The sequence below is a fragment of the Pelobates fuscus genome, chromosome 7 (genome assembly GCF_036172605.1).
Source record: "Pelobates fuscus isolate aPelFus1 chromosome 7, aPelFus1.pri, whole genome shotgun sequence".
In the NCBI taxonomy this organism is placed as follows: Eukaryota; Metazoa; Chordata; class Amphibia; order Anura; family Pelobatidae; genus Pelobates; species Pelobates fuscus.
Genome location: NC_086323.1, coordinates 49,155,139 through 49,299,317, shown reverse-complemented (window position 1 = coordinate 49,299,317; position 144,179 = coordinate 49,155,139). Strand labels below are relative to the sequence as shown.

Sequence of the window (144,179 nt, the reverse complement as noted above, 5' to 3'; positions counted from 1 at the left end):
GTAGCCTTAGTCCAACAACTGCCGGAGGACTGCTGGCTGTTAACCTTGATATTGACTTTCCACCACAGTATCATGTTCAAAACTATTAATTTATATGCATTTATCTGACTTCTGTATTCATATTTTATTTTTGCTCTACTTCCAGCAGCTACTAATATTTCCTTCCATGTCAGTTCCTGAATTCTTGGCTTGTTTTAATTATCTAATGCTAGTCTTAACCCTCTGCACATGGACTTGGCACAGTGCACCTGTCGACTTCCTTTGTGTTCTGTGCGACCAGCAGTCTTTTTTTTCTCTCCTTTTACTACCCAAGAGAACTAATATTCTTACTACTCTGAAGAATAATGGTCTTGTTAACAAATGGTGTGCCAAAACTCTAGCCTTTTTCCTTGTGTAGCTCCAAATCCTTTTGATGAATGGAGATTTCTCTATATAGTTTCCTATCTATTGCAATGGGAGGGGGAGATATTGCTTTCATGAAGCCGAAGACAAAGCAGCCCAGGACGCACCCCTTCTCATTCCAACATCCTTGACGTCAGTCTAGATCCTTCCTGTGGGATCAAGCATTGCTCATAATTGGTCAAAAGGCACAGAGGTGCCTTATTGCCTTACAAACTAGGGGTTGAAATGGGATGGGCTCGATACTAATCATGTTTCTTACAAGTAACCAAATCTAGTGTTTTTTTATGTGTTTCTCTATTTTCATCATTATTATTTATGTTGCTCTGTTCTTCTAGTACAAAAATTCTTGTCCAACAGTATACGTACGCCGGGACTCATGTATATCAATAGCAAATCTGATTTTAAAATTCTAAACATGGAGCAATCCGCACAGAGATTCCATCGGTTTCCATGGTATTTGCTCCATTTGCAGAACCTCTGTGCCAGTTTTGCTCTTTATACATGGCTTCCCCTTGTTTCTTAAAGCTTGGCAGCATGGCACCAAATGAGGTGATCGCATTTAATCCCATTGCCGTGGTGACAGAATGCATTCAGAGCAAAAACAAAAAAAAAGAAGGTTCGGAATGCAGGTACTAACTGCCACAGTAAGGACTGCAGAGAGAGGTGCCTGTGAAAGGGTTAACTGCCTTCTTTTTATCTTGTATCTCTAGTCCTGGATGCTATTAGCCGATGTATAGACCCTTTTTTAATGCATTTTCTATACGTTATTAAAAGATTCCTATGGGATGATAGCTGTGTGTTTGACTTTCTTTCTTGCGAAGGCTATAGAGTGTCATCTAACTCTAGTGCAATCTTCCGAACATCATTTCACTAACAACTTTCCATTCAGAGAACCTTCTCCCTGGAGCTTTCATTGCGGCAACAACAGGAGAAGTAATACTCCACTGATTCATCCAGATCTATTCTGTCAACTCTTCCTTTTTCATAGCGGGCAATGCATTATTCTGGTTTGTCCCCATGGCCTTCAGTAAATGACTCCATTAAAGCTTCTCTGATTTAAAGATTTCTGGCACATTACTGCCATTTTAACCATTTCCGCATGTTTTCTCTAATGGCAAAAGATCACCCATCATTATAGTTTGAATTGAGCCATGGCACTCCAGATATTTCTAAACAACATTTTTATTTTTAAATATCCAGGATGCCAAGACTAGCCATTTAATCAATATGTCTTGCTTTGGTTTCTAACAACTAAAATATTTGGTTGTTCGAAACATTTCCCCCACTTATCTTACTTTATATCTTACCTTATAGTAAAGTACTTACTTTATAGTATGACTAGATAGATATTTGTCATAGGAAACGTTTATGCAAAATCACGGTACTGCCCCTGCCCTACATTATATTATCAAGAACTGTTCACTTGTGTCAAAATGACTGAAACCAGTTTTATGTGTTTTGACAGATCAACACACCAAGGATCTTTCTCACAATGTGTCGGGTATTTATCTAGTTGAATGGTCAAAACATACACTTGGAACAAAAAAAAAAAAAAAAAAGGCTTATAAATAGTAAGAACAAACATTAGCATTGTCAGTGTGTATAGTTTTATCTTGGAAACACATTCAACTTAGATAAATTGTTAGATAATAATAAAGATAAGTGAAATGTCAATTTGGCCAGCAGACCTTTGCAACTTTGTAAAATAATTATCTGGAGAAGAACGGCTTTTTAATTAAATATTGTTCGAGGAAAATGTACTTTAAAAGAAGTCTGAACTTGTCATTACATCACTGGTCCTTAATCCCTGGGTTGAGACAAAATATAGGGACCTTTGCTATTTCATTGGGTCACCAATGTTTGAAAGAGACTCATCATATTAATCAGTAAGGCACCTGTCCACAATAATTAGTTACTGTGGCCCCACTGCTTTCTTAAGTGCAACAAAGAATCATCTGACAGTGGAAAAAAAACAAATATTGGTGTTTCACGGAATGCATTTGTTGTACGTTACATAAAACTTATAGAATGGGTCATTGAGGAAATGTTATAACCGAAAGACTGGAAAGCCAGGATAATGGCATATATGTAACTTGGACTTATCTCAAAAAAGGTTGATAACCACTGGAATAACAAATGAGTAATGATGAATGTTCTGATGTCATTTAACTGTAAATATAATGTCCTGTATCAGTGATGACTACTTGACACCCCTGGTATATGCAAACTGAATTTTTATTATGCAGAGCCAGACCATATTATTGCCCTTCCCTGGCATTTCTTTGGGGTGGTAGGTTGGTAGGTGACATATTTTCATAAAAGTTCAACAAATATTGAAGAAGAGGGCATCTGGTGAAACATAAATGAGTTATCTTGGTTCAATGGTAAACTGAGTATCGCTACTGTCTAGATTGTGGAACAACTAATCCCTACTTCAATAGAAGTAAAAAAAAATGGCAATTGGAAGAAGATATCTGTTATCGGTGTATATAAATACACATATGCAAAAATGGTGGACATCTTTGTAAAATACAGTGATTCTCCATAAAGAATTATCTAAACAACCCCAAATGAAGTGGTGTAGACAAAACACAACGTAGTGATATACTTCACAATCTCCGCAAAAACAGACAACCTGGAATACATTAAATAAACATAAACAAGTATAGGTAGAAAAATGGGCAAAAGGACAATGAGCAGAGCTTTGGAAACTAATTTCATAGCTGGTTAAATGAGAAGAATACATGTTCTTCCCAACGACCACCGCAATCCAAACATCCAGATAAAACCATAATCAGGAAAATGATAAATCTTGAAACTAGTGTGTCTGGTGAAGAACACGATTATATTTGAGGGTTAGAAGGCTAAATGGTAACATGAAATCCTTCCACCATTACAGCTATATGAAATAACCACTGACAATGTGACTGAATGAACTGCTAACATAATACAGTAAGGGAAGAGCTCTGGGAATGTGAGCAATTCACAATCCAATTATGCAGGAGGAAAAGGTAAAACCTTTATATTTACAGAGTTCTTGTCAAACAAGAAATTGTAGGGAATTGGCCTGGGCATTCGAAAGATTTAGACTAACATAGATGAATTGGAAAACATCTCTAACTCAGCTCTTTTCCAGCTCGAGTATTTTAATGTAAATTGTGAAATTTCCAGGCCTGACAATTTCCAGTTTAGTAAGTAACTGTGATGGTGAGTTTATTTAGAAATAGTTTGGAGACGTATTAAAATGTTCTGTTCTGAAAAGTGGTGCAAAGGTTTAAATGGGAGGGGGGGATGTGGAATCACAAATGGAATGTGACTGCTGGTTCCAATGATTTCCATGATGATAGCATCAGCACAAGACTTTTAGTTTTGAAGTATCCCTAAACATCAATTTACATATCAAATGATCTGGAAAACACAAAAATGGGTAAGTGCTAAGTGCTAAACCAACTGACTAGATTTTGGCAGCAAACACTGGGTATAGGGAATACCCTCAAACCATAAAGATAGACAGCATAAAATACAAACAAACAGATTGCGCCAAAAGGTGTAAAATGATAGAATAATATAATAATATTATTTTTTTATTTTTTTTAAAGTCCAATATTGCAATCCCAGCTGTTTTTTTTTATTATTGGGGAATGTTGGTTCTTGGTTAAGGTGCTTGCAAATATATGTAGCAAGACACAAAGTGAGAAAATTTAGTGCAGACTGTTTTGGCAGAAAAATAGGACTCACAACAGTAGTATATGAGGTAGCACTCACATGTTATAGAACTTAAACTAGCTCTAAAAAGATTGCTTGCAGCAGTACAATCCCCACCGATGGATATAACTTTTGAGGTGAATATCTTTATGTGCAGGTAGGTATATGAAAGAAGAAGAAACTATCCAATAGTGCTCCCTGTAAACATAAATATGTGATGCAGTACAAAAATGTATTTTACTCACATTTGATAGAGCATTAAGTCGCTTAGATATCTACGCATGGGTGGCATAATCCCCACCAAGGATATTCTGGTAAATAGTTGTCCAGATCTGAAGTTACGTGTACCAGGAACAAATACAAATAAAAAATGCATACAAAGTGTGATAAATAGTCTATCACAACAAAGTCAATTAAAACCAAATATACTGTAATGCTTTAAAGAAATAAAACATAAATGTTACAATATTACACATTATTGTGTATGAGTTATTATTTTTTGATTACTTTTGAAAGAACTATTGATGCTACACCAATTAGTTACTTCTACATAATATATATCTATATATATATAAGTATATATAGATATAATTATATGAAATAAAGATTATTCTTTCTTTTTTTATCATTAATTTTGCTAATCGGTGTGCAGTTGGTGTTTGACTTGGGAAAGTGGTTATTCTAGCTTTTTGCTCCCTCTACATATATTTGCAGTCTGTACTGAGTTGCGTTCTCTTACTTATACTTCTTATATCTAAATTTGTGTCCTGCTATGCATCCTATGTTAAAATAAATGTTACTATCTAAGTTATCGAGTAATGTGTGAATTGTCAAAATTCAAAGTAGATTTAAAATTCTGAATTTGAGAAATTTTCTTATATAGCTGGTTAGGCCTAAAAAAAATATATATTTTTTTAATTCACCCTGTTTCACAACAATTCACAATTTTATTACATTTTACATATGCTTCTCCAGAAACCTTGCTAATGATAGGACAAAAATGTTCAAAAACATATTGCCTTGTCATCCATTTCAGAATGTAGTTTATCATCTCCTAGACATTTAAATGCCCATGGATACCTGCTTAATGACACTCTGAAAATAAAAATATATCATCTCTATTGCACAGAACAGTTGTGATATACAGTTCCCTGTATTCCTTTCCCCTTAACTGTAGTTAAGTAGTAGTCCTCCAGAATTCACTTTGATATTTCTACCATCTATATCCCTATATAATAAACGGGCAAACAGTGAGGTCATATAGACTTTGAAAATGCTTTATAGGCCGAAACGTTGGGTATTTGGTGTCTATTCTCCTGTAAACAGCTCTATAGAGGTAACACTATGTACAGACTGTTTGCATGGCTGTTTTTTTGTTTTCTTATTTTATTTATGGAGCTGCTAAATATTTTGCACAGATTTCATGTTATACCCAAAGTAGAATGTGACTATTAATTGAGATTTAAAATGTGAGACCGGGTTTAGCATTTAATGGAGAATAGCCCCAAGGGGGAGAGAATAATGACTAGCTGTACTTAGAGTTTTATTATAAGCACATGCAGTTAGGATGAATCCTTTAATGTCAAACATAAAGACTAGACTTGCATATTCATTTCGCGTCCAAACTGCAGTTCATCTGAATTTGAGGCAATCAGGTGATTGGACAAATTCCCAAACTCTGAGACTAAATGTGCCTGAATCCCAAGCCAAAATGATCACGCAATGCCCACGAATTTCCTTATCGGCTCATGCTTCTGAATTCCACCCGTGGCCCCAAAAAGATGATTGATGCCGAGCGGACAGTCATTAAATGATCAAGTGAGAAGTGACCAATAAAAAAAAAAAAGACCAGAAAAAAAAACTATATTTATTTGTTATACATTTAATAAATAAATCATATATAATTAGTATACTGATACCGTAACCCATGTGGAATGTAGTAAACATGAATCTATGCTAGCAGTAATGTGAGTGGTGCTCCGTACTAAAAGCTTAAAAGAAATACTGACTTCCTCAAGGCTAATTTTTCGTTACATGTTCCAAATTGCACCCAAACTGATAATCAGTTTATGCTTATAACTTATTCTAATCCCCTACTCTTTGTCTTGTCCGCTTTGCCATTCCTTGTGCTGTAAATATGTATATATGATGATTCCATTTTCACCCCATTTTCGTTCGTCTGTCTCATTTCCTGAATCAGTTTCTGGTACTAATAATTCTGCTGTACTGCACTGAAAAAAATGGTTTAGCTGAACCAAATTTTCTCACCAAGCAAGTCTAGTAAAAACTGGATTAACTGCACTTCTCAGTGTTTATCAATTAAAATGTTACCTGTTATATTTAATTTGCTACATATTATACATTAGTCTCTATGCATAAGAATTATTGGCAAATTAAAAAATCCTATAAAAATCTGATTAGAAAATCTCTTCATTTAGCATCATGTAAATGGTATTTGACATTGACGCATGAGGACAAAGCTACTGCAACATAGTATAGTGCAATGTATATTGCTTAAAGTCCATGACATCTTCACTGTTCAACCAACACATAATTTATTTAATACTGCAGCAAAAACATGATCGCTTATAGACTGTGGTTATTGAGCTCCTTTTACAACATTGTTGCTTTATACCGACCAATCACTACTCTCTAAAATCCTGGCGCAACTGGATTTAATACTTCTCATAGGAAACCAAAGGGTTGGTAGCTGGAAGTGATTGCCACACATGGACGTTTGTTCTCTATGGTTTTCAAGGAGAAACACCTGGTTGGACCAAAGACATCAGGACTGATAACTTCATGGTCGGCAGATCGGATATGTATATTTTTTTTATTTTCTTTAAATAGAATAATGATCTAGTAATCAGAGGACTATAACGGGTATGCAAATATTGGAAACTGCAAAGACACTGTTATTTGGGTACTTTCGTTTGTTTTACCAAAATGTATGTTTTTTTTGTGTTGGGAGATAATTGAGTTTAGTAAATTACTTGACTCAATTATCTCCCCAGTGCAGGGGGAAATGCTATTATGGTATGTAGGAGTGTCCTGGACCTGAGAGCCAATAGACTTACAGAATGTATTTTGTCACTGTCCCCTCTCAGGTCCAGTGGGGAATTCCCCTGGAATATGTCAACTGAAAGCATTGTTCAGTGCATAAAAGGGAGGCGGTTACCCTGAATAAAGCATTCCTGTTACACCGTTCATCTAGTTTCGACTGATGTTTGGGTACCTGTCTACTTGGCTGGGAGAATATACTTGGGGGCTGTAATTCGTCTGGAGAAGCGTTCGAACCAACATCCGAATTGCGAGCTATAATCACTGTGGCTCTAGCAGTTCGGGAGGAAATAGGCAAACGGGTACCTGTCATACCAGCGTTCGTTACAGAAACATTTATGTTTTTTTGCAAATATTGTGACTATTGTACTGGCCGAATCAAACTTCAATCCCTGCAACTAAGAATCTTAATTTCTACTCTGCTCTACCCACCCACCCGCACTCCTCCCGCCCACCCTCGTTTCTTCTAACTATATAGCATTGTTAAATTACAAACTAAAGTTTGATTCTCAGATGACTTTAGTCTTTTTCTGTCAATAATTAAATTATGGCTTTGTAAGTGTTTCTCTTTTTGCATTGTATTTCATTCATTTTCATCATCATTAATATGCACCAATTTTCAACAGTAATTAGGCTGGCTAAGAGCATCGTTATAGAACCCACACAGAAGGAGGAATATTGTCTTTATTTATTCATTGCATGTAACTTACTAGACATCAATGCTACCATTCTATGCCAGTTAATTCTGAAAAACATAAATGTCTTGAGACACATAAAATTGCTCCCATGTATTTTACTTTGAATGTAATTTGTTTAATACGGAGCACGATAAAACTGCTGTTGAACTATCATTTCCACCACTCCTGGTCAGTTTATTCACTAAGCATCAAGTTTTCATGAAGTAGACATCTGGGAGTAATCCTCTTTAGTATACACAATAATTAACAAAGGCCCATTTTAACTAAGGAACTAAGTTCACGGATGTTTAGTCAGCTGGGTTTTGGTTGTTACATAGTTTCTGATTCATAATGGGTAGGATATCTACAACCAACATAAACAAACCCCAATTCCAAGGTTAAACGGAGAACTGTGCTATGGATAGGAATCTGCTCCCATCCAAAACAGTCTCTACTAAACCAGAATACCTATATCCAGTTTCCTTGTTAAGTCTATATAGACCACAGACCACCCACGACTTTCAGCATAATTTAAGAATTATCAGGCCCCACAACATCAGAACAGGTGACGTCAATAGCTATACTGGACTCCTCAAAAGACAATATAAGATTCTTCAGACAATTGTCTTAAGTTAAAAATAGAGTGTGGTAGTTGAACTAACACACATCTACAAATAACAAGAACCAAAAGATTGTCAGCAAGTCCCTGGTGGAGGATAAAAATAAATAGATTCTCACCTCAATCGTCAAGGTGTTGGAGTAATGGTTAGCAACTATGTCTTTTGGTAGTGGTCTTCAAAGTATGGAAGAAAGGATTATACCCCCAAAAATTCATATAAATGCATATAACAGAAAACAATAGTGTTGTGTCCAAAGATCTCATAGTAATAAAAATAAATAGGACAAATGGCCACTCACATAAAAAACAGCTTCTTGAAAGCTCTAGTTGTGCAGTGTTGAGCAGTATAATTCAGTTCTGGGATATGTAAGCAGCAGATGTCTCCAAGATGGAAATTGGATATGAAATATAAAAGAAATAATACAGTGCTCTCTGTATATTTATGCATAAAAAACATTTCAGAAAATAATATACTTACAATTGTTAGAACAGCACCTGCTCAAATATTTTAGGCATAGGTGATATTATCCCCATCTAGGATATGTAAGCATTCCAGATATCCAAAGGAGTAGCCAGGAGACTTTAAAATCCAGGAATGTATTACCAATGAAAGCAAGGGGCTGGCTGCACTCACCTAAACATGCTTAAATGGGGTGCTGCTGGGGGCCAAGTAGTACCAATGAAAGCAAACACATCACAAAATTCAGCCACAACGTGTTTCGCCATCAAATCGGTTATTTCAAGTCACTTGTATAGCTTTACTTGCAAGCTTTTGTTCCCTGTTATTTGTAGATATTTTCTGGTGCAAGTACCACCCTTTTTTCATGACTTCTTCTATAACATATTTTTTTGATGGGGATATAGGGACCCTCATCCCCCTTGGTTGAATGCTGCCCATGTTATGACCCTTCCCCTTAGCCCTTCCATACACTTTTGTGTTTCAGTTGACTCATGTTGTTGAACAGTAGCTAATCTTCTGCAATTTCATCTTAAAGCCAATAAGAGTGTGACTAGTGGAACATGGAGATAGCCACAGCTTTCCAATTAATTTGAAAATACCAATTAGGCATGTGCATGGGGAAAATTTTCGGTTCGGTTCAGCATTCTGAAATTCGTGATTTCGCAATTCGGGACTTCGGCAATTCGGCACTTCAACACTTCGGAACTTCGGCACTTTGGGGGACTTTTTTTTTTTAACAGTGAGCAGCCATAGGCTGCTCACTGTTTAATAGACATACCCCTACGCGCGGTATAGTGAGTAGGGGCATAATTTACTAATACTAAGTAATCTTTAATCTACTTATTCATTCCTGTCATTACATTGACTGGCTAAGTAACTTACATTTTATATGAATGTATGTTACTTGATTGTTGTAAGTGTTGCAAATGCTTACAGCTGAATCCTGAATGTTTGTATACTTTTTATTTAATTTTTTATTTGTTATGTAACATTCTTCTTCTTTCACTGGGTAAGTATATTAGTACTTAGGCAATACTGTGCTTCGCAACTTCGGCACTTCGACACTTCAGCAGTTCGACACTTCGGAAATTCGGTAATTTCGGAGCTTCGGGACCTCGGCAATTCAGCACTTCGGCAATTCAGCCATTCGGAAGTACCCGAATGTCCAAATTGCCCAAAAATTCGTCCAAATTCATATTCGGACCGAAACGTATTGCACATGTCTAATACCAATAGAATATATACAAGTTGAATCAAATGCCCAGTTTTTTCTAGCAGTTTCAGAAGAACTGTTCACAACTCTACTATTGTCCGATGCATTTGCTTTGAAGTATTGTTCTAGTATTTTTCTTATGACTGCAGTGCCTCCATCGAATTTCACCAATGCACAAATTAATGCCTTTAATGTGTCACTAGCAATGTACTGTTGGATCTGTTTGTTGTGTTAATGGTTCTAGTTAACATAGTCCAATCTAGGCCATTGTTAATTATTCCATTACCCTTCCCTCTCTCCACCGATCATTTGTTTTTATCTTCAGCAGAAAGTTTTGCTCACTTCTTTCGCAATATTGCCCTCATCAGGTAATGGGTTTGACACCTTGTTTCCTACTTTGCTTTGCACCTCCTCTTCCCCACACTTTATCTCCACACTCTTTACCCACAACCTTTTTCTCTATTTTAATAAAACACTTGTTTCTCCCACCTCACCTTGTCAGTTACCTTCACCATCTCTCTTCCCTAAACAATTTGTTGCCCACGATCTTGCCAATTACCCTTCCTAATCCCACACCATTAAGGTCCGAAATGTTTTAATTTCCCAACCCATAAACCCTGTATCTCTATTACTTCAGTTTCTCTTCCCAGGCAATCTTTTCATTTATCTTCTCCATTTTTCACATTCTTTCTCCTTCCTGTCAGTGCTGTTAATTTTCTTTCTTTTGTCTGTCATTGCATTTTCTCCACCAAAATCTTCTTTTCACATTATCTTCTTTTGTTGGATATCGTCTGCCTATCATTTTTTTTTTTTTGCTTCAAATAACTTTTTACCTTCCCTTGACTCTCGTGTCTGTCTCTTTTACTGTTTCCCTTCTCAACATTATTTCCTGTCTCTGTTTATTTACTCTTTCCTGTCACTCTCTTCTTTAATCACACCTATTGATCTCTGTTTCTCTCCTCCGCCTGTCACCTTTGCTTTCTCTCCCAGTGTATAACTTTGTTTTGTCTTTCTATCTAACTCTTACCTGCTGTCTAGTGTGTTATTTTATTTCTATTTAACGTTTTCATTTCTCGTTTCTCACCTTTGTTTCCTCTGCCCTCTCTCTTTGTTCCCTCTCCTCTCCCCTACCCTTCTCTTCTTAAAAGGAAACCATAAATAATGTAAGATAGCAATGTTTTCGTTTCCCAATTTAAAAGACATTTAAATAAGAGTTTAATTGCTAGTTTACCTGCAATCTTTACTATCACTTTAACTCTGTTATGTTGAATTTACAGTTCCCCTTGCATCAGCTTATTTCCACAAAACTCTATTTAAACACACTTTACTGTAGCCATAAAGACCAACAAGGGAGGGTGCTGTATGGCTCTAATTAACTGATAGGGTTGAGAATGCTTCATTCAATTGATCTGATTGTCAGAAAATGATGCAGTGACAGAAATTAAGCAGGAATATCACAACAGGCAGACCTAAGCTGGATGCATTTTATAAGGAAATTGGCCATTAGATGAATGCCACCTACATGTTTAAAGTGAGTACTATCTGCCATAATTCAGGCCATTAAACTTTAAATTGAATTACCCTGGCATTTAAAATTGCTACAGTATCACGTAGCACATGGCGGTAACTGGTCTTTTAAAGGAACAACGTACAATATCTTTTTTTTTATTATTTTTATTTCAGGATATATTTTCTATTACAACATTTCCACTTGATTGGCAAGGGATTTGTACGCTAGCACAAAAAAAATATTGATACGGGAAAGGTGATATAGAATAAAGGATAAAGCAGGCATTGCTGCACATCACTTCGAGATAAAACCAGTAGACAGTTTGGTCATTCAGTCCAGTGAAGTGTGACAGCATCGTTCGGGCAAATCCACTTATGGGAATACGATTGGAAGTGGGAAATAAGATTGGAAGACACATAATCTCATTCCATCCGAACATTAGGAACATCTGTCTATAGACACGCGGTCTCACAGCTGTCAAAAACCAATGTGGCAGAAAAGAGCAAGATACCGAGTTTTGAAACAAATAGCAGCATTTTAATGGAATAAACTAGCAGAACAATCCATAACGATCCAAGTTATTAATTATATGAATGTGAGAGCCATGCCATAAATAGGATTCGCAAAATGAATGAGTCTTCACAACCCATAAAACGTATTGATTCCTTCTTGTTTTTCTCAAGCTTCCCACTTTATACAGAAAAAGACATCTGCGCCTAAGGGCGCTAAGAAGATTTAAAAGAAAGTCGATATTTCCTGAACCTGTTCGATCAGTCACTCTAGATTTTAACCTGTTTTCTGCCAGGAAGACCCTCATATGGGTAGTTGTGTGTGATAAGTGCTATTTATAATGATATCTTAATTGAAGTGTCACAGATATGCTCATTATCATAATTAGCGCGCAGGCTTCAGGCAGGAACCAAAGTGGAATGAATAGCGAGAATAATATTAGCTTGGGACACAGTCAGGCTGAGCTGCGTGCCAGCGGTAAATTGGGCAATTTGCATAACGAGCTGGCATTCTTGTTACAAGAACCAGAGAGCTGTGTGATATGACATCCTCTTCTGAGATCGGATCATACAAAGAAGTCTACTTTTTTATATAAAACTATTATTCACATTCAGGAGGATATCGTTTATTGTGAAGGAGCAGTTATATCCTGCTCACAATTAATAGCAAACTATAGCTATGGTACAATTTAAAATCTAAAAGGATTATGTAACAAATAAAACTGCTCTATCACTGAAAGACAGTTAGCATCAATCTTATTCTTGGTAAATCTCTTCTTAAAGATATTAGTCTTCTTATCATAATATCGTCTTAAAGGTATTTGTGTATGTGAGAGTGATTGACAGCTTCTGCACTTTATTGGGAAAGGTAATGACAGCTGTGTTAAGGCATAATATCACTCATTGGGCCTGATTTTTTGGAGAATTTATCAGTGATATTTTTTACTCGAAATGTTACAGAAAAACATTGGAAATATGAATCTAAATTGAAAGAGTTATGTAATTTTTGGAGATGAATCCAATGGAACCTACCAGGCTCGATTTGTCCAAATGCTTCTTTACATGCTAAAAATTTGGTAATATTATGTATTTCCTATATTTTACAAAATTGGGGCTCCGTGGAAATAGTCTCATCATATAACACACTGTGGTTATGTGTGAAAAATGTCATTATTAGGTGTAATAATGTTCCATAGAAGTTATTTGACTAATTTTATATTGAGTTTACAAGGAATGGATTTCACCGATTATTTTAATTACTGTTGAACTATGGTTCCGTGGAAGACATTACCACAGTGTGGTTCAGTAACTGCATAACTCTATTGCATTTGCAACTACTATCACTGCTTAGAAAGCACCAACAAATGTTGCATTGCTGTACAATAGGTGAACTAACAAACAGTTGCAACAAGACAAATTAGACATGCAGGAACAAAAGGTGCTCAGTGAGTACAGGGTAAGGGGAGTGGGGTATAATGACACAAGTAAGCATTAGGACTTTGACCCCCAGCCTATGAAGTGCCTTCACGAACATCGACAAAAAACTTTTAACAAAAAAGGTATATTTATATCATAGAGAGTCGACCATAGTGTTGACTATTACCTATCAAACTGGATTATCCTTGCTGGCTGTCAACACATATTGTTATCCATAAATGTATGTTCTGCCTCAGGGGGCCAATGTTTGACATTTAAGAGCTCTCTGCAATTTATAAGATTAGCTCGCTCCCTCCCCTCCTCATGCCCATCTGCTCACAATTAATGTCACATAACAACAAAAGGGACATTCTACATTGAAAAGGGCACATGTGACAAATAGTGCAGGTAAATATATGAAAAGCAACCCACTTGGTTTAATGCAGGTAAATTGCCAGGCTCCTGCCTTTAGGTCCACAAAATAAGTACTAAGGGCGCTCTTTCTTCTATGAGGGATATTTATTTAGAATAGGCCTGGATATGTTTTGACACAAATATTGCTCACATCACATCACACTAGAAACAGGGTCTGAAACCTCGACATGCGGCACTTGAATTGGAAAGAGTATAGTATGTAGGGGGTACAACCACTGGGCAGACATCTGAAACAATATTTTGGAGCAAATTTCCCCAGAATAATTGAACATAAAATTATGTTTAATTTTTTTTTAATAAACGTGGCTACTCAGCTCTTTGATTTAATACTTTCCCAGAACGTGGTTACATAGTTATGTCGTTATAAAGCAGAGAGAATGAGCTTGGCAAGAAATTGTGATGGAGCAGTTTAGGAATCTGCTCAAGGAGCTTACACTCTGGCACATACAGCGAGTTTATCCAAGGGTTTTAACTGAAATAAAAGGAATGTACGTGCTCTGCTTGTTAGTGAGAGATTCAAGGGTTATTGCTAAGCTCTGAGTAGGTGCTGCTGTTTCTCCCAGGTGAATGAAGTGTTGCAGCAGGAACATAAATCTTTTAGCTTTAGAGCTATTCCGTGGTGTCCTTAAAACATCCAAAGAATCTGTAAGCTGTGAAATCACACCATGTCAAGATGCCATTGAGGATGTATTCACTGGTATTGTTATAAGGGCAGGCAAGTTATGTAGCTGCTGCAAAGGTAAATCCAGTACATCCATTTATAAAGTTTTGAAACAATTATGGAATTGACCCGCAAGGCTGTTTCTTTTGCACACTCCAAAGTAATTGTTTTATATTAGGTGACCTTAACCTGAGAAACAGCTCCAGAATAAACCACAGTGATAACAAAAGGAAAAAAAAAAAAAACATTTGTATGTTGTTTTAGAATTTTTGGTTGATACATTTTAGACCTCTAGGTGGCGCTGAGGTTGCTCTACTACCTTATACTGCCCTTCCTTCCCTGAATTGATTAAACTTTTTTTCTTTTGGTTTTTTTTTTTCTGTACTTGCCTTACACTAGAAGTGTCATACTGCACCTCACCTCTTACTCTGTTGGGCTAATATTTCCATAATTCTATGCCAACCTAAGCCTAGCACAGACTTATGGGAGCTTTCTGAGTGGCAACGGTCTTACACTGTTCCGCATTGTACATTTTGTTGCACTTTGCAACATAGTATTTTTTTGTTGTTGTTGACGGATCCTTTTGAAAGATAACTCACTTACATGGCCACATCATAATCACGCAGAGACATCATAAATACACGATGCACAGCTGTAATGATCAACCATGCAGAAGGCAGACTTGATCCAGTACAGACCTGTACATTTTTGTATATCTCTTTGATTATTATTATGTCCAGATCACTCAGCCCAAGCCATATTAATTTTCACTATTTATGTGTGTATTTATCTACTGTACAGTGCTGAAGAGTGTAATGAGAAACATAACATCTATTGTGTGTTTCAGTGGATTGTACTGGCCAATCTGTGAACACGTGATCAATCTGGCAATCTGGGTTTGTCTGACACATGCCACTTGCATGCTCTCTGTGACTGCTTGCCCCACTTAGTGGTAGCCTGGCAGTACTTATTTGCCCTGTTTGCCTCTCCTAGTGACAGCCTGGCACACCTCTGTGCCCATCTGCTTCCCCTCTTTCACCTACTAGTCAATATGTGTTTTACTGGTCTACATATCACATAATATCCAGAAAGTCCATGACTGGCTGAAAACAATGGCAGATTTAAAAGTGCCAGATAAAGACTGTGAGAAAATACTAGAACAAACAAAAACATAATAGTTTGTTCTATAACTATTAAGAATTTTAAAGAAGAAAATGGAAAAAAAATAAACGCTATTCTGGTTAGCGGGGAAGTGAAAAAGTCCTAGTTATTGTAATATTTGCATGCATGTGAACCATTCTAGTTTCACTATTAAACAGGCAGCATGGGTGGGCTGGCGAAGGAGCAGAGAGGCATTTACCAGTGGTTGGACCAAATTAGAACATTTGGGTTACTGGTTATTTTTTCATCCTTTGCAGTTCTGTAAATAACAGGGATGAGGTACAACCAAAGGGATTGTGCACTAACAATGAAAGTTCAGAGCAATCTCACACATTTTTAAGTTATGAAAACTGCCTTATTAAAAAAGATAATTAAACATTACAGGTAGCTGGAAAGACAAAGGCTGAAGGACACTGGAATATTTTGTAAAAGATTATGTAGTGTGTCAGTAATCAGTAGAACAGGGGCACAGGGGCACAGTGCCAAGGATATCTTTATAAATGTCACCCTTTAGGGCTTATTCACCACACTGCCCTAGGGCTCTGTGTCTAGCTTTCTTGATTTCTGCCACCTCCCTTTTAAAGACAAATTGCGGACAAGTTCTCTATCAGTGAACCTATCAAACCATTTCTTTATGTACCATCTAGTTTTGCTCTTAAGGGTTGCCCTTACCTCCTAATACTCCTAGCACTTAGTGACCTTAGTTCACTCATGTCTCTAAAATATTTGAGGCATGTGGGTGGTGGAAGCTCTTTCACAATCGTTGTATACAAATTAAAAAAATAAACTAGTTAAAATAAATCGTTACATGCATTATACACTGATCAGCCACAGCATTAAAACCACCTGCCTGATATTGTGTAGGTCTTCTCGTTGCCAAAACTGCTTAAATGCATCAAGGCATGAACTCCATAAGACCTTTTTGAATGTGTCCCGTGGTTTCTGGCACCAAGACATTAGCAGCAGATCCTTTGAGGCCTGCAAGTTGCAACGTGGGGCATCCATGAATTAGATTTGTTGTTCCAGCACATCCCACAGATGCTACATCGGATTAAGATATGGGGAATGTGGAGGCCAAGATTCTTTGTCATGTTCCTCAAACCAATACTGAACATTTTGTGCAATGTGGCATAATCCTGCTAAAAGGGGCCACTACCATTAGGGAACACCATTACCTTGAAAAGTTTGCAACAATTTAGGTAGGTGGTATTTGTCAAAGTAGCATCCACATGGATGCCAGGACCCAAAATTTCCTAGCAGAACATTGCTCAGAGCATAACACTGCCTCAGCTGGCCTGTCTTCTTCCATCAGTGCATCCTGTTGCCACCTCTTCCCTAGGTAAATGACGCACTTGCACCCGGCCATCCACCTGTGATTCCTCAGACAAGGCAACCTTCTTCCACTGCCCCATGGTCCAGTTCTAGCTCTAGCCATCACTATCATGGGCAGACTGACTAGTCTGCGGCTATGCAAACTGGAATGCACTGTGTGGTCTGGCACCATCCTATCATGTGTCAGCAATACGTTTTTCAGCAATATGAGCCTTCGCTCCCACTGTGCATCAGTGAGTCTTGGGCGCCCATGACCTTGATGCTGTTTCACCAGTTGTCCTTGCTTGCACCACTTCTGGTAGGTACTAACCACTGCATACCAGTAGAACCCCACAAGACTTACCACATTGACGATCTCACCAATCTTCTTGCTTTCCCATTTTTCCTTCTTCCAACATATGAAATTCAAGAACTGACTGTCCACTTGCTGCCTAATATATCCCATCCCTTGACAGGTGCCATTGGAACAATATAATCAATCTTATTCACTTTACCTGTCAGCGATTTTAATGTTGTGGCTGATCAGTGTAGCCTGTGGCAGAATCATTTTATAATGCATACCTATGAGTGAATAACTATTTTCAGCATCTTCTGGCTTACACTCGTTCTACTGGGTGGCCATTTTTAGCCCTCTTTGGTATGAATTACCACTTATCTAGGTAGAAGCTAGGTGATCAAGAACTAGCAGATACCTGCCAACATTTCAAATGGACAAAGAGGGACACTTTAATATTAGGAGTGTTAGTGAGGGACTGGACAGGTGCGGGGCTGTTTTTTAAAAGGAAGAAAGGCAAAGTGGTCATGTTTCCTTGCGGTTAGGGCATTTTGAGAACCTTCACTCCAAGTTTATATTTATACTGCAGGGTATAGCTCAGGAGAGTAATTGGAAGCTCCCGCTCAGGTGCTCTCCATTGGCACCCGGCAGACCACAGGTAAAGAGTCAAACCATTTTGAAATGGTTTAACTACGTACAATGGGGAGCGCCTTGCACCATAACCACTAGAGTGATCCGTAACGGTTATGATCCTTGGAGCGTTCCTTGGAGTGTTCCTTTAGCAACAAACATTGCAAATGTGTTTCTTCTTTTTCAATGCTCTATTCCTGCACTCCCTGTTACACCATTATTAAATACAAATAAAACTTTATTGTAATGTCCATTTAAGTAGCACACTGTAGCCAGTTACTGCAACTGCAGCCCGCAACCAGTACAGCTAATGTCATTCTGCACAAACTCCAATCTTGGCACGGTTGGTAATGCAGACATTGTTTCTGAATATAAAGGTAATGCCAGTTAATGGTGGCATTAATCTGATTGCCTTACTTTTAATTTCTTTTCTTAAAATAAAAAGTTCTATTGCGGGATGTAAAAATGTTTCTTAATTATATACTTGATTTTAAAAGCATTATTGTTATATTGGGTAATAAAAATGAACCGCCATATGCTCGTTCTGCTTTTTTTTTTTTTTTTTTTAATGTCCTGAATATAAACTTGCTGCTTCTGTGTTACATAAAATGTATTGATTTGACTATTCCAAAATAAGAAAGATCATAATTTTTTTATAACGCTATTTTTTTATCCCAACATCCAATTTCTGGTTTTATTTTGCAGTTCTTTGTAGATATGCAAAGCAGACTGTTTAACCGGCTGCTATTGTGGTTTTCCTGGGGCCTTCTAAGTTTCTAAGAATGTTTAACCTCCCGTGGACTCAGAATAAGGCAAAAGTATTAAGATGGTCCGACCGCCATCCTGGTTCTTCATGTTTACATACTATATTTTACTACAGTGATTAACATTTTGTTTCTAATTTCAAAATTGAAATTTACTTTCTGAATTCTTACTTTAGTAAATAACCTTGACTTTGTTATGAAATGCTAAAACCCCCAGGTCTCCTTAAAGGGACACTCCAGGCACCCAGACCACTTCTGCTCATTGGAGTGGTCTGGGTGCCAACTCCCACTACCCTTAACCCTGCAACTGTAATTATTGCAGTTTTTCATAAACTGCAATAATTACATTGCAGGGTTAACTCCACCTCTAGTGGCTGTCTACTAGACAGCCACTAGAGGTCACTTCCTAGAGCGTCGCTGGACGTCCTCACGCTGTGTGAGGACACCCAGCGTCGCTCAAAACCCCATAGGAAAGCATTGAAATGATTTTTCAATGCTTTCCTATGGGGAGACGTAATGCGCATGCGCGGCATTTCCGCGCATGCTCATTAGGTCATCTCGGCCGGTGGGCGAGATCAGTCTCGCCCACCGGCCGACGCAATCACAAGGAGGAGCGTCGCGGAGGAGGAGACAGCGGCGAGGGACATCGCCGCTGCCTCAGGTAAGTCACTGAAGGGGTTTTCACCCCTTCAGTAACCGGGGATTGGTGGGTGGGAGGGAGAGGGACCCTTCAGTGCCAGAAAAATGGATCGTTTTTCTGGCACTGGAGTTTCCCTTTAACCATGAAGTAAGAGTTCCTAATGGCTGCAAACTTTAAAGGGACACTGGTTTTGGTAGTGGTTTTGGTGCAAAGAGTCTTCCCCATTTTGAGATATTACAATGTTTAAATTTGAACAAAGACTTGCCTCTGATGGCTCTGAAACTGACAGCTGTTACAGGCACTTCTTCCTTAAAGGACCACTATAGACACCCAGACCACTTCAGCTCAATGAAGTAGTCTGGGTGCCATGTCCCCCTAGTTTTAACCTTGCAACTGTAAACATAGCAGTTTCAGAGAAACTGCTATGTTTACATTGAGGATTAATCCAGCCTCTAGTGGCTGTCTCACTGACAGCCACTAGAGGCCGCTTCCGCAATCCTCAATGCACATTGAGGACAAGCTGGACATCCATAGGAAAGCATTGAGTAATGCTTTCCTATGGGTGGTTTGAATGAGCGCACGGCTCTTGCCACGCATGCGCATTCGGAGCTGACGATGGCAGGGGGAGGAGAGATCACCAGCGCCGAGGGAGAGTTTGATTTCCTGGCACTACAGTGCTCCTTTAATATTGTTTGATTTTACTCACAGAATGATGATGTTGAATGCACCTTATGCTTGTCCTAGAGAAGCATTGGATAGGTAGATTTTTAGCAATTCTGCACATGTGTTTCTTTAAGGCAGTGGTGCCCAAAAGGTAGATCCCCAGATGTTACATCATGCTTTGCGTGCCTTATCAATGCTTTTAGAATTTAAAAACTTGATGGAAGTTGTAGTTTTAAAGCATCCGGGGATCTACCTTTTGGACAACCCTACTCTAAGAGAAGAATCACATTGAGGAGCATCAAGCATCAAGAGAAGAAGTGTTTACAGGAAGTGTTTAGGAAGGCTGTGCAAGTCACATGCAGGGAGGTGTGACTAGGGTTCATAAACAAAGTGATTCAACTCCTAAATGGCAGATAATTGAGTAGGGACATGATCTATACACCAAAACTGCTTCATTAAGCTAAAGTTGTTTTGGTGACTATAGTGTCCTTTTAAATGTAAGACGAGAGTAGCGGAACTGAAAGCATAACTATGTGATCTTAAATTTTAAGTTCACTTTGAATAACCCTGATAATCTCTTTTTTTTTTTTTTGGAATCAAGCTTTTGGAGAAGAACTCTATCTGCCCAATTTATTGGCACTCATTCCATTGACTTCAGAAGAAGGAAATGCTATAGTGATTCTGCCTTGGATCAGTCCTGTGACTCTGTAACAAAGCACCTGATGTACTGACATCTAAGCTGTTTGAAAATTGTAAACCTGTCATCCGTCAATGTCTGACAAGGGACATGTCATGTTAGAAGCATATTATGATTGTCAATATGCCAGCAACTGCACGGTCAGAGCCATAAAATGAAGAGATGCAATTATATTTTAGAGGATCTTATTTCATTGTCGTGTGGACTGTGAGCGCACCTTCAATGGTCATCTTATACAATGTCAGGGGTATAAATGAAACAGCGCGGTGGCTAACATTTTCAACTTGTGCTTCAGGATTTGCAGACTGAAATAACAACCAGATGTCACCATCATTCCTATAGGCATGAGAATAAGTGATCTTTTTCCTTTCCCAAAGGTGCGGCATGCAACTTGCAGTGACAGAGTTTTGTAAATTATTTTGCATGTCTAAAAATGTTGTAAATTTAATTTTATGAGATTGGTTTTACAAAACATTTCTCAACTCATCAGATTGTTTTGAAGCATTAAAGACTAAGGCATCCCTCTAATGCAGCATTTCCCAACTGGTGTTCCGCAGAACCCTGGGGTTCCACGGAACACCAATTAGGGTTCTGTCAAATGTTTAAAAAATAAAATGGCTGCGGGCGGTGAGGGAGCAGTGAGCAGTGATCTCCCTGCTCAGCTCCCTTGCGTGCACAGCAGTGATGCTGGAGCCGGAATATGCCGTCACTCCGGCATCACTAAGAGGCACACGAGGGAGCTGAGCAGGGAGATCATTGCTCCCTCGCCGCCCGCACGCCAGCCGCTCAGCAGTCCCACTGGACCCCAGTGACTGCGCGTTCAGCACGCCAGCCGCTCAGTAGCCCCACTGGACCCCAGGTACTCCATGCCAGCAATCCTAAAGGTAGGGGGGCTGGGTGGAGTAAAATGTAGAAAAAATTTGTATGTGTCTGTTAGGGAGTTTGTGTGTCTGTCAAAGAGTATATGTGTGTCAGTGAGAGTGAATGTGTGCTTGTCAGTGAGTGTGTGAGAGTGTATGTGTTTGTCAGTGAGAATGTATCTGTTCTTGTCAGTGAGAGTGTATATGTGTTTTTGTGTGTGTAAAAGAGTATGTGTGTTTGTCAGTGAGAGTGTATGTGTGTCTGTCAAAGAGTATGTGTGTCTGAGTGTGTCAGTGTGTGTATCTGTGTGTCAAGGTTTGTGTATCTTAGTGTGTGCACAGATATACAAGCACAGATATACACACCTTGACACACACCGGCACATACAAAAAAAACGGAGCAATTTTTTTTTTTTTGGGGTGGGGGGGTGGGATGGGGGAGTGTTCCACGATGTTGATACACTATGTCAAGGATTCAGAACCCCTGCTCTAATGGAGCAAGGAAGGGAGCTCCACAGGAATAGTGCAGAATTTGAGAGCCACAGGTCAAATTGTGGGCAAATTATATATGCCTTGACGAGTTATCTTTCTAAGCTGAAAAATAGTTTGGCTTAACCAACTTTAGGGTTACTTAGTTCTACGACTTTCACATTTCACATTATTATACAGTCCTCTGCGTGACGACTGCTTGAACGAGTCAGGCAAAACTGCAATTTTGGAAAGCCGCGAAATGTATCTACTGCAGCTATGGCTGTAGCTAACTATTATGAGAGGTAGCAGTACTGCTGGTCACCTTTTGTAAAAGTTGTTAGTCTTGGAACCTTTGAAGAGAAAGGTGAATTTATAAATACATTTTCAGCCTTGTAGATACGTTTTTCCAGATGAATAATCCATCTTGCTCCTGCAGAGATGAGATGTGTGAAGGCAGTACAGTTACCCTAAAGGGCCAACTGATTCAAAGAAAGTGTAAGTGAGGTCACACAACACATGATATTATGACATTTATATGTTGTCCGGTGCACAAGGGAATATCAGCTGCAAGATAAATGTCTGTCTTCCAGAGTATTAATTGCGAGAGATGGATTTGAAGATTTTCAAAATTACAGACGTGCCAGGCATTTATATAATCAGGAGGAAAATCTTGAGATTTTTTTTTCTGATTACAATGTGTGTACCTTGTGTTGTTCAGATTGAGTTCTGTGAAGCATGGCAATAGATTTATTATTTGTCTTGTTTTCTTTTTTCATTGTGTATAGAAATATATGTTACAGATACACTCAAAATTATATATTTTAAAGAGGAAGATGTTTTAAAAATATATTTTTTTAAATGTTCCTTTTGTCTGTATCAGAAAACAGACAATAAAAATATTGGAATGGCCAGATAACATTTATGTAAAGTAATTGCTAAAAGTAAAATTTGTCATATTGGTGAAATACATTGAAAACTGTGATATCAGGACCCCTACATTATTATTATTATTATTACTATTATTACTGGAATTTATAGAGCACCAAATTATTCCTCAGTGCTTTTCCATATTATAAAGGTGGAAATTTTGCAATAAAGGAGACAATTACAAAATGTTATAGGAATAATCAATTAATAAGGACCCTGCTCAAACAAATTTAAAGTCAAGAGGAGATGGGGTATACAAACACAATAGGAAGGGCTTCAAGGGAGATTGTTTTTATTATTATTATTATGATTTATAAAGTGCCAAAAAGTTCTATGGCGCTGTACAATGGGTGGACTAACAGACACGTATTTGTAACCAGACAAGTTGGACACACAGGAAAAGAGGGATTGAGGGCCCTGCTCAATGAGCTTACATGCTAGAGGGAGTGGAGTATAGTGACACAAAAGATAGGAGTAGGGTAGAAAAGTAGGCTGCAACAAAAGGACAAGGTGGGGAACTATCAGAACTGGAAGATAAGAGTGGACTGTACCCTTTAAGACAGAGCAAGAGACATGTTTGTGAAATAGAAGTTACTCTTTGTGGGGCATAAGTATTTCTGAAGAGATGTATTATGAGAGACTTCTTAAATGATAGAAATATAGAATGAGACGGCAGATAAGAACCATTCGGCCCATCTAGTCTGCCCAATTTTCTAAATACTTTCATTAGTCCCTGGTCTTATCTTATAGTTAGGATTGCCTTATGCCTATCCCACGCATGCTTAAACTTCTTTACTGTGTTAACCTCTACCACTTCCGCTGGAAGGCTATTCCATGCATCCACTACGCTCTCTGTAAAGTAATACTTCCTGATATTATTTTTAAACCTTTGTCCCTCTAATTTAAGACTATGTCCTCTTGTTGTGGTAGTTTTTCTTCTTTTAAATATAGTGTCCTCCTTCACTGTGTTGATTCCCTTTATGTATTTAAATGTTTCTATCATATCCCCGCTGTCTCGTCTTTCCTCCAAGCTATACATGTTAAGTTCCTTTAACCTTTCCTGGTAAGTTTTATCCTGCAATCCATGAACCAGTTTAGTAGCCCTTCTCTGAACTCTCTCTAAGGTATCAATATCCTTCTGGAGATAGGGTCTCCAGTACTGTGTACAATACTCCAAGTGAGGTCTCACCAGTGTTCTGTACAATGGCATGAGCACTTCCCTCTTTCTACTGCTAATACCTCTCCCTGTACAACCAAGCATTCTGCGGGCATTTCCTGCTGCTCTGTCACATTACTCCTAAATCCCTTTCCTCAGATGTTGAGGTAAGTAGGGTATCAAATATTCTATACTCTGACCTTGGGTTTTTACATCCAAGATGCATTATCTTGCACTTATCCACATTTAATGTCAGTAGCCACAACCATTTTTCTAATTTACCTAAATCATTTGCCATTTGGCTTATCCCTCCTGGAACATCAACCCTGTTGCAAATGTTAGTATCAGCAAAAAGACATACCTTACCACCAAGACCTTCTGCAATATCACTAATAAAAATATTAAAGAGAATGGGTCCAAGTACAGATCCCTGAGATACCCCACTGGTAACTAGACCTTGCTTTGAATATACTCAGTTGACTACAACCCTCTGTTGCCTGTTATTCAGCCACTGCCTAACCCATTCAACACTACTGGAATCCAAGCTTAAAGCTTGCAGTTTATTGATAAGCCTTCTATGTGGAATATGAAAAGTGACTGAAATCTAGGTAAGTCATGTCTGCGTAGGGTTGAGAAATGCGTAGGGTTGGGTCACGGTAGGAGATTACATCTGTTGGACATGACATGCTCATATATCATTTCAAGTCTGTAAGTGTTAACTTATTTAAGCGCAAAAGATCAATGTCTAACAGTCTACACTTATTGTGTATTCTCATTCGTTCCTACATGCCCATTTTCATGTTGTGGACCCCATACTATCTTTAATCATTTGATACACCTTCAATGAATATACTTTTGTGAGTGCAACCCAGGGCCGGCGCTACCCTATAGGCAGACTAGGCGGTGGCCTAGGGCGCTGTGTGAGAGGGGGCGCCCGCAGGGGCTGTAATACTGTCTGAATCACCTGTCAGAATATGCTGGCCGTGCTCACTCACCGAGAACAAAGAGACCCCGCCTCCGCCTCTGATACAGCTGCCGGCGCCCTCCCCTCACTGCTTCAGCCCTCCTTGTATTTCAGGTTAAATGCTTTCAGCTGATAATAGGAGTTACAATTGTAACTCCACCTCTTCCCACCCACAAACACTTAACCCCGCCCATCCCACAATGAACTCCGCCTTTCCCCGCCCCAAACATTCTAACTCTGGGCCCAGTCTGCCTCTTCTCCCTCCTCCCAAGATCAGGAGGTTAGAAGAGGAGGGCAGTGTGCTGCTCCCCCTGTCCTGTGCCTGAGGAGAAACTGGAAGAATGACAACAGAGGAGGTACCACAGTGCCTGACTGGGCTGCTTCCAGTGCCCCCAGCCCCCATCTGGTATGTGTGTGTATGTAATAGGCAGTGTCTGTGTGTATTAGGCAGTGTCTCTGTGTGTGTATGTATCAGACTGTGTGTGTGTGTAATATGCTGTGTCTGTGTGTATTAGGCAGTGCATCTGTGTGTATTAAGCAGTGTGTGTGTATGTAATAGGCAGTGTCTGTGTTTGTATGTAATAGTGGTGTCTGTGTGTGTATATCCGGCAGTGCCTGTGTGTGTGTATGTATTAGGCAGTATCTGTGTGCATCAGGCAGTGTGTGTGTGTGTATTAAGCAGTGTATGTATGTAGTACATGTATGTAATCATATATTGCAATTATGCATGAAGCACGCAGTTTGTATCAGGGATGTGGAATTTATATTGCCCAACTTCTGGGACATGCAGTTCCAGGCGTCGGATAGAAAGATTATTTTCTTTTAGGGCTGAATCGGGGAAGCTGGTGCCAAGCAGAGAGTGTATCGCTGACAGGCATACTGGGATGCTGTAACTGGGCCTTGCTGCAGCTCACAGGGAGGTGTGAAGAGCGGCAGCATCCAACCGCTCCTCACAGTGGTTCCAAACCCATTCCACAAGTACCCCCTACCAGTCCAGGATTTAGGGATTACCCTGTTGTGTCTAATGTGTTTTTTTTTCTTTTTTCTAAAAACCACCTAAACACATCTGGGTAGTCCCTAAATCCTGGACTGTTAGGGGGTGGTTGGGAACCACTGCTCTAGATTCATGGCTGCCGAGACTCAATGTGACGCCATACCCGGCAGCCAACAAAGGGCAGAGTGAGCATGGGACACTTCTCCCTTTCTCAATGAGCTGAGCTAGAGCTCAATGTGAAACATAGGAAATCTGCGATTGAATGTGCATGCCCTAGAACAGAGGCTTCTCAATCAGAATCCTCTAATTGGACATATTTTCTTTTGGGGTACATCTACTAAATAGTTCAAGGAAATCTGTGGAATGTTTCCTTTTGGAGTTCAGTGCATAAACTTGTGACACGATGGAACGATCTTATGAGGAGGCGGCAAAATTGATCTTTGCCTAGGGCGGCAGAATTCCTTGCACCAGCCCTGGTGCAACCTTAAACATTAGTATATTGCTATATTTAAGATTAGGGGAGAGTCTGATGGGGGTAGGCAGGCTGTTCCAAAGGAACATGGTTTGCCGGCGAGAAGTTCTGAAGTGTGAGGTAGCAGTAAGGGTGTGAGCAGCGGGCAGGAGAAGATCACGGTAGAGCAGAGAGACCGAGAACGGGCTTAACTATGAATTAGTGAACAAATGTAAAAGGAGCTAACGTTGTTTAGAACATTATTGGTAAGGGTTAGTAATTTGAATGGACTCCTATAGGGTATAGGTAACCAATGTAAGGATTGATAGAGGGGCGAGGTGTGAGAGGACCGTCAGGGGGGGAAATCAGCCTAGTGGCAGCATTCATTGCATACTGTGGCTAGGCAGTACTGGGGAGACTAATTTGAAGTGAAATACAGTAATCAATGCAAGAAATTACTAGAGCATGAAAAAGTTTCTTAGCCTCATCTTGTACCATCAACTTGCAAGATGGGCAAAAGAGGAGGATCAGTACTATGGAAAGGAAAGAAGGGAAGTGATCTGTTGTAGAGAGATTGAGTTTCAGAAAGCAGGGCAGGGCCGGCGCGTCCTATAGGCCGATTAGGCGGCCGCTCAGGGCGCTTGTTGAATCAAGGGGGTCCTAAGGTGAAGCTCTAACACAGAGATACCCCTATCTAGGAAATTACTAGAGCAGGTATATAGACAGTAACCAGGTATAACGGGATTATTCATTTTTATTTTTATTTTCACTTGGTAGCACTAGGTTTTCTTATGCGTTATTAAGGTTATTTTACTTTTAAGTACAATCTTTGCCAGGCAGGGGGAGTTGTGGTCTTAGTAGGAATTAGTGGAGTCTTCTATGGTACTGAGGTACCATTAGGGTGATTTTTCCAAACCCCCAGAATATCCTATGTTCGCTTTGCCTTTGGTACTTATCGGTACCCCTATATTTTGGACCAACATCTTGGGGAAGACCTGTTTTGGGGAGGGGACCCAATTGGTTCTTTTAAAAGTTTAGGTGTGGGGGCGATATACAGTCGTATTGGTGATTAGTACCTCCTTATATACCGTGTCCGTGCCCATACCCCCCTCTTTTCCCCTTATACCTGGTGACTTCCTATATACCTACTCTAGTAATTTCCTAGATAGGGGTATCTCTGTGTTACTAGAGCTTCACCTTAGTACTCCCTTGATTCAATGGATTCCTCAATTTCTACTGTGTGTTAGGAATATAAACCTATATTCCAAACACTATAGTGTCTCTATCCCTACATAAATGTAAGCCCCCCTCTGCACTGATTGCCTCTATGTCGCTGATGGGGCAACACTGGTCCAATCCAATGTACAGGAGCATTGGGGACCTGATGCGCATCAGTGGCAAGCGTCATGCACTTCCAATGCTTCTTGTAGTTAAAAATGGCATTGTAGCGGAGGTGCCTCTAGTGGCTGTCAGGCTTGTTTAACCATTCAAGGTAAGAAAATGTTTTATGTTGTGGGGTTAAATACACAGGACCCCTTTGGAGCGAATGGGGCAACATAGAGGCACCTAGAACAGAGACTCCAATCAAGACAGGACAAGGGGAGGAAGTGTTATTAGAAAAGGAGACACTGAATGAACGTTGGGAGAGAGAGAAAAAGAACAGAGACAGACAGGACAGTGTCAAAGAGACCAATGGATTGAAGAGTTTGTAGAAGGAGTGTATGATCTACAGTGTCAAAGTCAACAGAGAGGTAAAAATAACTAGTATAGAGTAGTGGACTTTGGATTTAGCTGAGATTAGATCATTAGTTACTTTAATCAGAGGGGTCTCAGTACAGTGGAGGTGTGGATGCCAGATTAAAGAGGGTCAAGGAGAGAGTTTCAATTGAGAATGCGAGCCCGCTAGGTAAAGACAAGTCTTTCCAAAAGCTTTGAGAAAAATGGGACTAAAGGTATGGGACAATAGGTAGATGGGAAAGATGGGTCAAGAGATGGCTTTTTTTAGCACGATTGCAACAGTAGCATGTTTAAGGGGAGCAGGGACTATCCCAAAAGAAAGAGAGCAGTTGAAGATATGTATTAAGGCTGGCACAAGTCAAGGGTAGAGAGATCTATAAGGTGACATGGGATGGGATCAAGCAGACAAGTGGTGAGGTGAGAGGCAAGTTCCGGCGGGGGCCACAGCAGGGTGAAGAAAATAGTTGAAGGTGTCAAAGAGATGCCTGGGATTGTGGGAGTATGAACTAATGAAAGAGAAAAAGTATGATTATTTAGCAAGGGTGAGGGCTGCACTGTGTGCACGCAAGATACATTTATAATGGAGAAGGTCTAACAAGACTAGATACAAGACTACCTCCAGCAGTGTTTAGCTGAATGGTAGTGAGTTAACGTAGTGTGCTACAGTTCGAGCGTTCTTCTTGAGGTATATGTTTGGAGCATAGCTGCAGCATCCAGGGCAGAGATGAGGTTGAAGTTATATGAGGGGATAGCCAGAGAGTGACAGGAAAAGGTAGGGATGGATGAGACAGACATCAGCTGACAGTTGCTGGAAGTCATAAGAATTCAGCGTCCTCTTGAGTTGAGGAGGGAGAGGCTGAGAATGGGTAAGAATTCGGTGTGGCACAAATTATAAGAAGTGGTGATCTGAGAGAGGGAATGGAGAGTAACAGAGATTAGAGACTGTGCATGCATCTGAAAAAATAAGATCAAGGGTATTACCAACTACATGCGTGGGAAAATTAGTCCACTGGGATAGCTCAAGGAAGGAAGTAATTGTAAGACGTTTTGATGCTACTGAGGTCAAGGGTGGGTTAATTGGAATGTTGAAATCCCAGAGAATTAGAGAAGGAATATTATTTGAAAGGAAGCAGGGAAGACAGACAGCAAAATAGTCATGGAAAAGAAAAGGGGAACCATAGGGGCGATAGATAATGGCAATGTTTGCAGAGATGGGTATGAACAGGTGAGTTCAGTGAACATCAACAGAGGGGAAAGAGAGGGAAGGAGGGAAGAAGTTTGAAGGAGCAGTGGGATGAAAACAGAAACACTACACCACCACCCTTGCTGTCAGATTGTCTTGGGCTGTGAGTAAGATAAAGACCACCAAATGATAACAAGGCAGGGGTAGCAGTGTCAGAGGCAGAAAGTCATGTTTCAGTTAATGCTAGTAAGTTTATGGAATGTGAGATGAATAAGTCATGGACAGGAGTTAATTTAATGATGTTGTTCATAGAGCATCCATTTCAGAGGGCAGTGCAAAGGAAGAGTTAGAGGTAGAGTTGCATGATATGGGTATACGATTGGTGTAGTTTCTGATGGTAACATATGGTAGGTTGGCAGAGCTTGGAGCAGGTTTGGAGATTTATCACCAGCTGCCAGGAGCAGAAGGATAGAAAGGAGGAGAAGGTGGAAGTAAAATGTAAATGTTTGGGATGAGAGCTTGTATTTGGATGTTTTATAAGGAGTTGGTGGAGAAAATGATGCATATGTATGAGAAAAGTGCATTGGATGAAAAGAGAGGGGAGGGATGTAAAGTGGGGGCACTAAAGTGTGTATCAGTAGAAATAGATAAGCAGAAAGATAGAGAGATTTTAGCCATGAGAGGAGTGAGGGTAAGAGAAAAACAAAAGGGAGAACATTATAAGGGGAATAGGGAGTTTCTATAATAGCTAAAGGGAGAGATTAGATGGAATGTTGAAACCATAGGAGAGATTGGATTAAAGTGGATGATTAAAAGGCGTGCAGTATGGGATTTGAGCAGGTGAATAGAGGTTATTAGATATAAATGGTGGGTTTGCAAGAACCGGCAATTGGTGCTATCTATAAAAGTAGCTAATACCCTGGAGTGGGATGTCGGTAGGATGGGTGGGGATTGATCTTCCAGAAATGCCATCTCTACAGAAGGCTTTGGCTTCAAGACTAGCTTTGAGTCTTGAGTGCAAACGTATGAATGCTGTTTGGGTCACAGAATATAAGAGAGAGTCTGGGATTAGATAAAACAGCAATTATGGGTGGAGAGGCAAGTAGATTTAAAGGTGAGAAAAAGCAGTCAAGGAAAAAAAGCAGAGGAGGAAACAAGTGATTTCAAGATATGTAGGGCATGAGAGAGATCAGATAGATAAAAGTCATAAATAGTGAACATAAACGAACAAGACTATGGGTGCCATAACTTTAACACTAACAAAAATAAACAAATATTTAACATAGCAATTCTTGAGCAGGAAGATACAATAGTTTTCTAACGGTTAAACTATAGGGGAGAAAGGTAGGTAAGAATTCAATTGAAAAATTAAAAAAATGGGAGATGTAGTCCACAAACATCTTGAAAGCCAACCCCTGCTCTAGTCCATTTGGTATACAGAGATAGATAGTGTGCATAAATATCTGTCAGTCAAATGGTATGTCAGCTCTGTGCCCTTGTCAGCTGTGTACCCTCGTGCCCTAGTATACTGGTGGTGGAAGCCTACTCGACAGACGAGAGTAGTCCCACCATTAAAATACAGCCGCGGAGTGTGTGTTGTTTATTTTACAATTATGGACAATAATTTACAAATCCTTACAATGAATAATAGGTGTTGACTGTTCCCTTCAAAGAAGGATGTAATACAATAAAACCTGTGGAGGCTAAGCATATCGAAAGTATCCTTTTACATCTACAACATTCCAGATTAATAGTGATCTATAAAACAGAAAAATGGCTCCTGATTCGGGCTACCTTGTTTTGTGCCCCTAATAAAGCCTCCGCATTGAGGTGAACTCAGCTAGACATGATAAAGCGATATCTATAAATATACAAAATAATTCTCCTATCAAGTAATTTTTTAATATTTTATTTGTGGGGGAAAAAAACATGTTTACAAACTTTCCTATATACGTCTTGCAACAAAGAGGCAATAGTAAGATTCAGTGAGAGCAAAGGTCAGCTGGAGGCAGAATGAATATGGTTAGCGGACACACCATCGGTTCTAGCCTTAAATCAGTATAGTGTATTAAACAGGAAGGAAACAAGGCAGAGCAGGAACCGAATCTAATCAGAACATGTTCGTGGAGGCTGTGACCATTGTCCCCTCCAGCCATTTTTCTGTGATTTTTTAAGCTTGCATTGAGCGACCTGTGACTTTTTTTTTTTTTTTCAAACTGCAGTTTGTGTTCACTGTAAATCTCCGTAACTAATTCAGTACTGGACCACTCACAGGTAAATGGGTGTTGATAGGACAATAGTTAAAAACACAACAGCATAACTACTGTTAAAACCTGTGGTTTGGTTTTTGTAATTGGACTTGTTACTATGTTTGTGTCATATATTATGTAACTAAATATAAATAGTTTTCAATAAAAAAAAATGATATTACAAAAGAAAGTCCCCTATCAAGGCACGAACTGGGGAATCTACCATGATTAAAAATGATAACTACTAGATATATTTTTATTTATTTTATTATTTTTATTATTTCAGTTATTTATTTACATAGGAAGGTAGTAAGACATGTACATCCTTTCTCTCTTCTGTATTCTTCAACCAACAGATTGAGCAACAAAGAACTGGTGCTTTTTATTTTTTGGGGGGAAGGGGAGAGTTGAGGCCCGTGAGAATTCTGCTCCTAAAGGAACATGAGATGTGTATCTAACCTTGGAAGCAAAATAGTTTGTTTACAAACATAAAAACTGCAATCGATGTATGGAACAGAATCTTTGGAACTACATATATCAATACATATTGACATATTTATCGAATCGTTCATTAACGTGCCTGTTCAACTACTGCACTGGCTGCTCCAACTTAAATCTGCTGCAACACATGCGTTACGTGCACCTGTCTATAGAAATAGAATATACATTCATGCATATTGGCACCGTGTTCCGTCAGTGGAAGACAGAACAAAAATTGATGGTTTTGTATAGTGTTGGAGAAAGCGAAAGATTTCAGGTGATAAATGAGCCATAATAATGATTGCCATGTTGCTTACAAGTGTCAAGCAATCAGACAGACCATCTAGGCCGGCAATCTCGACTCTTATAGCTAAGGGGGAAGGGACAGTTTTAGAGAATAGCACAGCGACGATCAGGCCATGACAGTTAGACAGTGAAGTGAAGGATGCAGAATTAACTGCAGTGCATTGCTTGGCTAAACCTATGTAGGGCTGTTTGTTCTAACATAGCACAGAGGTGTATTTTGCCTAAGGCTCATATAAACATTACAGAATCACCTAGGTGATCTGCAATTGCTTAGTATGATTTATGGTTTTAGTCTGAAGAGGTTTAATTACAGAATGTGGAGTTTCAACCTTTAGAATACTGTGGGATGACTGAATAATAATTATGGAGTTTGAAAGCCTTTTAATGTTCAGCTGTAATAATATACAAAGGTCTTCCTTTGCAGTATTTTATTTTTATTTTTATTTTTCATACTGTAATAAGACATCTTTCTAATAACCAGATCATTAAAACAATTAGATTGTGAAGTATTGCATAGTCATATGGTAAGTTAGATAGATAGATTTATTATTATTATTATCTGCATTTATATAGCGCCAACATGTTCCAAAGCGCTAGATAGATAAATAGATAGATAGATCTACCCACAGTTTCTGTATCATTTTGTAATTGTCTCCTCTATTGTTAGATTTCCCCCTTTCATAATATTGTAAAGCTCTGCGGAATAAGTTGCCGCTATATAAATACCAATACTACTACTACTAATAATAATAATAGATAGATACTTGTAAGACACTTAATTATATTAAATGTATGTAATCACTCATTACAAATTGTTATCTTGTCATTATCTCATTATGAAATATCTATAATATTAGATTAATCCCGCATATAAAGGTGGCATACATGCCTTAGTGTGAGTTACACTCCCACTCTGCAGCTGGAATAGACAGTATGGCACAATTCTTTCCCCGCATTTTTTCTACACCATTTCAATGAAGTATAACTAATTTCAGGCATGTCGAAACGGCATAACTCTATGAGATTAGGGCCCCCCCTACACTTTATGTATAATAAAAACTAACAGAAAATCTTTGCCAGCACAATACAGAGGCTGCTATTTTCTTTATCTGTTTTTGCAATTTCCTGGGCTGATTCTAACGATTTGAACGCTCTTCATTGCTCATCTTGTGTAATCACATATTTTTACAAAGTTACTGGCTGAAGGAGCTGTGAATTAAAAAAAATAATAATTAGTATCACTATACTATAATTGCACTATACTAGTAGTCTCGTATATATATACATATATATATATTTTAATTTGCATAGCACTGTGTGTCCTTTAACTAATGTGTTCTTAAAAATCACACTTAAATGTGGTTTAGTTTACAGCGCTTACAGCTGCAGATGCCAACGTAACTAGGTCAACTGTACTTCCACTTCAGCTACTTAAACCTTAATTTTAAATACACTTTAGAGTCCTGTCAATTCTCCCGAAAGTGTCCATAATTACTTACTTTACTGTGGTGTTTACTAAATTTTAATTTATTATACCCCTCAATTTAGTAGAAAATAGTCTTACTCAAATAAGCGATAGGATTTCATCCGGAAACAAAATGCATGTTTGTGGTTCTATACAGGTTGAGCTGAGAATTCTGAAACATGATTTTTTGAAATGACTGTGCCCGTGGAGGGATTTTCCCAAAGTCCTAATTGAGATATGTAGAGAATAAACATTAAACTGTAAATTTGCGTGCACCCAGCACTGTATTTAGTGCAAGGCAAACAAGGCATTTGCCTGAAGTGCCCTAGCAAATACCTTGTTTGCCTTGACTTATGGGGTGCCCAAGAGTTGGCTGGCTGGCCACCCTTGTGCCCACCCCCCAGGTCACCCGGACAGTTTATTTTACATGTTGGTGGTGAGGGAGCGCTGATTTGAGCTGTTCCTTCTCAGCTCCCTCGCCGTGATGTCATTCCAGGCCCAGCATCACGAAGCGGTGCACGAAGGAGCTGAGCAGGAAGATCACAGCTCTCTCCTGCCTATTTTGCACACCCACTCTCCCCCCCTTGCCTGCCTGCCCTCCATGCTGCACGCCTGCCTGACCTCCATCCTGCACACCTGCCTGCCCAGCGGCCAGCCCAGCAGCCCCACTGGACCCCAGGTAAAAATCCACCCAGCTCTCCCAAAGGTAGCAAGGTTGTCCAAAAGCTGGACAATTGGGAGATCTGGCACTTAGGGGCAGTGGCCTGTGACTTGTTACCATTCATCTCCAGATTAAAATAGTGGGAGGTGCTTTGGGGTACAGCCAGGGCCGGATTTTCCTATAGGCTAACTAGGCTTCAGCCTAGGGCCTCAAGATCAAGAGGGGCCTACATTCAAATTGTTAGCAAAATTAAAATTACACTATTCTAAAAACAGTGAACACTAAAACACTGAACCGAAAATAAGGAGAAATTCTACGCATATGATATGACCAGTGGCATACTAAGAGGTGGTGGGGGGTGCAGTCCGCCCCGGGTGCCACTTACTAGGGGGGTGCCCGGGGCAGACTGCAATGCCCCTCCTGCCGTGATCGCCGAGACCGGCGGTCTGCAGATCCGCAATATGCAGAGCTGCAGACCATGGATCTCGCGTGCACTGCCCAATCAGAGCGTTGCTGCGGGTTACCATGGCAACGCTCTGATTGGGTCTCGCGAGATCCATGGTCTGCAGCTCTGCGGAGCTGCAGACCGGAAATGAGGGCCAACGGACCACCAGGGACCCCACCGGACCACCAGGCAGCCCCCACTGGACCACCAGGGATTTAAGGTAATTTTTTTAGTCACCCCCCCTGTCCTCATCACCCCCCTCCCTCTCACAATCACCCCTCCTCTCCTCATCACCCCCCTCCCTCTCACAATCACCCCCCCTCTCCTCATCACCCCCCTCCCTCTCACAATCACCCCCCTCCCTCTCACAATCACCCCCGCCCCTCTCCTCATCTCGACTTTTTTTTAAATTTATTATCCGTGCCACATTTTTTATAAAGGTTAGTACCAATCACAACATGTTTCATTTAACATATTGATATATATCACAGTAATTATGTATTTTATTGTCTCTCATGTAATTTACAAACTTAAAAATGGGAGGTGAAAGGGCCTCATAAGTGGAATAGCCTAGGGCCTCTTTTCATCTAAATCCGGCCCTGGGTACAGTACAGCAGGAGTGAGGCAACAAGCCAGCCTTTTCTAGTCCCGCACTGTGTACGTTTGTTCATAGGCTGGGGGCCCACAACCTCAGTTTTCTCCAGACCATCGACACAGAGATCTGTAAGTTTTGTGCACAAAAAAGGCATTTGTTTGTACATGCTCCCTCAGATCAATAGTTGTCAGCGCAGTCCTCCATGATAAGAGATTTGAAATTATCATACATAGAATGAAGAACTGAGAACCGAGAGTTGGAGCTACTTTACACTTTTTTATCTTAACTTTTTTCTTGTTTTTGTTTCCTTCTATTATGGTAATAGTAAGTGAATCCCAAGAGAGATGTTGTTTGCTGGAGTGAGAAGAAAGGCAGATGGGATTTTTGAACCATGAAATATATTAATAGAGTAATATGTTCTGTTAATATGAATTTAAATACATACATACTGTTCATATGAATTTACTTTGCTACATGTATACTGTTTCACAATAGAAAATAAATAATTATATACAGATGAGACTCGCTGGATTATTCACTAAAATGGGAATTGGGGTGAGTGGATGGGGAATTGCAAATTGAAAGTCAAAATAGCCAAGTTAGTTTGGCTATTTTGGCAAAATGTGCAAATCCATGCAAGTTCTCCACGGATCTTGAATTATTGTTAATTTTTTTTCTCCACGGATCTTGAATTATTGTTAATTTTTTTTCTCCACGGATCTTGAATTATTGTTAATTTTTTTTTTTTAATTTCTTACATACACAGAAAAAACAACATAAATTATAAACAATAATAAAACACAATAAAATGAAATTAAATAAAATAAAAATACATAAATAAAATAAATAAAATTTTGCTTTTCTTTGCTATTGCCTTAATTTAATTTATAAATCCTTTTATTCAACTTATACAAGTATGCAAAGTAAAAATAATTGACATTGACAATTAGTTCTTACTCACAAGCGGAATGCCCAGCATATTTGTAATGTTTTAACAGTTTTAAAAAATTTTTTACTTAAATCGTTCAGCTTTGCAGTCATACCCTATCAATTATTCATTAACAAGCAATAATGTGCACGTGTTAACCTCATATCTGTTTTAGGCTATTCCTCCTTTTGCTATAACCTCTATTTATACCTTACACCTATATGCTAACCAATCTTGCCATGCTTTTTCATGGCCACCTTCTCTTCCTTCTATTTTATTTACTATTCTCTCATATTGATACGTCTTGTCTACTCTTTCCTGCACTTCCAAGATATTTGGTGGGATTGTTTTTTTTTCCAATTTTGAGCAATGCTTATTTTTGCAGTGATTAATATATGAATAATAACTACATTATTATTTATTCGACTCCACTCTTGGTATATATGTAAAAGATAGAAATTTGGTATCACTGTATCCATTCAAATTTGAATTAATAATTTAATATCGTTCCAAAACACGGATCTTGAATTAGTGAATACGTCCTTCAGTGTTGTGCAATATAACACAAACAAAAATCTACATATCAGACTCACTACCTGTATTATTGAATATACACTCATCATCTTGCAGTGTATGTTAAAAAGGACACTCTACGCTCCATAATCGCTACAGCTCATTGTAGTGATTGTGGTGGTACATGTAATCCGAAGCTTTCTCAACCTATGATTCCTATCTAATATTGGACAAATTTCCACTTGATAATGCTGTATGTGTCATTTTCACCTTACCAGAGGGGCAGACTATGTGTTCTGTAAAACCAGATTTGCAACACACTTGCAGGGAGAAACTAGTTGCAACACATTGGCTAGAACAGTGACAATTTTTTCACATTACAGTGTATTTGGGAAGTAATGAGAAGGGCACAGTCAGGGCCGGTGCAAGGATTTTTGCCGCCCTAGGCAAAAACAATTTTTCCGCCCCCCCCCCCCCCATATGTCCTGCCCACCATGTGACATCACAATGCCCCGCCCATATGCTCTGCCATATGGGCCAACGCCAGTCTTCACAAAGTGTCTTTTATCTGAAAAGACAGTATGTTTACATTAAAAAGCCTACAGGCACAGGCTATAGACACCAGAACCACTACATTATGCTGTAGTGCTTCTGGTGACTATAGTATCCATTTAATGTGAGGTAAATTAGAGATTAGTGCCACTAATAATATATTGGATTGCCTACTTACCACCAGATGAGGACAAGAGGCTGATGATGGGCTCAGTCTGGCTCCACAGGTCTGGTGTAGAAGAGGCTCTCTGGAGACTGTTTTTAACAGTGCTCACAACAATTAACGAACAGGAAGCAGCTCCATTTTTTAGGGCCCCTTACACAGCTCAAGGTCGTGGCCCCCAGGGGGCATACGCCTACAATGCCCACCCATAAATCCACCTACATGGCCCATCCATGAGTTGGGGATTTGTTATGTGTGCAATTTGTGTAAGGGATGTAGTGTGTTTATATGGGATGTAGTGTGTGTTTGCGTGTAAGGAATGCATTGTATGTTTCTGTGTGTGTGTGTGTGTGTGTGTGTGTGTGTGTAAGGGGTGCAAGGTTTGTTTCTGTGTATGTAATTGAATTCAGTGTGTGTCTGTAAGGGGTGCATTAATTATGTAAGGGATGTATTGTGTGTGAGTAGGAATGCATTGTATGTTTCTGTGTGTGTGTGTCTCACTTAGTTCTCTCCCTTGGCCCCCTGTCCCTCTGCAGTCCCCCCTTGGTGGTCTTCTCACTCCCCTCTCCCCCCCTTAGTGGTCCTCCCTCTCCCAAACCCCTTAGTGGTCCTCCCTCTCTCAAACCCCTTAGTAGACCTTCCCCTACTCCCACCACCCCCTTAGTGGTAATCTCCCCCCCCCCCCCTTAGTGGTCCTTACCCTCCTTCCCTCTCCTTAGTAGTCCTCCCTCCTTACCCCCCTTTGGTGGTCCTTACCCCCCTTTGGTGGTCCTTCCCCCCCTTAGTGGTCCTCCCTCTCCCAAACACCTAGTGGACCTCCCCTCCTCCTCCTTTACCTTCCCACCCCTGTTCCCCCTGTGTTCCTTCACCCCCCTCCCCCAGTGGTCCTGACTCACCCCTCCCCTAGTGGTCCTTACCCTCCCCTCCCCTAGTGGTCCTTCCTCCCTCCTCCCCTCCCGTAGTAGTCCTTACCCTCCCTCCCCTCCCCTAGTGGTCCTTCCTCCCCCTCCTCTAGTGGTCCTTACTCTCCCCTCCCCTAGTGGTCCTTACCCCCCCCCCAGTAGTTCTTACCCCCTGGTCCTTACCCACCCCCAGGGGTCCTTATCCACCCCTCCCTCCCCTAGTGGTCCTTATCCCCCCCTCTCCCTCCCTCCCCTAGTGGTCCTTATCCTCCCTCCCCTCCGCTAGTGGTCCTTACCGCCCCCTCATGATCCTTACCCCCCCCCCCAGTGGTCCTTACCCACCCCAGTGGTCCTTATCCACCCCCTCCCTCCCCTAGTGGTCCTTATCCCCCCCTCTCCCTCCCTCCCCTAGTGGTCCTTATCCTCCCTCCCCTCCCCTAGTGGTCCTTAACCCCCTCATGATCCTTACCCCCCCAGTGGTCCTTACCCCCCCTGGTTCTTACCCACCCCAGTGGTCCTTATCCCCCCTCTCCCTCCCTCCCCTAGTGGTCCTTATCCTCCCTCCCCTCCCCTAGTGGTCCTTACCCCCCCTGGTCCTTACCCACCCCCAGTGGTCCTTATCCCCCCCTCTCCCTCCCTCCCCTAGTGGTCCTTATCCTCCCTCCCCTCCCCTAGTGGTCCTTTCCCCCCCTCATGGTCCTTACCCCCTGGTCCTTATCCCCCCTCTCCCTCCCTCCCCTAGTGGTCCTTATCCTCCCTCCCCTCCCCCAGTGGTCCTTACCCCCCCGGTCCTTACCCACCCCAGTGGTCCTTATCCCCCCTCTCCCCCCCTCCCCTAGTGGTCCTTATCCTCCCTCCCCTCCCCTAGTGGTCCTTACCCCCCCTGGTCCTTACCCACCCCCAGTGGTCCTTATCCCCCCCTCTCCCTCCCTCCCCTAGTGGTCCTTATTCTCCCTCCCCTCCCCTAGTGGTCCTTACCCCCCTGGTCCTTAGCCCCCCCCCTGGTCCTTACCCACCGCCAGTGGTCCTTACCTCCCTCCCCTCCCCTAGTGGTCCTTTCCCCCCCTCATGGTCCTTATCCAACCCCCCCTGGTCCTTACCCACCCCCAGTGGTCCGTATCCCCCCCCTCTCCCTCCCTCCCCTAGTGGTCCGTTATTTCCCCCCTCCCCTAGTGGTCCGTTATTTCCCCCCCCCTCCCCTAGTGGTCCGTTATTCCCCCCCCACCCCCCCTCCCATAGTGGTCCGTTATTCCCCCCCCCACCCCCCCTCCCATAGTGGTCCGTTATTCCCCCCACCCCCCCTCCCATAGTGGTCCGTTATTCCCCCCCACCCCCCCTACCATAGTGGTCCATTATACCCCCCCACCCCCTCCCATAGTGGTCCGTTATTCCCCCCCCCACCCCTCATCCCATAGTGGTCCGTTATTCCCCCCCACCCCCCTCCCATAGTGGTCCGTTATGTCCCCCCACGCCCCCTCCCATAGTGGTCTGTTATTCCCCCCCACACCCCCTCCCATGTAGCGTGGCCGGGCGGCGCGGAACCCGGGACAGGAACCTCTGTTTCCTGTACCCAGCCGCCGGCGGACTGACCGGCCACGCTACATGGAGAGACCGGCAGGAGGGAGCGCTCTGCGCTTCCCTCCTGCCGGTCACTGAAACCCGGCCGCCCTCCATGCAGCAGTGCTGCGCCGCCTGGGGCTTGTTAAAGCACTCAGGCGGCGCAGCATGAGGAGGCGCACCGGGGACAGGGATCCGGCGCCCCTGATAAGTTGCGCCCTAGGCGGCTGCCTAGGTCGCCTTACAGGTGGTGCCGGCCCTGGGCACAGTAGACCTTGGCCCTGTGCCCTTGCCCAAAAGCTTGCAGTTTGGCACTCCACTGATATTGTACTGGCTATTTTTTAGAGAATTAAAGAAATCTAAACACAAGAGAGGTGTAAAGAATGTAATCTTCAGGGAGTTTGAGAGATGAAATCTGTCATTTCGACTCATCTAAAAATTGCCTTAAAGTTATAGGCTGTGCTTGAAGGTCAGGAGAGTAATTTAAGAAAGTCATTGTAGTGTCTTCATAAAAATAATGTCCAGGGAGCAATAAATACTGTGTCGCATACACTATATTCAAAGGGCATTATGTTGCCTAATGTGCTAATCTTCCCTATGAATTTCTGTCACACAGGGTGCTAACCCATTCATCAAGTAGAGCCACTATTTCATATTTTTATTTTTTTATATAAAGTATAGAAATATAGTGCAGTGTTACATTAAAGGGGGGCAATCACTTCTCCAGGAATTACACCACTGAATAAAACTTAGAAAGACACCTATAGACTTAGAAAGACACCTATATCTTAGCAGTATCTTTTGTTTCCTGTGATAGTCCATTTTCTTTAATATGGTTTTAAAATGGTTAGCATGTGATGTCACAGTCCAGGCACAACCAGGACACAATGCAAATGAGAAGAACCATAAAAACATTGTTTCCTGATTCTTCTCATCCTCTAACTGGGGTCTTGATTTAATATTTTTGGATAGGCTTTTAACCTCCCTGGCGGTATGATTATGTCAGGAATTTTGTACCAAAAGCGGTACCATTTTTTTGCATGGAAATTTGGTGTTATGTATTGTAGGCCAGTAATTACTTTCTTAAACCTGACCAAAAGTACTCTCAGATGTGATAAAGTTTGAAACATAAAATCATGAATTATAATCTAATAAATAATATAATTTTATTCAATAATGTAATAAATAATGAAATTTGTCAAACAAAGAAAATTCAGTAAACATCCTGGGTGTGGTAAATTTTGAAACATGGGACTGCACATAGACCGACATTACAATCAGGGCAATGGAATCTGGTTTCCTTTCGGATTTTTTTTCCATTGCTATCTCGCTTTGAGCAGCAAACTACGCACATCCTTGTAGGTGCTGCCTTTTTTGCGGTTGGCGGGATGTAATCCATAAAGTGACGACCAGTCAGGCGTTCTGGGTTGACAACGTCAACAGCACGACGTCCAGATCTGTTCACGGCCACTGATGCCGTTTGGTAGTTCACAAAAATCTGCTCCGCCACCTTCCAGATAAAGTCAGAATGAACAAGAGGCTTGTCACTCTTTCCTCTGTGCAGTATATAGGCATTCCAGAGGCATTGTTCCAGTAGATACCTGAAGATTTTTTTTAAATATTTTTTTTGTTGTTTCCGCTTAGCCGGATAAAATGTCATCGCCTGATCAGCTCTATCGACTCCTCCCATGGTGTTGTTGTAGTCAATCACAAGTTGTGGCTTCATGACATCTTTCCCACCTCTTGTGTGGACCATGGCAGTGGAGGTGTTATGCACTGTACTCATTAGGCATACGTCTTTTTTGTCACGCCAACGCATTGCCATCATCTTTCCTTTCTGCCAGGCAACCATTTCTCCTGTTTTCAGTTTTTTCTTGGCAAACATAGATGGCAGGTCACGTCGGTTGGCCCTAACGGTTCCATATCCATCAGTCTTGTGTTTTATCAGAAACTCGTACAGCTCAGGCGATGTGTAAAAGTTGTCCATTGTCACACAATACCCCTGATTCAGCAATGGCTCAAGCAGTGTAAGGACTGATGACGTTGCCATCCCATAGCCGCTTTACCTGGGGTTGTATTGTGTTCCTTTACCGGTGTATATGACGGAATTCCATATATAGCCAGTGGCAGACTCGCAGAGCATATAGGATTTTATTCCAAACCGTGCTCTCTTGGATGCGATGTATTTAATCCAGCTGAGGCGTCCCTTGTAAGCCATCAGACTTTCATCAATGCTGATGTCTCTATCTGGCACATAGGCCTGCTGGAAATTTTTTAGGAACATTTGGTATACTTCCCAGATCTTCTTGAGTTTTGCCGCTGGATGTGTGGCTTCGTCAAATTCCTCGTTGTTGGTGAAGTGCAAATTCTTCATTATGAGGGAAAATCGGTACTCGGACATGATGGTGCCAAAAAATGGGGTTTCCCCACCACCCCCTGAAGAAGTATTAGCCCCAGAAACTTCCAGATGTCCTCTTTAGTCACCGGTTCCCATTTTCTGTTCCTGGAAAACTTGCTATGCAGAGTAGCTGATTGCTGCTCGTTGTAGCGATTTGTCTCCGTGACAATCTTTTCAATGACGTCATCTGTGAGAAATAATTTTAGGTATGCCAAAGGATCATTGTGCTCAACGTCTACCTTCATCCCAGGTGATCCAGTAAACGGAAATCTTGGCGGCGGTACCTCATCCATACCGCAATCAATAAGGCACCAAGTGCGCACATCACTGAGCTCGGGTGCAGAATCGTCGCTGTCGCCACTTCTCTGGTCAATGTCAGAGTCGGATGACGAATCTTGCCACGAATCGCTATCGCAGTCGCTCAATTCTGCGAGGGGCTCTGTGTCGCTGCCGCTGTCACTCATCTTATCCAAACCCGCTTTGGAGATGCTAAAGTGACGCTTTGATGCCATGGTAAAAAAATTATTTTATGGGCAGAAATTACAGCAAAAAGGGCAGGCAGGGCAGTGTAGGATTATCAAATTTCAAATCTGAGGTGATACTGTGTCAAATCTGAGGTGATACAATGTAATCTGACAGGATTTCACTGTATCACCTAACTTTATGTGTGTGTGCCACTTTTATGCTTGAAACATTTGAATTACCCGCCCAGTTCCGCCCCCATGAGCCTCTGCGGCTCACAGAGACGGAACCAGGAAGTCAGATGGAGGCATCCGCCGGGGCTCTCACCGGCAATCACAGCGCGGGGACATCGCTGGATCGCAAGGAGAAGGTAAGGAGACTCCGCTGCCAGCTCTGTTATCTACCCCGAGCGTGACTCGGGGTTACCGCTTCTGGCAGCGAAAATTAACCCCGAGTCACGCTCGGGAATACCGCTAGCCTGGTTAAAATCTTCTCTCACTTACCGTTATTGGTCGGGCGAGTTGCCCCTCCCACCACTCCCTCTTTTCACATCACCCTGTAAGGTGGGCCCTCTTGGTGTTATTAACTATGTTATTATTATAAGAATTATATGTTATCTAAACTATCACGGCACTATTGCCCTGACCACAAATAAATAAATATATATATATATATTTCCCAAGTAAGTGGATTTATGTCATAAGGGCAAGCATTATGCTGCTAGAGTAGGACCTCCCAAGAATGGGGTACATTGACGTTGTGGCAGGCTTATGCAATATATGATCATAAATGTAACTAAACCCCCATTATTTTTTTCCTAGGTGATGTGTTTTTAAATAAAACTATTACAATCTGTGAGATTTTAAATCATTGTTTAGTGAATAAGTGAGTGCGCTGGATTGTGTATTTTGTATGCTTGATAGATAGATAGATAGTATTTTATTTTTATATATTTTTTATATATGATCTACTTTTTTATATTTTAATATTTCTAAAACAATAATTTTAGAGACTTATCCAAAAATATTAAATTGAGAACAATGTTCAAGGGCAGAAAAGGACAACATTTATAATTAATATGGAAGCACCCAGTTACTGGATAGAAATATAGCAATGTGGATTTATCCGATTACATTTATTTTTTGGACCTCACAAACGCATATTTGCTAAATATACTTTGACGAAAAAAACGAATGTTAATAATTACGAGAAGTAACACTTGTCCTTTAAGCTTTCCTGCAGTTCACCATTGTGGATGGGCGTGCAATATTTGACAGTTACAGTTCCTCTTTTTTCAGCTCAGTAAAGACCAGTGAGGCATGTAGAAGTATGCAGAGGAAGCAAGTATAAAATAAACCAAATGAGAATAGAACACTGAGGGAAGATAAAACAAATGTGGCCTTTGCTTAATTTGTAATCAGGTCTCAAACAAACTTTAACTCATATGCCCCATTAAACATGGGATTCAGAAAGAGCAATGGTTCCACATTTGGATTAACACTTAGACTCATGGAAACCCCCAAAATATGCAAATAAGCCAACTCCAAGATGTAAGAAAACACTGGGACATATAAAAAAAATATAGTTAGGTCGTTTCAGAACAGTTTACATTTTATATATTTTATTTTTTTTTATATCTTTTTTTTCCATAACTTCCGGTGTAACCACGCACAGTATCAAGCCTTAAACAAGATATCTTGGGAATCTTTTTTTTTTTTTTTTCAATCCTTATTTCTAGTCTGATAAACGAAATACAATCAGGAAATAGAATTTTGAGTAACAACTTTAGTAGCAGGGGAATAGCAGATAAAGTAAAAAAAAATAATAATTAAAAGTAATAAATCCACGTAACCACTTAGGAGGCTGCCAAGTATGTCAGTATACAAAGAGTAGACAAAAAAATACAACATATAGCATGCAATCTCTAGGCTTTATTCTAGGCCTTTAAAGAAATAGAGGTCCAGGAGAGCGACATTGTGACAATACATGTGACTCTAGCATGTGAATGGCAACATGACATCCATGCATGGACAATCCATGCTAAGTCATCCTATTCCCAGTCAAGGAGTCAAAACTAACTCTAAGACACATGATATATAGTGATGGTTTTCCAAAGATAGTGTCTTGGAGAGGGCTGTTGACTCTGTGGTGGTTACACTGGTACAAAGGAGGGAATGGGATCACAGAGCTATTTAGTAAAGACTGCTCTATCTCAGGGGCCTGGTGGCAGCCCTGATTAGTTCGTCCAGCCAAACCTCAAGGACAGGAGTTCTGGTCACAACTCTGCAAGGTATAACCGGCAATAAATGTGCCCACCAGCATCCAAGATATATCAATTAAGCTCCGAATTCCACTTGAAATAACTATTATAACACCAAATCTGCAGAAATACAGAGTTGCTTTCAGGATTTGCATTCATCCGGCTTCTATTTTATATTTGTACTGAAAGGCAAGTTGGGAAAATACATTTTCTTTATTGAGTTCTTTCACCATAGACATGGCAGTGTGAACAGAAAGAGATAAACTTTTTAGAAATATTAAATGAACACTAAAGGGTCAGGAACACAAACTTGTATTCGTGGCCCTACAGTGTTAAACACACCATTTAGGTGGCTTGCCCCCCACTTTCCCCCCTTAAAAAGGTATACAACTTTATTTCCAGCGCCATGCGGCTTCAGCGGCGCTGGCCCTGCCCCCAATCTGCTTCCTTGCTGACATCATGAGAATTTATGATTTTTAGCCAAACCCATAGGGAAAGCATTGGATTGGCTTAAATCATCAAAGAGGCAGGACGGGGGCGGGGCCAAACATCAGCTTGGCGAATCAGCACCTCCTCATAAAGATGCATTGAATTAATGCATCTCTATGAGAAGTCAGTGCTTCCTGTGCAAAACTGCTCCAGGAAGCACCTTCAGTGGCCATCTGAGGAGTGGCCACTGGATGTGTCCCTAGGGGGGAATGTAAACAGTGTTTACGTGAAAATGCCTACAGGGAATGATTATACTCACCAGAAAACTACATTATGCTGTAGGTGTTCTGGTGACTACAGTGTCCCTTTAATGAACTTAACTGAAAAGTTGGAAGTTGAGTAACATTTGTAGCTAACCGCTTACATTGCTTGGTCTTAGATACAAAGTATCATTTTGGGGCAAATTTGCCAAAGTGAATAAATCAGAGGACCCACAACTTTTTACCTCCAATTGCTCCACTTTTGCCCTGAAAATATCTTCAGATATAGCATTCATTAAACCCTTCTTAATGTGTGTGAATAATGAACTACAAGGATGTGAGGCAGTATTGTTTAAATGTATTTATTTTAATGTTGCTCTTTGTGTATTATTTGCTTCTTAATGAAGGTTTATAGGAAGTGATTATCGGATCAGCCAACCAGTTGTTGAGGTTACATTGTGAACAGGCGACGGAAGGCAGGAAAACCTCAAGGGATATCAACTTTAGCATCAACTTTTCTGAATTATTGTTTTCTTACTTACCAAAGTTACTTCCCTCTGAAGCTTTGCATGCTTTCTGTTTATTCTGCTGTGATCGCTTTGCCATCTGGATTATAAAAACCTGGTGTCAGCTATTTCATTAAAACAGTGCATTTATAGCGTTTTTATGCATGTCTTTTTTATCTGACAATCATTTCATATATTATTTACATTTTGCTAGCCATACGGCTAGCAAATGTATAGCTTTGTAAATTAACATAAACTATACTGTGGCTACTGAACAAAATAGTTTTTTGCCTACCACATTTAAATTATTTGTTGAGCACAAACGCTAAAGGAAAAGTTGGTCAGCTGGGAATACTGGGGTACTCTGAATAATTTATTTTAGAAAAAAGCACTCCTCAACAGTCCTGTAGATCACCCACATATTTGTTGATTAGTAATCATGGGGTCACCTTTGCCACTATGGGTGACACAGATATTTCCTTTTATAAAATATTTGTTTATTCTCAGCAAAAAACAATAAAAAAAAATTGCTTCAATACTGATTCTTACCGTACCTTATTTGTTTGGGTTTATTTCAATGCTGTTGCTGATTTATGCTACGGCACTTAAAACGTCTCAGTTTATTGAGTGAAAGGATGGTTAAACTATTAAGGAAACTGTGAATTGTTACAAATATGAACTTCAAACAGGGTTGAACTGGGAACAAAATCAGCCTGGGCATTAAAAGGTACAAAGCACCTTTGGCCAAGGGAGAAGAGCATATCGTTTGTGTTCAGTGGGCTGAGTATACCCTCCAGTTGGTGAAGAACATATTTCTCCCTGGAGCTCTGGCATTACTGAAAGCGTTGGTGTAACAAAGCACTTAGTCTGCACCAGCCAAAGGTGCTGACCAAATGCTCCATATTCCACTGTTTGTGACATTTTGCTAATTAGTGAAAACACATCAGGAACTGTGCAATTAATTAACTAAAGACAGGTAGTGATTTTATTTGGTAGAAAAGACAAAGGGTGTCCGAGCCCTCAGGAACCTCAGGGTAAATTGCATGGTCCCTCCCACATGTATTATCTTTAGCCGCTCCCACAACCGCACCCTATATTACAACATATGTTCAAATCTAAACCTTAACATGATCTATATATCACACTTTGACATCTATGAATAAATTCAGAGCACAGGCATCACTACGGGTAAGCAAGGGAAGGGCAATTGCCCCCCTAGATTATTCCTTGCCACCAAGAACATGCTGGACACATTATATATTCCGTCACTCTGTTGGGCTCCAAGCAGGAGCAGCAATTACACGGCTGATCTCCCACCCGCCCGGCATCACGCTCCTAGATATCCCGCCACCCAAAGAGCAGGGCAGCGCAAGGGCGGGGCCAGGGCCGCCACCAGAAATTTTGGGGCCCCTAACTCAGCTCAGGGTCTGGGCCCCCTGGGGCCCGCCTCCAAATACCGCTCACTGGGTCCACACACAGACACAAACGCACACACTGATACATACTAACAGACACACATACTGAAACAGACATACACGCATACAGGCATACATACTGACACATACACACAGGCATACATAGTGACAGACAGACACACATACATACAGACACCGACATACATACATACACACACACACACACACACATTCATACATACAGACACTGACATCCATACACACATACATTCATAATGGCATACAGACATACAGACTGACATACATGCATATATACAGACATACTGACAGACATACATGCATACAGACATCCATACACACATACACACAGACCTACGTTCATAATAATATGCAGACATACATTCATACTGACATACATATATAATGACATACAGACATACATATACACATACATACATACAGACATACATGTATGCATACAGACCTACACAAACATACATAGACAGACATACATACGTAGACATGCATGCATGCAGTCAGACAGACATAGACATACACACAGACATGCATCCAGACATACATACAGACATACATACATACACACAGACATACGGACAGACATACATGCATGCAGACAGACAGACATACATACACAGACAGACATACATACACATACATGCATACAGACATGCAGACAGACATACATACACATACATTCAGACACACAGACATACACGCATACAGACAGACATAGACATACAGACAGACATGCATGCATCCAGACAGACATACATACATAGACATACAGACAGACAGACATACAGACACACAGACATGCATACAGACACACATACATGCATACAGACACAGACATGCATACAGACACACAGATAGACAGACAGACATACACATACATACATACATGCACACACACAGCTCATTTTCCAGCCACCCTCCTGTCTCTTACCTTTTCTTTGCAGGAGGGTGGCTGGGGATGATGGGAGTCGGCGCTGCTCCCTCTTCATTGCCGGGCTCTCCCTCTTTACGGCTGGGCGGGCGCGCTCCTCCCGCGCGGAGTGAGCTGGGAGGAAGTGAGCACTTCCTCCCAGCAGCACTTGCGGCTGCTTTTTTTTTTTTTTTTTTAAAGGGGCCCGGTCGCGCTATACAACGGCCATAGCGCTGACCGGGCCCCTGAAGGAGGGGGCTCATCGGGTGGCCCTAAGTGTGTGGGCCACCCGATGGGCCCCACATGTGGGGCCCGGGCCGCCGGGCCCATGACAACTGTTATGGTTGTCATGCCCTGATGGCGGCCCTGGGCGGGGCATCCATGTGCCACCTGCCCTCAACCTGGGTGGAAAACTACAAACCTCCTGAAACAGAGAGGCGGTACCACAGTAACTGAAATGTGCTGCTTTCAGTGCCCCAGCCCTCACCTGAGTATGTGAGGGACGAGGGAGGGCTGCCTGCTGTCTGTGTATGTATATGTTTAGCAGTGTGTATGTCTGTATATGGATTAAGCAGTATGTGTGTGTGTGTGAATTTGAGCATTTATTAGGCAGTGTCTATGTTCGTATATGTTAGTCAGTGTCTGTGTGTGTGTGTATGTATTGGGCAGTGTCTGTCTGTGTATGCGTATGTATTAGGCAGTGTCTGTGTGCATATGGCAGTTTATCTGTGTATATGTATTAGGCAATGACTGTGCATGTATGAATTAGGCAGTATCTGTGTATGTATTAGGCAGGGTCTGTATATGTATCATCCTTTAGGCTGTGTTTGTGTGCATATGGCAGTGTCTGTGTTTGTGTGTATTAGACCATGTGATGCGTGTATGTCCCTCTATATACAAGGTTTGTATCACCATGCACTCTACACCAGAGTCTATACAGGCTGCACAGTTGAAGGAAGTGGCAGGTTTTCATGGCCAAAAAAGTCCTACAGCATTGGAAACAGCTTCTACGGAAAAACATTGCCCTCACCTTGCCCCCGTCTAACTCACATTAATAACTGGGGTGGTATACACAGGTATCTGAAAAATTCTCAAAGACAGTACAAATAAGAAAGTCTGTGTTTAACATTTATTTTCAGCTGGACCTCCCTTCTCCAGCAACTACATCCAACATTACAGCACACGTCAACACTGTGATATGTCCAAATGTGGTGATATGTTGCCACATTTATTATAGAGAGTTCTTCTCTCAATGGCAGCATTAAATCTTTCTCTTGGAAGGCTTTGCTGTAATTTATGAGATACCTGTGGCTGAGAAGGATGCTTAATCCAAAAACCTGATCTTAATTTCAAATATGCAATAAAATATATGGAAAGGGCATTCACCTGTGCACAAGCATATATTAATTGGGTGTTGCTGGAATGACTGAAATGGTTTCTAAAGATCACCATAAATTATTAGACGGCTTTAAGATGCAAATTAATCTCTAGTGGATGGAACAGAATTGCCAGATAGTCTAAATTAATACCGATTTATCTCCAATGAAAGTAATTAAATTAAGTTAGGATTTGCCAAAACTAGGATGCTCTGACTAGCTGCAGGCTATGAGTGTTACAACCATAATATGTAACTAAATCTCCAATTTTCATCTCAGCTAGAAGATTTAACTGCTGTCTGCAATTCACACGGTCCATTTTTTGCGTACTAGACATTCATTTTTCATTTTAACCATGCAATTTAACACCCATGCCACCATAAAGTTTGGTTTTGGATATTTCTGCTGACATAAGTTATACCTAAATTTTGCTTGCTGGAAGCAAAATTAAAGAGAATGCAGTTGCAAAAAATAATCATAATTTTGTGAGCTCCTTAAAAAAAATCCTTGAAAATGCACTTCTTTAGTATAGCGTATCAATCAAACTTTCAAACAGCTTTCCCTCCCTGCACCCTGATTTCTCTTGTGCAACTATTATTAAAGAAACACTATAGGGTCAGGAACACAAACATGTATCCCTCAAAGGGACACTATAGTCACCTGAACAACTTTAGCTTAATGAAGCAGTTTTGGTGTATAGAACATGCCCCTGCAGCCTCGCTGCTCAATCCTCTGCCATTTAGGAGTTAAATCCCTTTGTTTATGAACCCTAGTCACACCTCCCTGCATGTGACTTGCACAGCCTTCCATAAACACTTCCTGTAAAGAGAGCCCTATTTAGGCTTTCTTTATTGCAAGTTCTGTTTAATTAAGATTTTCTTATCCCCTGCTAAAGGGAATCAACGCAGTAAAGGAGGAGACTATATTTAAAAGAAGAAAAACTACCACAACAAGAGGACATAGTCTTAAATTAGAGGGACAAAGGTTTAAAAATAATATCAGGAAGTATTACTTTACTGATAGGCTGGTGGATGCATGGAATAGCCTTCCAGCTGAAGTGGTAGAGGTTAACACAGTAAAGGAGTTTAAGCATGCGTGGGATAGGCATAAGGCTATACTAACTATAAGATAAGGCCAGGGACTAATGAAAGTATTTTGAAAATTGGGCAGACTAGATGGGCCGAATGGTTCTTATCTGCCGTCACATTCTATGTTTCTATGTTCTATGTTTCTATGTTAATAGTTTGCTAGACCCTGCAAGAGCCTCCTGTATGTGATTAAAGTTCAATTTAGAGATTGAGATACAATTATTTAAGGTAAATTACATCTGTTTGAAAGTGAAACCAGTTTTTTTTTTCATGCAGGCTCTGTCAATCATAGCCAGGGGAGGTGTGGCTAGGGCTGCATAAACAGAAACAAAGTGATTTAACTTCTAAATGACAGTGAATTGAGCAGTGAAATTGCAGGGGAATGATCTATATACTAAAACTGCTTTATTTAGTTAAAGTAATTTAGGTGACTATAGTGTTCCTTTAAAACCACAATCTGGGTGGCTTGCTTCTCCCCCTCCTTGGTGACATCATCAGAATTTAAGATTTTTAGCCAATCCAAAGCTTGCCCATGAGGAAAGTGTTGGATTGGCTGAAATCGGCAAGGAGACAGGATGGGGGTGGGACCAAACGCATTTTGGCCAATCAGCACCTCCACATAGAGATGAATTGAATCAATGCATTTCTGTGAGAAAAATTCAGTGTCTCCACGTTCTGCCAGTATGGCCCCAGGAAGCACCTCTAGTAGCTATCTGAGAAGTGGCCATAGGAGGTGTCCCTATGGGGCAATGTAAACACTGCCTTTTATCTGAAAAGGCAGTGTTTGCATTAAAAAGCCTACAGGGAATTATTATACTCACCAGAACAACTGCATTAAGCTGTAGTTGTTCTGGAGACTATAGTGTCCTTTTTAAAAAACAAAACAAAAAAAAACACTGAGCCCTCAGTGAATACTACTATAGCAACCCACTGTTCTACCTTACCCTTACCACTTGTGTCACTTTACCCCACTCCCTCTAGCACAGTGGTTCCCAACCCAGTCCTCAAGTACCCCCTACCAGTCCAGGATTTAGAGATTACCCAATGGAGTCTAAGGTGTTTTTAGAAAGAAAGAAAAAGAAAAACCACTTTAGACACAACAGGGTAATCCCTAAATCATGGACTGGTAGGGAGTACTTGAGGACTGGGTTGAGAACCCCTGTTCTAGCATGTAAGCTCATTGAGTAGGGCCCTTAACCCCTCTGTTCCTGTGCCTCCAACTCATCTGGTCACATATACTTGTTTGTTAATCCACAAATTGTACTGCATTGCAGAATTTGCTGGCACTTTATATATAATAATAATAATAATAATAATCATTAATCAAATATATCCAAATGAAAATATGTTAACCTTAATTTAACCCCTTCAATGTTACTTCCGTGAAATGTAAAGCACAGCTCTCAACTGCAAGAAAGCACATATAAATACATGGAAATGCACTAAAACATATTAAACTACCAAGCCGGGACTCACAATGGATCCTTGCAAATGACTAGAGGTTACCTGTTTTTTTTTAGCACCTTTTACTGGACCAAAATCACTAGTAACTAAGGGTCTACAGCAGGGGTTCTCAACCTTGTCTTCAAGGACCCCCTACCAGTCCAGGATTTGGGGATTACCTGGGTGTGTCTAAGGTGTTTAGAAAAAGAAAAAATAAACACCTTAGAGTCTAAGGTGTTTTTTCCCCCTTTTTCTAAACACCTTAGACACATCCAGGTAATCCCCAAATACTGGACTGGTAGGGGGTCCTTGAAGACAAGGTTGAGAACCCCTGGTCTACAGGGAATCCGATTTGCAGTCTTCAAGTTCCATGCTCTCTCCTGTTTTATGATGTGGGTGCTCTTGTGTTGCTTTAAAGTTTTATGCTATACATGAGGACATCCAGTGTCATCCGTTACCCGAGCGTAAATCAGCGGTGAGGGACATCTTAAAGGGCCTTAAAGGGACACTTTATATATTATAAACACTTCATCTCACTTCATCTCACTGAAATGGTTATAATGCCTGGAGTCCTCTGGCGCCATCACTCTATTCAGTGTGAATAACGTTTGAACAGTTAAAAACTGAACAAAGGTCTGTGGTGTCCAGTGTTAATGCTTCGGGCTGTAATCAGGGTTATCAGATTCATGTTTTCTGGGACACATATCGCATATACATATTTATGGGCAGCACATGAAAAAGGTTGCCCTGTAGTATGTAGAATGCATAAGAAGGTGTATTAGATGCAATAAGCCAATGAAGAATCCTGCAATTAAGCAATTAGGCAGTAGGCTATATTGCAGAATATGCATTATACACACTGCAGACCAACCTTTTTTTAATGTGTTTTCATTAATATGAGAAACTTATATTCCTATAAACATTGTGGATCTGGTCACCCTGGCTATAATACATTAAAGCTTTTATTTTAAATAATAGCAGAAGGTTTCAAAAGCTACGGCAATTTTAAGATTAATTATAATGTGATAGTCAACCATAGCCGTGCGCACAAGGTGCGCACCTGAATCCATGGGCCGGTGGGGAGATCAAATATATCCCTCACCAGCCCACTGGCCGGGAGGGAGGAAGGTGAGGACCCGGGGAGAGAGGACTCTTGCAAGCAGCTCTGCTGGGTTCCTCTCGCGAGGCGAGAATTCACTCACCACTGGACCACCAGGGATGGCAGCAGCACGATCCCCCCTATCTACAAAAGGTAAGAAGGGAGGGGGGCTATTAACTAAACGGTCCCCCAACCCCCACACAACACACACAAACAGCACCCACACACACACAGCACCCTTACACAGCACACACACTAACAGCACCCTCACACTAACAGCACCCTCACACATAAATCACCCTTACACACACAGCACCCTTACACATACACACTAACAGCACACACTAACAACACACACACACACACACACACACACAAACAGCACCCTTACACACGCAGCACCCTCACACACAGCACCCTTACACACACACACACACATGAACAGCACCCTCACACACACAGCCTTACACACACAGCACCCTTACACACACACCACTCTCACAAACACACACACACAGCACCCTCACACACAGCACCCTTACACATACACACACACACTAACAGCACCCTCACACACAGTGCCCTCACACACACACAGCACCCTTACACACACACAATAACAGCACCATCACACACACATAGCACCCTTACAAACACACACACCACCCTCACAAACACACACACCGCACCCTCCCACACACAGCGCCCTCACACACACACAGCACCCTCACACACACTGCCCACACACACAGCGCCCACACACACACACACAAACACACACACACACACACACATAGCAGTGTATGTGTATGTATATATATATATATATATATATATATATATATATATATATATATAGCGTGTGTGTTTGTGCTTTAGGGTGCACACCCTTATGCAATAGGCTGCGCACACCTATGTAGTCAACCCTCTTGCACACAAAAATTATGGGAATTTTTACACAATGTCATTGGAACAAATGCCGCACACAAAATAACCTCAACAGAGCCATGTCCCAGTGGTTATCTAAATAATATCCCAGTTTCAACAGGATTACAGGACTAGAAAAAAAACATAAACAAAGATGCGGAAGGAACCCATTTGTATGGGAAAGCATTTGAGGAAAACATATATATGTCAAATGAGGTTAATATTAGGAGATTAAGAGGCAGACAGGATATAAACATTATTAATTCAATACCACATATGTTGCGAGTTTCAGTGAAAGTCCTGTGTATCCAGTAAATGTATTCAGATTGTAGCAATGTGTGTGTGTCTGTGTGTGTATTTTATATCAGATTTAAAGGGACACAATCATTAATGTTCTGTTTAATTGTTATCATTTTGTTTAAACACGGATAGCAGTGAGTATTTCTTTAACCGTTTTAACTCAACTTGGATATTGAATCTAAGAGGAATTGTAGTATTATTTTTGTAGGTCTGTATCTCATTTGACCTGTTGAGAATGGCCATTTAAAATGTATCTGAATACACTTTGAAAAATTGAAATGTATCTATAGCTAGCAATGTCTCTGCTTCGAAGAAATGAGGAATATGATGACGCCATAGATGTCATATGCTCTTTGTAAAAAAAAACGCAAACGTAAAACCGTTAAATTATACAACGCAGCGTGTTGTAGCAGATGGAGAGCAGACATGGGTCACTAGATTTCTATGTACAAAAGTGGAAAAACATTTTAAAACACAAATAGAACACACAAAAGTAATGCTTGTGCTATTTAATTAGTCTGTTATAATACAGAATATTATTTATGTACAGTATTTCTATCACAATAATATGTTTTAAAACGATATGGCTCAATCACTAAAGAGGTCATTGTTGATCAGGGAATTTCTAATTTAGGACAACCTTTTAAAGGATGCTTATTTCAATGGGATAAAGATTGAGACATTTGCACTAGTTAACTCCATTTGAAAGTGGTGTTGCAAAATTTGCCTATGTTATTTGCCAAACATGGAATTGTAAAGACATTATCATGGAAATTGCAACTTAAAGACCTAAAGAGTCAGACTGGAAAAATAGCAGAGATGGATAATTTTACAATTTCTATTAGCTGTCAATTTACAGGGACACTGCAGGAAAAGTAACTTCTTCATCTCATTGAAGTGCTTATAGTGTCTGGAGCAGTAGTATACTTACTCATGAAGTGGGGTGGTCAGCTGTGGTGACAGGCAGCAGGAGGGGGGGGGGGTTCACAGAGCACCCCCTGTCACCAGAGCAGGCACTGACCTACCAACAGTGGTTGCCATGTGGCTAGTGCCTGCTCCACAGATTTAGACCTTGATGGCAGCAATCTGTGCTCTGAATGCACACAGCTTCCCCGCCACCCTCGCTCTCTCAAGAGGCAGGATGTACAGAGCTGCAAGGAGCTGTGCATCCAGTGCCCAGACTCATCCAAGGCAGTAAACCGCTGAGCACCAGGGATCTAAATAAAAATAAAATATGTGTGTGAGTATGTGTGTGTTGATGAATGTTGGTGTGTGTGTGTGTGTGTGTGTGTGTGTGTGTGTGTGTGTGTGTATGAATGTGAGGATGTTTCTGTATTTATGTTTGAGATTGAGTATATGAATGTGAGCATGTGTGTATGAAAGTTTGAGTTTGTGTATATGAATGTGATTGTGTGAGAATGTGTGTGCATATAAAGGTGAGTGTACATGTTTGTCATTTCCTTAAAATATTGCTTAAAATTCAAATATCCCCCCAAAAATGTGATTCAGCCTAAACACACTTTCTCCCGTACATATGTCTAGTGCCAACAGTGTTCCTTTAATAAGCCTGCTGATTTATTCATTTTTTTAATATAATTAACAAACTGTTATTCATAATTAGCAGTTTCCACTAATTTCCACATAGTTTACTGAAGAGTATGATGTGGAAATAAATTGGTTTGCTAATTCCCTACCCAACCTACCTTCATCCTTCCAATTTAATTCTTCCCATTAACGAAAAATAAAAAAAACATTTTATTTATAGTCTAAGTCTGACTAATTTCCATTATTAAGTGGAAGATGTGACACCATTCTCTGCTCATGATTACTTGTGATATTTGTGTGCTAAAATATTCAAGTCTGTGGAATTCGTGGTTTAACAAATAAGCCTCAGGATATTGTGCAAAACATTGCACTGGGTATGATAAACAACTCAGAATAGAATCCAGTAGCAGAGAATACCATTTATCTTTTACATCAGTTACGGACCAAATTATGACAACTTACACTTGAAACCTTCCTAAAAACAAAAAACAAAAAATTCACATCCTATTTTTCTTCTTGGACTTACCAATTCACTAACATGCATTGTCCAGGAAAATGCTAAACAAAAAGAGAGATTTCAAAGCTAGGAGCACAAAGACTGGAAATCATTGAATTTAGGAGTTTTATTAAAAAGAGATCTTCGTTATCTGATTTTCACAGACCTGTGTCTATACTCTTTATAGCCCCATGAAAAAACTGGTGAATTATCTTAAAAATAATATGATGTTTTCAATTAAAAAAAAAGATAGAAAAGTTGGGCTTTTTGGACAAAGTAGTTAGGAAAGCACTTAAACAGAGAATGAAAAGATATTAGATAATTGGCACAAAAAAAAACACAACGCTGCATGAATTTCATAATTGATGGAGAAAGTGGTATCAACTTGAACACATTTTAGTGTAATAGTTTTAGATGGATGAAGCCAAAAAACAAGGCCATTCCAAATAAACCCTCATTGCCACTAAAATTGAATATATGTAATAAATAGGTTTAGGCATTACACAAGTACCAAAAATGATGATTTTTCTAACATGGTTTTGTGTGTTGTTAATAAATGAGATTTTCTGTTTTGCTAGAAACTGGTTTGGTTGGCATTTTGGTTTTCTTCTATGCAGAAGCTGTCCATGAATCTTACGCAGAAGACACATACATACATGTGTTTTCTATCTAGCAGCGCAGTTATTCGTTAATGAGTTGATCGTAGTTTCTAAACTTATTTGATCAGAATGGTCTTCACTTTTATTTCAATTCAAATGAGTTGATCATTCCGTAGCTGTTTAGTATCCCCAATATCACATGGCAAAATATTGTAACACACATTGCTGTTTTTAGTATATTTTTAAATTCTTTCATTTAGTTGTGTTTTGTTTTTTTAAAAAAGACATCTGAATCCAGTAGAAATAATACTTAAACAATTAATTTGTAAGCAGAGAGCCACAATTTCAAAAGTTACAATTCAAAGTAATAAGCCCCTTAAATGTAAAGGAAAAAAAGAAAAATGAAAGCAATTGAGAGAAAAGAGGGTAATGGAGAAGGGAGAATGGAGAAGGGACAACAATTCCAGTGGAGTACACTGCGGCATGGGCAATATCGGAAGACGGGTGCCAAAAAGGAATGTAAATAGGCAGCAACGATACTCAGGGAGGCAGTGGCATTTATTTGATGCTCACTTGGCACTAAAGGACCTATTGTGTATCAATACATTTTCTCAGCACGATTACACTGCCACCACCAGCCAAATCACGTGGCAACAAGGCAGAATGGATCTACGGATTGTTATTCTGTATATTGTTCTATATGCCAAATCTTCCGCTTAAATTTGTTGCAACAGAAATAGAGATTCATCAAATGAGACAACAATTTTAATTCTTCAACAGAAATGTTTTGACAAGTAGATGTCCACTGTAGCCACTGTCTCCTGTTCTCAGCTGACAGTAGTGCGCACGGTGCGGTTTTCTACTGCTGTAGCTCATCTATGTCAAGATCTGATTAGGTTGGATAGAACCATTATATTGTTAATCCAGCCTCTAGTCACAGTGAGAAGACGCTGACATCCATAGGAAAGTATTAAGTAGTGCTTTCATATGGCAGTTTGAATGTGCATGCGCATTCGGTGCTGACACTGGCAGGAGGAGAAGAGGTCACCAGCGCCTAGGGAGCCCAGCGCTAGAGAAAGGTAAATGGCTGAGGGGGTTTCAACCCCTTCAGCCCAGCGGGAGGGGGGCCATGAGGGTTGGGGGGACATAAGGACTACAAAGTGCCAGGAAAACGAATTTGTTTTCCTGGTACTATAGTGATCTTTTAATGTTTAATATAGTAAGAAGGATACTATTGTCCAACATTTACTTCTTTAAGAAACTCTAACTTATGAGGATGAGACTTCAGAACTGTTTCGAAGGACATCATTGGGACTAGAAATTATAATTATTTGGTGATCTCTTCAAACTGGCTCCCCTTCGAGGGTTGTCCTGTCCAGAGGCCGATCCGGGTGCTTGTGGATATTTCATGTACTTTTCCAGCAAGTTAAAATATATGTTTCCTTTAAGGTGAATTGCGCCTCAGAATCTTCCTATAGAACCAAATTTTTCCAAAACACCAGGTGTTGCATCCTAATTTATCGGTTGGTATATATTAACATCACCCAGTTGGCATTACTTAACATAGTTAATTTTCACAATTCCACCACCCTTGTTGGCAGATTAGATACGGATGCAAGGATCTATAGCCAAGTTTTGAATGGCTTTTAATTCTCTTTTAAAATGTTACAGTGAGGATGGCATTAGTTACAAGAAGCCATATCAAAGCCTTTTTTAGGTTACTGGGGAAGTTTTGAAGAAATGTACTGTGGAGTCAATGGACTTCACTGTTTGAAGCCGTTATTATTTGGTGTACAATTATAGTCTTTGAAGAAGCCTAGAAAACAGAGTTGCAGTGGTAGATAGATGGAAAGGAAAACAGATTTTATGTCAAGTAGCAAAATAATAATAGGAAAAAATATGGTCAACTTAACTTGTGCATATACCTTCAATTTATTTGACTCAGTGTGCAAGCTGGTTACAAAGATGGAGTCCCTAGAGCGTTTCTGAATAAATCCTTAATATAGTCAAAATATGTATAAAATTATATGTGACTTGCATTTTCAAGAACCCCCACATCTTAGAGAAAGGAAGTAATCAGGAGGGAAAAAAATGAACTATTTGAAATAAGCTATGCACATTTTTTACTCAATTATCATAATTTAAATTCTAACTTTCAAATTTAAAATGCTTACTTATTAGAGCAAAAATATTTATTTATAGGCAGACACATACGTAGGTTGCGTAGGTAAGATTGGCAGACAAATGCATAGAAAAATATTTATATTAAATTAAACATATTTAAGCTTAATGTTGCTTAAAGCCTATGATGAAGTGCAAGTTTATGATTAAAAAAATCATCAGGTTTTCTCTTTTCTGAACCTGTATAGGTGCTGCATAATGTTTATAGAGTGTTTTTTTTTTTTTTCATTTTATCTTATTAAAGATTGTTCAAGGCATGCCTTCTTATATTTTGGTTCTTGTTTTGTGTTGGTAAGCTGACATCCGCACTTAAATATTCATAATAATTTTACATAGTGCCATATCAGCTCAAGTCTGAAGTAGAACACACATTTTAAAGCAGTTAATGCATGCTCAACACCTGTTTTATTTCCCTTTTTCACCAACTCTATTTCATAAGGGTGTCGTCCCGATATTGTTCTCTAGTGTCTTGTTGTACCCGGAATTGTACCCGGACACCACAGTGCTTGAGCCTCATTAGATGCCCTCATTAGTGCTGTGCGGTTAGCACTAGGGCCCTGCAGACAGAGCTTCAACAGACATCTGTAAATAGTTGTTTATGTTGGTGGACGGCCACGTTGCTGTCTTAAGCCTGGTAGGTTTGATGTCAGGCTGACACTCCCATTCGATGGACGGTAGACATGTGCAATTTGTTTCGGTCCGAATTTAAATTTTGACGAATTTCAGCAATTCAGACATTCGGATGCTTCTGAATGTCCTAAGTGCCGAACCGAATTGCCAAAGTGTCGAAGTCCCGAATTGCCGGAGTGCCAGATTTTGGAAGTGCCGAATCGAATTGCCGAAGTGATGAATTTCGGAAGTGCCGAAGTGCTTCGGATTTCTGAAAAGTAGCAAAACAGGAGAGGGAGGGAAAAATAAGGGAATGATGACAGGAATCTAACCCTATCCCTAATCCCTAACCTAACCCCTAATCCTAGTAGGGGTAGGGTTAAGGTTAGGGTTGGGGTTAGGTTAAGTGTAGGGGTAGGGTTATGGGTAGGGTTAGGTTTAGGGAATTGCTGAAGTCCCGAAATCCCGAATTGCCGAAGTGCCGAATTCACGAATTTCGGAAGTGCCGAACCGAACCAAACCAAATGTTTTGCCCATGCACTAATGGACGGCCTTCCATTATGAACATCACCAGTGATGCAAACTGCAGCATTGGTGAGGCCCCTCTCCCAAAGGCCTGCCCTCCCATCCCGAGTCCATACCTGCCAATGCAGGGAGGTATGCACCTGTACAGATACTTTGTATGCAGAATAAGAAAGGTGAAAGGTCATAGGACATCCAGTGTTAAGTAGGTCTGGTTTTGGTGTTGGGTGACCCTCCGTTCTTTAGTTTTAAACCAGGAGGTGAAAATGGCTAGTCAAAATTAGACAACATATCAATAAAGTCCTTCACATCATATCTACTATTATAAGTTTTAGTGGTTATGTTGCACATATTTTTACCGTGTGTCATGTCTCTGGATGTTAAATCCATTCTTGCTGTTACTTCACACATAACAATAATAATAACAATAATTATTATTTTTGAGAGGGAAGTATATTTATATAAAATAATACATTAAAGCACCAACTAGAAGGGATGTTTGTCTGGATCTCGTTATAACAAACAATGTTGATCTTTTGACCAACATTCAAGTAGGGGAGCATTTGGGAAATAGTGATCACAATATGGTAATTTTTGTAATAAACTCAAAAAAGCAAAAGCACATGGGGTATACTAAAACTTATAATTTTTAATAAGATTAGGGCAGCTCTACAACATATTGACTGGCATAAACTCCTTAGTAAAAAAAAAAACACTGAGGATAAATGGAAACTCTTCAAACAAATATTGGAAAGGTGCATTTCTCAGTATGTACCATTGGGTAATGAATATATAAGAAACAAATTGAAACCAATGTGGCATAGTAGAGAAGTAAAACAAGAGATTAAAAATAAGAAAAGGGCATTTTAAGCATTTCAATCAGACAAATCAGAGGCATCCTATAAAAGATATAAGGAAGCCAATAATGCTTGCAAAAATGCAATTAATGTGTCTGAATGTGTCACTCTATGTGTCTGCGTAATGGCATGTGTATCTGTATGTGTGTTAGTTTATTAGTTTGTGTGTCTGTGTATTTGCATATGTGTCAGTGTGTGTGTCTGTATGTATATTAGTGTGTGTCTGTGTATCAGTATGAGTGTCTGTGCATGTATCTGTATGTGTTATATTATGTGTATGTATGTCAGTGTGCGTTTGTCTGTTTATCTGTATGTGTGTGTCTCTGTATCTGCATGTTTTTCAGCGAGTGTATCTGTGAGTCTGAGCATATGTGTCAGTGTATGCACCTGTGTGTCAGTGTATCTTTCCCCCCACACACACACTGTCACCCCCTTCACCTTGCCACACTCACATTAAGTCCCCCAATTCTGTCGAACTCACCCAATGCCATACTCACCTTCCATCAATCTGCCACACTCACCCTATAACATTAACCTTCCCTAATCCTGTCATACTTACCTTCTCCTGCACTGTCACACTCATCCCCAATCCTGTCACACTCATCCTCCATCACACTCACCCTATCACATTAACGCCTCCAATTCAGTCATGATCAACCCTCAACCATGCCTTACTCACCCTGTCACATAAACCTCCCCTAATCTTGTAACGCTCACTTACCCTTGCCCTGTCACTCTCCCTCCTCCAACCATTCCACATTCACCCCCCAATCATGCCACACACCCCTGTCACATTAAGCCCCTAAACCTGTCACACTTATCTCGCCTCGCCCTGTCACACTCCCTCCTCCAGCTATGCCACACTCACCCACCAACCCTGTCATACTCACCACTCAACCCTTTCTCAATTAACCCTCTGGCCCTGTTGCACTCACCTTTTCACAGTTACCCATTTATCCACTCCGTCACAGTACCCCCTGAAAATCATCATCATACACACATTCATAAACATAGCTTCACCATAAACACAATGCTCAAATACTACAGGCAGCCCCCCATACACACAATACCCTGCAAGCAATTACCCCACACACATATGGCCCCAGACACAAACATACACATAGTAACAGAGACGTACATTCAAACACATGGATACTCATTCAGACACACTCTCAGGCACAGACATACTCATAATTACAAACAGCCCAATACACATTGTAACTGCATGAGTGTATTTGTCAATGTGTATCAGTTTGATATTTATTAATGGGCAAACTGACTGTAATATTTATTATTGAGTACATTGACTGTGGTATTTATTAATGGGCAAATTTACTGTGATATTTCTTACTTGGCAAACTTACTGTGGTATTTATTAATTGGAAAACTTGCTTTGATATTTATTTATGTACACACTGACCGTGGTGTTTTTTATTTGGCACCTGACTTGGCGAATGCTTAATGGGCAAACTGACTGTGGAATATTTTTAATCTGAAAACAGACTATGGCATGTTCTGTGGGGCAAAGTGACACTGTCAACAGGCACGTTTTGTGTGTTGTTAAATTGTCACTTGTCAGGATACTAGTTGATCCAGCAAGCAGAATTGTATCACACCTAGGACTAAAGGTAACGTCTTACCGGGCCTTAGAATGGCCGGACTTAACATACCAGAGAATAGTCAGGATACTTGCCGAGGTCAGGGACACAGAAAGAGACACAATAATGAGGGAAAGCCGAAAGTCAAGGATACCAGAATACAGGGAAGTCAAAACGAAGCCAAAGTCAAAAACCAGAAATAAACGCTCAGGAACACACTCTCGGATAACCTACTAAGGGAAACCATGACAGGGCACTGAGGAAAAGGAAAAAGGAGTTTAAATAAGACTCCTTCAGATCCGATTGGCCGTACTGGCCTTTGACCCCAGAACGCACTCGTCCTTTGCGTGACGTCACACGCACGTTGACGTCGTCAATACCATGGGTGGACATGGGATTACAAATTTGAATGGATCCGCAGTGGCCGGCGTCCTTCAACATGCCGCAGGAGTCAGATACAGTACAGTACAGGGCTGCTAAATGGCACCATCGGCAGACATTTGTCATCACAGCCGCCACAAGGTGAGGATGAACATGTGACACCACTGTACCAAGTGCTGTGGAGCAATGTGGAAATTGACATGAGTTAATATGACACATGTAACTGCTGTGTGGGCAGCATGGCATTGTGGCAAGTACTGTGAGGGCAGTGTCACACTGTGGAAAGAGCTTTGGGGGCCGTGGGATTCTTTTGCAAGTGCTGTGGGGGCAGTGTGACCTTTTTGGCAAGTGTGCTGGTGCATGGTGATCTTGTGGCCATATATTTTGGCTTGTCGTGTGCCGCAGAATTCTGGTGAGAGCTTTTGTTTGCCTTTGGTTAGAAAAGGTTGAGAAGTACTTATAAATCTACCATCTCTAAGTGTGCTTGTATTTTTGTAGGTTTTTGTTGGGTGTTTTCGTCTGGAGGGCGTGATTGCAGTCTATAGAGTCGAAGTCGGAGGGTGGGGTCCAGGGGGTCAATGCAAATACTTACCCTGGGTCCAATCCATATTAAAGATGTCCCTGGGCACAATGCTTCTTGTTTTTTACAATTTGAGCTGCTTAGATTTATTAATGTAGAGTTGGCCAAATGGTAGATGCCCAGAAATTGTAAGACTGCAACTTCCATGATGCTTTGTAATTCTGAAGGCTTGGAAAGCATTATGGAACTTGTAGTCCTACAATATTTAGTGATCTATCATTTGCCCGTTTGTTTTAAGGAGCCATTTTGCAAACAAAGTTTGCTTTGCAATAAACTAATTTAAGTTGTAAGTGTGCCAGTGGTGTATGGAAGCATAACATTTGGAATCATTTTTACTTTTTTAGTATGTGTATGTCATTTTGGTAGTAAATGCATTCATCATCTTAATTTAATACACAGCTTTCACTAGTAATTCCGAGGGAGTTTAAACAAATCAATAACATGTCAGTGCTAGTCAATTTGAATATATTAAGTTAGAGATAAAATATTTCTTCTAAAATAACCTGCGTCATCACGTAGCTTTGGAAACATTTGAGTTAATAAGACTCAGGTTTGATGTCTATTTCTCTGAAGTGCTGGCGTTCATAAAATGTATATGCCAGCATTTTTTTAGAGGGCAGTTCTTTAAACAAAGCGAAAATACTCTGGCACCAACGTCCATAAACTAATATAAACCCTCAAACTACTGAGTACATTTTACTAAAAAAAAAATATTAATGAAAATTTTAAAATCAAATCAGTCGGTCCAAATTTCCTGTGAAATTATGCTAACAAAATGCAGAAAAACTGAACAAAACCTTGAATGACATTTGGGTCATCAGAATCAGTTTATTTTATTCAGAGAAACTGATTGTGATGAAGTAAAATCTCTATTGAACAAGTCTAGTATTTATGCTTTTCAAATAGGTCTGCTAAGAAAACTATAATTGCAAGGCAACTATATGTGGAACCATTACAATGATGCCGGCTTCTGGTAACCTTTTACGCCCAATGCAAAAACATTGTATCACTAATAGCACTGGCCTCCCCATTTCATATAATCTATACCAGCTAACAGTTCGCCCTGTATATTTGTCCTCTATGCCCAATGACCCATCTGTGATACTCAATGGCAAGGAGAGTTCAAAAAAAGAAAATCATTTTAAAGGATCCCAGTCATCGCTGTTTTAACAAATACTCTTTTGAGCATAAAGAGCACGATATTCTGTCTATGCATTGTGGTAGCAGTTTTGTTAGCAAATGTATTGCTTGGCAGAAAAACTTATTTAACACAGGTTTATCTTCCACTCTTGAGTCAAACCTTCTGCATAGACTTTATGCTGACAATTTTACTGATGAGGGAGAAAGGCCACGTTTGGTCCTTTTGTGCTCTTAACACTTAGCAAGCACAGCGCATGCACTATGGTCACTCCCTAGGTAATACTGGAATGTCAGACGAAGACATGCAGGCATATTATGCCAGCATGTTGGCATCATGGGGGAGGAAGTATCCCCAATCAGGGCAAATCAAAGAGGCCAGCAGGTGGTGCACGGACAGAATGGAGGCGGGTGTTACACGAGGAGTTACACCCACGAAACTCAGAATATGGTGGTTCTGGAACAGAGGTAAGGTGAGCATATCTCAATATTTTACATGTAATACATTGTGTATCTTTTTTATATATAGTGTATTAAATGTATTTGGGGCCATAGTTAAAATGTACATGACAGGTTCACTTTAAGCATAACAGTGCATCATGGAAGGGACAAGTCCTACAGCAGCTGTAGATCCAAACTTTGGTTGCCCCAATTATTTTCTGTTTTTGTCTTTTTCAAAGGATAATACAAAAGTTGCATTTTTTGGTACGTATTTTCCAGTTTGCTATTGTGTGTAGGAGTAGAACGGCTACACCTGCATTGTTATCTTTAGTTTTTCTTTATCATTATCATGTTCTGTTTTTCTTTTGCAACACATTTTTGTAGTGTTACATCATTTATGTAAGATAAGATTGATACAACATGAAAATCATTAAAAAAGAAACTTAAGGGGGATTTTTTTTTGTTAGCATGCTCAGTTTCTCGCTATTTTTTACATCCTTTATAAAAGGAAACATTACCAAAGTTGTGATAATTCTGTCAGGAAATCATTAACAGGTTCTGCAACCTAGTCTTGCACCTACAATTGCATCAAAGTAATGGGCAATAGCTTTAATTTAGTAGGAAATTCTAGTAGTTAATTGTGAAAATGTTATAATTGTTATAATTCCTCCTTGAGCAGTGTTGTAATATTGCAATTGTTTAAATTTTTTCACGAGATACACATTATAAATGTCAATTGTGCTTTGACTATTAGAATGCAAATTAAATGTGCATTTTACTCTGAGAGCGAAAAATGTTGTTCCAAAAAACAAAATAATGAATGTTTCATTTTGATAGTTATTCAAAAGTGTAACCTCCTTAAATGTATTCACCTGCAATAAGCATTTTCTGCTGCCTGTTCAGATTAGCTGCCAAATTAACTTCAACAAATTAGGCCATTCTGTGTCTTTTAAATGTGAGATAAAAAAAAAAAAAGGCAACTTTAATGTGAATATTGTTCTTGGAGTGGTTCTGGATACCTTTCATTGCATCTGTCTTCAAACATTATTAATAGTGGATGACTACCAGTTGCAAATGCAGGGGTAGCACCAGGACAAATGTTCCCCTGTCCCAGAGAAGCTAGGAGTATTTGTCTTGCGGGCATAATTATTAGGCAACTTCCTTTCCTTTGGCAAAATGGGTCAAAAGAAGGACTTGACAGGCTCAGAAAAGTCAAAAATAGTGAGATATCTTGCAGAGGGATGCAGCACTCTTAAAATTGCAAAGCTTCTGAAGCGTGATCATCGAACATCAAGCGTTTCATTCAAAATAGCCAACAGGATCGCAAGAAGCGTGTGGAAAAACCAAGGCGCAAAATAACTGCCCATGAACTGAGAAAAGTCAAGCGTGCAGCTGCCAAGATGCCACTTGCCACCAGTTTGGCCATATTTCAGAGCTGCAACATCACAAGGTGTGCAATACTCAGAGACATGGCCAAGGTAAGAAAGGCTGAAAGACGACCACCACTGAACAAGACACACAAGCTGAAACGTCAAGACTGGGCCAAGAAATATCTCAAGACTGATTTTTCTAAGGTTTTATGGACTGATGAAATGAGAGTGAGTCTTGATGGGCCAGATGGATGGGCCCGTGGCTGGATTATTAAAGGGCAGAGAGCTCCAGTCCGACTCAGACGCCAGCAAGGTGGAGGTGGAGTACTGGTTTGGGCTGGTATCATCAAAGATGAGCTTGCGGGGCCTTTTCGGGTTGAGGATGGAGTCAAGCTCAACTCCCAGTCCTACTGCCAGTTTCTGGAAGACACCTTCTTCAAGCAGTGGTACAGGAAGAAGTCTGCATCCTTCAAGAAAAACATGATTTTCATGCAGATCAATGCTCCGTCACACGCGTCCAAGTACTCCACAGCGTGGCTGGCAAGAAAGGGTATAAAAGAAGAAAATCTAATGACATGGCCTCCTTGTTCACCTGATCTGAACCTCATTGAGAACCTGTGGTCCATCATCAAATGTGAGATTTACAAGGAGGGAAAACAGTACACCTCTCTGAACAGTGTCTGGGAGGCTGTGGTTGCTGCTGCACGCAATGTTGATGGTGAACAGATCAAAACACTGACAGAATCCATGGATGGCAGGCTTTTGAGTGTCCTTGCAAAGAAAGGTGGCTATATTGGTCACTGATTTGTTTTTGTTATGTTTTTGAATGTCAGAAATGTATATTTGTGAATGTTGAGATGTTATATTGGTTTCACTGGTAAAAATAAATAATTGAAATGGGTATATATTTGTTTTTTGTTAAGTTGCCTAATAATTATGCACAGTAATAGTCACCTGCACACACAGATATCCCCCTAAAATAGCTATAACTAAAAACAAACTAAAAACTACTTCCAAAAATATTCAGCTTTGATATTAATGAGTTTTTTGGGTTCATTGAGAACATGGTTGTTGTTCAATAATAAAATTAATCCTCAAAAATACAACTTGCCTAATAATTGTAGATTATGCTAGCTTTAGTGTACCTATAATCTTAATTTTATTAATGACAGGAGGCGAGTATTTGCTTAAGTCTCTCTTTACTAGAACTCCACAGCAGCACAGAAAAACAACCAATCAGAAAAAAGTTAGGTACTATAAAACTCCCCTCCCCATGCATCATTTCCTCTTTCAAGCTGCGACAAAACAGAATAAAAGGCAGAGAACATCATGGGGAAGAAACGAAGTCCTAGATACGATGAATATAACGATGTCCACCATCCAAGTGCAACCGTCAAACTAGATAGTGTAGATGGACTGTAAACTGAAACGAGATAAAAAACAGAATCGAACAGGTTGATTATCCAATGAAATGTACTCTGAATAAACATGTAGGTACCCAATGTAGCAACCAAATTAACCTAATATGTAAATATCCCAACCCTATAATGGAAAAAAACAGACATAAGGAACAAGCGACAGGTAGCAGAGACAACAAACAGAGTTGCATACGTACCTGATAATCTAAACTATAACATAAAACAAGGGAGGGACAAGAATGGGTGGGAAATACTCGCCTCCTGTCATTAATAAAATTAAGATTATAGGTACACTAAAGCTAGCATAATCTACAATTTTATAACATGACAGGAGGCTTCGTATTTGCTGTTTGAAAGCTCAGTTCACCAATCCAACGCTGTTTGTGTCGCTGGTAATTATTCCAGGAAATATCAGAGTAATTCTAATTGGACATTCCAAATACGATAAATGACAGCCGACGGGTCAAAGGAGATGCCAACCGACGAAGTATCTCAAATACGGAAAAAGGCACCCACCGCCGGTAAATCCATTGCACCTGGTGTAGCAACCTGTTTCCTAGAAGTCGGTCCATGAGCTGGCAAGCTGACCTATTAGCCACATTCCTGTAGTTGTATAGCTTCAAAATCCGAACTAGGACTTAGGGTCGCGAGAAGAAAACTGACACCAAGTCTCAACTCATGATCCGTAAGGCGGCTCCTCCGATCGTGCCAGGGCCATTCGGTGATGCGGCCTTGCAGGGAGATCTCCAATCCCAAGGAATGCACCGAAGACCACCACCAAAATCGCAATGGAAACCGAGGAGGATCTTCGTACCTTCCTGTCCTACCCGGTGGGATGTCTCATCCGAGCATAAATTCATAACGCACACAATGAGAGTGTGTCCAAACCAGCCGTATACTAAGTGATTCCAATAGTCCAAACGGACTGTGTAAAACCTCGGACGCCGTAGAGAAAGGGCTCCAAAAGACGTCCATTCAGGGTTCCGAACTGAACTTGAGTGGAGGAACGGAGGTCGACCATTCTGGGAATAGGGAATCCCAGAAATCTTCAAAGGAATGGGAAGAGCAAACAGGAACGCAGATTTCCATCCAGAAATGCCCTCGTCCAAGAGTGAAAGATGTCTGTGTAGAAGTCTGGGTATACCAGGTACCACCATAAGGTCCCGTAGGTCTCCTCGACGATAGTTGAAAAGTAGGGTAGCGTGAATCCAACAGAATGGCTCCCGTGAGGAATAACTAGAGTATAGATGGAGGGTCCTCCATCTCCGAACCCTGATCACCAGGTATGCGTTTCGAGGAGACGGGGCAGTCCTGCCATCTTATCCCAAGATCTGATGACCGGGGAGGTCAAGACAAACCGGGTTTCCCGGTCTTACCATGTGAACCATATGTACGGTTTGTACCTTCAGAGCGGGTAATAGGCCCTCCTTAATCGTGTTACCCGAGCAAGGCAGAGCCCGTTTGCTCCATGTAGGTCCCCGTATCTCCCGCCACCTAAAAATGGGAGAAAACTGTCTGAGCAGTTGTTACAATGGTCTGGATATCCAAAAACAGAAAGCAATCCTCTGCTTTCTATGGTGCCGAATATACCCAAACCTGCACTCACATAATACCTGAGTTCCATCCGATAGCCGAACCATCTCCAGGAATGTGTATAGATAAGTGGGGGTCACCCCTCGTTATCTCTGTGAGAATATCCCTCCGTTGCAGGAGATAGACTAGAGGAATCCAGTCTAAATATGGATATCTTGCATGACCAGGCAGTCCTCTATATCGGAATCAGTAGCACGGACGTCAGATCCACTTGAATGCAGGAGGGACGCCCCTCCATGTAGTCATCGATGTCTAGCACAGGTACAAGCCTGTGTGATGAACAAATGGATGGCACCGTAGGGCGTCGAGTGTATGAGAGAGCCGCGCTCTCTACTAATGTGGTCAACTAATGTGCTAACGTCCGGCTGATAGTCTGAGCGGGCCGTACCCGTAAATAACCAAACAGTAGAGTCTGCATCCGTGACCGTTCCTCTCTATGAGAATGTTTCCTCCAAACATGACCCCCGTATCCAGCTCAGTCTCTGGCCGAGGTCGAGGGAGAGGTGCGTCCTCAAAGAACAACTCAGTGTCCGGTTCCGTATCTGAGAGGGGTTCGCTCTCTGCTCCAGAAGATAAAATGTCCTCGGATCGAAGTGATGGAGGGCCGCACCCTCCTGTGATCCAAGCTAGAGTCCCTAGAGACTCAGGGTGACCAACTATAGGGTACACCAAATACGAATATCAGCATTAGGCTGAGGGTAATCCACGGGAAAAACGATGGAAAAACTATCAACTGACCGTCCGGATCCCGTGCGCGCGCGCGGGTTCCAGGCGGACCGTTGGTAGTCTGAGGAAAGCAGGAGACGTTCTCCGCAATCCACGAGCACCCGGGAGGTCGGAGGAGGTCAAGTCAGGCCTCTCGACGACCCGAGCGAAAGGAAAAGGAAGCCACGAAAAACGAAAAAGACAACAATAACGTAGATATGAGTAAAAAACGCAAATTCTATCTCAGCTAGAAGGCAAATAGCAGGCCGGAAGGCAAGACAAGTAAGCCCCACTGCACAGGGCCAGGAGCTAACCTTACGGAGGAATAACTACCGATAGCTATATGGATACCGGGAGGCAGATACGGAGTAGTTGATAAAGACAAGGAAAAACCGCGTTCTCCTGTAGGTGACTGAGCACCGGTCCTTGCCTGTGCAAAGTTCTCCTTGGAGATGTGCCCTCGCTGGACTGGCGCAAACCACGGATGTGTGTCCGGGGTCTTCGTAATAAAACTTGCCCTTCAGGTCTGAGGTTTAGGGCCTTCACCCTACCTACCTTATCCAGATGGCCATATATTGGTGTCCTCTTGGATAGTATGGCAATGGTGCTTGTCCGGACACCTGCCTATTTCCGTGTCACTGGTGGGCACTGGCTTCTCCTCAGTGATATTCCCCCAGGCCCGCGGCCAAAAGGGGGTTCGGCACCAATAGAGCGGGCCCAGCAGGCCAAACTAATGGACGCAGGATAGTTGGGCAAGCAAATAGGCACCGACATAGTAGGCCATACAAATAGGCACCGACCTAGGAGGCCAATAAATGGGGCACAGACCTAGCAGGCCGTTCTTATGGGCACAGACGTAGCAGGCCATTCTTATGGGCACAGCAGGCCATTCTTATGGGCACAGACATAGCAGGCCAATCTTATGGGCACAGACATAGCAGGCCAATCTTATGGGCACAGACATAGCAGGCCAATCTTATGGGCACAGACATAGCAGGCCAATCTTATGGGCACAGACATAGCAGGCCAATCTTATGGGCACAGATATAGCAGGCCAATCTTATGGGCACAGACATAGCAGGCCAATCTTATGGGCACAGACATAGCAGGCCAATCTTATGGGCACAGACATCGCAGGCCGTTCTTATGGGCACAGACATAGCAGGCCAATCCTGGGTTGTATATTATATCATATGATTATGTGTTATTTATATAGCGCCATCCAATTCCGCGGCGCTTTACCATGAGCCTTGCATGAGTAATGGGGACCTCTAAGCTGGGGTAGAGTTCCCCAAAAAATTGCAGACCTTCAGAGCACTCTGACATAGGCCCCCAGACATCAACCCATTTAGACAGCGTAGTGCCGTGTGAATAACTTGAACCGGGCCGGGCAGTCCCTAAATGCCCAGTCGGCAAATAGCGGTATCCCAGCTGCATTGGGTATAAGCGGAAGTCGTGTGAGTGATTACCAAGTCCATGAAAGTAAGATGCATTGAGCGATACGCTCCTTACTGTGAAGCGGAATGCACCTGCTCACACAGATCTGTTGATGTTTCATCATTAATATAGATACCATCCTCATCTCTAAAGATATATAAAGTAGCAGTGCAGACTGGTCTTCCCAAGCCAGTGTGAGCCAGATCCAGGTCTGGTAACCTTATATCTATGCCATGGACGGTGAATTCGTACCAGAAAAATCTCCTCTGAGACCCCATGGCTGGACCCGAAAATTATACTATGAAGCACATGAATCCTAGATCCTAATACCTGTAACTCGCAGGAAACCGTGACAGACACTGTCAGCAAACAACCCACAGTATCCTGAGATATAGACAGTCAGCCAACGTACACTCTCGGCAAACTGCGACGTACACTCTCCAGTGACGCACACTCTCAGAAAACAGTGACGCACACTCTCAGTAAACAGTGACGTACACTCTCAGTAAACAGTGACGTACACTCTCCGCAGACGGAGACATACACTCTCAGCAGACGGAGACATACACTCTCAGCAGACGGAGACATACACTCTCAGCAGACAGTGACATACACTCTCAGCAGACAGTGACATACACTGATAGAAAAAAAAGTGACCTACACTGACAGAAAAAAGTGACATACACCGACAGTAAACAGTGGCATACACTGACAGTAAACAGTGAAATACACACAGAAAACAGTGACATATACTGACAGAAAACAGTGACATACACTGACAGAAAAACAGTGACATACACACACACAGTAAAACACCTAGCAATAAAATAAACAACTGTCATAGAACACATAAGCCTCATATGCAAAGAAAGGTGATATAAAAAACCATAAGGCTCACAGCCAGATATACACTGTATGTAAAATATAGTCATGTGTAGAAAAACAGGTAGACCTGCTGAGATCCGCCGGGGGATCCCAGCAGGGTAGCAAAACGCCAAGCTCCGACCGTGGAGGGAGGAGGGGCCGCGAGCAGGCGCCCCTTCTCTAGCCGGTCGGATCCACGTGGCTGAGAGGAACCCGGCCGCGGCAAGGCGGCCACGTGTGTGAGCGGACCGGTCGCGGGGTACTCGCGTCTGACCGCGAGAAAAACCCCGGGCGCCGGCTGGCTCACACCAGAGTTCAGGGAGTCAGAGGAGGCAGCCAAGCGGCTAGTCTCCTGACATCCCGAGCGGAGCGCCCGCAGCCCCAGAAGGGGGGGGGGAAACTAATAAAATGGCGCCAGGGAGAGGGTGGAGGGAGGGGGAAAGTAAACCGCAGGGGGACCCCCCCAAAAAAACACCACATCTCCGGGAAAAGACACAGGGGGAATGAGTAGGAAATGGGGGAAGACCTGAAGCAAAATCAGTAAATAAAACAACGAAAATACTATGAATAATCTGCAAAGAAAACATAAAAAAGGATAAAGGCTATAACAAAAAACATAGCAAAAAATATATACAAGCAATAAATAATAAATAAAATATGATATCAATATAATAAAAATGACAAAATACAAAAACACATAAGATAGATATAATGATAACCTAAAGAAAGCATAATAAGACCCAAAGCCACCCACTATAAGCAGGAGGCAGAGGTACTCTGACCTGTACTGATGCGGAGCAGCAAAGAAAGAGGAAATGATGCATGGGGAGGGGAGTTTTATAGTACCTAACTTTTTTCTGATTGGTTGTTTTTCTGTGCTGCTGTGGAGTTCTAGTAAAGAGAGACTTAAGCAAATACGAAGCCTCCTGTCATGTTATAAAATTCTGCACTCCCTGTAGTTATTACTACAGAGCCCCTCGGACACTTATGCTGTTCATAGTGAAAGGTACTGAAATACTCACTGACTAGAGTGTGCAGAGGGATCCTCATTGTAAAGTAGCTATTAGTTAATAAAGAGGTATTTGCGCCCCAGTTATGGCTGTTTAAGAGGTTATTTACTAGATCAGTATAATAAGTAGATATGTACTGACAAGTAGTCCAAAGAAAACCTCAATAGCAAGAGTCCAACTAATCCCATCCAGCCCCAGTGCTGGCTACACTGACTGACCAAAATAGGACTAATGTATGCTCACAATAACTCACACAATCCTGAACTCACCCAATTGGGGGGCGTGAATAAGGCACATGAAGGGGCTGTAAATGAACGAGGCCCTATGGTTTCTAGTTACGCCTTTTAGAATCTGCAGTCTCTCCCCCCAGTGCCTCTCGGGATCTCACCCTGGTGTCTACACTGGGAAATGGAAAGAACACTGTTATTGTAAATCTTTATGGAATTGGGTAGCTGCAAACAGAAGCAGCTTTTCTAGATATGCATCCCTGGATAGTTATAGGTAGGGTTTCCAAATCCACCATGTTTTCAGGGACACATATCACGTATACATATTGATGAGCAACACATGAATAGGGTTCCCCTCTAGTATATAGAATCCAGAAGAAGGTTTATAAGATTAAATAATTAGGCTTTTGATTTTAATTTAGGATTTTGAAAAATCTTGCAGAATAGGTACATGGTAGTTATGCCTGTTTGTATGTAATTGTAGATGATCGGTGGGGTGGCAGTATCACCCATTACTTTCCTAAAGTGCTTTCACAATTACAATTGCATAATATACACAAAGAGTTATACAAACATATATACATGTCTTACCTGTCTGCCTGTCAACATCCATGTTCTTTGACTTTATAGATATAATATAAATATGGTGTTATGAAGTCACATTTGGCAAACAGAGTGTTAATAATAATGTTTTCTGTTATTTTGAACCATGCACTTATATGATTAGGAATAAATCTGGAGCAATTAGCAGAGATATAATATTGGCTTCCCTGGATATTGTTCCGCATTTATCACTTTATCCAACAAAATTAGTGTTCCACACAAGCTATTTCGGCCCTATTGAGAAACATAGAAACATAGAATGTGACGGCAGATAAGAACCATTCAGCCCATCTAGTCTGCCCAATTTTCTAAATACCTTCATTAGTGCCTGGCATTATCTTATAGATAGGATAGCTTTATGCTTATGCATACTTAAACTCCTTCACGGTGTTAAACTCTACCACACCAGCAGGAAAGCTATTCCATGCATCCACTACCCTCTCCGTAAAGTAATACTTCCTGAAATTCCTGATTTTAGACTGTGTCTCCTGCCTCCAGCCCTACAGAGCTCTTTTGTATTCAATACTAAACCAACCTTGCACTCTTATTCTGCTCATCAAAATCCTAAAATAAGCTCTACCGAACCCCCTCCACACCTCACTAAACTAGTATTATTTTACAATATTGCTATACTCAGCTCTCCGTCTCACAGCTGTGTCGGTGAATCCTTGTTCGGCCCTGCAGAACATATTTTGATTCATTTCCCTTCTCTCTCCCTCATCCACTTACGTTTGTATCCTTTAAAAGAAAGAAGCAGGGCAGGTTCTATTTTTAGGTTACGCTAGATTCTCTGGCTCCCAGAAGTGGGGAATGTGAAAAGCAGTCAGAACGAGACAGACTTTCCATGAGTCAGCCAAGTCTTTGTGGCCAGCTCCTGCAGCTGTGCAATCACAGCCCGCAGCTGGAGAAACATAGGGGGCTGTGTGTCTCGGCCATGCAGTGGCCAAAATGCAGCTCATTCTGGCCCATTTTATCCATTCATGGGGAACCTATAGCACATTCAGCAGAGCGTAGAAAGCAGAGAATTTATTTTTGAACACTGCCAGCTATGTACTCAGAACATTCGGATTAAGGATATTATATGACGCATAATTACAATATTACATCATGCGGAAAAGTAAATATGGTAAACCGCAAATATATCATTTAATAGCCATCAATGTCTTGAAAATGTGACCGAGAATCGACACATGAAAATGATTAATGTAATAAATTAGTCTAATTTTTTTAAGTCCTGCAGGGTTATTCACTATAGTGTGAATTTTCAGGAATTCAAAGTGAATTTATAGGCACAAAACAAAGCATAGCTTATTCTCAGGGTTTTTCCAGTTTGGTTATTTTTGCTTAAATTGGAAATTCACTTGAATTCTAGTTCTCCCTTTAGTAGATAATGCAGCTAAAACAAGCAAAAAAAATCCTAAGAAAGTCTTCATTAACTAGTAGATCATCTATGGATATTTATTAATACAAGGCTCAACAAATCCCAGACGCCAGGTCTCCATGGCAACTATGAATTTTGTTCTTGTGCCTGAGTACTTGTCAGCCCGATCCCTCCGAGGCTTGCAGCTGGCTGAAGAAAAGTTTAGGCAGGCATGCGGCTGGCTGAGGGAAAATGGAGGTGGAATCAATGCATCTCTAAGGGGAACGTTCAGCACCTCCATGCACAGTGTGGAGACGCTGAATGTAGGTGCTGCACACTGTGCAGCACTCAGATAGGAAGCACTTTAGTGGCTGTCTGAGTGACTGCTACTAGAGGTGTTACTAGGCAGCAATGTAAACACTGCATTTTCTCTGAAAAGGCTTTGTTTACATTGAAAAGCCTGCACCGACAGGATATAGACAGCAGAACTACTATATCAAGCTGTAGTGGTTCTGATGACTACAGTGACCCTTTAAGAATGATATTGTTGTCATTGGAAAAAAAAAAGCTATGCTAGTTTAAAAGAAATGCTGGCTCCTAACTTTTTAAACTGGCTCCTAGGTTCAAAGCAGATTTGTCAATATTAATAGACTATATGTAAAAAAGGAACAGCAGATATAAAGTAATTAGTAATTTTGCCCCATCTCCAGTTTGCAGATGAAAGAGATAAATAAATAGTTCTGATAAACAAAATAAGTTTAAAATGTGTTCTTGTTTTCTAAATATTTATATATATATTTTTACACAGAATAGCAGTTAAGAGGGGTTTTATTCACTAAAACAATAAAGTGTAGGTTTAAATTTAAAAAAAAAAATATTTAGGCAAATTGAGCCAAGTTGTGGCTAGCTGAATTGTAGATTTATTTCAAAATCAGGCTTAAAGGAACACTGTATTCCTGACCCTTTTGTTAGAACCACCATTTTGGTGCCTTATCCCCTCCTTAGTCCCATAAGAAAGGGTTAAAATATACCTTATTTTGGCCCTGTCCTCAATCCACCTCTTTGGCTGACATCATCAGAACTCCCATAGGAAAAGCATTAGATTGGCTGAGATCTTTAAGCAGGCGGAATGGGGGTGGGACCAAACGCTGGCCTGGCAAATCAGCATCTCATCATAAAGTGTTACAAGTGCTGCACAGTGTGTAACACTGCCCCAGGAAGCAACTCCGGCGGTCATCTGAGGACTAGCCACTGGAGGTGTCCCAAGGCTTTAATGTAAACACTGCCTTTTCTTTGAAAATACAGTGTTTGCATGAAAATCCTCCTGACTATACTCCCCAGAACAAATGCATTAAGCTGTAGTTGTTCTGGTGACTATAGTGTCCCTTTAATTTTGCAATATAGTTTTCTATTGATGGCAATTTGTGTTTAGTGTGTTTTCAGAAAATTAATCCTCACCCACTTTAAAGGGACACTATAGCCACCAAAACAACTTTAGTTTAATGAAGCAGTTATGGTGTAACTCTGCCATTTAGGAATTATAGCACTGTGTTTATACAGCCTTAAGCGCACCTCCCTGCATCTGACTTACACATCCTTCCTAAACACTACCTGTAAGGAAAGATCTAATGTTCAAACTTACTTTATTGCACTGTCTGTTTAATTTTGAATTTCTTATCTCCTGTTCTGCTAATAGTCTTATAGATCTTGCAGAAGTCTCCTGTGTGTAATTAAAAGTTCAATTTACAGAACAGCAGCCTGTATCAGTCACAGCCAGAGGAGGTGTGACTAGGGATATACAGGTGATACTCGAAAAATTAGAATATCATGCAAAAGTTCATTTATTTCAGTAATGCTACGTAAAAGGGGAAACTAATATATGAGGTAGACGCATTACATGCAAAGCAAGATAGTTCAAGCTGTGATTTGTCATAAGTGCAATGATTATGGCTTACAGTTTATGAAAACCCCAAATCCACAATCTCAGTAAATTAGATTATTGTGAAAAGGTGCAATATTCTAGGCTCACAGTGTCCCACTCTAATCAGCTAAATAAGCCATAACACCTGCAAAGGGTTTCTGAGCCTTCAAATGGTCTCTTAGTCTGGTTCACAATCATAGGGAAGACTGTTGACCTGACAGCTGTGCAGAAAACCATAATTGACACCCTCCATAAGAAGTGAAAGCCTCAAAAGGTAATTGCGAAGGAAGTTGGATGTTCCCAAAGTGCTGTATCAAAGCACATTAATAGAAAATGATGTGGAAGGAAAAAATGTGGAAGAAAAAGGTGCACAAGCAGCAGGGATGACCGCAGCCTGGAGAAGATTGTCAGGAAAAGGCCATTCAAATGTGTTGCTGACCTTCACAAGGAGTGGGCTGAGGCTGGAGTCAGTGCATCAAGAGCCACCACACACAGACGGATCCTGGACATGGGCTTCAGATGTCGTATTCCTCTTGTCAAGCCGCTCCTGAACAACAAACAACGTCAGAAGCGTTTTAACTGGGCTAAAGAAAAACAGACCTGGTCTGTTGCTCAGTGGTCCAAAGTCCTCTTTTCTGATGAGAGCAACTTTTGCATCTCATTTGGAAACCAAGGACCCAGAGTCTGGAGGATGAATAGAGGGGCACACACTGCAAGATGCTTGAAGTCTAGTGTGAAGTTTCCACAGTCTGTGTTGATTTTGGGGAGCCATGTCATCTGCTGGTGTTGGTCTACCAGGAGATTTTGGAGCACTTCATGCTTCCTTCCGCAGACGAGCTTTATGGGGACGCTGACTTCATTTTCCAACAGGACTTGGCACCTGCCCACACTGCCAAAAGCAGCAAAGCCTGGTTCAATGACTGGGATTACTGTGTTTGATTGGCCAGCAAACTCACCTGACCTGAACCCCATAGAAGATCTATGGGGCATTGCCAAGATAAATATGAGACATGAGACCGAACAATGCAGAAGAGCTGAAGGATCCTGGTCTTCCATAACACCTCAGCAGTGCCACAGGCTGATAGCTTCCATGCCATGCCGCAGGGAATTAAGCAAATAGACTGCAGGGACATGATATATACACAGAAACTGCTTCATTAAGTTGTTTGGATGCCCTTTAAGCCCTGAACTAATGGAAAAGACTGTTTCCATGGTGTCTGGAGTCCACATACAACAACCCAACTCATTATGTCAGTCTTGCTTTCCTCATGGGCACATTAATGATACAGTTATTTTCCTTCCAGTGAACCTAGTTCACATACATCTAGTCTAATTTTTATTTTACAATTATAGACTCAGGAGATAGCTCAGAGCAGCTACATTTTAGAGAAGAGTCTATGGGGGAGATTAATCATGGTAGAACACTTTTCAGCATTTGCCACTCAGAATACCACGTATTTTACCATGATTAATCTCCATTAGTTGTCATTGCATTAGTTGCACATTATTTATAATTTAGTCTGAAAGTAACACTTGTTTTTGCCTTAAAATTACTGGTTATTCACCTTAAAAGAAAGTATTATGTTTACTGAAGCCATTCGGCATTTACATCTCTAATTAGGCGATTTAGGCGGCCGCCTAAGGCCTCGCTCTGTCTGGGGCCTTGCGGCCTCCTACATCGCCTTAGGGCAGACTGAACTTTCGGGTTCTTGTTCTATGACTGAGGACCTGACACAGGAGGGGGCCTGGCGGCTTGCCCATTATGCCGCTGGGTGCGAGGCCCCTCTGCTCGGTCTCGCCTATGGGAGAGCCGCCGGGTTCAGAGCTGCACACTGAAGTGTCTCATGGGTTACTACGGCAATGCTCTGACTGGAGATCACGGGACATTTAACATGTGGTAAAGAACCAGCCCACTGACCACCAAGGACAGAGGGAGCCCACTGGACCGCTAGGGACACAGGAAACCCACCAGACCACCAGGGACACAGGAAGCCAGGGAATTGTCTAACAAAAAAAGGTACATTTTAACCCCCTCTCACAATAATGTGACCCCCTCACTCTGTCAACGCCCTCTTACTTTGTCACTCTCACTCTGTCATCCCTCTTCTCACTATCACTCCCTCTCACAGTATGTCCCCCCTTTCACTCTGTCACTCCCCCTCACTGTCACCCTCCCTCTCATACTCTGTCACCTCCCCTCTCACTCTGTCACCCCCCCTCTCACTCTGTAACCCCCCTCACACTTTGTCACCCTTTTTCATTATGTCAGCCTCCTAACACTCTGTCACCACCCTCTCCCCCCTCCCCTCCTCCCCCCCCCCCGGTTACTCTGTCAATCTCCTTACACTAATGTAACCCCACCTTCACTCTGTCACCCCCCTGTCCCACTCTGTCACCCCTCTCAATCTGTCTCCCCCCACTGTCACCCCACTCTCACACTATGTCACCCTTTCTCAATATGTCAGCCTCCTCACACTCTGTCACCCCTCTCTCACACTCTGTCACCCCCCCCCCCCCACTGTCACCCCACTGTCACACTATGTCACCCTTTCTCAATATGTCAGCCTTCTCACACTCTGTCACTCCCCCCCACACTATGTCACCCCTTCTTATTATGTCAGCCCCCTCTCACTCTGTCACCCCCTCTCACACTATGACACCCCCCTCACACTCTGTCATCCCCCCTCACTGTCACCCCTTCTCACATTATATCACCCCCTCTCACACTATGTCACCCTCTTTCTCTGTCACCCTCCCTCTCACACTATGTCATCCCCTTTCACTCTGTCACCCCCTCACTATTACCCCCCCACTTTCACCCTCCTCTCACACTATGTCACCCCCCTCACTCTGTCACCTACCTCTCACACTAATGTCACTCCCCTCTCACACTAATGTCACTCCTCTCATACTATGTCACCCCCTTCTCACACTCACTCCTCTACTACTATGTCACCCTCCCTCTCACACTATGTCACCTATTCTCTCACACTGTCACACACCCTCTCACACTGTCACCAACCCTCTCACACACTGTCACCAACTCTCAAACACTGTCACCCTCTCCCATACTACACATGTACACATTGTCACCCAGCTCCACACTCTGGCACCCCCGTCTGTAACACTGTCACCTTTCTCCGCACACACTGGCACCACTCTCCGCACACACTGGCACCCCCTTCCATACACTCTGGCACCCCCCTCCATACACATTTACACGTTGTCACTCTCATCCCCAGCTCTGTCACCCCCCTAACCCTTCCACACTCACCCTGTCACATTAGCACCTCTAAACCTGTCATAGTCCCCCAATCCTAACACACTCAACCTGTCACAATAATGTCTCTAATCCTGTCACATTTACCCTCTTAAAGCTGCACTGTCATGGCCAAATCCCATTTTTTTTAACCCCCCTCCCGACTCCACTTCATCTAACTGACCCCCTTGTCACTCCCAAATGCCCCTAAGCACCCCATATTACCTATTTTTAATCTTTAGTTTCTGCCCCGATCTATATTCAGGGCGCCGCCATCTTTGTGTGGGTATAGGAAGTCCCTGTGGGACACGTCATCTTTCCACACTAGCCTGTGAGATTCCCGCACATGCCCAGTAAAACACTTGGACATGCGAACGGGAATTTCTTCTATTCATTCATTCGTCAGAAAGATGAATGAATGAATGGATATTTCAGACGAACAAACAAACACTGAGTATCAGTGTTCGTTTGTTCGTTCAGTTTATTACAAGGAGGAAGCTACTGGCGCGCAGCTCCCTCCTTGTAAGATGTAAAGATAGAGGCGGCAGGGAGCAGTGCTCCCCACCACTTCCTAAACCCCCCATGTTTTCCCTCACTCTATGGGGGGTCAATATGACCCCCATAATAGAATAAGGGAGATTAAAATCTCCCGAATGCCCCTACTCACTATACTGCGAGTAGGGGCATGTCTAAAAAAAAAGCCTGTGGCTGCTCACTGTTTAAAAAACAACCCTGCGTGGCTTGTGGTGGCCCTAAATAACAAAAAAAAACTACTATCTGGCCCCCACCCCCTAAATAAGATTGTGGGGGAGGCCTACTGTCCTCCCCCCTGGCCCCCACCCCTGATCGGCGGGTGGGGGCCCTAAATAAGAATGTGGGGGGGACCTACTGTATTTTCATTTAGGTCCCCCAGGGGTGGGGACCAGGGGGGAAGGACAGTAGGTCCCCCCCACATTCTTATTTAGGGCCCCCACCCGCCGCTTAGGGGTGGGGGCCAGGGGGGAGGAGAGTAGGTCCTCCCCTTTATTGTTATTTAGGGTCCCAACCCGCCGTTCAGGGGTGGGGGCCGGGGGGGAGGACAGTAGGTCCCCCCAGTATCTTTATGGCCCCCACCCACCGCTCAGGGGTGGGGGCTGGGGGGGGAGGACAGTAGGTCCCCCCCTCATTATCTTTATGGCCCCCGCCCACTGCTCAGGGGTGGGGGCCAGGGGGAGGACAGTAGGTCCCCCCATTGTGATTTATGGCCCCCACCCACTGCTCAGGGGTTGGGGCCGGGGGGGAGGACAGTAGGTTCCCCCATTGTGATTTATGGCCCCCACCACAGAGGGATGGGGGCCAGGGGGGAGGACAGTAGGTCCCCCTCTCATTATCTTTAGGGCCCGACCCATCGCCCAGGGGGAGGACAGTAGGTCCCCCCCTCATTGTTATGTAGGGCCCCCACCCACCGCGCAGGGGTGGGGGCCAGGGGGGAGGATAATAATAGGTCGATCGTATAAAATTAAAGATCACCTCACATGCCATTCGAAGGGAATTATTTACGTCCTAAAATGCCCATGCAATCTCCTGTATATAGGAAGAACCATACGGCCCCTAAATGTACGGATTGCAGAACATGTCCGCAATATCAAAAAAGGTCTAGACACGCATTCTGTCTCTCAACATTTTAAAACTCGACATAACCAGGACCCTATAGGACTACTCTTTTGTGCAATAAAATTAGTTAAAAAGGATTGGAGGGGAGGCAACTATATTAACAAACTGGGGAAAGAAGAGATGAGATTTATTTTTAACTTTAATACCCTCATACCCAACGGCCTCAATGCAGATTTTGAAATATGTCATTTTTTATAACATCTTTTACCCTATATTCTGCTAGCACTAGCACTAGTTGGATATATTGGGACGTTCTGCAACCTACATTTTAACTATTAATTTTTATAAATGCTAGAGATATGTTTATGCCTATATGCATCGTTAAAAAATTTTAAATTGTGCCTCAAATTCCGTTTAAAAATCATTTACTCTCATTTATGTTTTTATTACAAGTTTCCTACCACATTATTTATTTTTATGTATGTATCTTTAAATGCTGCATTTTTTTTTTCTTTTGAATGTTTTACTCATGAAAGATGACACTTGCTGATCATCTTTCCAATAGGTCTACTATTTTCCCTATTGCCACATATTTCCATTACTGACTTTATTCATGTACTTCTAGTCACTTAGATGCTTCATTTATGAAGATCGCTAACCCTTCTTTTTCTCCTTTATGCATTTTACTAAGTGGATATTTAATTGGATATCCCCCATGTTCATTGGACTTTACAAAAGAACAATAAAGTTGTTGATGATTTGGAACGCATATGCGTTCCAACAACAGGACCGCGGACCGGAAGTGCGTCATGAACATGCGACCGGAAATGGAGATACCGGCGCGAACCCGGAAACAAGCACCCTCTGAAGTGGGTATATAAACAAAGCATCTGAAGGACACTCTTAGCAACTGAGGAAGCCCAGGACTTGGGCGAAACGCGTTTTGCAAGTAATCCTTTTTATCCCACAGTGGACTCATTTACTTTAGTACGATTTTAGTGGATTTTATCAAGTTTGTTGTTTTGATTTTATTTTACTGTGCTGTATATCCACTTTTAACTTTATCAATAAAAGGACTTAGTCCCCAATTCTATATTGGTGTGGACATTCCTTTTTGAGAGCTACAGAACATCACCTGCACTTTGGAAGGGAGTGGGATCCCTTCTAACTATCCCACAGGCGTCTGGACTGAGCCATTTCCAATTGGCTCCCTCCTTGTGAGTACTGAGTTATACATTGTATGTTGAAGTATTATTACACAGTACAATATTGCACTAGGTGCTTGTACACTTTTATCTCCACAGTTACTTCATCTACCCCAATACCATCATATTTAACCCTGAACCGAATCATTCCACCCACTGTATGTGTATGGCCCCCCCTTATTTTACTTTAGGGCCCCCACCCGCCGTTAAGGTGTGGGGGCCGTGGGGGGGCAATAATTTTTTGTTCTTTGATTTTTTACAGTGAGCAGCCACTGGCTGCTCACTGTTTACTAGACATGCCCCTAATCACGATATAGCGAGTAGGGGCAGAATTTACTAATACTAAGTAATAAACATTAGATCACTCTTTACAGGAAGTATTTAGGAAGGCTGTGCAAGTCACATGCAGGGAGGTGTAACTAGGCCTATATAAAAAAAGTGATTTAACTCCTAATTGTCAGAGAATCGAGCAGTGAAACTGCAGGAGCATGATCTATACACCAAAACTTCTTAATTAAGCTAAAGTTGTTTTGGTGACTATAGTGTCCCTTTAACCAACCCTGTTACTCTTATAAGTGATTCTAACATTTGAACTCAGTTTATATGTCAGTGTTTTGAATGAGGTATGATTAATGGGGAACTGTCAGTTCCACAGAAATAACAGTTCCTAGTTAATTTATGTAAAAAAAAATTCACCCTAGTGAACACTACTTCAACTTTTACTGGGGTTAATAATACAGGAAATTTAAATTTTTAAAATGCTTTACTGCACTACATCCATATTGCCAAGATTTCATAGCCCCGTGATGCTTCAGGTGTGGCTATTCAGGCAACGAACAGGGAAATGCTGTATAAATGCATGCGCATTCTGCATTTCATGTGTATGCATGTATGTAAATTTAAATAAAAGAAACTATAAAGAATTGCAAAAAATAAAAATAAAAATCTTAGCCCAACCAATAGTAACTTTGACTTAGTGATTAGATTGCGCTAAAGCTGAAGAAGGGGCAGTTCTTCAAGCATCAATGGCGGGATATGCTACCTTGTTTCTGTTGCTTCCCTAATGCCAGTTATGACTAATTGTGGCACTCCATACACATTTCTCTTATAGATTTGCTGAGCTTCATGAGAATTGTAGTTCAAAAAGATCTGCAGTGGCAAGGTGAATGCACCTGCCCTAACATGCATTCACACACAGTTATATTATAGATACATATGAACATTCTATAATAACCACCTACCTTGAAGACATTTGCTCACCATAATTGCAATTTTTAAAGAAACACTTCATTTATTGATAATAATGGCAAGTTATTTGTTTCACTGCTTCCTTCAACAATAAAGGGTTAACTAACACCTAATCCAGCAGCGAGTGGGACTCATTGGAGTATCTCCATTCTACTTCTGGGATCTCATCAATACTAATCCAATGCAGGGCCGGCGCCACCTGTAAGGCGACCTAGGCACTGCTGTGTGGCGGCCGGGTTTGAGTGACCGGCAGGAGGGAAGCGCAGAGTGCGCCCTCCTGCCGGTCACTTTATGTAGCGTGGCCGGGTGGCGCGGAATGTGGGACAGGAACTTCTGTTTCCTGTACCCGGGCCGCCGGCGTAATGACAGGAAGTGAGCACCGCCGGCGGCCGGGTACAGGAAACAGAAGTTCCTGTCCCGCGTTCCGCGCCGCCCCGGCCACGCTACATAGGCAGGAAGGAAGAGGAGGGTAAGGACCATTAGGGGAGGTGGGAGGGGGGGGGGGGGTAAGGACCATTAGGGTGGGGGGAGGGGGGAAGCAAGGACCATTAGGGGAGGGGGGAGCAAGGACCATTAGGGGAGGGAGGGGGGAGCAAGGACGGGGAGGGGGGGACTAAGGACCATTAGGGGAGGAAGGGAGCAACGACCATTAGGGGAGGGGGGAACTGAGAACCATTATGGAAGGGGGGGAGCAAGGACCATTAGGGGAGGGGAGGGAAGGGGGGGGACTGAGGACCATTAGGGGAGGGGAGGGAAGGGCGTGGACTGAGGACCATTAGGGGAGGGGGGGAGCAAGGACCATTAGGGGAGGGGGGAGCAAGGACCATTAGGGGAGGGAGGGGGGAGCAAGGACGGGGAGGGGAGGGGGGACTAAGGACCATTAGGGGAGGAAGGGAGCAAGGACCATTAAGGGAGGGGGGGACTGAGGACCATTAAGGGAGGGGGGGGAGCAAGGACCATTAGGGGAGGGGAGGGAAGGGGGGACTGAGGACCATTAGGGGAGGGGAGGGGAGGGGGGGACTGAGGGCCATTAGGGGAGGGGGGGAGCAAGGACCATTAGGGGAGGGTGGACTGAGGACCATTAGGGGAGGGGAAGCAAGTACCATTAGGGGAGGGGGACTGAGGACCATTAGGGGAGGGGAGGGGGAGCAAGGACCATTAGGGGAGTGGGGGGACTGAGGACCATTAGGGGAGTGGGGGGACTGAGGACCATTAGGGGAGGGGGGAGTAAGGACCATTAGGGGAGGGGGGGAGCAAGGACCATTAGGGGAGGGGAGGGGGGACTAAGGACCATTAGGGAAGGGGGGAGCAAGGACCATTAGGGGAGGGGAGGGGGGACTAAGGACCATTCAGGGAGGGGGGGGACTAAGGACCATTAGGGGAGGGGGACTAAGGACCATTAGGGGAGGGGGGACTAAGGACCATTAGGGGAGGGGGGACTAAGGACCATTAGGGGAGGGGCAGAGCAAGGACCATAAGGGGAGAGGGGGAGCAAGGACCATTAGGGGAGGGGGGGGAGCAAGGACCATTAGGGGAGGGGAGGGGGGAGAAAGGACCATGAGGGGAGGAGTGGAGTAAGGACCATTAAGGGAGGGGGGGAGTAAGGACCATTAGGGGAGGGGAGGGAAGGGGGGACTGAGGACCATTAGGGGAGGGGAGGGGAGGGGGGGACTGAGGGCCATTAGGGGAGGGGGGGGAGCAAGGACCATTAGGGGAGGGGAGGGAAGGGGGGACTGAGGACCATTAGGGGAGGGGAGGGGAGGGGGGGACTGAGGGCCATTAGGGGAGGGGGGAGCAAGGACCATTAGGGGAGGGTGGACTGAGGACCATTAGGGGAGGGGAAGCAAGTACCATTAGGGGAGGGGGACTGAGGACCATTAGGGGAGGGGAGGGGGAGCAAGGACCATTAGGGGAGTGGGGGGACTGAGGACCATTAGGGGAGTGGGGGGACTGAGGACCATTAGGGGAGGGGGGAGTAAGGACCATTAGGGGAGGGGGGGAGCAAGGACCATTAGGGGAGGGGAGGGGGGACTAAGGACCATTAGGGAAGGGGGGAGCAAGGACCATTAGGGGAGGGGAGGGGGGACTAAGGACCATTCAGGGAGGGGGGGGACTAAGGACCATTAGGGGAGGGGGGACTAAGGACCATTAGGGGAGGGGGGACTAAGGACCATTAGGGGAGGGGGGACTAAGGACCATTAGGGGAGGGGCGGAGCAAGGACCATAAGGGGAGAGGGGGAGCAAGGACCATTAGGGGAGGGGGGGGAGCAAGGACCATTAGGGGAGGGGAGGGGGGAGAAAGGACCATGAGGGGAGGAGTGGAGTAAGGACCATTAAGGGAGGGGGGGAGTAAGGACCATTAGGGGAGGGGAGTAAGGACCATTAGGGGAGGGGAATAAGGACCACTAGGGCAGGGGGGGTAAGGACCACTAGGGGAGGCTGGGAGTAAGGACCACTGGGGGGGGGGAGTAAGAACCACTAGGGAAGGGGGGTAAGGACCACTAGGGGAAGGGGGGTAAGGACCACTAGGGGAGGGGGGGGGAGTAAGGACCACTAAGGGGTTTGGGAGAGGGAGGACCACTAAGGGGAGGGATGGAGGACCACTAAGGGGGAGATGGGGGAGTGAGAAGACCACCAAGGGGGGACTGCAGAGGGACAGGGGGCCAAGGGAGAACACGGAGGGACAGGAGGGAAGGGGAAATCAATAATTGACAGGAGGGGAGAGCACTATGAAAATGTTTTAAAAAAATAAAGAGCTGCTCCCCTCCCAGTCCCTATCCTACCCCTCAAACCCTCTATTTTACACTACACACACACACACAGAAACATACAATGCATTCCTACTCACACACAGACACGCCCAAAACACACAATGCATCCCTTACATTCACATTCACACAAACACTTATTCTCTTACACACAGAAACAAAATGCATCTCTTACACAATCAATGCACCCCTTACAGACACACACTGCATTCAATTACATACACAGAAACACACATTGCACCCCTTACACACAAACTCACACACAGAAACATACAATGTATTCCTTACACGCAAACACACACTGCATCCCCCACACAAATTGGTATCCCTATACACTACATTCTATAAGAACACACACACATTGCATCCTCTACAATAACACATAAAACAAACATACACTCCACTTCCTGTGAGAGAACTCATGGGTGGGCCATGTAGGTATTTATGGGTGGGCATTGTAGGCATACTCACGGTCAAGCCCTGGGGGCCCAGACCTTGAGCTGTGTAAGGGGCCCTAAAAAATGGAGCTGCTTCCTGTTCGTTAATTGTTGTGAGCACTGTTAAAAACAGTCTCCAGAGAGCCTCTTCTACATCAGACCTGTGCAGCCAGACTGAGCCCATCATCAGCCTCTTGTCCTCATCTGGTGGTAAGTAGGCAATCCAATATATTATTAGTGGCACTAATCTCACATTAAATGGATACTATAGTCACCAGAAGCACTACAGCCAGCATAATGTAGTAGTTCTGGTGTCTATAGCCTGTGCCTGTAGGCTTTTTAATGTAAACACACTGTCTTTTCAGATAAAAGACACTTTGTGAAGACTGGCGTTGGCCCATATGGCAGAGCATATGGGCGGGGCATTGTGATGTCACAGGGTGGGCAGGACATATGGGGGGGCGGCAATTTTTTTTTTGCCTAGGGCGGCAAAAATCCTTGCACCGGCCCTGATCCAATGCAATCCCTCTCACATAGACCACTGCGAGGCAGGGCACATGCATGGTAATCACTGTGCTGCACTGACAATGCTACTGATAAAGAAGCATTGAGTCTAATGATTCTCTGGGATGAGCCTTGCCTTCATTTTGGTATTGTGGTACAAAGCAGTAAGGAAGAATACCATACCAACTGTCTGATTGACAGCCAAGAAGGTGCAACTTAGGCACTTCATACAAGTGCTGATTTATCTTGAAAGTAAGAAATAGGGAACACTCTGTTCACTCCGTTAAGAATATTTCATATTCTTGCAAGCTGAAGTGATTTATGGGTTCGGAGAGTTCCTTTAAGCCAGTGTCACAATTTCTTAGTGACCCAACACTCGGAGTGTAAACAATAGAAGACGCATATACTGGTCTTTAGAGTGGCTGGGCTTTACGTTTGTTGAATAGAGAATGGTCAGGAACAATAGCTGAGTCAGGGAAACCAGAAATCAGGACAGCGAGGAACAATAGCCGAGTCAGGGAAACCAGAAATCAGGACAGCGAGGTCCAATAGCCGAGTCAGGGAAACCAGAAATCAGGACAACGAGGAACAATAGCCGAGTCAGGGAAACCAGAAATCAGGACAGCGAGGAGCAATAGCCGAGTCAGGGAAACCAGAAATCAGGACAGCGAGGTACAATAGCCGAGTCAGGGAAACCAGAAATCAGGACAGCGAGGTCCAATAGCCGAGTCAGGGAAACCAGAAATCAGGACAGCGAGGAACAATAGCCGAGTCAGGAAAACCAGAAATCAGGACAGCGAGGAACAATAGCCGAGTCAGGGAAACCAGAAATTAGGACAGCGAGGAACAATAGCCGAGTCAGGGAAACCAGAAATCAGGACAGCGAGGAACAATAGCCGAGTCAGGGAAACCAGAAATCAGGACAGCGAGGTCCAATAGCCGAGTCAGGGAAACCAGAAATCAGGACAGCGAGGTCCAATAGCCGAGTCATGGAAACCAGAAAACAGGACAGCAAGGTACAACAGCCGAGTCAGGAAAACCAGAAATCAGGACAGCGAGGTCCAATAGCCGAGTCAAGGAAACCAGAAATCAGGACAGCGAGGTCCAATAGCCGAGTCATGGAAACCAGAAAACAGGACAGCGAGGTACAACAGCCGAGTCAGGAAAACCAGAAATCAGGACAGCGAGGTACAATAGCCGAGTCAGGGAAACCAGAAATCAGGACAGCGAGGTCCAATAGCCGAGTCATGGAAACCAGAAAACAGGACAGCGAGGTACAACAGCCGAGTCAGGAAACTAGAAATCAGGACAGGGAGGTGCAACAGCCAAGTCAGAGAAACCAGAAATCAGGACAGTGAGGTCCAATAGCTGAGTCAGGAAACTAAAAATCAGGATAGGGAGGTGTAATAGCCGAGTCAGAGAAACCAGATATCAGGACAGTGAGGAACAATAGCCAAGTCAGAGAAACCAAAATGAAGAATAGCATCATGGTTGTGTGATAATCCAACACGCAGTATGTAAACCCACAGAAAACCCAAGCACGTATTACCAAACCCTAGAATAGTCGGGTTTAATGTAGGTAGAAAAGAGTGCTTATGGAACAGCCATGTCAGGATACCATAAAGGAGAAAGTCAAGATACAAGCCGAGTCAGGGAACCAGAGAACAGAGAAGTCTAAAGCCAAGCCTAGTTAATAAAATCAAAAGGAGAACCAAATAGCACTAAGGGTAGCACAAGGAACCACAATAGGGCAAGGAACAAAGCAAAAGGTGCCCCTTTTATGAGGGAGCATCTTTTGCTTTAAGACTACGCCCCAAAACGTTCTGGGCCGGTATTGATGACGTGGGGCCGTGTCATTGACGTCATGATGTTGGTATGTATGTGCTGCATCATCACAAGGAGGCGTAATTCCAGTGTCCAGCGTGGGACATGCCGAACACTCTGTGAGAGGAGCCGGGCTCAGATCCTGCACCACATGGGCGCGATGGAGAAAGGTAAGTGATCGTGACAAATAGTCAGAATAGCTGTCATCAAAATATCGGAAAATACACAAAAAATACAAGCACTATTTGGGAACAACAGGGCAATGATCTATGCTCTATGGAGCCTTTTTATAGTCTGTTCCTTTAACCATAAAAGCACCGTCCAAAACATTTGAATCGTTTTGAGGAGATGAGAGGGACTGTGGGAGGGTCCCTCTCCACCTGATGGACCTCTCCAGGCTGTGTTACTGCCTGGGCAACAAAAGTTAACATGACAGCCAGCAGCTAGGCTCTGATGTTCTCAGTATAGAACATCACAACATTTTTGGATGTAAAGGGTTAAGGTAGCCACAGTTGCTGCGCATGCTAGATCGGTTTCAAAATGCACCATTTAGACACATAGTTCAATCAATCAGGTCTTTTTTCCCCATTACCACTGGAGAACAGCCAGAGGCTTGTTTAACAGCCCTGCATTGCTCTGTAAGCTATTTATAGCAAGAGTTTGTTTGTTTAATGTTTTAAAGATTAGGTGTTGTTGAATTTCTGCTTGTTGAAGCTAAGTTATGACAGGCCTTACTATAAGTACTTGGAGTGCTTGCGACCATCTCTTTTCTAACTGAGAAAACATACAAAGAGACAAATGATTTACTTCCAAAACATGTAGTATGTTCATGTAAAACATTGCTAATTCATGTTATTTCTCCCTGTCACAAGATAAGTGGTATTAGATGTAACGAGTTCCTCTCAACATGATAGATTTGGATACTTAATGTAACTTGAGTTTCTGAGACTTCCTTTCGCAATCAGAGTTTTTTACTGTTGGTTTTAATGCTCTGTGTTTTCTGTCCTGCTACATTTTGCTTCTTTGTAACAGTGAATGAATATTTCAACAACTTACATAAATCTACAAAGCCCCGGAGTTGTCGGACAGAAGGTTTTTCTCCAAGCCTGCGCACAATTAGTTAAATCAAGGAAACTATTTGTTAAATCATTCTATAATCTAGTGAATCATTCCCTTGTTCTAGGTAAAGAGTGTGTACAATTTAATGGAAAAACTATATTGTGGGAACAATCTACTAAAGTGTGTGCACAATATACTTATATTGTGGGGAAAATGTGTTGAATAAAATCACAAAAAACTGCTTTGTTATGTTACCCCAGTCTCATCAGTTACTTTAGTTATGACTGGCCAGTAAAACTTACAGAAAACATGGGAATAAGTCACCAGTCTGGTATAGATAAAATCCATAAATAGGATGAAAAATAATTAACATATATACATTTAAATATGTATTTACCTGATATTTTTTTTTTCTGTGTGTGTGTGTGTCCAGATGACTGATACAATGAATGTAAGTGGTTGAACAGATGTGACAGATGACTGTCACAAAGCAAGCTTTATATTTAATTCAGCAGCAATAATATTGCTTCACATATTTCCTACTTCACCCAAATCTTTTTAGTAGGGATGTGCATGGGCAAAAAAATTGGTTCGGTTCGGCACTTCCGAAATTCGGGCCTTAGGCAATTCGGGATTTCAGCACTTCAGTTCGGTTCTGTACTTCTGAAATTCGGGATTTCGGCACTTTGGATCGGTTCGGCACTTCCGAAATTCGGGACTTTGGCAATTCGCCAATTTGGCACTTTGGGTTAGGGTTAGATTCCTGTCATCATTCCCTTAATTTTCCCTCCCTCTCCTGTTTTGCCACTTTTTACAGCACTTCGGCAATTCAGGTTCAGTTCGGCACTTCGGAAATTCGGCACTTCGGCTATTCGGCATTTTGGCTATTCGGCACTTCGGCGGTTCGGCACTTTGGAAATTCAGCATTCGGACATGCAGAAGTAAATTCGGACCGAAACATATTGCACATGTGTACTTTTTAGCCTATTGTACTGTTACAAACTCAGCCTTTAGTAAATTATAGTAAATTATCTGCACATGGGTCTCAATTTTCCAGATAGTTTTACCATTATCAGCAAACTGACCTCTAACATATCATCAGTGTGAATTACATGGTGCCTACTAGAAGCTTTCATTGGTTGACATACAGGCATAACTCACCACTTGCATGTTTTTTCCACCATAACACATTGAGAAAACATGGCCTAAGTGGTAATATACAATTACAACCAATGAATGAATTTTACAGAGGTAAATCAGATGCCTATCCAGGTAAGGACATTATTGAATGGTTCATATTGCTTCCTTCACCTCTTTGGAAATGGGGTAGAACATAATACAATGATGAGAGCTACAGTATTATCAAACCCACGGATGGACCAAGAGATATCATTGCTGAGCAAGCTCTACACTTACCTTTTCTACTGTTTTCCTTTAATATTTTCTGAGCGAATATTCTAACACCAACTAGTCATTTGTAATTGACATTAACCATTCTCTGCTTTTCTATGGGGCTTTTAGGCTTTATAGAAAGGTGATTTAAAGCTGGCAAATGCTGCTAAAGTACAAACGCTGGTAAACAGGAAACAGTGTAATAGCGGTTGCGTCAAAACATTTTCTGCATACAGAGACATACATACATATACACATATTCTGTATACAGAGACATACATACATATATACATATTTTGAATTTTGTATATGTGGGCTGCTCTGTGAGCCTCTTTGCTTTTCACCAGTGCTAAGTGATTCGCTTATTTAATTTATTTGAAAATTAACTTGGAAAGGATTCAATTTCCCCGCACTTTCTACATTTCCTTAAAGCAGAGAGAATAAAATGATTTCAGACACTGGTAGAATCCTTCAAACTAATTGACAGTAAGTGTGTCCAATTAGAGGAATATACTATAATCCTTCTCTTTTGAGGAAATAGTGTATATTTGTACTGAGATGGTGATGTATGGCTGATTGTTCTGTTTCAATTTGGTTCCAATCTGACTATACAGCCTCTTAAATATTCTTTGAACTTTATTGTTAATGTTTATGTGCTTTACTTGTGTTTGGTTGTTTGTTTAATGTGTGCGCTCTATTTTATTCTTGTAAATCATTCAAAACAGGAGACGAGGAGTGAATTTGTATTCCTAAAACATCGCAATCACATTGAAGATTTGGCTTCACTTGTGCCATGGTACGAAGGCTACAGCATGTTTTAATTAACAGGCAATTTCACTGGATTCTTAGAAAAGAATAGCACAAGAAATGGATTGAATAAACACGCCTTTAGAACTGTTTTATTTTTAGATTCTCGCCTTTTATAGTTCCCCCCGTCTTTTATTACACCCTCTTCTCTCTGGCAGATCCATTATAAATGGCTCTTATATATTAAAATAATGACCCTCTTCTTCTTGTGTTACAGTTTCTTCTTGGTATGAAGACAATTGGTATCCTTCTACTCCAGTATAAGAAAGTCTAAAGCCATGCTTTGCATCTCACAAATGTCTACTTACTGGACAAAGTTTAGATATCCAACTACAAATCCCATGATGCTCTGCCAGCCTTAAGTCTGGGGATTTTTTTTGGTCACAACTGAATTAGAGTATTGGCTTAGACAAAAAAAGTTGCAAGCTGTCTGGGAGAGACAAGAGGGTTAGACAATGTCCGGCACTCCAGATGCTGCGGACTACATCTCCTATAATTCTCTTAGAGCCATAAAGGTGGCAAAGCATCAGGGGAGATGTAGTCCACAACATCTGGAGTGCCAAAGGTTGCCTACCTTTTCTCTAGAGGAATGAAGATATTAATTGTCTAAAGTTTTAGACTGACTAGAGTCTTCGGAGCAGAAACTAATCGAAGGGCAAGCTAACTGAACATGTGACCATTGCCAGCATACTCTTAATTCCAGTTTTGGATTAATCACATATGACTTTCCCTAAGGAAAATGGATAATACAGACATGGAACCATTTCCCACTGTGCCTAGAAGGGTACCAGCTTCACCTCTAGCACTATAAAGGTCTAAACTTTCACCAGAACAAATATCTAACCTTTCACCTAGGGTTTCTATGTCTCTCAAGTAGAGGGGATGAGTCTTCTAGTTTGGTTCTGGACTTCTTTCGTAGGTGGAATAAGATGTGCTGTGTTGGGCTGTTTTACAGTCACTTTGTAATGCCAAAGTACTGGAGAATTGTCCGTATTGGGAAAAGTGGGTGTGCAGAAACACAGGTAGTGGAGATCCCACTATATGTCAATATTTAGTGTTTACTTTTAATAAACATTAAAAAATTAATTCTGGTACAGTGTCTTTCAGCCCTTAATTTTTAATTTCTTCATCATGGCACACCCCATCATGATGCTGTGGACAAGCACCCCATTTACATAGTTTATTAAAATATTTATTTTTCATGTCCTTATGGGTGAAATGTTTAGCAGTGGTTAGGTGTTTTTAACCAGTGTTAAAGTCTCTTTGTGGGTTCTATTGTACACCAAAACTCTCAGTATTTTCAGTCACCCGTTGTTCAATAATTTTTCTGCCTATCAGTAGAATTAAAAGGCCATTCCAGAGACCCCTAAACCACTACAGCTTGCTTACGTGCTTTAAGTGTGAATATATTGTCCTCTTCATTTTACAGATAATGCAGATTTCAATCAATGCCCTGGCATTCAATCAGACAATCAGTTTTGTTGTTTCCTGGTTTGGTTAGCTCAGTGGAGCTAAACTTAGGAGGCAGCAAATGCACAGAGCACCTGACTTGCAAATACTTCTCATTGAGCTGCATTGGGAAGTCTGTGATTGGACAGCCACAGAAAGTCTGGGGTTTAAAGAGGAGGGCTAGCAAAGGCAGCAAACAAGAGAACTGCAGCATCTGCACGCAGTTTTTAGATATACCCCCCAATGAAAAATACATAATTAAGTGCATGTATGGTTACACTGGGGCTATATGTACTAAATGTTGATTGTTTGTTTATTTATGTTTTTTGGCAGTTACGTGTCCATGAAAATTTTCCCTCAGGTGGAAAAGGCCTAATTTGACATAATTATCTTGAGTACCTTGCTAATGCAGACCTTGAAGAAGGCACCCAGGTGTAAAAGCATGATCATTAAATATTTGCTTCAACACTGATTTTGTGTCTGGAGTTGAGGTTAGAAATGTTAAATCCATATAACACACAAAGCTAGCCACCATTTGATTAACCAAATCCAACATTGTGTTTTCAGCAGAATTGCAGGTATTATAATCAAGGACTGAAGATAACGATATGTAAATCAGCTCTTGTAGAACATTTCACTTTACCCTTCCTTCAACTTTGACCACAGGACATTTAAATGTGTTTTCGATAACAATGGGTGTCTGAAATGTGTCAATTTAAACCTAAAACAAAGCTTTGAAAGCACAATATCTATTGTTCTACAGATCCTAATTTGTTGACCAATATAATCAACACAACAAAGGAACAACTGAGGTTTTTATACTATTATATAAATTGTGTTTACTTCTAAACATAGACACGCACATTGTAGTATAAGATGCTGTAACTCAAAACTAACGTATTCTATGGTTTTGCAAGGGAAGTCGACATTGGGCTGACATTACAATTTATATCTTTTATTTAGTCCTTAGTCCTTCATCAATCTTTATATAACTTTTTTTTTTTTTTTTTTTACTTTTCTCAAAAGTAACAGTAGCCTGTTGCATAGTTCTAGTTAACAAAGAGTGTCAGTATATTCTGTCCTGGGGGTTCTCAACCCGGCTCACAATGTTAACCAATGGCCAATTTTTCTCAGAATCCCTATTGGAATAGGAAACACCTCAAAATTGTTGGTGTGCTTTAATGCTTGGTTTGGTAACCAGTATTCTATTGCTATCTAACTGCCCAAAATGATCCCAACACCATCACAAACGCAGAGCAGCTGCAGCGTCACAGGTTGGTCAGGGCTGCGCGTTAAAATGAATCAAGTATGGCAGTGCCCAATGTGGCGTTTTGACTGGTTAGTCAAGGGAAGACTCATTACAGTGAGCGTTAAACCCTGCAACAAAACTACAAACTGAGGGGGCGGAGCCTGACTCTCACAGAGAACGGACGCACATGTGGAGGGCTCCCGAGTCCAAGGCCTAGATTCGGGGTTCATTGCCCGACCGCCCGACCACAGGGACTGCTGCACACGAGACTCGGAACGAGGAGACTGCATGGCACACGGGGACACCCGTTAATGGGCTCTCCGGGGGAAAGCGGACCTAAGCGAGGCTGGCGGCCTGTGCGGGCGGGAGCCGAGGAGAGACGGCCGCTCTCCCGGTTCTCTGGCAGACAAGGGGGCACTCACGAACCACCTCTCCCCCCCCCCTTTGGACCGGGGGGGATATCCCGGTCCCGGGGGACAACCTGCGAGCCCTGCAACACCTCCACAACATGCGGGAAAAGAAATCAAGATGGCGACCGCACCAGGCTCTACAGCACGAGGTCGGTCGTTGCCGCAACCGGCCTCAGCAGGCCCTAAAACCCGTACACCAGACGCCCTGGGAATCGTTTCCGACACCCTTTGGGCCCAACAACTCAACTGGGCAGAGCAAACAGTGGAGCCAGGCAAGGCACACCGAGCGGGCAGAGGGAAACGGCCTGAGAGACCCCCCAGGGGCCAACAATCATGCCGCACTAACCTGCCAACACCACAGAGGCGAAAGCTGCACTGGCGGCAGAGATAACAAGCCGAGGATCGGCGTTCTACCCACCGCTACCACGAGACTCCGAACCTCAACGTTCCGCCACCAGCCCCAAACCACAAGGAAAAGCCCACGAGACCTCCTCAAGCCGCGAAACCACAGCATACTTACTATAACAGGACAGTGTGCCCAGTGGACTGTCAGCGGTACCAGCGGTCGAAACGACGGACCTATAAACTAACACGTTCCAGCAAGTATTTTCTTAACAGTGTCTTTAACCCGGTCCCCTGACACTTGCTTTTTCAGACCAGACCTAGCAGTATAGTCTTAAACTAGAGTGTTTAATGTGTAAACTGTCTGTCTAATGTTTCTGCCTAGCATCTGACACAGCATATTAACCTACTACGTAGAATCTAAAGCGATGTTTTTATATGTTTTCAAACTTTCTAGGCAATGTATATCAATACCGTTCATATCCTTAACTTAAAAAAAAAATTGTGTGCAAGATCTTATGTTTACCCCTGCTTAAACTGTGCCTAACATGCTAGAGGACTGCCTTTGGGGTACCTCCTAAGCAACTGTTGTAACTATGCGCACTTCAAAAATAAAGAATTAAAAAAAAAAAAAAAAAAAAAAAATACAAACTGAGTTCCTATTTGTGTTGTCGAAATAAATGTCTGTTTATAGTTTACAGTACTTGTAAAGACAATTACACATTTCCTGTAAACTTTGCAAGAATGAGAACTGTATTAATTACATAATATTTGGGCAGTAATCGCTCATCATTTCACAGACAATAAATAATGTTTACTTTAGCATAAATATTCATATTAACATATTTAGTTACTAACAGCACTAGAGGCCATTAACCCAGAGAACACGTACACCCCATTCATATCACAGCTGGACAGTAGCTAAAGCACGTTTTGTCCCAGAGAATCAACTCAATCTGTGTCCTTAGTTTAATAAAACAAGTACTGTTGGATTATAAAGTATTTAACCCCTTCATTGCACACAATGTGCCAGGGCCAACGTGATATCAAAAGATTTTCCTAAACTATTACCTTGTTTCTGAAGGGGTTAATCCAAGATATATTTGCAATCATAAGCATTTATTTTGTAGTATAAATCACGGTTATTGTTGTCTTTAAATCACCCCACACAGAGATCACTAGGCCTGCGAAAACTCTCTGTAATTCGAATTCTTTAGACATTGTAAAAATGTCACGTTTTCGCACTGCTTTTAAATTACATAGTTACATAGCTGAAAAGAAACTTGCGTCCATCAAGTTCAGCCTTCCTCACATTTGTTTTTTGCTGTTGATCCAAAAGAAGGCAAAAAAAAACCCAGTTTGAAGCACTTCCAATTTTGCAACAAGCTAGGAAAAAAGTTTTTCTTGACCCCAGAATGGCAGTCAGATTTATCCTTGGATCAAGCAGTTATTACCCTACATTGAAAGATTATATCCTTGAATATTCTGTTTTTGCAAGTATGCATCTAGTAGCTTTTTGAACATCTGTATGGACTCTGATAAATTAGTACATATATCTATGAATATATGTTTTAAAAGGGCAATGAGGTCTTTAGCTGATTTTTATAATTCCAGCATTCTTAACTGCGTTTGGAAATGTAAGAGTTAATTAATCTTTACAAAAAAAACTCGAGGGACAGCACTAATTTAATGTAAGAATCAGTACAGCACTAACGTAGTTGTGGATACATTGAAAACTTTCTAGTTACTAAGTCCATGAGAAAATAGCACAGATGGGACACAAACAGCATCTGCGCTCATGTTTTTATTGAATTCTACGTGAAATAGATACCAGTGTCATTCAGAAAAGTGTCTAAAATCACACAGTTAAACTGTAGGTATAAAAGGTTACAATGTGTAAATAAAAAAGGTACACTTATGATCTTTTTGTTACTGTTTATCCAGCATATTATTATTTTCTATAACTGCCACATTTTGTTACAATGCACATTATCCCTTTAGAGTGGACATACCTAAGCTGTCTTGAATAGAATTTTATAAAAGTGCTTTGAATATCAAATCTGCTTTTCTTAACCTTTTTTTTTTTTCAACATGGCCCCAATATCTACATGGCATTAAATTGAAGACTTTTCAGCTGTAAAATTAGCTCAGTGACAAATCCAATACATTTGATGTAATACATAAGGAAATAGAATCTGGCTATTACCTTTATCAGACTCATTCCAATGTCCAGGTCTACTAAAGTTAAACATTTATTGGGGGCAGTTTAGCTGGGCATGTTTTAGGTGGGTGCTGAATGGGTGCCATGCACCCCAAAATGCCATTAAGATGAGGGTAGACGACTAATTAAAGACACATTTAGTGTCTGTGTGAGTGTATATTTGTATGATTATTTGCATGTGTGTGTGTGTATATTTGTATGTGTCTGTAACTGTGTGTATGTATATCTATCTTTGAGGAGGAATGTATTTTTGCCCCTCCAAATATTAATTTCTACAATCGTCACTGGGCATCATAAATATTTGAGCCTAATTGGGACTAACTGATATAACATGGTGCCCGGTTCTGGACCACAATTATTCGAGGAATAAGAATCCCTGTGTTGGATTCAAAAACACACATAGACAGGGCTTTCTCTACCAATATGTCTAATTAAATATCCCCTGGTCTGTAATGCAACCTGTAACTATAAAGTAGTTTTCTAAAAACTGTTAAATAAATAAATAACTACAGATAATATATGCAGATAAGAGAAAATATGATCAAATGAACTATGGGTAATGTTGCAAATACTGGATATCCCCTTATTCACTAACAGATTTATTCACTATAGTCTGGATTGTAATTCAGCCAGATCATACTCTGCCAGATGGCTGAAAATCAAACCGAATGCTGCAAATCCGTACCCAGAATTAAAAAATAAATCCCAGGGTAGGTAGGGATTTTTTTTTATTATAGGGTGGCTAGGAAATTGGGGAACCCTAGCCACTCGGGAGGACATGAGGAGGACATACAACTATTTGCAGGCTGGCCAATGGCATGTCCACCACCAGTATTGTATAACTAATTGAGGTCCCCACCCGCTGTTCATCATGTGGGGGACATTAGGTCCTCCTGACTAATTATTATTAGGACCCATACCAACCACCAATGGAAGGGGGCCAGGGGAGGACATTAGGTTCCCTAAGTCAGCTACACTTCCAGTTTGGCTACTTTGACGTTAAGTTTGAAATTCACCCACTTTAACTAATAACCCTGTATATGAAGATTTGTAAAGATTTTAAAATTTATATATAAAAAAAAAAAGTGTAAAATGTCCGCCAAAAATAATCAACCTGGTAAAATAGCGGGGATAATACATTTTTCCAATTAAGATATTTTGGCCTAAAATTCCCAATTGCCACTATAGTGCATACAGCGCTGTATCGTTCTACAAGTGCTATGCTGGTGTGTGCCTGGAGACATTAATAAATGCATTCCGTGTGCTTTTACAGTCATTCAGGCATTGTACATTCAGCACGGTTACATCAGTCTAAGTGCTGGCTGCCAGCCTTCCTCAGAAATGTAATGGCATGAACAAGCATGAGGAAAATGCTAGACAAAGAACAGAGAGGAGCTACAGAGAGCTGTGTGACTCAGAGAAAATCTTCAGGTACCAGTGTGCAAGGGGAGGGGAGCCGGGGAGGAAATGTTCTTGGGCAGAAGAGGGAGGGGGAGAGAACAGGCCTATGAGAAATCTGACAGTCGCAAAGAAAAACAACTTCTTACAATTTCCTTGACGTATCTAAGGTTGAAACTACTGGGCAAAGAAAAGTTAACTTCACAGAACCTGCACTGCATGGCTCTCACCTCCACAACTAAGGTAAGACTCTACCTTATCTACCTATTCTCTATGGCAACTGGACAGTCAGCTGATAACTGGATGGGATCAGAACACTACCTTTTCCAAAACTCCTCTCTAGGAGTGGGAAAAAAACTTTTTTTTTTTTTAAAGCAAAACACTTGTCAGGTTCATTAGTGCTATTGGACTAGTACAGCTCACTTTTAGAATGGGATTTACTAAGCAATGGAATGTTGGAGAGTTAGAATTCTATGTATGTAATAGTGTGGATACATCTTTAAACATGTGGCTACACACAATGACAGAATTATTATTGCCATTTATATAGAGCCAACTTAGCGCTTTTTAATTTAAAAAAAAAATGGAATTTAACAGTAAATGAGACAAACTATTACAAATGTTAACAGGAACAAGAGGTTAATGAGGACCATGCTCAAACAAGCTTACAATCTCAGGAGGTGTGGGTAACTGCTCCTATCACATATGTTATCAGCTGCTTAGAAAACTTCAATGTAGCTTTTATTGTAAGAAACTTGGGAGTTGTAAATAAAGAGCCTTTCAGTTGCAAACACTATAGAAAGCAGTGGCGTGTTTCAGCTGACTGCTTCGTTTTGATCACTTATCTCTCTATACAGTAAATAACCACCTTAACCCCTTAAGGACCAAACTTCTGGAATAAAAGGGAATCATGACGTGTCAGACATGTCATGTGTCCTTAAGGGGTTAAAGCTATAGTAAAGTAAGACAGCCCAGTCATGTGTTTTAGTGCATTTAATAATTTGCAAGCCACGGAGTTAGGGAGCTAGGGTGTAAAATGGGGCATGTCAGGTTAGGATTGGAGGTAGTCCCAGGTTAATGGCAGTAGGGATGGGTAGAGGGTCAAAATTGTCAGGTTAGGATTATGGGTAGCGCAGGGTCAGGGCTAGAGTTTGCCTTACGTTGACTAGCGCACATGGTAACCAGGAGGGAGGTTAAATAGAAATAGTTTACTTTAACATCTTACAATTTCACTTTATAATATAGGTGGATTCCACAAGTCTCTGTGGCAATTAATCTGAATTTAGCAGTTTGACAAGGAATTATTTCCATCATTTCTTGTGACATGTGACCTGTTCTGCTGAGAATCTGAAATACGATAGAGTTACCTGGACTAATGTTTGTACAGATAACATCATGGTGAAAATTACAACGTTAAAAGGCATTCTAAATGAAGTTGCAAACTAACATTACTAGTTTAAGATTACACAATGTATATACTATCACTTTCACATTCTCTAAAACATACACTAAAACATAATTCTTTCATTTGTTTTTATTTATTGCACCACACCCAAAGTACAAAGTACAGTCATATGAAAACATTTCACAAAACTTGAAAAAAATATTTACATTTTTTTTTTTTACATTTATTTATTTAGTTTAGAATGCCAAAGAGTACAATAAGCAGGAACAAATCATAGCTTGGGAGGACTGGTTGGACATTAATGATGGGTGATGGCGTGGAATTTTTTAAAAGTATTAGGCGGTCAACAGGGTGTGGTCAGATGTAAAAGCACTCTGTTTAGGGGCAGGTTTACATGGTTGATTGTCTTTGACAACAAAAAATATTTGTTTTTCTAATTGTGGAGAATGAGCATGTTTAACGAGGGCTGGGATGGTAGCCAGCTAAAGGTGTGTCTACTGTCATAGTAAGTGTGCTAAGTGTAATATTGTATGGTCTCTAAACAGAGCATCAAATATTATTGGCCATCCATGGGCCCTAGGCTGTTAGTAAGGGTTATTCTGCTATTAAGTTTTTCCCATGTAAAGTAGGTAATGAATTATCCTATGTAGAAATACCTTTACAGAAGGTATGTTGACTTCCTCTTTGGAGCAATACCAAGACAGACTGCTGTACACTGTATGTGTATACATTTCAGCGGCTTTCACAGTTGGTTCCCCATTAACACGGCAACCACCAAGTCAGGGCAACTGTCCAACTCCAGGATCCTTCTCAGTCAAAAAAGATCATATGCCGAAAGTGTCTGATCTGCCTTCCTGAAATGACAAGTCAGGTTCGTTACATCCTCTGGCACAGAGAAGTGATGTGCTGGGAAAGTGGTTTTTATTGGGTTTTGGTACCCATATGATTTGCAAAAAAACTTTTTTTTTTTTTCGCAGTTTTTGGATGTCATGGAAGACTAAGGCAACTGGGCCAGACCCAAAAAAATTCACAATTTTTGCAAAGATTAATATCTTTACAGCAAAAACTCAACCTGTCACTGAAGTTTTGTGTATTTCCAGGATTTTTGTAAATTATCAAGAAGTTTGAGTTTAAATGCATTGGTAAGGTTAGAGTTATGGGATATAGTCAGTGTGATAGCGATGTTCAGGTGTTTTCTGCTGTCTGAAGTTGAATGAGTAAGAAGGCAATCTAGCAGATTTTCTGCGATTGAGACGTTTAATGCCACAAACTTTGTTAACTCTATAGCAACTTAGTTGTCTTGCTAAATCCGCCAATAAATAAAAGTCGTAATAATATACAACATCAAAAACAGGTGAGTGAAACATGGTGGACTGTACTTGATGGACCTGAGTCTTTTTTCTGCCTGTGTTACTTTGTAACTTTATAATATTTGGAGACATTCACAGATTGTATATAGTATATATATATTTTAAATATAAAAGTATGTATATATATTAATTATTGTATCTATCTTTCTATCTATATATCTAACTCTCTCTCTCTCTATCTCTATATCTATTTATCTATCTATCTATCTATCTATATATATATATATATATATCTCTTACACAATATTATATATATATATATAAAATATTGATGTCTATATGCAAACGTCTGTATGCAACTAGCCAAAAACGTATCTTGTCGTCCACATTTGTCCTGCGGGCTACCAGCAGGAAACTTTATTCCATTACAGGACAAAGATCTTTTTGCATGGTAGTACAGACATGGTATATACTTGTGAATGAAAGCATTCACAAAAGAAACCACTGCCCTTGGCATTCATGTGTGTGTTCCCCTCTCTATATAGTATAATCTGTACATCCTGTACATTCTTTCATATACAGTGGGTGCATATTTGAAGGAATAACAGGCGTCTTCTTTCATTCACAATTTACTTTCTTGTTTTTCCTTCTTGCTAAGCACAGACATTGAGCACACTAAGTTTATTCTCCCCAGGGCTTATTCACAGTCCTGTGATAACAATTTAGAGGAAAAAAGGAGTTACGCCCCCAATCATTAACGCTGAAATTTCCATTGGTCTTTCCCCAAATATGGGCAATCTGAATGTATTCCCAAAATAAAACTGATTGTTTCTTTTTTGGAACAAGAATGACTGTATCGAAATGTGTGGCTGTCTGCAAGGATTGTAGTTTGCGGGAGGGTATAAATGTTCGAAGAGCTGTAAAAAAAGTTAGAAATAAAAATTAGGTGCACGAAATATAATAAATTATTTTACAATCCTACTGTAGAAATAATATCATGTGTCCTGTGCAAAGGTTATACGTATAGATATAAGAATAAGTGAAATATATGAGAAAATTCAAAAAAATTGCAAAAAGAAAATATATGTAAATAAATTTTTTTATGGCATTCTGGTTTCTCTTTCCAAAGAACTTTTTTTATTTGGTTGCATTTCTGCACCTGGGGAGATGTAGGTAATAATCGAAGGTTGCTGTAATAGATGTGCAAATTGGGTGAGGGGGGCGTCATAACACTGTCACCGTCTGGGGACTTTGCAGAATTTGCCCAATGGGCAGGGGTGCGGAGAAAGGTGAGTTTCACTTACCTGAAACCAGAGTGCAATAAGAATGTGTATTTACATATATTTTATTTATTTTTTGCAATGTTTTAGAAATCTCTTCTGCTACTGACACTTCAGCACCAGGAGCCAACATCGCTGCACATACGTAAGGCATTGAAGTCTATGGATGATCCAGCTAAGCTGCTGGACTCTCCAAAGATAAAGCCAATTCCCTGCAGTCAGCACTGGTGACAACTGGTGGGGGGGGGACACTTCTAGACAGCGGTAGCTCCACCCAGTGTTATATGTATGCTGCTGTGCTTACACCCTTTTTTATGATGTGGCACGTCAGAGAGGTTGTAAACACTAGAATCCAAGGTACTCTCACGTTTTGGGGGTGTGGTTACACCCAGAGGCGTAACTAGAAACCACGGGGCCCCGGTGCGAAAATTGCCCAGCTCCCCATATGTCTACCCCCCCGCCAGTCCCCCATACGTCTATCCTCCCTCTCCATACGTGGCCCCCACATACATGCAGACACACACAAGACACACACACATATACAGAGACACACACACACATACAGAGACACACATACATATAAATACACAGACAGATACACACACATACATACAGACACAAATACAGACACAAATACAGACACACACACATACAGACACACAGACATACATACATACATACACACATAAATCCATACAGACACAAACATACAAACACACACATACATACACACAGTGGTGTATCCTGGTTTTGTGCTGCCCTAGGCAGGACAAAACTCACGTGCCCCCCGCACAACCCCCACCAAACCTCCCCCCCTGCCCCGCCTTCTAAATACACACACATACATTCACTGACAGGTACGCATACACTAGCTAACATAAACACACACTCGCTAACAGGCACACACACACACTAACAGACACACACACACTAACAGACAAACACACTCACACTCACTAACAGACACACACTCACTCACTAACAGACACACACACACTAACAGACAAACACACACTAACAGACACACACACACTCACTAACAGACACACACAGACACACTCACACACACTAACAGGCATACACACTCACACTCACTAACAGGCAAACACACTCACTCACTAACACAGACACACACAGTCACTCACACACACACACTCACTAACAGACAAACACACACTCACTAACAGACACACACACTAACAGACACACACACTCACATTAACACACTCACTTTTTTTTTTTTATTTAAACCCCCCCTCCCTGCGGTCTAGTGGGGCTTCTGGGCTGCAGGGCGGGTGGGCAGGCGGGCGGCGCTGGCGAGAGAGCTGGCGCGGCTCGCGAGGGAGCTGAGCAGAGCGCTCTGGGGAAAGTGCTCCCTCGCCAGTGCCGTCCGACCGACATCCTGGCTTGTCAGTTAGCTGCAAGGCTAACAAGACATTTGTCCTGGTCATTTGGAGGCGGCTTTTCTTGCTGCCCCCTGGAAAATGCCGCCCAAGGCAAATGCCTTGTAAAACGTCCCTGCATACACACACAGACAGACACAAACAAATAAATACAAACACACACGCAGATAGACATACACACACATACAGACAGACACACATACATATACACACATACATACAGACACACATACAGAGAGACATTCATACAGACACACACACATACATACAAACAAACACACACTTGTACAAAATATTTTAGTCATCCTCCTGTTATCTACCTTTTAGATGCAGGAGGGTGTCTTCCCTGGTGTCCAGTGGTGGCTCAGCCTGATGGTAGTCAGAGTTCCCACTCTGACTCCCTCCTCTCCTTCCTCCCGCGTGGCTCATGGTGGTTGCTGAGAGGAAGTGACCGGGGTTGTCACTTCCTCCCAGCCTCTGACCTCATCAAAAGGGGTCCGACCGCGCTGCTAAAGCGCCACAGCACTGACTGGGCCCCCTGGAAATCTATAGCCATCAGGTGGCTCTAACAGCATGGGCCACTGATGGGCCCCTTAACGTGTGACCCCGGAGATTATACCGCACTGCTCAGTTGGGCCCCCTGGAGTGACGGGCACGGTTGCAGCTGCGACCCCTGTGACTGCAGTAGTAACGCCACTGGTTACACCAAACAAGCCCCCAAACATATAAATGCTCATGCAGTCCAATGCACAGTGCCCTGTTGTGGTTCCTAGTGTCCCTATAGAGCGTTACTTTGTCTTATTATTATTTGTTTGGTATTGACCCAGCTATTCTGTTTCTTTGCTTTGGCTTTCGTTCCTGTGATATTCTGGGTTCCTTTGACCTTGGCTTGTTCTGACGTTCCTATTTTCCTTTTGTATTCCTATTTAGTCCAGCCACTGGTATAGCTTTTTTTTTTATCTGTCTCTGTTGTTGTGGTGGATTTACATACAGAGTGTTGGCTATATCATTACACTGGGTAGCAACAGCTCACCCAATAGCATGGGATTTTATTCCACACAATTGTGTTAATGTGAAAACCAAATTTACTAAATTTAAAGTAAACCTTACCTGTTTTTTTTTTTGTTTTATGGTTTGATTAGCATCAATTGGGTCACTGTAGTTTGTCATCACAAAATAAGGTGCTTAAAGGGACACTCCAGGCACCCAGACCACTTCTGCCCATTGGAGTGGTCTGGGTGCCAACTCCCACTACCCTTGACCCTGCAAGTGTTGTCCTTGCACTGGAGTGTCCCTTTAAGTGTCTAATTCGTGTTATATGCCATCTCTTTTGTAGTCTGGTGCATGCGGAATACAGAACTCTGTTCTAAAAGTAGTTTTAAAGACTGTCTAATGAAAAAAGCGAAATTCTCATCATGATCATGTGGAGGTCTAAATGTTTCATTTTATTTGAAAAAGAGACATTAGTATCTATCACAATACATCATGTAAATGTTTTTATGCTTTTTGCAACTTTTCTACATCTCTCTAGGGTCCGGCTGTCACTGAGAGTACGAGTGTGTCATAGATGTCTTCATAAAAAAGAATTTATAATAAATGTTCCACTGCAGTGATGCTGATTTGACTTGCACATGCAGTGTCCGTCTTTTGGGAGGCCATTCTCTCTCTGGGGGGTCTAGTCACTATAAGAGCATCTCTGCTTGTCAATAATCTAGTAACAATGCTGGTTTTCATGTTAACTGCTTCGTTGCTGAATTGGTGTTTTCACAAATCACTATAACTCACCATTACCTCCCAATTAGGCTTGTGCATTTTCTCCTGATGTGAATTGCTGTGAAAGTTGCCCCAAAGTTGCAATAAGACCATTAAATAATTAATGATGCATAATTACAGGTGCATCTAATTTTATTTTCTCAGTTGTAATGTTTTTCCTAAAAACAAAAAAAGGTGCAGAAAGTAAAAAAAAAAAAAAAAAAACACAGAACAGTCAGGTCTCAGTGGAACATGTATTAGAGCCTAAAAATAACTGGAGTGATGTGGATGATGAATCTAATAGTTTGCATAATCCACATTTTTATATATATAAAATCCTGTATGGGCCTAGACTATATCATGGAGATTTCCCATCTGCCCCATTATGTTTGTTTATCCTGTTCTACATTTAATGCTGTGGTTTTCAACACAGTCCTTTAGGAGCGATAAGGTTCAAGGTTTAGGGATTACCCAATTGTATTCATACTGAAATAGCCATAAATCCTGGATCCTTGAGAGGGCCTGAGGGATTCATTGGTAAACCATTTGCTTAATGAAATGGCTGTATGATTAAAATATTCTAGCAGAACAAATAGCTTTCCTTTGTGTTTAGTGTGTACAGTGTGTGCTTGAAGAAGAGTTACGAGAGCAGAAAATGCTTATGGGAAAGGAATGCAGCCATAAGCCGGACACAGACAAAGCATATTGAACTAGGAAGATCACTATTTATAGGGTGAGGTAAAGGCAAAAAATGCCTACAAAATTCAAAATATAAACAAAGAAAAAATTAGACCTGTGCTGCAGATACTCCACACTGAAGCCCCAAACAGGGACATATTAGCCACGAGGCAAACAAGGCATTTGCCTCGGGCGGCATTTTCCAGGGGGCGGCAAAAAAAGCCACCCCAAATGCCCAGGACAAATGTCTTGTTAGCCTTGCGGCTAACTGACAAGCCAGGTGGGGGGGCGGGCGGGCGGCGCTGGCGAGGGAGCACTTTCCCCTGAGCTATCTGCTCAGCTCCCTTGTGCGCCACAGAGTGATGCCGGCGCGCGAGGGAGCTGAGCAGAGCGTTTAGGGGAAAGTGCTCCCTCGCCAGCGCCGCCCGCCAGCGCCACCCAGCAGCCCCACTATACCCCAGGGAGAGGTGTTAAATAAAAAAATTAAAAAGTGAGTGTGTTAATGTGAGTGAGTGTGTGTGTCTGTTAGTGTGTGTTTGTGTGTGTCTGTTAGTGTGTGTGTGTCTGTTAGTGTGTGTGTGTCTGTTAGTGAGTGTGTGTCTGTGTGTGTGCGTGTCTGTGTGTGTGTGTGTGTGTCTGTTAGTGTGTGTGTTTGTCTGTAGTGTGTGTGTGTGTCTGTTAGTGTGTGTGTGTCTGTTAGTGTGTGTGTCTGTTAGTGTGTGTGTGGGTGTGTCTGTTAGTGTGTGTGTTTGTGTCAGACCTTCCGGCATCCGTACTCCGGGGACTTCCGGGTAGACGGAGCGCGGCCACTCCCCCTCCTCTGACGCGGTTACTCCCAGGATACAAAGGGAGACCGCGGCAACACCTCAGTGCTGGATCAATTTGAAAGCCTCCCGCGAAAACTTCAAACTAAGTGTATCTGTGTTTACCTCTACTGTGTATCGGACCCGGACTGTTATCGTTTACCTGCCTTCTCCTCTCCTCGACCACGGACTTGCCTTTGGATACTCTTTTGTCTGCAGCAACCTTAATCCTCTCTGAGAAACATCTCTCAGCAAACCGGATTACCACCCCTACAAAGCTAAGTAAAACTCTTCTGCCTAAACAGGAGTATTAATATCCTGCATCTCTGCTTAACTTCTTTTGCTTCAACCTAACTAATTGTTCTGCTGCCATTTAACAATTCTACATTGGAGTCTCATCTCTGTTCAGACTAATAATTGCCTCAACCTAATCTTCTCTGCAAATCCTGATGCTGCTTAATTTTCTGACAAGGAATTAAAGAGACAGCTCAACCTGAATTTTACTTTATTTCAATTATAACAATTTAATAAACAAAATCAGTTATCTACAGTTGTGATCCATATTGTCAATAAGTGACCATTACAGATTGATCCAGCCTTCTTAATGGATCCAGTAGATCTCACTTCTGAAATCACAAGATTGAACCAAAGAGTGGATACGCTTACTCAAGGCATGCAAGACCTACAGGTCACCAATGAACGAATCCTTACTTATGTAAGGGACTTACAAACACACACTCCTCATACCGTTACACACTCGGCTAGTGATCCTGCTGTTTCCAACCCCGAAAAGTTTTCTGGAGACAGGTCCCAATACCGGGAATTTATCAATTCTTGCAAATTGTTGATTGCCTTGAAACCTAGATCTTATCCCACCGAAAGATCTAAGGTTTGTTCTGTTATTTCATTTTTAAGAGGCGAACCCATGGCCTGGGCTCATTCCTTCCTGGAGAATGATGACCCCATATTGGATTCCCTGGATGAATTCTTCGAAGCCATGTCTCTCCTTTACGAGGACCCTAATAAACAAGCAACTGCAGACTTAACCATTAGAACACTGCAGCAAAGAAACAGGCCTGTCGAAGATTACATTGCTGAATTCAAACGATGGGCACCAGAAACTCAGTGGAATGACATAACTCTACGTAACCAGTTCCGTATTGGGTTATCTGAAGCTGTCAAGGATGAGCTCTCCAGGACAGAACTACCTACTACACTGAATACTCTTATCCAATTGTCAATCAGCATTGACAGACGACTCAGGGAAAGAAAAACTGAGAAGTCACTCACTAGCTCCCTATGGAAAAAACCCTTCACTTCTTCACGAGCACCAGAGAAACCTGTAACTCCCACAGAACCTATGGAAATAGGGGTTTTGAGAAGTCCTCTTACTCCAGAAGAGAGAACCAGAAGAAGACAAATGAACCTCTGCATGTACTGTGCTTCACAAGAACATGTGGTCTCAGAATGTCCTCTATTGAAACGTCCTAGAGGCGGTAAGCATGGTTCTACTACAAATGTAATGAGTGTACTTCCTCCTAAAACTACCTCTCATCTCTCCGCTGTTTCTCTCATATTACAGTGGGACAAAGAAAGGATTACCACTGATGCCATTATCGATTCCGGTGCTAATGGGGTTTTCCTGGACTCATCCTTCGTTACAAAAAATAAAATTCCTTGTGTTCAAAAACGTAATTCCGTCTCTGTCAGAGTTATTGATGGCTCCTTAATATCCTCTGGGCCCATTCGTTCTGAAACTATCCCTTTAAGAACTACTACCAATCATATCCATTCTGAATTTCTTGTTTGTGATGTTATAAATTCTCCTCTTTATCCAATTATATTAGGACTCGACTGGTTGCGGACTCATAACCCATATATCACATGGGCTCCTTTCTCTCTCACCTTTAACTCTGCATATTGTAAGGGAACATGTCTACAACACATCCCCATTCTACAAGTTACTGAAGAAACCCCCATACCTTCCATCTATTCTGAGTTCGCCGATGTATTCAGTAAAAAGGAAGCGGAGACACTTCCTCCTCATCGACCTTATGATTGTCCGATTGACCTTGTTCCTGGTGCTCCTATCCCTTTTGGACACATTTACCCTCTCTCTGAATCAGAGTTAAAAACCCTCAAAGAATACCTGGATGAGAACCTCCGTAAAGGGTTCATTAGACCTTCCTGTTCACCAGCCGCTTCCAGCATGTTTTTCGTAAGGAACAAGGATCAGACTATACGCCCAATCATCGACTACAGGTCATTAAATAAAATAACTATCAAGAATCGTTACCCTCTTCCCCTGATCAATGAGTTGATCGAAAGATTAAGAACAGCTACCATCTACACTAAACTTGACCTTCGTGGGGCATATAACCTTGTTAGAATCAAGGCCAATGATGAATGGAAAACGGCGTTCAGGACCCGATATGGCCTGTACGAATATCTTGTCATGCCCTTCGGGCTCTGTAACGCCCCTGCAACATTTCAGCATTTCATAAACGATATCTTCAGAGATCTCCTAGATGTTTGTGTCATCATCTACTTAGATGATATTCTCATCTACTCCAACAACCTTGAGGAACACAGAAAACATGTGAGATGGGTATTATCCAGATTAAGAACACACAAATTATATGCAAAACCAGAAAAATGTATTTTTGAAGTCAATGAAATCACTTTTTTGGGATACGTTATCTCCCCTCATTCCATAAGTATGGATACCTCAAAAATAGATTGTATTGTCAATTGGTCTACTCCTGCTAATATTAAGGACTTACAACGTTTTTTGGGATTTGCCAACTTCTACAGGAAGTTCATTAAAAATTACTCCAATGTAGCTCATCCTCTTAACCTGCTCAACAGCAGTAAACGTTCCTTTGCTTGGAACGAAGAGGCTCAAGCAGCCTTTGATGAATTAAAACGGAGATTTACAAGTGCTCCCATTCTCCAACTCCCTAATCCTGATTTTCTCTACGTCATGGAAACAGATGCTTCTGACGCCGCTATCGGGGCTGTCCTTTCTCAGCAACGATCCCCTCAAGATCCTCTCCATCCAGTGGCTTTTTTCTCACGATCTATGTCTCCTGCTGAACGAAATTATCCTATAGGAGAAAAAGAATTGTTAAGTATTAAAGCAGCATTCGAAAACTGGCGACACATACTTGAAGACTCACGCACTCCTGTGATTGTTTACACTGACCACAGGAACCTTGAATATCTTCATTCGAACAAAACTCTCTCTGCCAGACAAGTAAGATGGAATCTTTTCTTTGCCCGATTCAATTTTCAAATTATTTACAGACCTGGATCCAGAAACAAAAAGGCAGATGCTCTGTCCAGAATTCAACAAGATCTTCCTGTGACTGGAACTCCCCCACCTAAAATCATAGGTATCATTTCGTCATTAATAGATGATATTAAACATCTTAAAGAAGAAGATCTTGAGCTTCCCAAACAAAAGAAACTATCAAAAAAGGACGGTCTCTACTACTTCAAAAACAGGTTATACATTCCTCCCTTGTTTAGGAATAAAATTCTCACCTTAATACATGATTCCCCTCTGGCTGGTCATCCTGGTACAAGGAAAACACTGGAGCTGTCTAAAAGATATTACTGGTGGCCTCGCCAGGACAGAACCATAGAATCTTATGTCAAAACCTGTCCAACCTGTCTGAGATCAAAATCTGACCATCATCCACCATTCGGTCAACTATTGAGCCTACCGATCCCAGAAAGACCTTGGCAGTCCATTTCAATGGATTTCTTGGTGGAACTCCCTCCTTCGCAACATCATAACACCATTCTAGTAGTGGTAGACCGTTTCACCAAAATGTCTCATTTTATTCCTTTAAGGAAATTACCCTCTTCATCGGAGCTTGCAAAAATATTCATCGACAACATAGTGAAACTCCATGGACTTCCTGAGGAAATCATTTCAGACAGGGGAACACAGTTCACCTCCAAGTTCTGGAATGAGATGTGTTCCTCTCTCAGTATTCAACGTAAATTGTCTTCAGCCTATCATCCCCAAACCAACGGACAAACAGAGAGAGTTAACCAGTGTGTTGAACAATACTTGAGGTGTTATTGCTCTCACTTACAAGATGATTGGATCACATGGTTACCAATGGCAGAATTCTCATATAACAACTCTGTACACGCTAGCAGTAAAATGACTCCATTCTTTTCAAATTACGGATTCCATCCCTCTTCGATTCCTGATCAGGGACTCCCTTCTTCTAATCCATACGTCTCCAACCACAACGCTTTCATGTCTGCCCTCTTCCTCAAGTTGCGTGCTAACCTCAAAAATGCATCCTCTGCTCAAAAAAAGTTTTTCGATACTGGCAGACGACCTTCCCCTGCTTACAACGTTGGTGATCTCGTATGGCTCTCTTCAAAGAACATTGTCACAAACCGTCCCTCAAAGAAACTGAGTTCTCTCTTCCTTGGCCCTTTTCGTATATTGTCTCTTATCAACGAAAACGTGGTCAGATTGAAACTTCCACCTACCATGAAACTTCATCCTGTCTTCCATGTGTCTCTGCTTAAACCACACCGCTCCGACCCTTTTCTAAGGGATGCTCTTACCACTCCTGATCCCCTTCTGGTACAAGGTGAGGAAGAATACGAGGTCCAGAGGATCCTGGATTCGCGAATCCATCGTGGTTCCTTACAGTATCTTATCCGGTGGAAAGGCTACGGAGTTGACGAGGATTCCTGGGTGTCGTCCTCCGCGGTGCATGCTCGTCGACTCATCAACGCGTTCCATGCTCGCTACCCTTCCAGACCTCGTTGACAGCATCCGGTGGCTGCTTCTTATGGGGGGGGTTCTGTCAGACCTTCCGGCATCCGTACTCCGGGGACTTCCGGGTAGACGGAGCGCGGCCACTCCCCCTCCTCTGACGCGGTTACTCCCAGGATACAAAGGGAGACCGCGGCAACACCTCAGTGCTGGATCAATTTGAAAGCCTCCCGCGAAAACTTCAAACTAAGTGTATCTGTGTTTACCTCTACTGTGTATCGGACCCGGACTGTTATCGTTTACCTGCCTTCTCCTCTCCTCGACCACGGACTTGCCTTTGGATACTCTTTTGTCTGCAGCAACCTTAATCCTCTCTGAGAAACATCTCTCAGCAAACCGGATTACCACCCCTACAAAGCTAAGTAAAACTCTTCTGCCTAAACAGGAGTATTAATATCCTGCATCTCTGCTTAACTTCTTTTGCTTCAACCTAACTAATTGTTCTGCTGCCATTTAACAATTCTACATTGGAGTCTCATCTCTGTTCAGACTAATAATTGCCTCAACCTAATCTTCTCTGCAAATCCTGATGCTGCTTAATTTTCTGACAAGGAATTAAAGAGACAGCTCAACCTGAATTTTACTTTATTTCAATTATAACAATTTAATAAACAAAATCAGTTATCTACAGTTGTGATCCATATTGTCAATAAGTGACCATTACAGTTTGTCTGTTAGTGTGTGTTTGTCTGTTAGTGTGTGTTTGTCTGTTAGTGTGTGTGTGTGTGTGTTAGTGAGTGAGTGAGTGAGTGTGTGTCTGTTAGTGTGAGTGTGTGTGTCAGTGTCTGTATGTTAGTGAGTGTGTATGTCTGTTAGCTAGTGTATGCCTATCTGTCAGTGAATGTGTGTGTATGTATTTAGAAGGCGTGGCGGGGGGGGGGGCGGTGGGGTGGCGGGGGTGCCTGAGTTTTGTACTGCCTAGGGCAGCACAAAACCAGGATACACCACTGGTCCAAACAGTGTATATACAGCCAAACAACAAAGATGAGTCCTGCGCATCCAGTATAGGTGTGCACACCCAGGTGCTACCACAATTTATTTGAGGACAAAGTTAAAGCAGCAAACATTTTGAGCAGCAGCCCTTTCTCAATGCTAGCATTAGCATTGAGAAAGGGCTGCTGCTCGAAACGTTTGCTGCTTTAACTTTGTCCTCAAATAAATTGTGGTAGCACCTGGTTGTGCACACCTATACTGGATGCGCAGGACTCGTGTTTGTTTTTTGGTTGAACTAGGAAGACATGCTGGTGTCATATACATATGTGTAATAATCGCTTTACCAGTCCAGTGGCACACTCACTGATACTGACAGCAGTACAGTTGTCAGCACAGGAGGACTGAGGGAGGGGGCAGAGCTAACTACCATGCTTCCTCGCGGTTCCCACAATTCCCAGCACAGCCACATCATAGAGTAGTGATCAGACACAGGGGGAGGGGGGACAAAGAGACAGAGGGATAATAAAGAGACACAGTGGAAAGGGGGACAAAGAGACAGAGTTAATAGAGAGACACAGGGGAAGGGGGACAAAGAGACAGAGTGGTACTAGAGAGACACAGGGGGAAGGGGGACAAAGAGACAGAGGGGTAAGAGAGAGAGACAGGGGGAGGTGGAGAAATAGACAGAAGGGGGAGATAGGGACACAGGGGGAGGGGGTAGACAAAGACAGAAGGGAGGGGAGAAAGAGACAAAGGGGGGAAGAGAGAGGCAGAGGGTGGAGAGAGTGACAGAGGGAAAGGGGGAGAAAGAGACAGAGAGGGAAGAGAGAGACACGGGGAAAAGAGGGGGATAAAGAGATAGAGGAGGAGAGAGACAGAGGGAGGAGAGGAGGAGAGAGACAGAGGGAGGAGAGGAGGAGAGAGACAGAGGGAGGAGAGGAGGAGAGAGACAGAGGGAGGAGAGGAGGAGAGAGACAGAGGGAGGAGAGGAGGAGAGAGACAGAGGGAGGAGAGGGGGAGAGAGACACAGGGAGTAGAGGGGGGAGGGAGACACAGGGAGGAGAGGGATAGGAGAGACACAGGGTGGAGAGGGGAGAAAGACACACATAAGGTTTGTTGGGGGACAAAGATACATACAGAAGGGAAGGGAAACAAAGTGACGCACAAGGTTTGTGGGGGTCAAAGCTGGACTGGGGGAAAATAGACACAGAGTGGCTGGGAGAAGAGAAAGAGGCACACAGAGAGTTTGGAGTTATTAAGAGACACACAGAAGGGATTTGGAAGGGGAGACAGAGACAAAGGGTCTGGGGCTAAGACATACACAAAAGGGGCTGGGGGAAAGAGACATATGGAGGCTGGAGATGGGCAAAAAGAGACACTCAGGGGCTGGGATGAAGTGAAAGATATACAAAGGGAGCTAAAAGAGAAATACAGGGGTGGCTATAAGAGACAAAAGGGAGAAAATTGGAGACAAGATACACTAAGCAAGGTAAAAAAAATTCAAAATAGGGAATAAGAAACACAAAAAAAGGCAAGAAATTCATAAGGGAGTTAAAAGAAACACGAGAAGATGCATTTTTTTTTGTGTGTGTGTTTGAGGGGGATGCTTTTTCGCCTGTGTCTCTTGCTCTCCCTGTAACTCAGTTCTTCAGCATGGAAGTTTATGCCAAAAAGCTAATTGACAGGTGAGAGAAAGACCCTCTTATTAAATAGATGTTCCTTCCATTATATGCATTTTGCTAGCAATCCTGATAACAGAATGTACAGATAGACGTAATTGATGTGATCCTGATAGTAATACACACACACACACATATATATATACATGTACAATTAAATATAAGCAAGTAGTAATATAGAAATAAACAATGATATATAATACAGGGAGAGAACAATACAAAAATAATAGGTATATATATATATATATATATATATATATATATATAATGAGCAGTCCAAAAAGAGTCCAGTAAAACCTTGGGATGAGAGAACAATCACAGTTCTATGTGAGGTAGACGACTATGGAGTAGTGGGTTCAAGCCTACCCCCAGACACGCTAACCCGGCTGGAGAACCTTACTGCACCCAAAGCAGCTCATCACTGGAATCCGGCAAGGAGCACCCTGTTTGTCCTGCGAAGGGCAACCTTGGACTCTTACGTAGCTGTTACCACCTGAAGTGGAACGCCCATAGGGCACTGTTTTAACTGTTTCCTAGTTCAATAGCCTATGTTATTATACTTTTTGTTCACCGTATGTTATTACACCAAAGACCTACCTGACCATGTTGGCTCAGGCCCTCCTAGTAGACCAGGAGCATGACCGTTCGCCTTAACTACCACTCTAATCCCCCACCTTCCTCTGGCCCACATAGTTCCCATTATTGCCGCTACCTATCGGCAAGACTAAGTCTAACATTACCGGCCTATATTTAACTTGCCCTGTATGTAACTTACCCGCCACGACAATAACCTGCATACTACCCACCAAGGTTTGGGGTCCCTTCAAGGAGGGTATAGACCTGCACGCACAGGACACAGGGGCCACCCCCCAGGCACACTAATGACACAACGACAGATATTATTTTATTTCCTTTTCATTTAACTTATTTTATCACGCTACTTTCTGTCTCACAGTTGCTCCAATGATACATGACGCACCAATAGCATATCCACTACTTCAGCTATGTGTCTCCACGCTGTATACCACAATAAAAGCTGAAAGCCCAGACTGACCTAGGACAGCACAAATTGCTGACACTACAGCGCAATACTCTACAGCGCAAATTCTAAGCTTTTCCTAAAACAAAATATTGTGCGGTTATCTCAAAACCATAATATTGTTCTACCATGTTGACTATCCAATGCTTGCACATGCTGTCGTGGCTGAGCAAGCTTACTTGTTACACTATGCACAAAGAAAAATAAAGAATTATAAAGTAATGGACTTTGTTGAGCCAAACTTGGTTGAGCCAATTGGAAAATATATCAAGAGACTCTGCTAGCATTCATCTTGCTAACTTGCCATCAAGAGACAGTTGTCATCACACTTTTACTTCTCATTTTTTAAATGAGAAGCCCCCTTAAAAGCAATAAGAACTCACCTTATTCCCAGGGCCACGCAAATCTGCCGGCGCTGGCGCCGCACCCTTGGAGACATCATCAGAATTGCAGATTTTTAGCCAATCCAATGCTTTCCCATGGGGAAAGCATTGGATTGGCTAAAATCGGCAAGGGGGTGGGGCCAAATGCCATTTTGGCCAATCAGCACCTCCTCATAGAGATGCATTAAATCAATGCATCTCTATGAGGAAAATTCAGCGTCCGCATGCAGAGCGTGGAGACCCTAAACGGCAGTGCTGCCTACTGTGCAGCACTGAGCCAGGAAGCACCTCCAGTGACCATCTGAGTAGTGGCCACTTGGAGGTGTCCCTAAGGGCAATGTAAACACTGCCTTTTCTCTGAAAAGGCAATGTTTGCATTAAAATGCTTAAAGGCACTGATTATACTCACCAGAACAACTACATTAAGCTATAGTTGTTCTGGTGACTATAGTGTCCCTTTAATGAAATGTTATGATATTTTTTAAATGATGTATGCTTTTTTATTATTTGTTTGTTTGTTTGTTTGTTTGTTTTGGAGAACATTTCACTTTTTTATCTGGCTGAACAGAACATTATTTGCTGAGGCCCAGAGTTAATTGTATCATTACATCTTAACCATCAGCATAATTATAAAAATAAAGGAGCTGAGTTAAGTTGCGTTATAGGTCATCATAAGTTTATACGTTTTTTTCGCATCTGTTTGGAAGTGTGAAACTAGATGAGATTAAATGTATAAATAGGAAACTGAAAACAAGAGTTTCAGCATACACACCCAGATGGTATCACAAAAATGTGTCATTACATGTTTCTGCATATTGTAAGAAACGTGGCCAGTGACACTGGGGTGTTTGCACTAAACCAGGGGTAGGCAAACTTCGACACTCTAGATGTTGTGGACTACATCTCCCCTGATGCTTTGCCAGCATTGTGCTTGCCAGAGCATTATGGGAGACGTAGTCCACACATTTGGAGTGTTGAAGGTTCCCTACTCCTGCAATAAGCAGTGAGTGCTAGTGACTGGAGAACTGGCTTCCACTAGTAAAAGAGTTGGTGAAAAATATCCCGTTAATCCATATTGGATATACGAATTCTACTATTTTAGCCTTCATATTGCAAGGCAGTTTCATGTGAACAAAGCTAAAGGTCTAGTGAATAGGCTCTTTTAAATTCCCAGTTTTATAGAATAGAGCATTCACAGCAATTTTCACTTTATTTGTGCTTATACACTAACTGGTAAAGTGCCGCAGATTACGGACAACTTGCAAAATCAACACCAAAACAATCAGAAAATCAGTTTGCATCTCAGCAAAGTCTGCGATTTTTTGGTTTAAATGTTACAGGACGGTTGTCAAATAAGAGCACCATTTAGTCCCCACGTGGCCACAATGCAGATGCTAAAGCCCAACTCCCATAATTCACTGGTGTGCCTTAACAATCACTGGAAAACCATCTTAGAAGTTAGCAATTTATCAACAGTTAGATGGCCACAGCCTGTCCATATCTAATTGTAGACTTATAACATTTATATATTTTTTTCCAAGTTCTTTATTTAGAATTTTCAGTTTTGTTTATAGTAGTAATCAACATAAAATAGAAAGCTAATACAACGAAGTAAACAGGTAATAATATGGGGTGAATATATTTTCTTGGTACAGTCGCACGTGACTAGTGCATGGAACATACAACAGACGAGAAAAAGGGTTTATAGCCATTTGTGCAGTTCAAGAAACAATAATCCCCAGTCAGTGAGTTTGCAGTTAGACTAACAGCCAAGGCTCATTTTCAGTTGTAGGGCCGGCCCGTGACCATGGCTGAAGTACAGTAAAAAGGCACCAGTTGACAAAAGTTGTATCACTGATGGAGATATGGGTATCTAATTTATAGTTTTATTAATCGCTTATTAAAATTTGTCACTTTCAGATTTTTATTCGTAAAGTGAAGACAGCAGTCTGCAATCTTTATTTTCTAAAGCATGGGATATTATGTTGTTTTATGAATATCCAGGTAGTCACCCAACCTATTTTAATGGATAAACCCCATAGTGATACATCATTTAACTGCTAAATGAATATCCAGAACCCCAGTCTGGCTGTGCTGTGCAAGCTGCCTTACAAAGACATTGCTTTGCTAATAATAAACAACCTGCATTAACAATGTATCCCCTTGTATGAACCCACACACAGAGCTGCCAATGTACCTTAATTGTGCCCTGCAGGATAAATTATTATAGTGTAAATTCTCCCACACACTGCTCTGAAACTCTCACCTGCAATGTAACTCAGCTGCTATTCCTGCATAGACATGTGAATATTACTAATCATCAGTCCTGCTGTAAATCACTGCATTGCTATAAGAACAGGAGAGAAGTCTAACCTTTACCAAGGAACAGGCTGAACTATGAGGAATGTAGTATAACAGCTGGAGGGCCAAGGTTGGACAGCCCTTGTACAGATCAACACAGGTGCGCAGGTCAGTCACTGCACATCACCCCTAACACCTCTATGAACCAGCGTATGCAGTTATATACTGTATTCAATATTCTGCGGTTTAGTTTAATATTCAATCTCCATATATTTCTAATTGTCATGATAATTCAGTATTTAGTATTCCACTCACAAAGTGAATAATGTATACACCAGCGAGGCCCACTATCACAGCTTGTGTATTTTGTACACATATTTGTCATTGATCTGCCCTTTCCAGCAGGACAGCTTTCTATTCATAAAAATGTGGGCAGTGTCTAATTTAGATCTCATGCGCCCCTGGGAAACAAAATATCTCCTTTTCTCTTCAGACTTGCTGCTCTCCTTATAAAACTAAACCAGTGTATGCATGAAAACACATTGGCCTCCATACACTAAACAGCAAATCGTTGTGCACTGAAAATCGAACAGCAAATTGAGTTGGAGGTTTTTGTAAATTACCACGTTCTGCATACATTTTCCAATTTGGTTGCAACTAGCTAAATTTTTTAGAGAATACACCCTTTGTTTAGTGCTCATGGTCCGATCCTGTGTTGGTCAAACATTTTGATTGTTTTGGAGGTTTTTTTTCTTTTTTTATCCACCTCACAGTTTCCCTGTACTTCCAAGGGTACTTTGCAGGGAATTCACCGTCCGCAGAGTCTCTAACAGAATTCCGTACATGGTGTACCTAGTGCAGAGTTGGTCTTTATAAATGAAAATATCATGCATCGTCATTGGAGACAAGAAGTGCGCGTGGTCCTTCTAGCTATTACCAATGTGGTATGGTGTGTCAATCATGTCGTCTGATCCCTTGCGTTAGCATAAGGTTGTCCTGCATGTCAGTATTGGAGACCATGCCATCCCATACGGCAGAATCAGAATTCACAACACCAGTTACTGAGATTAAGATAGCAGTGACAAGAAGTTAGTAACTTGCTTCCAGTCTTAATTTTTGCGTAAAATTTCAATTTATTTTTAGTCATAGTTTTTTTTACTAAAGAGTCATTTGAGTTTTAGTTGTATGTTAGTCGTCTGAATTGTTTTAGTTTTAGTCTGCTTTTAGTCAACTAAATATCCAGTATAGAGATGTCCTGAACGGTTCGCTGGCGAATAGTTCCTGGCGCACATAGCTTGTTCGCGTTCGCCACGGATGGCGAACATATGCGATGTTCGGTTCGCCCCCTATTCGTCTTCATTGAGTAAACTTTGACCCTGTACCTCACAGTCAGCAGACACATTCCAGCCAATCAGCAGCAGACCCTCCCTCCCAGACCCTCCAACCTCCTGGACAGCATCCATTTTAGATTTATTCGGAAGCTGCATTCTTTTTTTTATGTGTTATATTTGAGCATGCTAGGCTGAACGTGCGTATATCATGGCTAGTTGCACTGAGGGTATGAGTATATAGCAGTACATTGTTGTGAAAGATGGCTGTCATGTTTAGGGTGTAGCTTGCACGTTATCAACTGTGTATTTATATCAGCAGCTTCACCACTAGTTATAAATCAAGTGTGAGTCGCCCCATGAGATGAGACTAGTGAATAACATAATACATGAACGGTTTAGGTAAAGGCATGTAAGGAACTACGACAATAAACTCTTTAGAAGGTGAAATAATGACATGTTTAAACGCTTGCTACTTTACGATTAGTTAATGTGCAGAGAGCAGTTCATGTGATCAAAGGCATGGTGTGGAGGATCGGCTATAGTGGGACATGCTTGGCAGGCTGCTGTTTACTGCTTGTGCTCATCCGATTCCTTCTGTGCGCCAGGTGCAGACCCTGGGAGTCCCTGATACCTGGAACAACAAAGGCAAGTCTCTGGCTGAGTGCCGGGTTCGCGGCTTGAGGTGGTGGAAGCTTGTTTTGTTGGGTGGTTGGATCTGTCCCGGTGGTGCTTCACGTCCGGTGCGGGATTGTGGTGGCTTAAGGTGGAGGCGAGTGCTTGACGTGGGGCAGGCTCTGCATTTCTGTTTGTGCCTCCGGTCCCGTCTTCGACGCCTTTTGCGTTGGTGGATTTTAATGGGGACTGCTTCGCTTAGCTGTGGTGGAGCTTGTTGGGGCTGTGGTGGAGCTTGTTGGGGCTTCCTGCTTGTTATTTGCTTCTAAAATTGATTAAAGAGGCTTTCCAGCTTAGACTCAATATCCTGCCATGCTTTGCTGGTACCAGGAGGACACGCGGCTGCCGCCATATTGGGAGAGTCGCAGATGAGTATGTCAGCCTGGGCGCCTGTGCTCTGTGCGTCCATTAGCTCCAGACAGCCTCTCAGGGGTGGACCGGGATAACCCCCACTGGTCCGAGGGGGGGTAACGGAGCTCCTGCCGGGAAGTAGCTGCTCCTGGGCATCCCAGGATCGGGAGATCGGCCACCTCTCCCGTCCGGTGAGCACCAGGCCACACTTGCCACGCGGAGGTAAGTAAGACTCTGTCGAGTTGCTGACCGCTATTAAGCATGTCGGGTCGGTCAGGTAGGAGCAACATTGCTGGGTCATCCCCCTCTGGGGTGAAATTAGCTTGTTGATAGCTGCTTAAAGTGAGATATTGAGGGAGCTCACACGAAGTACGTCTTTCCCCCGGAAGCTGCATTCTTAGTGAGAGGAGGGACAGTGTAGCTGCTGCTGATTTAATAGGGAAATCGATAGCTAGGCTAGTGTATTCAGTGTCCACTACAGTCCTGAAGGACTCATCTGATCTCTGCTGTAAGGACAGCACCCCAAAAAGCCCTTTTTAGGGCTAGAACATCAGTCTGCTTTTTTGAAAAAAAACTTTTTTGACTGTAATATAATAGCAGTCAGTTTCCTTCACACGTGTGCGTTTCAGGGCCTGCCAGGGCACAGTGTCACACCAGTGCAACTCATATCTGGTGTAACCGTAGTGTACATTTAAAAAAACGCCTACAGCGTCTACTCTGCCAACTTCTGCCAGTGCACAGTGCCACTCATATCTGTTGTCACAGTAGCTTGCATGCATAGTACTACTAATCGAAAAAAAAATGACAGGCAGAGGCAGGCCACCCCGCAGGGGCCGCCGTGGTCATGGTGCTGTGATTCCCTTTGGCCCTAGAATAATGCCCAGTGTTCAGAGGCCACGTACCCTGAACTCGAAAAGTTCTGAGGACATAGTTGACTGGCTAACACAGGACACCCAATCTTCTACAGCTTCTGCTCGGAACCTTGACGCACCATCCTCCTCCAGCTTAGCTTCGGGCACCTCTCAAGTTACCACTCGCCCGCCTGCCGCCACCACCAACACTAGCACCACAGCAGCTTCACTTGATCTGTCAGAGGAGTTATTTACACATCAGTTGGAAGAAATGAGTGATGCGCAACCATTATTGCCAGAGGATGTAGATAACAGGGATATGTCTCAGTCAGGCAGCATTACACACATGGACGTACGGTGTGATGATGATGATGTTGTCATCAGTGAGGACAAGGAATGGGACATGGCTAGCTTGGTATCCAACCTTGTGCAAATGGGGAGTTTGCGGTTGTGCAAATGGACTGTTTGCGGTTGTTTGCGGTGCGTTAAACGGGGAGTTTGGTCTGTCACTGTAAAGCGGGCGTAACCCTTACACTACCTGATTGATACAACATCATACCTGATGTTTTAAAGCACGTTATTCCAAACAATTTAGGAATGTTAGGTAATTTATGCCCTTTATGGATTAAAACCAGACTCTGCATCAACTATGTCATTTTCCATGGGAGTTTTGCCATGGATCCCCCTCCGGCATGCCACAGTCCAGGTGTTAGTCCCCTTGAAACAACTTTTCCATCACTATTGTGGCCAGAAAGAGTCCCTGTGGGTTTTAAAATTCGCCTGCCTATTGAAATCTATGGCGGTTCGCCCGGTTCGCGAACATTTGCGGAAGTTTGCGTTCGCCGTTCGTGAACGGAAAATTTTATGTTCGCGCCATCACTAATCCAGTAGATTTTAGTTGACACAACTAAAATCTGATGGGTCTAGTTAAAGCCTATTTCTTCTTCCCCAGCCCCTTGAGGCTCCCTCACACGCCAGTTTAAATTTTGGCGGCCAATTTCAATTTAGCTTTAGTCATAGTCTTTTGACTAAAAAGCCATTTTAGTTTTTATTGTATTTAGTCATCTGAATTGTTTTAGTTTTAGTCTAGTTTTAGTCGATTAAATCTCAAAAATTTTAGTAGACTAAAATCTGACTAAAATTGTTAGTCAACAAAATTAACACTGGTTGTTACAGCCTGGAACAATTTGAACTCCATTTGAAAAAGGCAAAGCAAAACCACTAAGAACTGGTTAAAAAGGGAAAAAAATGAAATATAATATAACTAAAAAATAAAATACATGAACTACATTCATTTTTTTACACTGTAATATACTTGTGGTATTAATACACAAAAAAAAATACTTTTATATGTATTGTGTGTGGTTGCATAGTTACCTTTTATTTACTTGTCATGTTCTATCATTTTATGAGGAGCATTTTGTGGAAAAGTGGTTGAATACATCATTTTTCAATACATAGTGAATACTTTTTATTTGATTTATGTGTTCTGTATTTATGTGTTTATCACTTGTCTCCTTGGCAATGCTCACGCTGACTAAATTCCTGCCCAAAAGTGCTTCTGACTGGCCGTTGGACATTCTAAAAACATCTGTAGATATAAGGCAAAATCTCACGTTTAATCACCCTTATCATTAGCAATAACTGTGACCACGCATTATAAATAGCAAATATGAAATGGAAACACTTTCTGAAAATGTAAAAATCCCTACCCAATGAAACTTTTTGTGGTTAAAGTAAACAGGATTAAAGGGACACTATAGTCACCAGAACAACTACAGCTTATTGAATTTGTTCTGGTGAGTAGAATCATTATCTTCAGGCTTTTTGCTGTAAACACAGTCTTTTCAGAAAAAATGCAGTGTTTACATTACAGCCTAGTAATAACTTCACTGGCCACTCCTCAGATGACTGTTAGAGATCATTCCTGGGTCATGGGTGCCTAAAATGCATCGAAACATTCAGTATCTCCTCCCTCTGCATGCAGACACTGAACTTTCCTCATAGAGATTAATTGATTCAATTCATCTCTATGAGGAGATGCTGATTGGCCAGGGCTGTGTTTGATTCATGCTGGCTCTGCCCCTGACCTGCCTCCTTGTCAGTCTCAGCCAATCCTATGGGGAGATACTGTGATTGGATCAGGCCACCACTTATGATGAGGTCAGAGCAAGTTCACATGTAGAGGCAGCAGCTTCAGTCTTAAATACAAGTAAGATTTTACTATCTTTAGGGCGGCAAAGAGGGCCAAGGGGGCTAGATAGTTGTTTTAACACTATATGGTCAGTAATCCATGTTGGTGTTCCTGACCCTATTGTGTTCCTTTAACCTACTTTATTGTTATTTACTATGGGCAAATTATTGCCCTTTGTTTCATGATGGTAAAAAAAATACACACCTAATATAGCACACTCATAAAATCCTTTTTTGATGTGCTGACTGCCTTGTATTAGTATACCAAGCATGGTAATACCTTCCAAAATTTCTAAAGGTCCAAGAAGACATCTTTCATTTTACGGATAAGGCTGGGGGGATTCAGCCAGAGCCAGGCCATTACGTGACTTCCATGAGGCTTCATGTAATCTAAAATAAAATGTAATGTAGACTAAAAATCAACATATCTAAATTTGCTAGTTATGAAGCTCTGTTACATACTTATGCAAAACAAAAACACTCACCTGCTAGTAGAGACGGACACTAACAGGGTTATTTACAAAAGTAAGGAAGGGTCGAGGATTTGGGCCCAAAATAGTAAATGTCCATCACAAAGAGAAACACTTGGGAGGTGTGCATTGTCCAGGTGGGGGTGCTGATCCTGTCTTGCGGTATATGGGCCAGATGTTCTCTTACCATATGTGGCTGGTACATCAGGTCGCAGAATGACATCATGTTTGTTTGTCAATTTCTGTTTGGTATCTATACCATGACATACAATTCTATTTTCCAGCTTTGCTCTTTAAAGATTTATAAAAAAGATTTGACATAAACATTTGCATGTTTTATCAGTTTACCACCTTTCAACATTAAGTGCACAAATTCCTCATTGATTGTACTTATTATTATTATTTCTAAGGAGGCTAAAAATTCTGCACCGCTGTACTCATAGATTTTCTCTGTAGACAGGAAGTCTGTATCCTTGTTCCACAAACTTAGTTTCACTATCTGGATTATTCACTGAAGTAAGAATTGCCAGGCATTCAGAGTGAATTCAAAGTGTATTTCATACTGAAAGCCAGCGTAGCAGAACTCAAAGCATAGCTAGTTTAGAGAATGTTTTCCATTTCCGCTCTTTTGGCCTGAAATTCGAAATTCACTATGAATACTGACAATTCTCACGTTAGTGAATAAGCCGGTCTATCTTAGACGGAACCAGATTAAGCATTTTAAACCATCACCTTAAATTCCTGTAGGTTAACACCACCAGTAACAAAAAGCAGTCAGGAAGATCAAACGTTTGTTTTTATTAACCCCTTAAGGACACAACTGCAGAAATAAAAGGGAATCATGACGGAATATTGCAGTCATGTGTCCTTAAAGGGTTAAACTTTAGTTGTGCCAATTGCAGTACATTGCAATGTGTTGGACATAACTCTGGCACAAAGGCTTTAACAGTTTTGTTAACTGCATATGAGAAAAGGGACAGAGATTTTATTAAATAGTTGTTTCCCAGCACTCCATACAGATAGAGAACGTCTGTCTGACACTACATTCCAGGGCTGGGCTGTGGCTGTGAATCAGGCTAAACCTATTTACCAGTTGACTGAACACTTGGCTTCTCCCTCAGATGGTAACAGTGACTGTACAGATAATATAGTTTCATTTTTCTCTTATTTACAAGAGGCTCTCGGCTTTATCCTTACTCCCTGTTCAACCGCACAACCGTGTCATCGGTTGGGAAATCCTCATGACTGTGATCGAAATCTCACTGTGGGCTGGGCAGACTTAACCCTTGCTGTGTGTGATCTGTTCTGCTTAATGGCTTTCTGGGAGAATCTGACCTGATTATATAAATAGCAGTGAGAGACAGATTGAAATGCAATCAATCTGTTGATCAATAAGCATCTTTCGCTGCAGAAAAAGTAGGAAAAACTAATCCATGGTTTACAGTTTTTCTGATTTGCAGTCTATACTTAATGTCACTGTGTGTCTCGATGCCATGTATTTTCAAAAAATGTGTTTTTATTGTTTAGGCTACAATTTAAAAATATTTTCAAAAACATTTTTTTTTTCGAAAACTGCCCATCGAGACCATAGACGTAAGATCTAAAAAGATACCTCTTAGCAGGGAGGAAGTGAATATTCGAAATACTTTTCTGATCTATTTTTCTACATTTATACCACGCTGTGCCCTACAGCTATCTCCTCAGTTCCGGTTCTAGACTGTCTCCATTTCTTTACGGTGTACCCTGGCACAAAGTTTAAAAAAGACAAAAAATGATTCAAAATGACATTCTTTTTTTCTTTTTACAAGATAAAGTCATTTAGTGCAGTTAGAAGAAGAAAATAACCTCTTGTGTTGTCATGCAGCATTTGAGAAAATCTGCCTCACCCTTTCAACAAATATAAACAAAGCTGTACAAAAGAAAATGACAAAGACACAGATTAAGCTTATTTTATCATACGTCGATGTCCTTGTGACATAGAGTGCTGTTGCTATTTTCGGTTACAGTATTTTGTATTTTTCTGCTTGTGACCTAGATATAGTCCTGTAACGGAGACTATCGTGTGTTCTAGTCAGTCATTCTATGATATTTGGGTCACCATGACCTGAAAAACTTGTGCACAACCAGACATAAGCTAAAATCGAGAATGTTTCGGAGAACTGTGAAATAAGAGCTGGTATTATGTTGTATCACCAGTCGACGGAAATTTAAAAAAAACTGTGAAGCAGAGATGGACAGAGAGCCTTCTGGGCCCCCGGGCAAAATTAGATCCTGGGAACTTCGAAGACCAAATATTAAGTATTAAGTAATTGTTAAATATAATTTTCACATAAAACACTGTCAGGGTTATTCTCTAAATTGAGAATTGAAAGCGAATTTTAAAATATAGGCCTAAATAGCTGTATTAGAAAAATTATCCAAGTCAATTTTGTTGTTAATTTCGATTATGCAGGTATTACGCTTGAAATTCTAACTTAAATGAATAATCCTTTATGTATGCCTTTGATAATTTAATATTATCTGTGTATGTGTCAAAGTAGTAAGGTATGTGTATGTAATGTTGATGTGTACAGTATAATTTGTGTAGTGCCAGATATAAAATGCAGACGTTTAGATTGCATGTAGTGTAAATATGTGAATGCATTGTTCTACGAGTAGAGCAGATGTTTGTAAAAGCAGGAGTGTATTTGTATGGAATGTTTGTGTGAATGTAAGGGTGTATTTATGTTGAATGTGAATGCATGTTTGTATTCTTGAGAACACAGGGGAGTATTGGTGTATGAATGGCAGTGTGTATTAGTGTGGGAAGACTGTGTGTGAATGCAGGTATATATTTGTATGATTTGTCTATGTGTGAATGCAATGTTTTAGCAGTGAATTAATGAATGTAGGAGTGTATTTGTATGTGTGCAGAGTGTAAGTGTGTGTGAATGTAGGTGTGTGTGTATGTGTGAATGAGTGGTGTAGCTAAAATCTGTGTCAGAGTGTATGTGAATGAAGGTGCATTTGATATATGTGTCAGTGTGTATGTGAATTAGGTCTTTTTCTATGCTCCAAATGTTTTTTGTTTATTAGTTTTTTTAACTTTCCAACCTCTTTCTGAGTTTCTGTCTCTCTCAGTCTTCACCAATGTGTAAGGGTCTTCCTGTTATCGCCCTCTTTTTTCTGTCATCCATTTTCTCCCCTTTTGTGACTCTCTAACACCATTTGTTACCCTTCTGACCCACTTGTGCCCCCCTCACCCTTCACTCAGTTGTGCTTCTGCTTCACCTCACACCTCTCCTTCCCAAACACCCCACTTGTGTCTTTGCTGTCATCCACATTTGTCTGCCATCTCACACAATTGTTTAACACACCCCCTCAATTTATATCTCACCTTATCTGCTCCACATGTCTTTACAAAATAAAACTGTGTGCACGCAGATTTACAGTCACACACATAGATGCACACACGATGCAACACACAAATTCAAACTGTCATACACACAGATATATACACGCTGCCACACACAGTGATACACACAGATATGTACATACAGATACACACACTGACATAAAAATTGAATTTCTCCAGGGCAGCCTCTGAAGGTAACAGCCAATTTGTCCTGATATAGCAGGGGCCCAATCTAGTGCCCTGGTACATGCTGTCCACTTTCCCCAACCATAGTACAGTGCTGCGGAATTTGTTGGCGCATAGTAATAGTGTTAAAAGGCCCCCATGGCTTAACTGGGTCCCTAATCATTGAATGGGATTTAATGCCCTGATGGCAGCCCGTGGGAGCAGTGGATAGTCAGTCTCACAGCTATTCACTAAAACATGAGACAGCCAATTTGCAAAATGAAAGCCAAACTATTAGAGGTGCAAAAAAAAAAAAAAAAGACAAATTAAAGGAAAGTTAAGGAATATGCTCTACGAAACATTTCACTGATGTACAAAAAAAAAAAAAGAAAACAGTGTCACAGAAATTCTTTCAAACGTTCGTGTGAGACATATATTTAACAAAAGGCTACCTTGACGATTGCATGAGTCTCAGAAGACAGGCATGCCACAGGCACTTTTTTTTATATAAATCATAGAACATGCATATTTTTCTTAGACTTGCTAACACCTTCAATAGTTTGCTCAGAGTTAGTCATTTCAGTTTTACTTGTAACGGAAGAAGAGTAACTGATGAAGACATGGGTTAACCCTGTAATTCTTCCAAGTATAAACTCTGATATATTTACACAAACATTCTAACTGCAACCATTATGCACATCTAGTTGTTGAGACTTTAGTGCTTACCTTCCTGGAAGAATTTGTCTTGATAAACGTGATGATCTCATCCAATTCAATGCTTTGCCATAGAAAATAATTGGGAGGCTACCGTGCATGCACATCAAATCACCGCTCTGCATCAATCAGCATATCCTCATAGAGATGCATTGACTTAATGCATCTCTATGGAGAAAGTTCAGCCCATCCATGCAGATTTTGAGGATGCTGAACATCAGTGCAGCACTGCCCCAGGAAGCACTTATTAACATTGTGCAGCACTTACCCAGGAAGCACCTCGAGTGGCAGTCTGAGTGACTGCCACTGAGATTTCACTAGGCAGTAATGTAAACACTGCCTTTCTCTGGTTTTCTCTGGTGAGTCTCCTGCAGAGACATGCTATACTCACCAGAACAAATAGGTCCCTTTAAAGTGAGCACACTTTTAGTGCTCAATGTGATGTGCAAAGCAGTCAAATCTTTGCCAATCCAATATCATCTCTTTAGAACACTAAGAATTCATAAGATACAAATTAGCCTGAGTTGCTTTTATAGTCACTGAATGAATGACCGTTCTCAAATCCACGTCAGGCTCACCATCTATGTAATGACGTACGTCAGACAAATACTGTACCCAGGGCTGCCACCTCTGAGTCCGCCTCTGAGCCTGCCCACATGGCCCGCCCCTGAGTCTGTCTATATGGTCCGCCCACAAGTCCCCCCACAGGCACCATCCTTAAGTCACCCACAAGGATGAAGTGTGTGTGTGTGTGTACTTAATTTGGTGTATGTATAGTAGATGTAGAATGTGTGGAGTGGATGCCAAGTGCTTGAGTAAAGTGGATGTGGTGTGTGTGGTGTGGAAGTGGTGTTTATAGTGGATGCATATTGTATGTTTGTGTGTATTAGATGCAGAATGTGTTTGTGTAGTGGATAGAGTGTATGTTTGTATAGTAGATGTAGTGTGTATAGTGAATGCAGAGTGTGTGTTAGTGTAAGGATGTAGTGTGTGTATAGTGAATGCAGAGTGTGTGTTAGTGTAAGGATGTAGTGTGTGTATAGTGAATGCAGAGTGTGTGTTAGTGTAAGGATGTAGTGTGTGTATAGTGAATGCAGAGTGTGTGTTTGTTTAGTGGATGCATTGTGTGTATAGTGAATGCAGAGTGCATGTTTGTGTTGTGGATGTAGTGTTTGTGTATTAGATGTAGTGTGTATATTGAATGCAGAGTGTTTGTGTATTAGATGTAGTGTACATAGTTACTGCTAAGTGTGTTTATGTGTATTAGATGCGGCGTGTATAGTGACTGCAGAGATGTAGTGAATGCAGTTTGTGTAGTGGATGTTGTGTGTATGTTGAATGCAGTGTGTGTGCTTGTGTAGTGAATGCAGTTTGTGTGTTTGTGTAGTGGATTCTGTGTGTATGTTGAATGCAGCATGTGTGCTTGTGTAGTGAATGCATTTTTTGTGTTTGTGTAGTGAATGCAGTGTGTGTTTGTGTAGTGAATGCAGTTTGTATGTTTGTGTAGTGGATGATGTGTGTGTTTCTGGAGTGCATTCAGTTTGTGTGGTGCATGGTGTTTGTGTATAGTGAATGTGGTGTGTTTTTGTGTAGTGGATGCATTTTGTGTGTTTGTGTAGTGGATGCTGTGTGTATTTGTGTAGTCGATTCTGTGTGTGTTTGTGGAGTGAATGCAGTTTGTGTGGTGGATGGTGTGTGTGTGTGTGTGGGTGGGTGGGTGTGGGTGTGGGTGTGGTTGCAGTGTGCGTATAGTGAATGTGTGTGTGTGTGTCTTTATGCTTGACAAATGCAGTGTGGGTATTTTTTTTTCTTTTTAACTTTTTAAAAAATGTAAAAAAAGTATAATCAATTTATTAATTTCCCGAAAAATTTATTTCCCCCCCTCCCTGCCTCTTACCTGTAGCAAGAGAAAGGGGACACTGGATTCCCTGGTGGTTCAGTTGGTGGCTCAGCTAATTGGGCCAGAACAGAGGGGCCCTGAAGACTTTCTCTTTACCCCCCCCAGGCTCTATTTCTGTCGCAAGCCCAGCATGCATTGCATGCCGTGGAACATTGTCATGGCAACCCGTGTCAACGCATTACAGCCGCGGCTCGCAAGAGTGGGAGGTGAGTGTGAAGCCAGCATGGCCAGCAGAGGCATATATATATATAGCGGTACTCGCTATATATATATATATGCACATTCAAGGGCCGGGTGCCCGGACACGCAAAGCATTAGAAGTGCAGTTCGGGCCCCCTGGGACCGCCGAGACCGTGACAACCATCATGGTTGTCACCCCCTGATGCTGGCCCTGGCTGTACCATCATGATATTGCCTAACTGTAAACTACCCAATAATTCTTCAAAATATAACTTGTTGACGTATGTTGAAAATCATTTTGTACAAGTTATTTAGAATTTTGAGCAGAGCATGTCAGACAGATTGAGTAGTGATTTAATATCATTCTTTGCCATTTTTTTTCTAATGTATTCGTTATGCTGCTAACCATTTTGTTTTCATATAGAAACATGTTCTCTTTTCTCAAGTACTTAAAAAAATACGACACAACGTGAAATATTGTCACATCTCGTTGCTGCCACTACAGTTATCCCCAGACACTGGACGTCACCTGTTATTCCATCAATTAAAGAAGTTCTCAATTCTACTTTGGAGAATAAAAGTTATGAATTGGCCATTAGACAACCTTCTCCTTTACGAGATAATCTTGCTTACTACTGGGAAATACAGGGAAAAGATGTTAAAAAGGAATATAAGCTTTAAATGTTTTTCTCATGTGAAAAGTTAATGTTCATGTTGTTAATCTGCCGTAGTTATGTGACTTACCCAATGTCAAGATAAAAGGTATACAGATTACAGATTACAAAGTACATTCAGAATCAAGCTTAAAACCATCTATTTAAGGTGGATGCTTTACCCTCTCTCCTTGCCCAGATTTGGCAAATTGTGGTTGTTCATTATTCAGACAAACTGCTAAATGGACTAAAGTCCAAGTCTAGTTGGGAGCACTTTCTAGTGGAAACACAATTTCAGGAAACACCATAGAAAGTCCCCAGAATGCATAGTACAAGCTGATCATTAAATGCTCTCAAGTACGATAACATTGCAGGGTATTTCTGTCCTTTAGATGGAACTTGACTGCCTAGCATGGCTGTGTTTCAGCCTATCTTATATCTCGCTCCAATGTAAAAATTAAAATAACATTTGTATCCTCGTTTATTTTTTCAGGTAGAAACCATCAATTTGCCAAGGTAGCCAGCCGTACGGTGTTCCAGAGATGGTTGTATTGTGATGAATACTCTTCAATGCACTGTATTGCTGAAAAGGCGTTGACAAGCACCTCCAAAGTGGTTGTGCTAAAGATAATTCACGTACCCCAGAATGGAAAAAATAACCACCTTCTTTAACTCCATTGGTGACGTGGTCAAGGCAAAACATGAAGAAAATCTTTATAACACTATCTGCCTGGCAGTGATATTAACTCTCCCAGTGCTACTTTTATTACTTCTAGCCACTGTATCTTGTCATTTCTGCTGTTGTCGGACCAAAAAGAATAAAACAGTCCAGCTCAAAGCGGGCAAAAAGAAAAAGAGGAAAAATGAAGAAGAAGACCTTTGGATTTCAAACCCTCAGACAAAGTCAATAATGCTGGAGAAGGTCCCGTCATTTTCTGTATAGTATTGAAACAGTATAGAACAAACAAAAAAAAACAAAAAAACATTGACTAATGTTTGCTTGTACGTCTGAGATAAAAAGAGGACTTAAACGGTGGCCAATGTCCTGCCGTGGACCATACTACTGATGAAATCAAGGATTGAGTTTTTGTTTGGAACCAAGACAACCATTTTTTCCACGTCCACTTTGACTTGTCGTGATTTGAATGTGGGTTTCCAGTACAAACATTTGATGACAAAGAAGCTGCTCCTGACAGTCACTGTAGAGTTATTGAGACTTTTATTCCTTTTTTAATAGTTTTAGTTGCCCATTTTAAGATCTTTTGCGTGTACAGTAGCATCTGCCTAGCACTTCAAACATATTTGACTATGACATTTCAAAAAAAGCACAAAAACAATCCTCACATATTGTCATGCAGAACAAAACATAACTCTTCTATAAAATTGCCAAAAAAAGCTTCATGAGTAATATAGTGTGTCAAATTATTGACTATACCAGAAATTGTTTGAAAATGATCAGTGGATTTGAATTGCTCATTTTCAAACTATTCCAAGTTTAGTGAATAAATGTACGTTTCTAGAAAGTATGTTTCTAGAAAGTCTGATATATTAATCTTGGTACCAGAAACTGATTTTTTGAGTCAGTTTTTCTGTAAGGAGTTTATTTGTTGAACAGTGCTTGTGGTGAGTTGATAAATGACTTGTAAAACTTAAAAGAACCCAATAGCATTAGGAATACAAACATGTATTCCTAACTCTATGGGGTTCTCCTCCCATTTAGATTTAGGTTTTTATTTACCTTTTTCCAGCATCTACTGCCTGCTCCACCTCCAGGTGGCGTTGCCCCGCAGGTGTCACTTTCTTGACTTCTCGACTAATCCAATACTTCTCATAGAGCACCGTGCTCATCCAATCAAATGCTTCTCATAGAGAAGCATTAAAACCAATGCTTTCCTATGATCAGCATTTGACAGACATTAAGGATATCTACATAACGGCAATGTTTTAGATTGTATGACAAAAGCGACAGGAGCATGGTTTCCCTTTAAGCCATCTTTGAAAACTGTGCTGGCTAAGGCAGCAAGGTTGCATTTAGCCAACGTTCTGCAAATCAAGTTTCAGCTCACCAAAACGTAATGTTTAGTGAATAAAGCCTCTAAAAATGTGTAAATACCTACCAAATTACACTTTTAGGCATATTTAACACTGAATTCACAAGCAAATTGCAAAATCCCCTTGCAGTAGTCATAGATTTAGATTTTTTACTTTATTTATTTAAATGTTTTATTTTTTTTAAATTAGAAAATCTGGCCTACGATAAAAGGGAGCTGTGCCCAATGAAAATGAATACACATATATACATCTGAAACTGTCAGTTCACTGTGTTGCTTTTGCAAATATTTGTAATATGACACAAATATTAATGTGAGGTTTGTTTGTTTTGTATTTGTTTTAGCGTGTATAGCCATTGTTTTGGGGGGGGGGGGGGTTGTACATTGCAGGGACAATGCAAAAATGATATTGTTTTATGAGCATTTTAAAAGCGATACTGAATTTAATAATAACTGTAAATATATTCTCAATGAGAAGTCTTTTATATATATACTTTTTTAATAAGAATTTTACATTATTTAAAGAGAACCAAAGAATTTTAAAATTGCACTCTAAACACCATAGCCACTATGTTGTAGTGGTTACAGTGCCAGAAGTCCCCAGGAGCTGTGTCACACAGTAAGTAGTCACACAGCAATGCTTCCAGTGCCATTTGAACCAAGCATCATAAATGTGTCCAGTCTCTTAGAAAAATAAAATTTCAAACAATTTATTAAAAGTGTCTATTTGGAAAAAAAATTTAACAAATTTCAGCTGTTTTGAACTAAATATTGCATTGTTTTTTGTTTTTTTTTATTCACTAAAATTCAGTGGATAACCCTAATTATTTTTACTTCAGGAATTAAGCATCTTTTTGATGAATAGCTTTAATAATATATATAAGTATTAACACCAGGTTTTACGTCCCAAGATGTGTTACCCCCGTAACAGACAAGCAAAACCAAAGAATTCATAAAAAAAAATTAAAAAATAACGCGAATAATAGTGAACTTGTATTTTTTCGGACAAAGGTGCTAATTTATTCTCATAAAGCAGTGTTTACATCTTAATTCAGCTGAGTGTTAACAATTACACTGAGCTACACTTGGATGGTAGGAATAAGTTTGCCCCTTGGGCCTGTGTGATAGTAATCGTTTACATCAGCTTTTGAGGGCAATAGATTATCATCAGAAGCTAAAATGCAACTGATAAAAAGCTGTTTGTGAAATGGAGGGGCCAGCTTCTGGTTTGTTTTTTTCCATGAGGCAGATTCTGGACGTATTTTAATAACTGTGCACAAACAGTCTAATGCCGGGCTGAGCAACAATAATGGCTCCCATCACTTTCCATGTGTATCTAAAGACAGATAGGTTAGCGAGACAGATGTTTAAAATATTAAATTGTCTTATGTAAAACGAATGCCGTCTCTGGGTTCTGGGACATCATGAATGGTGATGCCAATTGCATCAATCCCCATAATAAAAATGGAAATGCTACAAATCTGTAATATCAGGTTCAGGGCCGGATTAAGAGCACAGTGGGCCTGGAGCTGACAATTATGATGGGCCTAATTACTGACTCTTATCGACCCAAATCCCTAAAACAATCATACCTCCCAAGCGTGATGTATCTGATGGAGATGGTGCCCGAGGGAATCTCATAGGATGCAGCTATAAGAAAACACATACTCTATGCTAATCTCTCTCTAATTTATGCTTTCATCTTTCAAGTAAATCCATGACCCCTAACAGCAGTGTCCAGTGAAGCAGGAAGTCAATGGGCGGGGTAAAAGGGTGTGCCACTGGCGCAAATCACGTGACAAGACCTGCCAAAAGGGGTGAACATGCCCAAAAAGGGGGCATGTTTGTCCAAAGAATTGGAAGGTCAGCCTGGCATGAATACATGTCAGGCTGCCTGCCAATCCTGCAGGCTGCCCAACTAAGGACATACTATGCAGGCAGCACCTTGAGCTTGACATAAATGCGTCTAGTAATGCGCTCACTCCATGCTTTCTAAGGACTGTCCCCTAGCACTCGCTGGTCCACTTGTCTCCTTACCTTCTTACTAGCAGGCAGAAGTTCCTGGTATATAGTCTGAGACAGAGAAAAGGTGTATGTAGTGAGTGTAGAAGAAAGGGGACATGCCACAGTGTTAGAGAGACCAATGTCTGCATTACCTAAACTAATTTTAATGTCAGCCAGTCCACACAAGTTTTGTTCCCATACATCTCTCTTAAGCTTCCAAACTTAAAGGGACACTATAGTCACCATAACAACTACAGCTTATTGTATTTGTTCTGGTAAGTAGAATCATTCCATTCAGGCTTTTTGCAATAAACACTGTCTTCAGTGAAAATAACTCCACTGGCTGCTCCTTAGATGGCTGCTAGAGGTGCTTCCTGGGGCAGTACTTCCTAGTGTGCAGCACTGCCATTCAGTGTCTCCACCATCTGCATGCAGACACTGAACTTTCCTCATAGAGATGCATTGATCCAATTTATCTTTATGAGGAGATGCTGATTGGCCAGGGCTATGTTGGACTTGTGCTGGCTCTGCCCCTGATCTGCCTAGTTGACAGTCTCAGCCAATCCTATGGGGTAGTATTGTAATTTGCTCAGACCACCACTTCTGAGCCAGCAGCTGCAGAATTGAATACAAGTAATATTTTACTATATTTAGGGAGGCAAGAAGGGGCCAGGGTGGTGGTTTTAACATAATAGGGTCAGAAATACATGATTGTGTTCCTGACCCTATAGTGCTCCTTTAAGCAAGAGTATGTGAAGAGTAGTTAAGGTTGCCACCTTTCTTGGAAAAAAAATACCGACCTTAATCATTTGTATAATTAATTAGTTATGCGTGACATCACATGATGTAAATCACAAGGAGTGACATCAGAGAAAATTCTGTAAAATCACGAACAAACTACTCACAGTTTGATTCTGCTGTATAGATGGATTGCTCCCAGTGTCTCCCTGTCTCCCAGTGTCTCAGTGTCCCTATGTATCACAGTGTCAGGGTCCCCATGTCGCCCAGTCCCCTAGTCTGCCAGTGTCTGTGTCCCCATTTCTCCCAGTGTCCCAATGTCTCAGTGTGTCCCGGGGACACGGAGAGACCCGGGGACACGGAGAGACCCGGGGACACGGAGAGACCCGGGGACACGGAGAGACCCGGGGACACGGAGAGACCCGGGGACACGGAGAGACATGGGGACACGGAGAGACATTTAGGGAAACTGGGAGACATGGGGACACAAACATTTGGAGACACTAGGGACACAGACACTGGGAGACTAGGGGACACTGGGAGACTAGGGGACACTGGGAGACTAGGGGACACTGGGAGACTAGGGGACACTGGGAGACTAGGGGACACTGGGAGACTAGGGGACACGGGGAGACTAGGGGACACGGGGAGACTACGGGATACTGACTGGGATACAGACACTTGGGGACAGTTGTGGACATAGACATGGGGACACTGGGACATATAGGGATACTGGGACACATGGGGACACTAGGCACACTGAGAGACATGGGACACAGACACTGGGAGACTTGGGGACACTGAGCTGGGGGACATGGGAACATAGTGTCTCCGTGTCCCAATGTCCCTATATCTCACAGCGTCCCCATGTGTCCCAGTGTCCCAAGTGTCAGTGTCCCCAAGTGTCCCAGTGTGTCAGTGTCCCCAGGTGTGTCGGTGTCCCCAGGTGTGTCGGTGTCCCCAGGTGTGTCGGTGTCCCCAGGTGTGTCGGTGTCCCCAGGTGTGTCGGTGTCCCCAGGTGTGTCGGTGTCCCCAGGTCTCCCCGTGTCCCCAGGTCTCCCCGTGTCCCCAGGTCTCCCCGTGTCCCCAGGTCTCCCCGTGTCCCCAGGTCTCCCCGTGTCCCCAGGTCTCCCCGTGTCCCCAAGTGTTTCAGTGTCCCCAAGTGTTTCAGTGTCCCCAAGTGTTTCAGTGTCCCCTAGTGTTTCAGTGTCCCCTAGTGTTTCAGTGTCCCCTAGTGTTTCAGTGTCCCCATGTGTCCCCTAGTGTTTCAGTGTCCCCATGTGTCCCCTAGTGTTTCAGTGTCCCGATGTGTCCCCTAGTGTTTCAGTGTCCCCATGTGTCCCCTAGTGTTTCAGTGTCCCCATGTGTCCCCTAGTGTTTCAGTGTCCCCATGTGTCCCCTAGTGTTTCAGTGTCCCCATGTGTCCCCTAGTGTTTCAGTGTCCCCATGTGTCCCCTAGTGTTTCAGTGTCCCCATGTGTCCCCTAGTGTTTCAGTGTCCCCATGTGTCCCCTAGTGTTTCAGTGTCCCCATGTGTCCCCTAGTGTTTCAGTGTCCCCATGTGTCCCCTAGTGTTTCAGTGTCCCCATGTGTCCCCATGTGTCCCTGCTGCCTTTCCCCCCATCCCTCACTACCTGAGCTGTAGAGCTGCTGTCTGGACTCTGGGCTGTGTTGCTGCTCCCCCACGGATCAGTGAGTAGTAGAGAGAGGCAGGGATATGCTGTGTAACTTCCTATCCCTGCCTCTCTCCACATGCAGTGACCCCTACTGGCCGGTGCTGGTATTGCAGAGTAATTTCCATTTATTCTGAGAAAATTACTTGCATTTGTATTGCCGGTATTACTGCAATACTGGCACTGGCCAGGCAGCTTAAAATCCCAGCTGTGCCAGTAAAATACCAGTCAAGTGGCAAACGTAAGAGTAGTGTGCAAAAAAAAAAACAAAAAAAAAAACTTTTTTTTTTTTTTTTTTTTTTTTAAATGGGCCTATTCCATGGGCCTGGGCCTGGAGCTGCAGCTCCATCAGCCCCTATGTTAATCCGGCCCTGATCAGGTTGCTTCTTTTTTTTGTACTGTTTAAGTTTTGTTTAATGGCACCTGGATGTGTTGTAGCTTGTACGTTCCCCATGCTATTCTTACTGCCCTGGAATGGAACACAAATCAGGCAGCACACCATACAGATCAGGGCATTATTTACATGAGAATTTTTCCAATTCAGTTATTTTTGCCTACATTTTGTCATTGGGTTTTAATTCATTACAGTTCAGAGGTTAGTGGATAAACCGCAATTTCTCTCTCACAGCATAAACGTACGGACATAATTGACTATCTCAGCTGCAAAATACAGCCGAGAAGTGTGACTCTCATGAGTCTCAGGCAGCCCTGAACACATATGTCCCAAAAATGTTTCAATTATATAAGGTCCCCTGCGCTCCTGTGCTCTCTCTCTCTCTCTCTCTCTATATATATATATATATATATATATATATATATATATATATATATATATATATATATATATATATATATATATATATATATAATACACACACAATCCAGCTTATCCAAATACAATACTGATGTTGGTTTCTCCTGTTTCCCCCGCAGCTCCTCTTATTACCTGTGTTCTCTAAAGCGCAGGTCTTCTCACAGCATTTCCATAACTTTACATAAATATTTGATTTTGCCTCAGTGTGCTACTTCATATACAAGCAATTTATATTAAGGCCTTAATGATCCTTTAAGGAGTGCCAGAGACAGAAACTCAGCTACTGAAAGCGTACCTAGTAATATTAACTCTTCTGATGCAGACCTTGGACTGAAATGGCACTGAATCTTGTCTTTTGATTTTTATTTTTTTTGCCTAAAACCGCAATGGTGTTACTGACTGTAAATATAGCTTTTGTCATTTACAAGGTCAATCTTATCATGCATAATGTTTTAATTAATATATTTAAGGTTAGTATTTTCTGTTGTGCTATTTAATATATTGGCTTCCCTGACAGTGGCATCGCTGGCGGGGGTGCCAGAGTGGGCCATGGCCCATGCCCCCCCCCATGTCATGCCCTGCCCCCCCGCCCCCATATGCCCTCTCCAAGTGCCGGTACTGTAGGCCGGCCTTAGGGTTGAGCTCATACAGCTCGGTTACCCGGGTGGAGGACTTAATTATTCTCCACCCAGATTTTTTTTTTTTTTATTGTGGTGGAGGGCGTGGCTAAAAGACAGCAGAGGTAGGGCTAAATAATGGTGGGGCAGGGCTAAAGCACCCTAGAAGACATGCCGGGTGACTGCTGCACAGGAAGGGGGAAGCAGGAAGGAGTCCCTGCTTCCCCACCATCCAAATTCCAGGAGCTGCACTGCTTCCGCTCCTCCCTTCCAAGTTCCAGCCCATAATGGACAGGGGTAATTGTGTGTAACTGTAACTGTATGTGTGTGTAACTGTATGTTTCTGTAACGGTGTGTTTTACTGTAATTGTGTGTGACTGTAATTGTGTGTAACTGTAACTATATGTGTGTGAAACTGGGTGTGTGACTGTAACTGTATGTGTGTGACTGTAACTGTATGTGTGACTGTAACTCTGTGTATGTGTGTGTGTGACTGTAACTCTGTGTAACTGTATGTAAGACTGTAACTATGAGTGTGTTTGACTGTAACTGTATGTGTGACTGTAACTGTATGTGAGACTGTAACTGTGTGTGCTTGTCTGTCTGCCTCTGTGCGTGACTGTAACTGTTTGTGACTCTGTCTGACTCTGTGTGTGTTACTGTCTGCCTATGTGTGTGACTGTTTGCCTGTGTCTGTCTGTCTGCCTGTGTGTGTGACTGTAACTGTGTGTGACTGTGTCTGACTCTGTGTGTGTGACTGTCTGCCTATGCGTGTGACTGTTTGTCTGTGTGTGTGACAGTTGGCGTGTGTGTGTGTGTGTTTGTGACTGTCTGCCTCTGTGTGTGTAAATGTATGCCTATGCGTGTGTGTGAATGACTGCATGTGTGTGTGTGTGACTGTCTGCCTCTATGTGTGTGTGTGTGGGTGTGTGTGTGTGACTGTCTGCCTCTGTGTGTGTGACTATCTGCCTGTGTTTGTAACTGTCTACCTGTGTGTGTGTGGCTGTGTGTGTGTGACTGTCTGCTTTCGTGTGTGTGACTGTATCTGTGTGACTGTGTGTGACTGTCTGCCTCTGTGTGTGTGTGACTGTGCCTGCGTGTCACTGTAACTGTGTGTGCATCACGGTCTGCCTGTGTGTGTGACTGTAAGCCTGTGTGTGTTTGTGATTTTTCGCACAGGGCTCCTAAAGCCGGCCCTGGCTGTATCAATCCCAAAGTGCCCACATAGACGTCCCCTTAACTCCTACTGTCATGGAGGAAGCAGTTTATGGACCCCCGAGGCGGGTGGCTGTGAGCCCATCAGAGGCGACGAGGGTATTGTAATCCTCCTGCTGGCTCCCTTGTGCGCCATCTACTGATTCCGGGAGTCAGAATATGACATCAAATTACGGCTCCCTGCATCAGTAGATGGCCCGCGAGGGAGCAGAGCAGGAGGATTACAGCTCCCTTGCCGCCTCTGATATGCTCACAGACACTCATCTCACAGCATCCCCACTGGACCTCAGTGACAGATCAGCTCTCCCAAAGGTAGGGAGGCTGGGTGGGCAAATTAAAATAATAATAATAGTAATTTGTGAGTGTGTGTGAGAGAATGTGTGCCCGTCTGTCAGGGAATGTGTTAATATGTGTATGTCTGTCAGCCCATAGGTAAGAGGAAGGGAGGGGGGGGATAAGCCCAATTTAATTTAAACGGCTCACACCCCAGTACTTATTCAATA

The 144,179-nt window shown here is 41.8% G+C and overlaps 2 protein-coding genes across 4 annotated transcripts in view; both read left to right on the top strand.

The window, feature by feature from the left end:
• The window catches only part of TNR (tenascin R), a 450,249-nt gene extending 449,063 nt beyond the window's left edge, over positions 1-1,186 (top strand). For both annotated transcript variants that reach the window (XM_063428241.1, XM_063428240.1), the window contains exon 23: positions 1-1,186. This exon is cut by the window's left edge and continues 430 nt beyond it. The gene's annotated coding sequence lies outside the window, so the exon portion shown is untranslated.
• A 28,462-nt stretch (positions 1,187-29,648) lies between these two features.
• KIAA0040 (KIAA0040 ortholog) lies at positions 29,649-135,995 on the top strand. Of its 2 annotated transcripts, none has more exons than XM_063427277.1 (2): positions 29,649-29,734; positions 135,059-135,995. In XM_063427277.1, the coding sequence occupies exon 2, from the start codon at positions 135,212-135,214 to the stop codon at positions 135,506-135,508; it is 297 nt and encodes a 98-aa protein (XP_063283347.1). In that variant the 5' UTR covers positions 29,649-29,734; positions 135,059-135,211; the 3' UTR covers positions 135,509-135,995. The 2 variants fall into 2 exon arrangements, with proteins under 2 accessions (XP_063283347.1, XP_063283346.1); XM_063427276.1 differs by lacking the exon at positions 29,649-29,734 and adding an exon at positions 102,033-102,158.
• Positions 135,996-144,179: the final 8,184 nt, after the last annotated feature.

Excerpts from the sequence above, each read along its gene's own strand:
- KIAA0040 (XM_063427277.1), top strand. The coding sequence starts at position 135,212 with ATGGAAAAAATAACCACCTTCTTTAACTCCATTGGTGACGTGGTCAAG.